Source organism: Crocodylus siamensis, chromosome 1, assembly GCF_052110815.1.
Source record: "Crocodylus siamensis isolate JL-2025a chromosome 1, ASM5211081v1, whole genome shotgun sequence".
NCBI lineage: Eukaryota > Metazoa > Chordata > Crocodylia > Crocodylidae > Crocodylus > Crocodylus siamensis.
In genome coordinates this window covers 89,674,637-89,818,815 of record NC_143395.1, presented here as the reverse complement: position 1 = coordinate 89,818,815, position 144,179 = coordinate 89,674,637, and the positions used below count along the sequence as shown (strand labels likewise).

At 42.1% G+C, this 144,179-nt stretch overlaps 1 protein-coding gene across 1 annotated transcript; it reads left to right on the top strand.

Moving 5' to 3' along the window:
• Positions 1–66,163: 66,163 nt before the first annotated feature.
• On the top strand, positions 66,164–136,223 carry WASF1 (WASP family member 1). Its single transcript, XM_090037899.1, is given in 11 exon segments — positions 66,164–66,182; positions 78,688–78,842; positions 79,234–79,239; positions 104,193–104,327; positions 121,914–122,067; positions 127,420–127,537; positions 128,332–128,504; positions 132,895–133,074; positions 134,221–134,401; positions 134,403–134,859; positions 135,861–136,223. Coding segments are annotated over 10 exon segments (1,689 nt in total). The 5' UTR covers positions 66,164–66,182; positions 78,688–78,715; the 3' UTR covers positions 136,019–136,223.
• Positions 136,224–144,179: the final 7,956 nt, after the last annotated feature.

The following is a 144,179-nucleotide window of genomic DNA, read 5'->3' as shown; positions in this document are numbered from 1 at the left end:
ATTAATAGACTTTCAATTACTTTGGCATCATCCATTGAATATAAACCCTGAGTTAGCATGGTTCTTAAGATTATAGTCTACAGGTTGATATTAAATGTATACTTAAAACTTGGATAATAGTACTTTTCATACTAATAAAGAAGCAAAAGAATTAAGTGAGCCACCTTCTTTACAAATGCTAACCTGTTCCTTTCCTTCTGGTTCTTTCGTTCCCTTTACTATCGAAGTGTTGAACTTCTGGCTTTCGTCCTGTTTTGCTTCTACTCCTCTACCTTTATTTCTTCTTAGCCTAAGCCTTTTGAAAAAGGAAAAATATTCTTCACCATTCCTAGTGTGGGATGCAAGATAGAGAAACTGAAGCAGAGGGGGGTATTAAAAGGCATTTGAGTTTCCTATTTAAAGCAGGTCCTCTCATATGAGAGTGAAACTTAGGATGTCAGCTGCAGACCCCACCTTCAGCTTTGATGTTTTGAATGTCTAGACATAATTATGAGCTCTAAGACTTCTGTCTCTTCTGTCTAAGAGTTCTGCCTGCATTTTCAGGACTCTCACATTCTTCCTGCTTGTACTGTACTTCAGCAGGGATATGCCCATTCCCCTTATTCATCTCTTAGACCAATGGTCTCCAAAGTGGGGTGCACGTGCCCCAGGAGGTACGCAAGAGGACCCATTTGGGTTCAAGAAGAAAATATTAGAACTTCTAATTATATTTATATAAATATACATATATTGGGGGTACATACTAAAAATTTTTTTACTGATAAGGGGTGCGTGAATATAAATATGCGTATATTGGGGGTGCATGCTCAAAAATTTTTTACTGATAGGGGTGCACGATCAAAAAAGTGTGGAGACCACTTAGACAATAATAAGTTCCTTTTTCACAGATCTATCTCAGCTCCTCTATTTTCTAGTTCTTACACTGGTTTCTAGCATTTTGGTTGCTATGCATTTGAATCTGCTGTGGATATTATTCTTCCATAGCACCTACTTCCCCAAGCCCAAATGCATTATTATGGCTCATGGTTTGAGAAGACCGCCTCAATTCAGAGTCAGCTCAGGGCCTTTGGGCTCCAAACAAATAGAAGTTGAATATCAGCATCTTCCAACTTTGAGCTATTCCTTTAATTCCTTTGAAGAGACGGGAAATATTAATTCTAAACTAATGGTCTCTAAGCCAAGTGGGGTGGGAAATTATTTGGTCCTGACGGCCACAGGCTGTTTTGGTGAGCTGTCTCAGGCCTCCACCCATGTGCAACAACTTGCCAAAACTCCGTATGTTGGATGGGGTCCTAGGCAGCGGTGTTCAGGAGTGGGACAGGCAGGTGAGGCCTGGATCACAAAGGCAAGATTGTGGGGCAGTAACAGGGTGGAGCCTGGTCATAACCACAGTCCACTACCTGCATGCCCCTCCTGTGGGTACAGTTTCTGTGGGCAGGGGCATGCAGACAGCAGATTGCAACTCTGCCCTGGCCCTGGATGCAGCTCCCCACTCGCCCATGTACCCTGCCTGTGCAGCTCTTTATAGGTGCATCCAGGGCTGGGATCTTGAGGCTGTGACAGTGCTGGCCAGGGCAGAGCTGGAAGCTGTCCCTGGACCTCAGTGGAGGTTGTAGTACCCATAAGGGGGAAAGGATAACAATGATCCCTGTGGTGCAGGATCAGGAAGCTGAGCAAAGGACAGCCATGTGTTACCAGTGAGACTGCCAAGTGGGGGAACTTAGTCTACCTCCCTACTCATTGTCTGTCCCGTCCCCAGCCTGGGGTCCGCAGCTTACAGGCGAGAGAGGAAGGTGGGTGGACGTGGTGGCAACTCCACGCCCCACCACGCGCTTGCAGCAGCTACAACTGGGCTGGTGCCAGGGGAGGCAGGCAGGACTGGGGCACTCCTGTCCCATGCAAGCCTGCAGCTTGCCCCAGGATGCCTGTGCATATATTTACAATTTTAAAGCAATTTGGAAGCCTACCAGTGCCTGAGTCATTATAATAAAATAAATTCTTAATACCTATATCTTTTTGCTTTTTGCTTTTGGGTTTTTTTATCATGGAAAATCAGAGCTCCCCTTGCCCCCTTCACTCGCCAGGACATGGGTCCAGCTGTGGCTGTACCCCCAGCTGCTTTGTGGCACTGAGCAGCTCTGATATACCAGTGCCCTGCCCTTGCCTATACCATTGTCCCTCACTCTCCACCCCAGCCCTGCTGGTGCTTCTCGCTCCTGACACACAACCCCCTGGCCTTGCTGGTGCCCCTCACTCCTGACCTATAGCCCTCTACCCCTCCCAGCCCTGTTGGTGGTCAGCCTGCAGTCCTAAAGCAGTAGGGCACAGGGCTGCAGCCCTGGCTGAACCAGTACCAGGCAGGAGCCACCTCCACAGCCCAGCAGGCGGGACCTGGCATGGGAGGCCCCAGCATGGCAGGGAGGCTCTGTGCTGCCACCAGGAGTGCCACCATGGCCGCACGAGGTGAGGCAGCCCCTGCCCGCTGGGTAGCAGCAGGGAGGGGGAGGAGGGCACAACTCTGCACTGCTGCCAGGAGCCTTGTACTACTGTGGCTGCCAAGGTGAGGTATGGCTGTGACATGGAGTTGTGCCCCTCTGCTGCTGCCTAGCGGGCTGGGGGCTGCCTTACCTTGTGCAGCCATGGTGGCACTCCTGGTGGCAGCACAGAGCCTGCCTGCCGTGCTGTGGCCTCCCATGCCAGGTCTTGCCAGCTGGGCTGTGGAGGTGGCTCTTGCCTGGTGCTGGTTCAGCCAGGGCTGCAGCCCTGTTCCATACTGCATGTGCCCCTTCAGGCCCCTTCTATGCATCGCTTAGGCCCCCACCTTTCCCCCTTTCACATAATCTATACCCCTCCATAAACGTACCTCCAGGGAACTGTGGGAGCTGCTCTCCACCATGCTGCCTGGCTAGCTTTCTGGCCACATGCGTATGTGTCACACACAGATGTGGTGCCCCTTGCCTCTGATCATCTTCCTCCCAGTCCCTCCCTGCCTCTAGCCGCCCCCTGCAGGCTGGAACTCTGCCAGAGGAAAACCATGGTTTCCCTGGTTTTTCTCCTTTTTTAAAAGGGAAAATCCATGACTTTTTCCCTTTAAAAGGCAAAATCCATGTTTTCCAGCAGGAAAAAAGAAAACCCGGATCCCTGCTCATTACCTAGGCTAGCTTTTATAACCTCAGTACATTAAACTCTCTATCTTTTCTAATCTCTTCAACCCATCTGAGTCTCAGCAGTGATTCCTCCCCTATCCTTTCCTTCTATTTTCCCTCTCCTGTGTATTATACAAACTTATTCCTTTCTAACTGATACCCATGCTCTCTGCAAGTTCATTCATAGCATCTGGTGAAACCAGCTGTTTTGAACAAGTTAAAAGTTGATTATTTTACTTTATTCTCTTCCTGAAATTCTTGATCATCTCCCCAAGGATGTTGTATTATACTGCTATCAGTCCTTCAGCAGGTAGAAGTATAAGTAGAACCATTTCTTAGAGGAAAACATTTTTCCAGAAATTGTATGACGGCTTGATTTTTAAGAACAGAAAATCTTTTGTCATTTTAACGTGCTTTCTTAGTGAGACATCTTCACTCGCTGGATTCTGGTGCAAAATTTTCAATTCATTCTTTGCAGAGCATCTGCATTTCTTGCTGACAGGGTTTAGGAAGGATCTTGAGGTCTTCCTTTCATTCCTTGGCCATTTCTGCCACCTGCCCCCTTTTTGGGACATTAGGTTCTAAAATTTTATTCTGTTGATTTATAAAATTTTAGAAAAGCTTGACCGGGCTTTTCTTAGGGCTCCCATAGGAGAATGATATACTTAGCTGCTGCCAAGTTCAAATGGAAAAATAATGATTTAATTTACTACTTGTAATTGGGAGCTCTGATTTTCTTACCTAAAGTGAGCTCTTTAATCATATGAAACAGTAACTATTCTAGCTATGTTTTTAAATATTTAAAAAAATAAAAATTTAAATTTTGTAAGGGATATTTGTAAAGCATACTGTTTTCTGCTATGCTATTATATCAATCGATCAATAAATATAGATATATCACAAAATAATTCACTTAAGCCAAGAGAGAGGACATTAAGAAGTGTGTGGAAACCATTCTATTTAGAAGTTATAGGTAATGTAACAAGTTATAAAGTACATTTTAAATTGGGGGGGTAGACATTTGTAGCAAATGGGAAAGTGGGAGTTATTTTTGCTTACATTACTTTACATGTTTATAATTCAATGTTAAAAACATTATTTAGGCCTCTAAGGGTTATAATTAAAATTGAAATAATTTGTAGAGCACTAGAGGATATGAAAAGGTGGCTAAACTTGTTATTTAGGGTCCTGATCACGGGTAAGCAATGTTTTTTGGCCGGAGTGCCGAAAAAACGACAGTGTCCACCTTGTAAGGTGCCAGAGTGCTGGCATGCCACAAAAACAAAACTAGGGTGGAGGGGGTACATGGCAGGATGCACTGCATATTTAATACAATTAATAATCATTAATGTTGCTTTTTTTTTTTTTTTTTTTTTTTTACAGTAAATACCAGGTTTTCTAAAAATTCAAAACCTGATGACAGTAAATGAAACTTAATAAACTGCTTTGTACTTGTGAATGTTTTTCTTCTTAAGCATGTTATGATGAGGGGGAAGAGAGGGAGAGAGTACTGACCCGAGTACCCTTTCCTGCCATGGCAGGGGGTTGGACTTGATGATCTGCTCAGGTCCCTTCCGACCCTACTAACTATGAAACTATGAGGAGCAGGGAGCAGCAGGCACTGGGGCAGTCACTGCAGGCAGGCTGGCCTGGCCAGGCCTTTGGGAAGGCTGCAGCTGGAGGAGAGCTGGTGTCAGGTGGGGAGTGGGGGCTGCCCCAGGGCTCCACTACTCAGGCCACAGTGCGGGGCCCAGCAGTACTGGAGGTGGGACCCAGCCAGGCCGTGCAGCTCTGCAGGGATGGGGCACAGCCACCCTGCCCAAGAAGGGACGCTGCCTATCTGGGGCAGGATGACAGGCTCAGGTAGCTCCCTGCTTGGTCTCTGTGTGTGTCAAGTACATTGAGTGGGAGCTGCAGCCGCCGGCTGTTCCCCAGGGTCTGGGAACAGCTGCCGCAGCTGGTGCTCAGGACTAAGTCAGCTGGGAGCCTGCAGTGCAGTGGCTCTGTGCAGTGCCTGCCCCAGCCCCAGTCCCTTGAGGGGAGCTGCGGGTGGGCAATGCCAGGACCCAGGCAGGCTGAGGCAGCCACAGTGGCTGTTCCCAGGCTCCAGGGGCCTCCCGCAGCCAGGCCCCTGCACCAGGGATGGTTCTGCCCTGCCTGCACTGTGCCTTGTGTGCAGGGAGGCCGATCCCAGAGAGGGAAGCCCCCGAGCCCAGCATCCTGCCCCAGTTGGGTAGCATCCCCATGTGCGCAGGGTGGCTGCGGCCCATCCCTGAGGAGCTGTGCAGGCTGGGCCATGCCCCACCACGGGTTCTACTAGGCACCCCCACCTGCCCGCCCACCACAGCTCGAACCTGCAGAGCCCCTGGGCAGCCCCCACTTCCTGCCCAGCCCCTGTCTTCCCAAGGGCCCTACCGGGCTGGCTTGCCCACGGTGCCTCCCCCATGCCATCCAGACCCTGTCTCAACTGCTTGGCCCTAGCACTCAGCACCTCAGTGCCGTCCCAGGTGGGACAGGGTGTCTGCCTGCCTGGGCAGCTCCCTCTAGGGGCCAGCCAGGCTGGAGGGGGCAGCCTGGAGCAAGGGGTAAGGGCAGTAGAACACAGACAGCGTCCCTGCCTGCGTTCTTCTGGTTCCGCCCCAGTGCCTGCCACGGGGCTGGAACTTGTGGCTGCACAGCCTGGAGCAGCAACTTAAAAACAAACCAAACAAAAACAACCGATTTCTTTGTGTGCCTCCCGGCATGTCAGGAGAAATGTCTCTGTGTGCCACTAATGGCACGCGTGCCGGGGGTTGCTGACCTCTGGTCCAGATCCTTGTTTTTATGTAGTTTAAAATATGAGAAATTTCATTCTAACATTTGACTTGTCAAAAATTAAGTCCCATTCCCATTGCAGTGAATTGCACACAATCTGTTTGGGTGAGATCGTTCTTCAGGAACTTAACAAATGCATTTTTTGTGGAGACTTTGTAATGGTTTTTAAACATAACTCTGGATTTGTACTGCACCTAAATTCTGACTGCTCCTACTAAAGCTGAAGGGAGAATTGCTGTTGCCGTCAGTGGAATAAAGCCCATAACCATGAGGGAATGTGTGCATTTATTACTGAAGCTTATTTTTATTAAAATAAGGCTTGCAAGGTGGGTGAAAACCTGATGACATTCAACACGGAGAAATTCAAGGTGCTCCACCTACAGAGAAAAACCCCACATCATACTTATAGGCTTGGCGCTGCTACACTCACTCGTACCATGACCAAACGAGACTTGGGGGTCGTGACTGACCACAAGATGAACATGAGCCACCAATGCAATGCCACAGCCAGCAAAGCAAATAAAACTCTGGCTTGCATCTACTGATGCATCTCGAGCAAGACCTAAGAAGTCATCCTCCCGCTTTATTTGGCCTTGGTGAAGCCACAGCTGGAGTACTAGATCCAATTCTGGGCTCCACACTTTAGAAAGGATGTGGAGAAGCTTGAGAGAGTCCAGAGGAGAGCCAAGTGCATGATTAGGGGTCAAGAGAACAGGCCTTATGAGGAGGGGCTGAAAGACATGGGACTCTTCAGCCTGGAGAAGCAAAGGTGCAGGGGGGACCTCGTGGCAACCTATAAGTATATAAGGGGTGTAGCATCAGGAACTGAGAGAATGTCTGTTCACCAGGGCACCCCAAGGGAAGACTAGGTCTGATGGTCACGAACTGCTAGAAGACCGTTTTAAATTAGACATAAGGAAAAACTTCTTTACCATCTAAGTCTCCAGAATCTGGAATAGTCTCCCCCAAGAAATGGTACAAGCACCTACTCTTGATACCTTTAAGAAATGCTTGGGTGCTTATCTTGCTGGGGTCATATGGCCCCAGCTGACATCCTGCCTCTTGGGCAGGGCGCTGGACTTGATGAACTCATGAGGCCCCTTCCAGTCCTAATGTCTTTGAAATCTATGAAACAGGCCAACTTCTAGGAGGGAAAAAAATCTGTTCTATCCAGATGAGTGCCATTGACCCTTTTCAGAATCATCTAAGCTTTTAATTGTTAAAGCAGTGCTGTAATCTGATTTTGAAATGCCTTTGAGCTCATAATTCTCAGAAGCTGTGGTAGTGAAAACTGATCATTCTGTTAGTTTTCCCTGCTACTGTTCAGGATCTTGACAAGAATGATACCGACAAGAATCAAATGAGTTTCATTTAGCAAAATTATGAGCTGCTGTAGAGGCACAGGTAATGGGAGCTATTCATTAGCGTAGAAGGGAACTAAACAAGAAAATGAGGCAGGCAGGGCACATTACCAGAGGAGAGAACACAGTGGAAAAGTTCCAGGGTGGTATGATCCAGTGTTATGCTGGAAGGTATATCTAGGCACACTTCAAGTTCTTCACTTGAATCTTCCTTTTGTTACAACCCACCCTGTATATTTCAAATGATACATTGTGAAACTTCTCAGTTCTTGTTAGAAGAGATGTACAAATGCTTCAACAAAATGCAATTTATTAAACATTAATTTGCCCCAGTAGTGCAGGCTTTTTTCTTTTCTTTCTTCTGTTTTTCTTTTTTGGCTTTCTGAAAAGTTTTTAGAAACTGAATTCCCTGGTCACTTGGCACTTGAATCCTTTTTCTCTTGACTCATATAAAGCTCTTGGGGTCTCTTACAGGATAAGGATGAGAATTTTTAATAGTCCCTTGTGACTGCTCACAGTGCTCTTTGGCTTTGCAAGAGCTGCTCCTTTCCTTCCCCTTGTCTCTGGCTCCTTCAAGAATTTCAGGGGAAAGTGGAGGCAACTGTTAAAGAAGAGACGAACAGTGAAACTATTGTCCCATTACAGGAGTGCTCCCCATGTGAGAGGCTGAAGCCAGGTACAGAACATGGCATTTTTAAATGTCTCTGGCTGTCTTTCATTTTTCGTTGGAACAGTATCTCCCCCCCCCCCCCCCCCCCCCCCCCCCCCCGGATGTACATTTTCCCGCCCCCTTATTTCAGTGAAGGTATATATCTAATAAATACTGAGAAGAAGTGCAAATATTAGGATTTAGAAGTGTGTTCCAGGAAACTGCTGTTCCAGACGGTGTCCTAGGAATGTATAGTAGGAAGGTATTCAGTGACCACTCTTTATCTTACTGCTGTCTCAGCTGAAGAAAGCTGGCTTCTGGCTTTGACCCATGGAGGTTGCACCTAGAGCTTTGTGAAATTCAGCTTGATGGCAGGAAGCAAATCATGTTCTTTCTCTTTCTTTCAAAGAAGGCACTCAAAGCTCTCCATCACTCTTGGACTACCTACTTATTAATCTCAGGTTTTGTTGAAATCAGTGGCACAGTATCGGATCTAAAGAGAATTCTCCCTGGCAACTTTTTAGTGTAGGTTGCCAAAATATACTTGGAATGGAGTGGAGAAAAAGAGAGCAAAAGTGAACTAAGGCGATAGTGAGACAGGCAGCTACAAGAAAGGAAGAACAGAGGAGGAAAGAAAACTGAGGTTAGATGTGAATCCAAATGATGTAGATCAGCTGTGTCACAGCATGTCCCAGCACAGCTGACCTGCCTCACTGGGCGAAATGCACATTGCTCATTGTCCCACCCATTAATGCTGTGGGACAGTGGGTGACCTGTTCATTTGTGGCTTGAGAGATCTGATCCTGCACATCCTGGAATTCCTGTGCAGGATCAGGTCCCTTAAGCCCTGGGAGTGCCTGTCTGGCTTTCCCCACTTACCCAGATGTGTCCCTAGAATCTCCACAGACCTGCCAGGGAAAGTCAGGGTTTCCTCACTTACCCAGACAGGTCCCTGGTTATTTTGGGGTGGATCTGATTGAGCAGGTTCTAGCATGGAGGTATGGGGCACAGGGGATACTCTAGGTCCTGTATCTCTATGCCAAGACCCATGTCAGCTTTTCCTCTTATGGAGGCATACCCCTGTAGATACCAAGGTGGGTCTCTGTAAGTAGGGAAAGCTGGGCATGTGCTCCAGGGACTTGAGGGGCCTGATCCTGCACAGGATCAGGTGTACAAGATTGGGCCCCTTAACCCTCAGAGCACCTGCCAGAACACCACGGATCAAAGAGACGTTTGTCACAAAGTGGCGCAGGTTATGATTACCTTTTTCTTGTGCCACTGACTTTTCTTGTGTCTCTGATGTGGCATGACAAAGGGTAGGGAAGTCCATTTGCTCACCCTTTGGGCTGCCATAAATATTTTTATGGTAGCAGAAATGTGACATCAGGTGACATCTGTTGTTAACCTAGAGTAAGGGAGAAGGAGACTTCATAGATTTCATAGACATTAGGGTTGGAAGGGACCTTGCAAGATCATCAGGTCCAGCCCCCTGCCCACGGGGCAGGAAGTCAGTTGGGATCATATGACCCCAGCAAGATAAGCATCCAGAGTAGGTGCTTGCACCACTTCTGGAGGGAGTCTATTCCAGCCTCTGGAGACTTGGATGACAAAGAAGTTTTTCCTTATGTCCAGTCTAAAATGGTCTTCCAACAGTTTGTGACCATTAGACCTAGTCTTCCCTTGGGGTGCCCTGGTGAACAGACATTCTCCCAGTTCCTGATGCCACACCCCTTATATACTTATAGGTAGCCACCAAGTCTCCCCTGAGCCTTTACTTGTCCAGACTGAAGAGTCCCATGTCTCTCAGCCTCTCCTCATAAGGCCTGTTCTCTTGATGTGTAATTATGCACGTGGCTGTCCTTTGGACTCTCTCAAGCTTCTCCACATCTTTCCCAAGCTTCTCCAAAGGGATTTGACATGGGAAGGAGCTCTTCAGCAGACGCAGAAGAAAGCTGTATTTATGTATGGAACAAACTGGGAGAGAGGCAGTTTTGAGAAGGAAAAAAAAAACTGATATAGAAAGCAAAATAGCAAACATGTAAATAGCTAATGTATATAAGTACCTAAAAGAAAACGGAAGGAAATAGACAAAAATTAAAGAGGTGATATGGCAAGAGTGCTAGCAGCCTGAGGGAGTCAAGGTACAGGTCCATCTCAAATTGGGGCTGTGCTCCAAAAAAGGCTGGAAGTCTGTCCTGAATACCTTGATAAGGAATACATTACTGAGAATAGTGTGCAGTATTCACACTTTTCCTTAAAGTCTTGTCTAATGAAAACATGAAAGAGGAAGAGAACAAAAATAGATCATAGTTCACTTTTCACATGAGCCCTATACATGTCTGACAAATGTGAAGATAGTGAGTTCAAACTTTAGCTTCTCTAAAAGTCTGTTTTTTATTATTGCACAGAAACATCTAGACATTCATATTACCTTGCTAACCATTTTGATTTGTTCCATAAAGTTAGGGGGATAGGGGAAACGCAATGCATTCTTCACTTGCTGCTACTTGGAGGAAAACGTTATACCAAGTGCTTGGTTTGTGTAACCAGTCATCAGCGTGTGGGTGTGAGACTACATTACTTTGGTGCTTTCTGATGTATTTGACAGAACAAGCTACCAATCTGTGCAAGCACTTGGTAACCTCTAATCGTGGGAATATTAGTCATTAAGCCTTAACAATTCTAACCGCAGTTCAAGGCTAATCTCGTCTGCTACAAAATTTGTATCTTGTTGAGGCTCTGAACTTGATACATGGATGTGTCTTTTTCTGTTGCATGTAATTCTGAGAATACTGTTGGTCCTTTAAAAAATTATATCAGGCAGCAATTTTAAAATGGACTGCAGAGTTTTGGTTTTTTTTAGTCTTGACCAGTCCCAGTAAATGTTCCAGAGACAGTGTGTACAAAATATTGCTAAGAACAATTCTCTTAAAATCTGATATTGTATCACTGAAGTGAGTGAGTTTTACAATTAGCTCCATTGTTATCAGAACCTTAAATAAATATGTGTTGGAGTAATGGATGTTTCTGTGGGACCATTGCTCTTTGGAAAGAAAAGATTTCCAGATCTCCAGAAGAAAGATGTTCCCCTTCACCAGGACACTCTGTATACTTAAGTTATGTATTGAGGAGGGAAGCATTAATTTAGAAACTTGCCAACTCAAAGTGGTTCCAGATGAAAATTGGGGAAATTGTCAGAATAACTATGCCTTTTGTTGCAGATTTGTTTCTAAAACTGCTTGTAGCAGGTAGTTCAAAATGTTTATAGTTAAAGATACTGATTTTTCTAAAGACATAGTTGTAAAATATCTATTTATTTCCCAGTCATACTCTTTTTCCTGAAAAAGAATTCCAGCAAACGTATTGCTCCAAACTGGACAAAAGTTCTTTCATAGGTTTCCTTAACTTCTCTTCAAAGTTCTAAGTGCTACTTTCTAGATGGAGAAACTTTATTTTTATTTATGAGATCCAGGGATTGAGGGAATTTGGTGTAAATAGGTTACAGATGTGAAGTTTTGTATGAAATGCGACCTCATGTTGAGGCCAGTTTGTGGATGCAAGGGTGGGTGGGGAAAAATTGTTCTGAAATGAAACACAGTTTACATAGTCCAATAATACAGCTCCAGGTCAAGCAGTAATAATTTGTCTCTAATAGGAAGGTGATCCCAGCATAATTTTTAAATGCATTTTATTTTCTAGGAGAATGAAGTGCATAATTTTATCTTAAATAATTAAGTGTTGAAACTTAATAAAGTTCTATTCTTGAGAAATGCTCATACGAGTATACAGTATCCATCTTTGTTTTTATCAAGTGTAGACCACTCTGTGGTGTAGCCATTGCTTTCATGTTTCTGTTTCAGAGTTAAGCCATAACTTTCTTCACTCCCCATTTTATATTGGATGCCATTCCCTAAGGAAGAAGGGTCCTGGGATCCATTAATTACTTATTACATCTCTAGAAAATGTTCTGGGTTTATTCCTTTGGATCCATCTCAGTCAACTCTGTCTATGGAATTCCCTAGCAAGTGTGGGGTTGTTAACTCCTTTTTTTTTTATCTTTTGTAGGCCAAAAATACTGGCCTAATCATCACAGAGTGGTGTTATAACTAGACCAGAGAAATTTGTCCTACCAAATAGCACCCTTCCTCCACCCACACATGCACGCACACTTCCACTGAAAATTGTGATCCAGACAAGTCTCAGGAGATGCAATGAAGAATCAGAGTGAAAGCTTGACCTACTTCTATTGCCTTGCTGAAAACCCTCAACAGAAGGTTCTTAACTCCCCAACATAGAAAAATCAGAAGAAAAAAGGATCGGAAGAGCAAGGTTATGAGGAGAATTTTTCAATACATTTCTCTCTCCACTTTCTCTTTCTCTCTCCTTTTCTCTTCAGAGGAACACTTTGCCTCTTCTAAACCAACCATTAAAGAACTTGGGTATATGACTGAAATACACTTGCTTGGAATAATACAGCCATTTTTCTTGTGTTTCCACTTGTCAGATCTCCAGAAAGAGCTTATATAATATGGAAAGGAATTATGGAAATCTCTATAGGAAAATTTCTAGGGATTAGAATTTCTACAGGTCTGTGTTGTGTTCTTCGTGAGATCTGGTAGCTGTAAGGCAGTACTGGATCTCAAATTACTGTGGTTTAAGTTATGTCATTCTTCTTGTTTAGTATAGCCTGAAAAGCAAAGAGTTTTGTCCCCAGAGTTTTCTGGTAGAGCAAACTCCCCTCCCTGTAGTTTTGATATGTCAGATTAAACGCTTATATAACTAGTAATGGGCTAAGTCTTCAGAACTGTCTATATGAAGATAAACTCATCTTTTTCTCTAACTGAGAAGCACATGGGATGGGGGAGGATGTGCTAGAATGACCTGCTGTCTGTCTGCTGAACAACAAGAACATTCTCATGGGAGGATTTTCAGATGGAAACAAAAAGAACGGGTATGGCAATGTCTTTATCCTGTGGCTGCAGTTTTCTCCTAATATGAACATAGGACATAATCATACCCCTCTCAGAGGCCTTGACTTCCTGCCAGCAAACTAGATTTATTTGCCTTTTTCTGTCAGATTTAAAATACTTATTTTTGGGAATTTCAGAAAGGTTGCTGAGCATGTTCAGTATTTCCTCAACCCCAGCGAGATGCAATGTGATGCAGTTGCAGATGTTTTCTACCCCAAGTTCGATGGATATCACTATTCCAAATAGCCATAAGTGTTTCCACTAGATTTTTCAGTTCTATTGTCCTGATAGAATGTAAGAAATATATTTGAACTTGGCCTATTATTACAGCTATAGTATATTGTCTTAGACTGATTTATTGGAGCTAATTGGAACTTGAACTTGGGACATGGGTTATTTGTTTCAGAAAAAAAGAAAGCAACTGAGGATGTAGGCACACCATTTTACAAAATGTGTATCTTTTAAATAGTTACCTACCATAATAGGAGTTAGGAATTCTGTATTTCCTTTATATAGGTTGGCAATACTGCTTACCATTTCAAGATGCAGGGTAAAAAATGCAAGGTTTTTTTCCCTTTTTAGGAGTTTAATGTCATCAACTTAAGAAAGATAGAGAATCAAGTTTTCTGCTGGCATAACTCCACCTAATGGAAGTATCCAAAAAAAGAATTTGGCCTGGAACATCTATGAACTTTGGTCCTAGTAGGCTTTAAAAATAGTCTGTTACTTTACCCATGGTTTTCACTTATTTGTAGATCTGCATTGCAAACATATTTTTTATGTTTTTAGACTTCACCTTTTTAAATAAAGCATTTTGGTTTATCTTTAATGGATGGATGTTTGTAGATCAGCTATTCTTACTGGGTTTTTTAAGGTAACTGGAAAGTGGCAAATATGATTTGGCTCTAAATTAAGGGAAAACTTCAGGTTTTACATTGTTGATTAGAGTAGCCCATTATACTGTACACTAATGAGTGTCTGAATGCATCAAATTTAATTGCTGTTAAGTTATTGACTCCTATAGCATTATATAAAGTCCCATTTCATTGCTCTAAAATCTTTCTACAAAATTAGTTTGAGTATTACATTTCTCTTTGAGATTTGCAGTATGGAGGTTATGAAATATTGCTTCTATGAAATGAAGAAACTTACGTATTAAATCTAAATATATGATTTTAACTATTTTTGTTTTGATGGCAAAAATACACAATGAAAAAATCTCTTCCCAAGAAATAAAGTATTGGAAAAATGTGAATGTATTTGATTCACAAGAATTAAACTTGTAACAAAGCAGCTAAAATCGCCTTTAAAAGTTTTGTATAGTTTCTTAATGGGAATTTTTCAGTTCACTGAATGGATCACTTTTACCTTCTGCCCAAGGTGCCAGGAAATCAGTAAAGAGAAAAATTTGGATTAACATACTATAAATAGATGCTGGATAAACAGTCAAAACCACAGTGTTTATTTCTCTCAGGGTTTACTACTGAACAACTTGTGCTGTAGAAACAAAAACAAAAACTTCTTAACTACAACCTGAACTGCAGCTCTCAAATCTATGTATGGTTTTAAAGCAGTTACTAAGGTAATAGTGTTTGGATGGCTCTAAGGATTTTGGTAGCAGAGTACAGAAATAGCATCACTCACAACTAGGTCACTGGTTCAAACATTCTGCATCTTGAGGCAAGCAAATCATTGCCATTTCTTGTTTGTTTTGTGGCCTGTGTGAAATGAACTGGTAGCCTCAGTCCAGTTCCTAGAGGGAAGGTGTTTACATCATCATTGACAGTAAATGGTGTTCTTGTTGACAATTCTGTCAGAGAGGCCAAAGATTAAATGGCTTTGAATTACACTTTTGTCACAAATATACCCCTTTCTGCACCAGAGATGAAACATTAGCAATATGGCTTATGTCACTACCAGCTATCCTACATCTGCTTTGTGGATAAAAGGAATACTTCTGTTTCCAGGATACAAATCCTAGCATCTTTCCAAAATCCTACCTGCACTCTAAAGCAGAGCTATCCAACTTGTCACGCTCCAGCTGGACTCTGCCAGCTTTGCCCAGCAACAGATGCCATCAAGCACTCTCCTCACAATCTGCCCTGTTTGGCTTGCTGCATGGCCCCTGGCCACGTGCTGGGGAAACCCTGTCCCCTGTGGGAAAACCCCGCGAACATTTTGGCAGGAAAATGTGACCAGTCGGGGACTTGAAATTGGGCTTGTCATCTGGTCTATAAAAGTTAGGGTGGAGTTTCTCCCCAGGGAGAGAAGCAAAGAGAGACGTAGACCATCCATCGCTCACCAGAGAGAAGCCAGAGCAGTCACCGCTCAGTGGGTAGGCCTGGCCAGCCTCCCGTGGCTTCTCCTGCCTCCGGGAGCCCAGGCAATCGTTTGTGCACTCGCTCATATCCGTTCGTCCATCGTTTTGTTTTTTTTGTTCTCGGATCCATCGTTTTGTTCTTCGTTCATTCGTCCCTTATCCGAACCGGGACAGAACGCGCAGCCACTTCAACACCAGTGGTGCATAAGTTTTCGTTCTCGGATCCATCATTTTGTTTTTGTTCGTTTGTCCCTCGCCCGAACCGAGAACCATTGTTTTGTTTTGTTCGTTCGTCCCTCACCTGAACCGAGATCCATCGTTCTGTTTTTGTTTGTCCGTCCCTTATCCGAACTGGGATGGAACCAAGTGTAACTGCCTGCGCAGCCACATCAACATCGGTGGTGCGTAAGTAAGAGATCAAATAAAAGAAAATGTTTTGGAACCATTACAAGTCCACCTCTCCCTCTCGCAAACTAACATCAGGGGATAGAACCCATCGGGGCAACAGCCGCAACCTGGCTCATGCCCCGCACACAACTGGTAGCCTGTGAGGGGTTAATTTGCAGTCCCAGGTTCCTACTCAGCTGCCATTCCCCACACATTTCTCTGACTAGGAGCAGCCTGCATCTCTGAGCTGTCTGTCCCTTCTGGTTGCAGTGCATTGCAGTTTGTTGCAACCCATAGTGCTAGGAGAGCCTGTGGCCCAGGGCTCCTCACAGTATAGTTGGGGAGCCCACAGCTAGGGAGCTGAGTATTAAGCCAGGGTGCCTGTGCACTCAGTGCAGTGAGGAGGTTGGGGAGTGGAGGGGCTGGGGGACCCCATATACAAAGTGCAACAGAAAGCATTGACATCTGCACAGCTTGCAGCCTGGAGTGTCTGTGGCTTGCTCTGATGCGGCTTGCTTGGTGTACAGCCCCCAACTTCTTCACGTTGAACAACTCTCTTCTGAAGGAAGAAAAGGGAAGTCTGGAATTACAACAGTAATGCTATAATTGTAACACACATTTGCGTGAACCCGTGCCCTGTGTTTTCTTACTGAAGTGTGTTTCAGAGAAAATAAATTGTTGCATTATTATTAAATCTCTGTATTCAAAACCAATTTTTATGTGGACAAAACCACTCCAGAATAAAGCCTTTTCTTTAATCTGTCACTTTTTCAGTTAAATGTTTTTATTGATAGGAGGATCTTTTGAGTTAACTTTAGGAGTAAAGAGAGCTTACAGTTTTGACTGAATCTATTATTACTTTTGCTAACTAGAATTTTAAAAGAAGAAGAATGATTTACAAAAGAGAAGTTTCTGATCAGTCTTACCCACACTGATATGGTGCGGGGTACAGTTAAAGGTATCTGTCCTGCTGTGACAAATGTGGATTAAAAATATATTAAATTTTCCTTCCAAAACTGTTGTGCACTGTTAATGTTTAGAGATTGATATGGAGGACACAGAAAGTTGATGATTCAGTCTGTGATCAACAATGCAAACATATGTTCAGGAGAGAAGCAGATCTTAAAATGTATGCTTACTTAATTGGTGTTGAAGGATGATGTCTTGTACCTGTACTCCTCATCTGAAATTGTAGCTTGCACAACTTAACATGGAGTTTCAGGAGGGAATTGTGGATTTCCAGCACTCCAGCCAGAGATTTCAGACAGACTCCCAGGGGGAGTGTGTTTTTTCTGTGCATATTATAGTGTCTGTCTGCATCACTCTAGTCCATCTTTATTCTGCCATGAGCCAGCTCATTTAGATGGGACTGGCCTCCCTGCACAGATTATGCTGATCAAAAGACTTTAACACTGAAAACAGACGGCTACAGTTTGGGTCTGTAATGCTTCTTGGTTACTGCTACAGGATAAACACAAATATATTTGTTTACATATAATTGATATACCTACAGGTTTCCAATATCACCTCCCTCTCAAGCACTATGGCTGTGAGAGTGTCCTTTCTGCAATTGTATTTTTCAGTTGCAAGAACAATAAAAGGAATAATACAATCAAATATAAACTATATCAAAGCATATTTGATTTGTTGCTTAGTAGTCAAAGCAAATTATGGAAATTGACATCTGACAGATTGAGCATTGCTGCAGTGAAGAGAGTTCAGTTATTTGTACCTTTTTAGATAAGTAACACAATTTCTTTTTTGTGCAGGTTCTTCCCTCACCCCTCTTCTTTTTGACCAAAATTCTTTTGCGTAAAGCTAAGAGTGCCCTGCAAAAAATGGAAGCATGAGACTATTATAAATCCCTACCTCTTGTAATCTCAACAGATGAGCACTTTAATTAGGTACACAGGTGAGAGAAACTAACAAATCCCTAACATGGTTGTTTAGGGAATTCCCTGGGTACTGATTTAATTTACAAGTTATTACACCATATAGGGTTGAATGCATAAAAAAGCCTGATTTATTTAATTTTTATTTTGAAGATATAGGCAGTTGAATTTCCTTTCGTGCCATTGGAAGTCATATTTAATTTATTTTACCAATTGATTTTAATCTTGTATAGAGTATATTGTAGATGCAAATTTACACAAATTACAACAGCACGTGTAAACAAAAGCCCAAAGCATGTGCAATTCTTTCTACATTTCCTTCATTATTTCTAGTACTTGCCAGCTGTATCTGCTAAGAGCTATACTGGATTGAAATAGATTGATTTTTTTATTTTTTTTTTGGAGGGAAAGGGGCAGGGGGAGGAACAGAGATTTAAAAGTCTGTTTTATAAAGATATTTCTTACATTCAGTGTTGTGAGTTTTAGGTAATTATAAAAATAAAATATATTAGAGCTGCCATTGATAGGAAGATATTTAGCAAAACTGATGCCACTATGAACTTCTCTTTACATACAATTAGAACTTCTTGGAGCGAGGAATCCTTTCAGTATGTTTTTTATGCTTGCTCTGAGTTCAAGTATAACTTTAAAAAGAAGGTTGGGAAATTTTGTTCATATCATTTTTTGTGTTTGGACACAAAGAGAGTTTATGCTGCATTTTTTCAGGTGACTTCAACACCTCGATTCTGAGTATGGCTAAACCAGCTGGAGAATGAAATTTGAAACTTTACATGTATATACCTATGTAATGAGAAATAGGGTCTTTTATAATGGAAGGAGGAAAGGGGAATTAAGTTTTGAGAGATAAAAACACTTATGAGCGTAATCAGGGATTTGCTGAAACATTTAACAAAGGCTAATAATGTCTTGTTCCCTTTGTGACACATCATATGTGGTAGAGAGCATCTTTGAATTATCCACTTCCTTTGTCTGCAGAGAGCTTTCTCTGCATCTCAGTCTGTGATTTCAGTTGCAGTCTTTGTATTTACTCATCTGCTCCCCTGCCTCCTTGAACTTGTTGTTTAAAAACTTTTCCTGCTTTAAAGTCATTTATTTCTTCCATCTCTTTAAAGTACCTTTTGTGGATTAAATGAGTAATCCTGTCGTGTGGGTAGTATCACTTTGAGAGGATGGATTTTAATGTGTGTAATTTCTACAAACAGAAATTGAATTGCTTGAACAGAACATTTTCTTATCCAACTTACAGTAGAAAGCCACTATTTAATTTTAGAAATAAGATTTAGAAACGTGAATACTTCTGACACCAAGCCTCATAAGCAGTTAGAATGAACACTACTGCACCTGAATATTTGGTTGAATTTACTTGCCTTTATGCGCCACCCCATAATATTCCTTCAGACTAGGTAGTTTTCTACAGAATTCTGAGTTTCTGTAGCACCTTATGTCTAAAGCTATCTACACGCTTCAGATGTTAATGAAATAAACCTAGTAAAACACATGAAGTAAAGGAAGTATTATTCCCATTTTACAAATTAGAAAGCTACGGCATAAAGCAGTTATATGGGTTATCAAAAGATAATGCAATGTCTGAGGCTAAGTTTGTAAACCTAGGTGTTCTGACCTCTGTTACTCTAAGCACATTATTTTGATCAGTCAGTTTTTGATCCCAACTCCCTCTTTTGGCCAGTTGCGTGGTTCTAGGCCAGGAAATAGTGCTGATCTGAACATTTTCTTTCTGTCAGAGGATGTTCTCGTAATAGTATTGAAGATTGAAAAACTGGTTGCTTGAATTCAGAGGGCTCCTGGTAGGATCAGATTCCATTAACAGAATCCCAAACACAGAAACAGTTTCTTGCTGTCTAGTTGGATATGCCATCATCTTTGAAGTTGTGTCTGTGAAAATAACATTGTTTGAGCTTTTTTCTTTTGATCTCATAAAGCTTCCGTTAACCTGGCTAAAGGGGTGAAGTCTGCCTGAAAACAATGGAACAACAGAAACAGTCTCTTGTACATTGTTGCAGGATATTAGAACCAAACAATGTTAAGATTAGCTCTTTCAATTTGAAAGGTCTTCTGCCTCTCCCAAGCCTACTTCTAAGCTAGGACATTGCCTTTGCCTTTGTTGTTTATCTTGAATTATCAGGGGAATACCAAGTAGGAATAAGTTTGCTTGTTCCAAATGGCCAGAAGAATCCACTGTGCGTGTCTGTTACCTATTGTGCTTGGAACAGTATTTACTATTTTGAATGAGAAATAGTTCAGCAAGGAAGATGACACGTGAGATGTTCTAAAAATAGGTTTGCGGTTGTGCCTTGGGGTTAGTATATAGAACTTGGATTGGAGAGTTGTGGTTTTGCTTCTGGCACCTACTGATCTTTTGGAGCCTAAACTTGTCAGGGGTTCAGCTTTTATAATTTGCATTGTTGAATTGAAAATGTTCATCAAGATTGAGCCATTAATTGCTATTCTTCTATTTCCCCATGTACAAATTTGAATCCTGTTTACCTCCTTCAGGTGTAGTGCAGTGGCTCGCAACCTTTTTAGACTCAAGGCACTCTTGCATAACTTTTTAATGAATTGAGCAACACCCCATTTCATAATCTAATTTATTATAGTACTTACATCCTTAAGAAGAGCCAGGCATGAGGGCAGGGGAATGACCAAGCAGGGATAATCCTGAGTTTATCTCTTTATTGCCTCACATATGGCCCCACAGGGGACACCCCAGGGTGCCTTGCTGACCTGATTGAGAATCACTGGCATAGTGCATTTTATTGCACTAAGTGAGAATTGGTATTCTTGAATGAGAAGTGTAAGTGTAAAAGTATACAGTTTTAAGATAAGTCATCAAGAAGACAGCTGGATAGTATCATGAAGAATTGCAAAGTTGTGGCTTGTAGCAGGTATCTAGGGTTGTGGCTTTTTCTTGGGTACTTTTGCTTTCAGATTAAAACGTGTTTTCCTGGCAGCTTATTAATACCTAAAAACACTTGGTTCCAAATGCATGCTTTGTGAAGGAATCGTTTGTGACACGGCTTTGTTTGTGCCCAAACATTTTGTGGATTCAGGTAACTGATTTTTCTAGGGTATATGCTAGAGTTTACTTGAAATTATCCAAGGAAAATACTTCTTGTGTCTTTCTTCTGCGCAACTTCACCATTGTGTTTTTCAAAGCAAATGTCATTGACTGAAGCTGCTCTATATAATAGCAAAGCATTTGTTGGAAGCCATATGGATGGTATTTTGATTAACTTAAGTTCTACAATTGTTTGGCGCACACTAAATTAATAGTAGACAATGAGCATTGTGTTAGCTCTTATAATGTCATGAAGAAGTGTCTTGGTGTTGCAGTTCATTGTATACTCCAGTATAAGAAATCTGTGAAAATAGTGATTATGCAAGCAGGTAATCTCATATGTTTTGGTAGATTTTGTTTTCTATTGCTTAATCATTTATGTAGCTAACTGTCGATATTGTGCTACAAGTAAATAATTTTATCTAGCTATCTTCATAAATGAATAGTTTTCATCGGTATTCAAACTTACTGCTCTTTTACTAAAGACTGCTTCGACTTAAAGTTTTACATAGATAATATATAACTATTCTTTAATTCAGCGTGTCAGACTAATACTCTCCTAGTGAAATCTCTATTGACTGATTAGTTTAAACTAATTTTCAGTTCAAGTTGTATGTAAACTGAAGCAAACGTGTGCATTTGTTCTCCAAAATTAGAGGTGCACTGATACATTTCATAGATTTCATAGACATTAGGGGTGGAAGGGACCTCGGGAGATCATCGAGTCCAGCCCCCTGCCCAAAGGGCAGGAAGTCAGCTGGGGTCATAGGATCCCAGCAAGATAAGCATCCAATTTACTCTTGAAGGTGTTCAGTGTAGGTGCTTGAACCACCTCCGCTGGCAGACTGTTCCAGACCTTGGGGGCTTGGACAGTAAAGAAATTGTTCCTTATGTCCAGCCTGAAACGATCTTGCAGGAGTTTGTGACCATTCGACCTCGTCATTCCTTGGGGCGCTCTGGTGAACAGACGTTCCCCCAGATCCTGGTGGTCACCCTTGATAAATTTATAGGTGGCCATCAGATCACCCCTGAGCCTACGCTTTTCCAGGCTAAAAAGTCCCATGGCTCTCAGCCTATCATCGTAAGATCTGTTTTCCTGACCTCTGATCATGCGCGTGGCTCTCCTCTGGACTCTCTCAAGCTTCTCCACATCCTTTTTGAATTGTGGAGCCCAAAACTGGATGCAGTACTCCAGCTGCAACCTCACCAGGGCTGAGTACAAGGGGAGAATGACGTCCCAGGATTTGCTCGAGAAGCATCTATGGATGCACGCCAGCATTTTGGTTGCTTTACTACCTGCAGCATCGCATTGGAGGCTCATGTTCATCTTCTGGTCAATGATGACCCCCAAATCTCTTTCTTCTGTAGTGCTAACCAACGTAGCACTGCCGAGCCTATAAGGGTGCTGCAGGTTTTTCCTCCCAAGGTGGAGAACCTTGCATTTTTCGGTGTTAAACACCATGAGGTTCTCGTCTGCCCATTTGCTGAGCTTGTCCAGGTCAGCCTGGCTCACCCGCCTATCTTCTGGCGTGGATGCTTTGCCCCAAAGTTTGGTGTCATCGGCGAACTTGGCCAGTCCACTCCTGACTCCAATGTCCACATTGTTAATGAAGATGTTGAACAGTATGGGTCCCAGGACAGAGCCTTGGGGGACCCCACTGGTCACAGGGCACCACAATGAGTGACTGCCATCAATTACAACCCTCTGGGTCCGACCACGAAGCCAGTTTCCCAGCCAGCGGATCGTGGTGGAGCCAAGGCCACAACTGGGCAGTTTGGCTAAGAGGTGATCATGGGATACCAGATCAAAAGCTTTTTTGAAGTCAAGATATATGACATCAACCTCTTCTCCCTTGTCCCGGTGATAGGTCACCTGGTCATAGAAGGAAATGAGATTGGTCAAACAAGACCTACCCGCAACAAACCCATGCTGGCTATCCCTTAGAATGTTAGCCTGGGCCAGTCCCTCAAGGATGGCCTCCTTAATAAACTTTTCTAGGATCTTCCCCAGGAAAGAAGTCAGGCTAATGGGCCTGTAGTTAGCCGGATCCACTCTCCTCCCTTTCTTGAAGATCGGCACCACATTGGCCTTCTTCCAGTCTTCGGGCACTACACCCGAGTGCCAGGAGTTTTCAAAGATCCATGCCAGGGGCTGGGCTATGACGCTCGCCAGCTCCTTGAGTACCCTGGGGTGCAGATTGTCAGGGCCAGCTGACTTGAAGGTATCCAGCTTCTCAAGGTGTTCCTTCATGAGGTCAGCACTGATGGAGGGTAGGGGATCCCCCTCACCCAGATTTCCCTGTCCCACAGCAGGCATGGGCATCCCGTGTGACTGATGAAAGACTGACGCAAAGTACCTATTTAATAGGTTGGCTTTTTCCTGGGCGTCAGTTGTCAGTTGCCCCATCTGGTTTAGCAGGGGTCCAACATTGCCCTTGCTTTTCCTCCGGCTCCCCACATATCTGAAAAAGGACTTTTTGTTGTCCTTGATGCCTGGAGCTAGTTGGAGTTCAGTTGCAGCCTTGGCTTTCCTAGTTTGCTCCCTGCAGGACCGGACCAGCGCAGAGTAATCCTCCTTGGAGGTGAATCCCATCCTCCATCCTTTGTAGGCTTTCCTTTTTAGCCACAGTAGGTCCGCTAGGTCTCTGGAGAGCCAGGGGGGCTGCTGTGCCTTCTTGCTGCCTTTCCTCCGTGTTGGGATAGATTTAGCTTGTGCATTGAGGATCGCTTCCTTGAGAAGCAACCACTCTTTTTGAACTCCCATCTCCCTGGGGTCATGATCCCTGAGGGCCTGACTGACTAGCCTCTTGAGCTTGTCAAAGTCGGCTTTTCTGAAGTCAAGGACTTCAGTGTTGCTGACTGACTTGGCAGCTTTATGGCAGATGGTGAAGGTGATCAGCTCGTGGTTGCTGTCACCCAGCTTCCCATCGATCACTAGGTCACCGATTAGGTCGTCCCCCGTAGCCAGTACCAGGTCAAGCAGCGCTTTGCCTCTCGTTGGCCCACAGATTTCTTGAGTCAGGTAGAGGTCATGCACGCATGAGAGAAAGCTTTGCAACCGCTCGGATTTTGCTGAGTGATCTTCCCAGGAGATGTCCGGGTAATTGAAGTCACCCATGACAACCAAGGTCCTGGAGCAAGCGGCCTCAGTCAGTTCCCAGGCGAACTCCTGGTCAAGCTCAGGACTTTGAGTGGGAGGTCTGTAGTGGACTCCCACTGTTGTCCCCTGTGCCGTATTCCCCACAAATTTTTACCCAGAGGGTCTCTAGCTGTCCATGCGGGTCGCCAACATCAGCTTGCAGGGACATGTAGCTTTCCTTGACATAGAGAGCTACACCCCCGCCCCTTTTGTCAACACGATCCCTCCTGTACAGGTTATAGCCCTCTATACCCGTGGTCCAGTCATGGGTGGAGTCCCACCAGGTCTCCGTTATCCCAATGACATCATATTTCTTTGCACTGAGCAGGAGGACGAGCTCGTCCTGCTTGTTGCCCAGGCTCCTGGCATTAGTGTACAGGCAGGCAAGTGTGCCCTTGGGGGCTCTTGCCTTGCCCACAGATTGTGCAAGGCCTGGGGCAGGGGTGGTCTCCCTTAAGTGCCTTGGTCCACTGGCTTTGCAAGGGTCACTCAGCAGGCCAGCAGTGGCAGTAGTCCCTCCATCCCCCAGCGGGCTTAGTTTAAAGCCCGGTGGAGCAGGTCAGCCAGCCTGGCTGAGAAGAGCCTCCTCCCCAGGGGAGAGAGGTGGAGGCCATCTCTTCCCAGCAGCTCGCTGCCTCTGTCGCCAAAGAGCGGGCTGTGGTCATGGAAGCCAAAGGATATTGGTCCATATTGTATCGGCACCGATAAAAGGAAAATTGACATTATTGGCAACCGCCTTCTTTTGGCTGATGTGTCTGATAATGTTGCCGATAAATGTTGCACATAGCCACAGCAAGCATGTGGCCAACTCAGCAGCTTGGAGAGCAGTGTCTGGCTGGTAAGTCTGTTGTGGGGGGAGCAGATCAGGGCCCCTGCAGTGAGAGTAGGAGTGGGGCAGGGGTAGGTGCTGCCCAGCCAGGGTGCAGGACACAGCTGCAAGACACTCATCTGGGAGGGTAGTTCCTGCCACTATGCACACCCCTGGGGGAGCCGTGGGGGACATATGGCCCCCCTCTGATCTGTGCACAGGGCGAGGGTGGGCTGGGGGTGGCGCTGGGCTCTTCCTGACAGGGGGTTGGGCTGAGACTGTCCTGGGGGTGGGTAGTGGCGGTGCTGGGGTGGGGGGTACTACGGAATCAGCCTACAACCACTCTGAGTGCAGCCCTGGCCCAACTCCTCTGCCTAGTGAGCCTAGTGCTGTCCCCAGCCCACAGCAACAGCTCACCCTTGCCCTGTGCAGAGATCTGGGGGGCCCCCATGCCCATTCCCTCCCCCTGCCCCTTCCCCCAACAGACTTACCAGCCAGACACAGCTCTCTAAGTTGTCGGGCTGCATATTGGCAGTCAGGTCAGTATTGGCCGATATGGCTCAGTAAGAATCGGCCATCGGTATCGGCCCAAAAGATCTTTGTCAGTACACCCCTATCCAAAATAGTTATTTTGAAAGGGGAGTTCTTATTCCATCTTGCTAATGGTTCTGAGGCTATTGTAGCTGCAGAATAGTAGATGTACATGTATTCACCACTGTTCAAGTATCTTGAGTAACAAAATTTGTAAATATTGTTCATAATTTGTCACACCAATAACGATTTTCAACTTTTTGTTTTGAATCCTCTGCTTGTACTTATGCAGAGGCTAAAGGAACCTGCTGTAAAATAAATGAAGTGGAAAAAAAAGAAGCAGCCTCAGTCTTTGGAAGATTAGTAGTCTTGTAAATTTTCACATTTTTCACTTTTAAGATGTGAAATAAATTTTAAAGTCAGCAGTTATGATATTCTTCATTTCTGCAAAGCTGACTGCTTAGTGATTTTTGTGATTTTTTTTTTTTAATTATTAATATATTCCACTCTGTAACAGGGAGCTGGGGGCTCCTGGTACTTTAAGATGGGGGGAAAAACCCAGTAACAGCGCTCTGGTAGCTTAACAACATCTAGGTGGAAACGAATAGCCTGCCAGAGGCCAGAAGCTGAAAGGGACAATAGGACGGAGCCCTGCCAAAGCTACAGAGGCTTGGTTATGGTACCTTGGGTACCAGCAACAAGCTACCCAGTAAAATGAGAGAGAAGCAGCTATGCCAGGGCTAGCAAGTCACCTGATGGAATGGGTGGGGCTTGAACAGCATATAAACTTAACCCTCAACCTGAGCCAAGCCAGGTGTCTGGCTCTGGAGGCCACAGAGGAAGGAGATCTGACAAGAGAAGGCTGTAGCTGCAGCACAAACTGAAACCCTGAGGCAACTGGGAACTGAAAAGTAAGGTACTGAAGTCTGGCAAGGAACTGGGACTTCAGGGTGAAAAATGATTTTGTTATGCAGCTGAGGGTCTACAGCTTGAGTTACAGCCAGGGTGCTTAGGGTTTTGGTGCAGTTAAACCAGTGAACCAGAACAGGACTAAAGGGGAGGTTTAGAGGTCCCAGTGGTGCCTAAGGAGCATGTGGCTGTTCTGAGCCCTGCCAGAGGGCAAGGGCTTGATTGCAGTATGCAAGAGAAAAAGGGAAACATGGCAGTTAGGCCCACAGCCAAAGAAGGGTGTAGACTGGGGCGGGGGCCCACAGTTCAACAGTGGTGGGAACTATAGATGGCTAACCAGTCCACAGCCCAAGAGAGGCAGAGAGAGGACCAGCAAGCCTGTAGCCTTAGAGGGGCAGAGACCAGAACATTAAGGCCTGAGGAGGCCAGATAAATATCTGGGGCTAAGTGCCCACTGAAGTAATTAATTGGTACCACCTGTGTGGCATGGGCATGGCTGTAGTTGGAAGCCACACAATTAGCACTTAAGGCAGGGGCAGACAATTACTTTGGGCAGAGGGCTGCTTACTGAGTTTTGGCAATTTTCTACCTTTTTTAGGGGCCCTGTGGGCCAGATAGAATGGCCTGGCTGGCTGCCTCTGGCCCCTGGGACTACTTTTTGCCCACCCCTAAATTAAGGCAGTTAGTGCACTGGGGGGGCATGGCCAGGCCAGGAGGCCCATACTTGGTGCTGGAGGACAGGACATTAGGGTTCAGGAGGAACCCACAAAGTGAGAGCAGACAGGGGCTCGCTTTGGGACTCTAAGGCAGCCTCCTTTTTCACCAATCTACCAAATGTATCAAGTCTTGGCAGGCAAGGGAAGAAGAAGGAGAGCTGGGAGCCAGAGTGAAGGCAGGAACTGTGCAGCCACAAGGGGGCATCATGACTGCCCTTGGGGCCCAATCCCATTACTCATCCCTAGCCTGATATTATCTTGTTAAAAAGAAAATGTTTTTTAAAAAGTTATATGCCATTCAAAGGTAAAGAACTAAGCATTTTTAAAACAGTAATCCTTTCTTCCCCCCACATTGCTTTAGAGCAGGGGTTTTCAACCTTTTTTAATAAGTGTACCCTTGGTTGGATTGGGCGGGGGGGTGGTGCATGACAGGATGCTGAGGAATGGCAGCACAGGGTAGTGAGTTCTGTGTGTGAGCTTCTCTCCTCCCCGAGCTTCTCTCTTTCCCCGAGCTTCCTCCCCCGCCCACATCTGGCTGGCCTGTGCAACCCACAGAGAGTTACCACTGCCCTCACCCCCTCTCCCCCAGCTCTGCTCCTGGGAGGTGGTGGCACGGGGTAGTGGGGCTCCACGCTGACTGCCCACATGTACCCCCTAGGGCTTTCCCAAGTACCCCCTGCTGTTGTCCTGTCCTGACAACCCCTGCTTTAGAGCAATTTTAAAATTGAAGTTTGTGGAAGTAAAGTTGGGGCCATCGTAAAGAGTAGCTACTTGTCCGCTTTAGCTACTTGTCTTTGTCCTCAAGGTGTATAAATAGGGCAGAACTGTCAGAAACAACTGTAAAAGACTCTTGTTGCCACTCTGTCAAAGCCTCAGAAAAGCTCCTAACATCATTTGAAGCAACCAGCTGTGAACTTTTCTTTTCTTGGATTTACTGCTTCACTGTTTTTAACAACTTTGTGATATTTCTCCATATCCTTCCAATCCTACTTCTCTTCCCCTTGAATCTCTGCATATCCTGTCTTGCATCCTTTCTTGCCCTTTTCGCTCTGTCCTTTTCTGCTTTTTCTTTGTACTGTATCATCATCTTCCTTGTGAAGACCATCACCTTCCTCTGCCAGACTCAAGGAACATATCTTAAACTTTACATATTTATGTGCATTTATATTAAGCATAGATGTATACACCAGCACACCTTTAAATGGAACCAGTATGAGTAAGTACCACATAATCTTTATTTATATATATTTTTTCTTCTTTCATTTATTTTTGTCTTCGCTTGACATATTGAATGTGTGTTTTATATTGTAAGTAATCTGACACAAGGACCAGGCCTTTTATTTGTCTGTAAAGCACCTACATATGACATGTACAAGGTTGAAAATGGGGAGAATTTATGGCAAAAGTTTACAGTAGAGGAAGGATGAAAGGAGAATGTAACATTTCTTAATGGATGGAAAAACAAGAGACTGTAAGGGATTATTTTGTTTTAAATTATATTTTTTGCATGAAAACCTGAAAGCAATTGCAACTTTTAGAAAGTCGCTGGTTCTAAGATGTATTAAGGTAGTTGAACTATGTTTGTAATAACACTATATATATATATATATATATATATATATATATATATATATATATATATATATATATATATATATATATATATATATATATATATATATATATATAGTGTAGGGAAAAGCTTGGAGTACTATTACTGCATGCCATTGATATATAAATATGTAATTTTACAAACAATCTTTTTTTCATGTTAGATAAAAGCTATTGGTATTTTCTTGCATAGACTGTTTTAGCTAATGCTAAAGTAAGTGTGCCAGTGCAAGAATAAAAATTTTGTTTTTAATAGTTGTTGAAAGAGATATGAAGGTCTCAATAACTTGAATCAATCTTCAGAATGAAAAATCTGTTGAGCTATTAGAATTAATATGTAAAACAAATGACATAAAATAAAGCAGGAGAGAAGAGGTGAAGGCAGGGTACTTTTGAATGTTCAGATGGACTTGAGACATGACAGAAGTGAGCTCTGGTAGGAAAGGTCACCTTGCTGAAAACACCTTGCCTGTATTTCCCTTACCTCTCCCCAAGGAATGATTAGCTGAAGAACCTTACTTGCTCTTAGCTGCCCACATCTCTGAGGTATCCAGGACCCAAAACATTTAGGGATTTTAGAACATAAAGCCTATAAATTGCCCCTGGGAGCAAATTGTAGAGATAGCAAGAAGAGCACAAGATATACTGCAAGTAATGCACAAGGTTCTCAAGATGTATATGTAGAATGTTCCATCATAAGCTCACTCTTGCTGTTTATTTAGCTTTTCTAATGTTTTTTTTGGCTTGGTGTTTACTATACATGCAGTTGGATTAACCACTAGGGACAGACATTACATGCAAACCAGTTTAAGTGATAAAAAAATTGGTTTAAACCTGTAACAGAACATAAGTTCAGTGCACATAAACCAGTTTCAAAATGGCTGAAACTGGTTTAAGATAAACCTGGTTGAATGTAATATCAGACTTAAGTGATTTGGGTCAAACTGGTTTATGCAATGGTTGTCCCAGACCCCTTCCTGGTTTAAGTTGAACCAAAGTCCCCCAGCATTCCAGATGCTTTATGGCCCTGGGCTGGGCTGTCTGCTTCAGAGAACAGGACTGGCCCCACCCCTCTCTCCCTAGCCAGAGTTCTGGCAGAGACAGCAGGCACAGCAGGATCTGTCTGGCTTCCCCGTACCCCATCACACCTTGCTGCTCAAGCAGGGATCCCCCCTCCTTACCTCCCATCATCCACAGCCTGGACGCCAGCACCACAGACCCTGGGCATGTGGTATACTAGCTAATACTGACAAGTGTCTTCATGTGTTACGGTTGCTGACCCTCCCAGATTGGCCAGGAGTCTACGGGAATCGTAATCAATCTCTCGGTGACTGTTCAAAGCAATCCGGGAGATAGATATTGTGAACGGATTGAACAGTACAATTAATGACTAAAGGTACACTGATACATTGGTCCCATATCAGGTCAGCATAAAGTAAATTGTCAGCATCAGCAACCAGCTATTTTTGGCTTATGTGCCTGATAATGTTGCGGATAAATGCCCCGTGCATTCACGCAGCTGTATCGCAGCACTCAGGCAGCCAGGAGCACAGCCCAGCAGTGTGGAGACCAGCCGGGTCTGGCTGGTAAGTCTGTTGTGGGGAAAGGGGTGTGAGGGGAGGCAGATCATGCAGCACCTACCCCTGCCCCAGCCCCCAGTGGTGAGGGAGGGAGTGGGGCTGGGCCTGGGGCAGGGGCAGGCACTGCACAGCTAGGGAGGTGCATGGGACAGAGCCGCAAATGGCTCATCCCGGGGGGGTATGGGGAGGGGGTAACAGCTCTCACTGCTACACACACCCTGTGTGTGGGAGGCATGTACTTCAGATCTGCATGCAGGGCAAGGGTGGGCTGCTGCTGTGGGCTTGTGCCTTCCCCAGTCTGCTGTGTGTCACACACAGGCTTTTCCCAGTGAGGGGCTTGGGACGGGGCTGCACTCGGGGTGGTGGTGCTGAGAGGGGGTTCTGGTGAATTTTGGAGTGGCTCCAGCCCCCCCCCCTCCATAATCCCCCTCCCAGTGCTGCACCGTGTGTCCCAAGCCCAGCCCACTTGCTGGGAAGAGCTCAGTGCCACCCCAGCCCCAGGCTGCAGTAGCAACCCACCCTCACACTGCACATAGATTTGGGGGTACATGCCCCCCAGGGTGTGAGTAGCAGTGGGAGCCACCCCCCCAGCACCCCTTGGATGAGTCACTCATGGCTCCATCCCGCACTCCCCCCCCCCGACTATGCAGCACTTGCCCTAGACCCTCTCCCTCCCTCACTGTGGGAGCCTCGATCTGCCCCTCCCATGCCTCTCCTCTTCACCCACAACAGACTTACCAGCCAGATGCTGCTCTCCAAGTTGCCCAGCTGCATATTGCCAATCAGATCAGTATCAGCCAATATAGCTAGTTAAAAATTGGCCATTGGTATTGGCCCAACAAGTCTTTATCTGTGCACCCCTATTAATGACATCACATCATGTTGGGGAAAAAATATCTTCCCGAGTAGCTTCAGTCAGAGTTGGTAACCCTAGTGAGTGTGCATCTCCAATTTCACTGGGACAGGCATATGGAACAATGTCTATTTAGGGCTTTTTGGAGCTAATCAGCAGGTCAGCTGGTAATGTCCCTCCATTCCTTCCTTGGAAAAAGATGTTCAAGAAGAGCTTGAACAAATGAGAGAGACTTGTTTTGCCAATGGGCTGTTAAACTCTTTGTTATCAGCTCCCTGCTGGTTCCCTCGCCTGTCAGGTTTGCAGGTGGTATGAAGAATCAGGAAGAGGGAGATTGAAAAGCTCATTATCATCAACAGATGCATACATTGCACACCCCTCTTTTGCCTCAGTGCTAGCCCGGGGCTGGGGTTTGGCACCACTCCCACCCCTTGAGCAGTGAGCAGGGAATAGCCTGGGACCGTGCAGGCCAGGGTGGGGGTTTAAACCCCTTCCTAATCAGAGTGTCCTCCTGGGGACTGGCTACACCTCCTGTCAACTCAGCATTGTGGAAGAGAAGGGAGGGCTATTGTAGTGCCTCCTGGTTTCTAGCCTGAGCCACTGCAGGCATGTGCCTGTATTTCTTCAGTCCAGAGGGAATTTCTGTACGGTTGCAAACTGATTCAATCTGGGCAGGTTAGACTAACCTGCAAAGATTGAAACAATTCAGGCTCAGGCTTTTTGTATGTTTATTCCTAGCCTAGAACACTGGGGGCCAACCATTTTGGCAGGCGTGCCACAAATTAACCCAGTACCTTTCCTGACTTCCTGTCCTATCCCTTTCCATTACTTGATCTGCTGCTTTTCTTTCTTACTTGATTTGCTTCCTGCCCTGCGGTCCTTTCCTGATCTGCTTTCTGCCCCATCTGCTGATGTGCTACTTGTCCCTTCCCCAATCTGCCATGTGTCACACACAGGCTGCTCATCAGCTACGGTTTGACCACCTATGCTTTAAACCCTCTGTTATGGTCAGAAGGCAAATGCAGCTATGGTAGATGCCACCTATCAGAAAGAATCCTAGTTTTTGCACCTGGGGTAACTGAAAAGGAGGAAAATCAGTAGACAATACATCTAAAAAATGACAATGAAAGACTGTTCATTCTATTCATAACAGTAGTGCAGTGTATGCAATGACAGTGTACAACAGGGGCAGGCAATTATTTTGGGCAGAAGGCTGCTTACTGAGTTTTGGCAAGCCATCATGGTCCACATGACAGGCAGCCCAGGGCAGATAAATATTTTCTAAATTTTTTAAGGGCCTTGCGGGCTGGATAGAATGGCCTGGCAGCCCGCATCTGGCCCCCAGGACACATTTTTCCCCACCCTGGTGTACAATCTACCTCCTGTATAATGTTTTTTTATCTCTCTCATGTAACTTGAAGGGACTTCTTGTAGGGGTGCAGGTAAATGGTCTCTTTGCTGATTTAATTCTTGGTTCTCCATGAGGCTGATACCACCAACTCCCATTGGATAAGAACCAACCAGTGCCTTTTTAAGTCATTGATTACATGGAACTTAATCCCTCCTCCTTTGCTCCAATCTCCTACCATGTTTCCCCGAAAATAAGACACTGTCTTATATTTATTTTTCCTCAAGAAGACACACTATGGCTGATTTTCAGGGGATGTCTTATTTTTAAAACAGCAGCCACAGCTTTATTCTTCCCCCTGAGGACACACAATACCTAAAGCAGAACTTCCTGCTCCTCACTTCACTGAGGAGGCTTTTACTTTCACTTTCTATTTCTCCCTCTCCGGTCACCTCTGAGATAGCAGCTGTCACGATGGGGCAAATGAGAAGGGCTGCCCGTCTTATTTACCGCTTCGCGCCGGTACGCTTAGCCACGCCTATCACTATGTCTTATTTTCGGGGTATGGCTTATATTGCGCAAATACGTAGAAATCCTGCAACGGCTTATTTTATGGGTATGTCTTATTTTCGGGGAAACACGGTATTATATGATGGGACAGTCCTATGAAAAGTTATTTTACGGCTTGTTGTCATCTTCTGACACAGCAGATTGTTTCAAACTGTCTCTTGAAAGTTGTAATTTCAAGTTGACTGTTATGTGCAATAATTGCCATAATTTTACTATCCTATATGGTTTATACACATAGATGCAACAGAAGTCTAGATGTACTTGTCCTGCCTTAATTAATAAGGATCTACTATTGGTGTGTACAGCCATGAAATAAAAGATTTTTAAAAAATTAATAGTAAAATTTTTTGATTTTTGCAGGCAACTCTTAGTTGTAATTTCAGAACAACTATTATGAAAATGATGCATAAAAACTCAGTTCATCAAGAGTGTCTGTGTTTCAAATACACAAACAGCAGCTAGCTGTTAACTAGCAATGTTAGCAGGTGATTTTCTAAAAATAGTACATAGCTCTACCTGCCCATTGTCTGGATGTTATGCCTTGACAAGCAGGAAGGTAGAGGCTGATAAAATGCATTTTAAACTGTCAGGGGTTCAATAGAGTACTGTCATATTGCTTAATCACAAGATTTACATTTTGTCTACCACTTGCAAAGAGTTTACTAGTCACCAAATGATTTTTTTTTATCACCACATTTCTTTTCTTTGACTCTTCTCCAAGTGCTTTGAAAATAACAATATTCTGGACAAATGCTTAGAGAGGGAAGGTACTTAAATTCTATTTAATATAATTATATAGCAATTTGTACTGTGAAGAATATTTCTCAACCTGCAGTTGCTAAACTAGTTTAAGGACTTGCAAGACATAGAAGATAATCCATTTAGGTGGAGAAAGCTGCGGGTCCATGCATGCATACATGCACATGCATACACACAGCAAATATGTTATGCTGCTTCCTGAAAAAGGAGCAGGTATGGTATCTTTTGAAAAACCACCCACTTCCCCCAGTGCTCTAATGTAGCTGGCTGCTGCAGAAGCTCAAACAACAGATGATAAATTCAGTCTTCTCTGTTCCCTTGGCATTTAGCTCAGCATGAGGTAGTGCATTCTCCTCACTCAGCAACGTGTAGCCTTTTGGTGAGTGGAAGAAGGGACAGAAGTATAAACTGTCAGAAAAGTTTAAATGCAGGGGAGAGGCTTTATCAGGCAAAAAAAAAGAAGTAAAATCGAAACAAATATACACAAAGAAAAAGATAATTAAAAAAGGACACAGGGAAATTAACAAAGAAAATTAGTATTGTATTATGACAACATATGTGGAGATGTAAGTTTCAAGGGGAAAATATAGCAGAATAAGAATTTCCTAAGTCCTGCTTTTGTCCCTCTCCTTCCTAGATTGCTGCTTGTGCCTAAATTATAAATCATTTTTCTCTCTGCCACCTCTGTTAACTGGTGCTTTAAACACAGTCTTCTCTGCTTTTGATGACAAGTAGAATTGATCATGTATAAGTACCTAAAAGAACCATAAAGACTGAAAAAATTGATTGGGGTGATAATTAAGGCTGTGTGAAATTTCACTGGCTATTTTGTTTCAACACTGTTTTGAATTGTTTTGAGCTCAAAACAGAAATTGAAACGAAATGAAGGGCTTCGAAACAGTCTTGAAACGAAATGAGGGCAGTCAAAATGTTTTGAAACTTTCAAGAGGTTTCAAGTTTTGAAGCTCAAGCTGGGCTTGCCTGCAGGAAAACAGAAAGTAAGAAGAGGGAGGGGGAAGGAGGAGGAAGGACTGCTCTTATATTGACTGTGTAGCTGGCGAGTGACTGTGATCCTTCCCTGAGGTCCCTTCCAATTCCAGTGCTCTGGGGGAGGGATGGAAAAACAGCATAAAAGGCAGCATTGTTTAAACTGGCCTGCTTTCTGCCTCGGAGTCTTCCAGCAGCTCAGGAGTGTTAGACAACAAAGGCATTGATTTGAATGATTTCCTACTTGCTAGCTAGCCTAGCAAGTGGGATGCCACAATTCCTTTCTCTTTCTTCTAGGCCCTTCTATTTTATTACTATATCCATTGATTTATTCTTTTCAATTTTATAATTATATTGGATATTACAGTATAGAATTTATATAGGAAGGGAGATGCATTTATATTTTATTTCTATACGTTTATACCTCATGGCATATACTACATACCTTATAGAATTTATATTGGAGCGCAGATACATTTATGTATTTGTATTAAAACAAGACGCTATGAAACGCACCATGAAGCATGGTGGAAAGGCAGGTGGCAAGGATTGAGGGAGGGGTGCACAGAGGGGGTAGAGGGTAAGTTCTCCCCCCCACTACCTTCCAAACTGAGACGTAAGCCTCTTTCCTACATCTAGCAGGGATAAGGCTTCCAGAAGCAACAAAGAGAGGGGAGCAGTTCCACTGCCTGTGCCTGTGCCTGTGCCTGAATCCCATCTAAGAGCGCCAACCCTAAACCCTCCCATCACCATCATGGCAACAAGCAGCAGCACCAGCACCAACTTGATAGTCCTTCACCCCATTTCACTTCCCATGCTGAGCTTTCCAGTGCCAGAGGAAAAGCTGGAGCTGGATCTGAGTGCCCTAGCAAGGGACATTCTGGGGAAGGAGGGGGAATCCACTGAGTTTGTGCTCCATGCCCCTCAAGTTTCCCATAGAGCCAGGTCTCCTTCCCCAGAAGGCATGTCAGAGGAGGCTGAGGTAGAGGTTGCAGAGGCAAGAGGCTCAGCTGAGTCTGCTCCTGCTGTGGCTGTGCCTGTGCCATACCCCAGAAGCAAGCAGGTAGTGTGATCTGGTATCATTTTGAGCTGGCAGATGATCCCACGTCCACTATCTGCCTGCACTGCCAAGCCAAAACCAGCCGAGGCAAGGGAACAAAACGCGTCAGCACCACAGGACGCTGATGCATCTCCACAGGTACCACCCCCTTACCCTTGTTCCTCCTCAGTCTGGCACCAGTGGGAGCATGCCCAAAGGGAAGTCCCCCTCTCGCTCCAAAGCCCCCATCCTCCCAAAGCAGAGGCAGGCCATCCTGGAATAATGAGGGAAAGTTGGACAGAAAGGGGGCGCGTTGCAAGGGCGAGCGAGATCACCCAGAACACGGGATATGCTTGCTCTGGATGGCCAACCCTTCTCCTTAGTTGAGCAGCCAGGTTTCAGGCAGCTCATGATGCTCGTGGCCCCATCCTACCAAGTGCCCACATGCACCACCTTCAACAGGACAGTGGTGCCCTCCCTGTATGAGGGAGGAGCTACGCGAGGCAGGTCTGCAGGTGGCCTTACACTTCACCTCAGACATCTGGAACAGCCGGGGTGGAAATCATGCCTACCTCTCCCTCACAGGGCACTGGTGTAACCAAGTAGTTGGTGGGCTTTCCTTCAAGCCAAGGTGATGGATGAGTCCCACACAGCAACCAAGATCATGGGGACCAGGAACCACTTGGTGCAGGGGTGGGTCATTAGGCAAGGCAAGTTCACCCACAGGTTTGTGTTCAGTGACAATGGGGCCAATATGGTCAAGGCAGTCTCTGAGGCCAACTTTGTTGGCATCCGCTGTGTGGCACACAAGTTCCACCTCGTTGTCAAGGATTCCTTGAAGGGGGGCAGGGCTGCCAGTGACGGCGCCAGCACCACCAACAAGCTCATGTCCAAATGCAGGGAGGTGGTAGGCTACTTCCACCAGAGCATCAAGCGGGGCAAGATGCTTTGGGACAAACGAGCAGAGCTGAACATCCTACAGCACAAAATCATGCAGGATGTGGAGACTCAGTGGCCCTCCACATAACTGATGCTTGAGAGGCTGGCAGAGCAACAGGAAGCCATCCATGAGATGGCCTTGTTCAGGGCGGTTGGGATCAGCAACCCCCTTAACAGAGCTGAGTGGGATACCATCTCCCAGATCTTGGTGGTCCTCAAGCCCTTCCTTGAGGCCACTGAGATACTCAGCGCTGGCGATGCCCTCCTTAACCAGGTGATCCCCATAGTGAGGGAACTTCAGAGCCAAATGGAGAGCTTCCAGGGGATCGGTGTTCCTGGCTGGGGCAAGCCACTGTCACCAGACATCCAAGCACTGGTGAGGCGGCTGAAGGAGGACATCAGGAAACAGCTTGATACCTTGTGGTCCAGTACGGTCCACATGCTGGCCACCATGTATGACCTGAGGGTGAAGGGCAGCATATGCAGCAGCCAAAGCCTAAATCAGTGGACGGAGGTGCTGGTGAAGAGTCAGGGAGGCAGAATGGCGGAGGCAGGGGGATATGGAAGAGGGATGCCTGCTGTCCCATGCTAGCATGCCATCCACCAGCCAGTCTCCTCCTCCACCACAGGTACTGCCAATGTGGGCCAAGGGCATGGCTTACACAGTGGGGTTCTGAGGCACCAGACCCCACCATCAGGCAGGTAACACTCAGGCCTTGGTGGCTGCCTATCTCGCCGAGGATGTGGAGCCGCTGCTGTGCGACCTCTTGGCCTGCTAGGCAAGCCACAGCCAGATGTGACCGGATCTTGCCACAGTTGCCCGGGAACACCTGTCCTGTCCACCGACCAGTATTCTGAGTGAAAGGGTGTTCAGCATTGCTGGGGATGTAGTGACACCCCACTGCACCTGGTTGGATCCTGGTTTGGTGGAGCAGCTGGTGTTCCTCAAGGTGAACCTCCTGCTGCTGGGGTTCCTCAAGCTCCAGGTGCAGATGGAGTGAATGCCACCCTCCTCACTCTGTCCACACCTGTTCCCTTTTTTCAATTTTTCAAAGCTATTTAATGCCCCACTCTGAGCTGGAGGGGGCACTCACTGCATCACCAGCCAACAGGGGAAGAACATGCTGAGCTTCCATGCCAGGATGAACTTGGAGGTATGGCCTGGGGCTATGACGAAAGAGAAGGCCTGGGTCCTGGGCATGACCACTAAAACTGCACTCTGCGAGGTCTGGTGGGACTGCTGGCAGCACAGCAGCCCCAGGAAATGCCAGAACTGAGGATCCCTCTGGTGAAAGGTAGGTAGGAGGCACCATAACCTCCAGCTCCCACATGAACGCACACAGTCCTGGCTGGGGAATGCCCAGACCCAACATGTCTTTGACAGGCCTGAGGCTTGATCATTATAGTGGAGTTGTGAGGCTTCAGGTGATCTCAGCTTAGCTGCCTGGGATGCCAGCTTTCAGGTTGAAAAACACTTCATCCATGAGTTTCTGTACCTACTACCTAGGGGGCTGATGAAGTAAAGTTCATAGGCCCGGCTGTGAAAAGTGGCAGGGGGGTGTGGTGTGTATATGTGCGTTTGGTATGTGTATATGTGTGTGGGTGGTGTGCGGGGCTGGTGTGTGTGTCTGTGTGTGTGTGTGCACATGGGGGTGGGTGGTGTGTGTGGGGGGGTGTGCATGGTGCGTGCATGTGGGGATGGGGTGTGTGTAAATGCGCATGGGGTGGGGGGTGTATGTGGGGGTGTGGTGTGTGTGTATGGTGTTTGTGTAGGGTGTATGGTGCAGTGGGGTGTGGAGGTGTTTAGCATGCAGTGTTGGGTGTTTGGTGGGGGTGTGGCGGGAGTTTGTGAGGGGGTGTGGCTGTGTGTGGGGGGGCATAGGGTATCTTGGGGGGGTTATGTGGAATTTGTGGGGTGTGGGTGTCTGACTCTGGAACACACTGACCTCTCCTACAGTCAATGCTTTTGGGGGTGTATCTGTGTGCGTCTCTTTGAGGGGTGTGAGGAACCCCCCCAGACTCCTATGGTGCTGCGGCAGGTAGTGGTGCTGGTGCCTGGCTCTGACCAGCGCTGAATGTTGCAGCGAGGAGTGCAGCCCTCGCCAGGCTGTTAGTTTCCCTGGCACTCTCCACACTTGCGGGGCACAGGAGGGAAGACCCAGGTGCTAGAACTGGCTGTCTTCTCTTCCCCGCCTGCTTCAGTGCCTGGGGCTTCCCTCCTGCCCTGCCTCGTGCTAGCGGGGCCAGCCCTTCCTCCCACCAGGGTGGGAGCAAGGCACAATAGGATATATTGGGGGCGAGTGTAGGCACCTTGCTTTCACCCTCATGGCAGAAGGGCTGGGCCAGGCACAATTTTTGAGGGGGGTCACCACAGGCCAGATGAAAGTGCCTGGTGGGCCGGATGCAGCCTATGGACCACATTTTGCCCACTCCTGTCTTAGTGGCATGGTACTCCAAGACATGCAAAAATTGAATTTTTTTTATTTAAAAAAAATATATATCCTTTTGATTCTGTATTTGTTTTTTATTTTATTTCCCAAAAAATGCAAATCAGTGTTGTAAAAGAATGTAACCCCCCCACCTCCAAAAGTTGTATCTCATACCTGCTAGAACCCCCCCCCCCCCCCAGAGATTAGGAAGGTGTTGAAATTAAGGTATACTATTTTTGCCATTCAGGGTTTCAAGTCAGAACAAAACAATCTAAATAGTTTATGTAGACATTTCAGAATGGATTTTAAAAAAAGAGATGGAATTAAAAATGAAGCATATTGCTCGGAGGAAAAAGAAATGACTATTGTAGTAGAAACTGCATTTGCTGAAGTGCAGTTAATAAACTATAATGTAATGTGTATTTTCAAGCCAAGCTATGATTTAGGTCAAGCTCCATCTTCATATGTACAAGAGACCAGTAAAATGGTCACAGCATTCATTGATCTGTGGAAATCTTAATTATGAGAATACATTTTCCTGACCTAATTGTTCCCATGGTAGTTCTTTCAATCAATAGCTAATAACTTTTTGATCACTAACCATTTAAAGATTCTGTCTGGAATTTAATTTAAGCAGATTTAAAGTTGAGTTATTTACTAATATAATATCTAGAATTGGCATTATGGCGTTAGGGAAAATAAATTATTAAATTTCATTAAAGAGAGATTGGCTAAGAAGGTATGTAGAAGAACTGCACAAAAAATTTATGAGGATTTGAAAATAAAAATGAAGTCTGGTAAAGAGAAGACATGGTATCTACAGAGAAAAGAAGAAGCTATATCAACATGCTTAATATTGAGAACAGGAAGTGAAACATGCCATAATGCACATTTCTTTCTCATGTTTTTAGTAAGCTGTGCAATGCTGTTGGTCTTACAGTCAGCAAATTAAAAATAATTTCAGAGGAACATGGTGCACCGGTACTACCCATACTGACTGACTATGCCCAGCTGCCCACACTCCTTCCGTAGTCTGTTTATATCACCAAAACAAAATCCATGCTGGTTAATACATTGCATTATATGCACAAAAATATAGTCAGTGACTGTTTTGACCATTTCATTGATGCAGAACCTTCATCAGTTTTTAACTGTTTAACTTTTGGATCCCAGTCCTTTAAGCTATTTTTAAGGTTCTTTTGTACATAGGTGCAAAGTAGCTGGCAGAGTTGGGGCATTACAATGTAAACTTTTGGACCAGGGGCTGTGCATTCCCTTAAAACAGGAATTCAGCCTATGTGTCACTGACTGATCCAAGCACTGGCCTGGCCCCAATCCTGCATGCTGGACTCAGTGATGTTTCAACTGCATACAGCACAGGGGCTTGGGCTGAGATATGCATTGCATGTGGTGTCCTGCTGGATTGTCCCTGTATGCTGCTTTGGGGCTGCTGGAGCCAGCGCAGGTCCAATGGGGTGCTGCATGCAGCATGTGCCCTTTGCCCAGCCTTCTGTGCTGCCTGCACAGTGCATGGCCAGTCTAGCTCTGTATACCAGGCCAGTGTGGCATGTGCGCTGCCCACGGCACACAGGGTGGATGCAGTGCCGCATGTGACACATAGAGTCTGGGGTGCATATGGTGCCTTGGATGGACCCCCTGTGCTGTCTGCGTTGTGAGGTCCAGTCCATGGGCAGCGCGGTTCCTGAACTGGCCCTGTATGTCTTGTGTACAGTGAACCCTGGGGCCAGCATTTGTATTGTATAGCATATGGGCTGGATCCAGTGCTGCATACACTTAACAGGGGGTTGGTCCTGGTCTGGCCCACATACTGACCCAGTGATCCTCGTCTAACCTACAGAAGAATAAAATGAGTTTGACATCCCTGCCCTAAAGCTCTCTCTCCAACATCAGAGTTGGGGACAAAGATTTTTTTTTTCTTATATTGTGGTTGGAACCTCCCAGGGAACATCACTTTTATTAATTTTTAAGGGATGCGTATATTGATCAACTGCTGACTTTTGGTACACCTTTGCTAAGAAAAGCTTAGGGGAAACCATTCAAAATAACATTGCAAATTTGATCTCCAAACCATGTGCAATTTGGTAAACACCTCATGCTTTATATATTGAATTTTAAAATGTGTCTGAGATGCAATTTTTATTTCAGTTGCTTTAGCTTTTGCTGTAATAGATTTAACTGAATAAATTATTAACTTTTTAGAAGGTGGTGGTTTGGTGGATTTGTGCAACAGCAGTAAGTGCCTGAATTCTTTAATTTTAATGTTTTTTTCTTATGTGAAGATTATTTTTTAATACTATATATCCACCCACATCTATTATTGTAGTTGTCAATTTTAAGGTAGTGATTGTTATCAATGGTTTTATATCTGAATCTTTTTATTCTTCAGGCATTTTTTAAATATTCCTTTCTATTTTTGTTTTTTACTATTCTTTGTTTGCATTTTTGTAAGATTATGATGAAACCACTTTGCATCATTTTACTGTCTGCCTAATGTGATTATAATTGACCTCTTATTAAAAAAATGCATCCCATTACACTTAGGGCTCTGTGTATAGATCTGTGTCTTGCACAATTGTGTCATTATTGTTTGTATGTAATTTCTTTACGTAGCAGAATGGGTATGTAGGCTGCAAAGCGTTCCCCAGGCCCAACTTTCAAAATATGCAGCCATATAGTATGGTGATTTGAACTAAACGTACGTTAATGACAAAAGCAAAAAAGTATGATGCTACAAGCTGACCTGGAAGTTTTACACCCTTTTCCTTATTAAGGGAAGAAATTACTAGGACAAGGAAATGTTAATAACTCACTGGCTCCTACCTCCCATCTAGCCTTTCTATTTTTAGAGCAAGTAGCTGAAATGCAAAAGGTGTATTTACTTTTGCCTTCACTTTTCAGCCATCATTAATGCTTTCTTTTAAAACTGCTAGTCAGCATTCCTCTCTTCTGCAGGTCTGGATTGGTTTTATTATCTAATAGTAATAGTAATTTAACCAGGTAGCTTCATTAAGTGAAAGAATTAAGTGCCCTTTAGTAATGAGATATTTATTCTGTGATCTATATGGAAACAGAAAAAATTTTGGGGGGAGCCATCCCAATAGTTGTACAACTTCCTTCTCTATCTACAGAGAAAGAGAATGGATTTGTGTTGCCCCTGAATCTGTTTTGCAAACCTTTCCTGAGAATCTGTGCACCAAAATGGGGTTGTTCAACTGTTGGCCTACGGTCTGGGTGCGGCTGCTTCTCTGCTGGATTAGGGATAGAAATTATACATAAACCAGTATGGGTGATTGGAAACTGGTTCAAATCTGTAACTTAGCAGAAGTTCAGTGCATATAAACCACTTTCAAAATGGCTGAAGCCAATTTTTAAGATAAACCTAGATGAATGTAATATCAAACTTAACTGATTTATGTTGAATTAATTTATTGAACTTCTGTCCCAGATCCCCTCCAGATTCAAGTTAACTTATAGTCCCCCAGCATCCCAGGATGCTCTGGTACCTCACCCATAAATCCCTCCTGCAGGGTGGGGAGGCTAGGCTTGGCCCAGGCTCCCTGATCCAGCCAAGCAGGGAGGCATGCTCTAGCACTCCAAGGCTTCTGGCTTGGGCCACTGCAGGTATGTGGCTTTATTTCCAGAATCAAAACTGGGTATCTGTTCACTTGCTTACTGGTTCAGTCCAAGCAGTTTAGACTAACCTGTGAAAATTGAATCAATTCATCCTTGGGCTTTTTGACTGTCTGTACTTAACCCTGCTGTGAAGCAGGGGATGGCCTGGGGGGTCCATGGCACCAATGCAACCGTGGCAGATGGTACATATATCCTATACAGGAGTGGGAGATCCTAGTAGAGTGCCCCCACAGTTGGCTTCCAGCTGTGAGAAAGTTGAATAGCCTTGTTCTAGAAAAAGCAAGTTGTGAAGCTCAGGTTGAATAACCATTATTGTCAGTAATTCACTGGTCATTCTTGCTATTAAACTAAGCACTTTGGTTCAATGCTTCTGTGCAGCCTGCTTTAAGTGTGCACAGCAGGTAAAGCTGTGAGAAGAATGTGAATAGAGTTTTAAATTTGCCTGAAGCTGAGGACGGTTCAGGTTCAATGCCAACTGTAACTGTCTTCCCCTGGTCACAGGACTGACTTGATAGTGTCTTCATAGTCTGATGTCCTCAGTTCTGCAAAGTGGCTGTCTCCTTCAGCCCTGTCCTGTGGTAGAAAGAGCACCTGAATTAGTTCTCTTTTTCCCCGTCTCCTCCTTTGGGATTGGTGATTTTAGAGTGGCATACGGTATGGAATAGCCATTTCCACAGCATTCTTCAGGAGGCACCAAGTAAGGGGTGCTTTTCTGCCCCTCAAACCTCTGTTACTTTATATATGGGATCAGGTTAGTTCAGGAGCCAAATATCCATGCTTTCATTTATCTGACAAAACCATGTCTGCGGTAATTGGATTAAACATTTATTCTAAAATGCTGCTTCTAATGTATGTGGAGAAACTGCCTTTATAAAGCATTAGTGGTTGAAAAGAACTTTCCATTTTTTATTATAGAAGATGAAGCCTAATCTACTTTCACAAGAAATGCCACTGCTGCTGCATAGGGGTGCACTAATAGAGATTTTTTGGGGCTAATACTGATGGAACCATGTCGGTCAATACTGATCTAATTCCAATATGCAGCCAGGCAGCTGCAGGCTGGGGCCAGGGTGGTGCCAGGCTCTTCCCAGTAGGGACTGGGCTGGGCTGGGCTGGGCCACCCTCGGTGTGGGCAGTGATGGTGCTGGGAGTAGGGCTCTGGGGGAAGCTGCAACCCCACCAAAATTCTCCGTAGCCTCCCTCCCATTGCACCCGCCGCTGCCACTTACCCCAAGCGCAGCCCAGCCCAGCCCCCCACCAGAAAGAGCATTGCCCTGGTCCCAGCCCACAGTGGCAGCCCACCCTTGCCTTGTGCATAGATCCAGGGGGCACACGCCCCCATGCCCTCCTGGGGTCTGAGGTGTGTGCAGCGGCTGGAGCTGCCCCCTCCCCCACATCCCCCGGACAAGCTGTGGCTCTGTCCCATGCCCCATCCCAGCTGTGCAGCACCTGCCTCAGCCCCACTCCCTCCCTCACTGTGGGGGCCTCGATCTTCCCCCCCCCCCCCATACCCCTTCCTTCCCCCCACAACAGACTTACCAGTCAGATGCTTCTCTCCACCCTGCCGGGCCGCACTCCTGGTTGTGTGTATGCTGCAGCTACGCATGTGCACGGGGCATTTATCAGCCACATCAGGCGAAAAAAAGCCAATTTCTGATGCTGTCAATTTTTTCTATATTGGTGCCAAACCAATATGGGTCTCATGTATCGGTGCACTTGTACTGCTGCACAGTCACAAAGCAAAGATGTTATCTCTTTCTCTTTATATATATTTTAAATCTCTTGCTAATGCCAAGAATTGATATTATCAGAAGAAAGCACTAGATTTACCAGGTTCAGGAATTTTAACTACCTGATATTAAATTATTTGCTATGGTTGCCAACTGGTCTGTGCCAGCATTCCCACCTGCTGAGTTCTACTGGGAAAAGTGTAATAGTGAACGATGCATTATCAGATATGTTAAAGCAAAGAAACGTTGTGAAATAAAATATTGTTTGCAAATGCTAGAATGATCTGTTATTGACAGTGTGATTAGAATATTTGCTATGGTTTTGGCTAACTTACAAAAAACCCCCAAAAAACAGAAATTTCTGACTAGCTGCTGTTTTATAGATTTTTTTAAAATATTGAGTAAGTGTCTCATTTTCCAGACAAAATACTTCATTAAGATTGCTAATATAAATAATATAAATACAAAGGAAAACAAATATCAAATGCTGAAATTAAAATTAAACCCTCAACTATCTAGGGCAGTATTTTCAAAAACATTTAATATTCTTTTTCATTGAAGTGATCTCACTTGGAGCAATTAGGTCAATACCAAACATTTTTTCCGATCTTGGAGCTGGTCACATAAGTATAGACGTAACTGCCTAATCGTCATTTATGTGCATAAAGATATTAAAAGTCCTTTTAAATAAATTAGGCAGATGACTCATCAAATATATCCTACTTCGATGGAAAACTTTCAGATAATGTCATCACATTTTGCTGTTCTAGCTGAAGATTTTGACTGAGAATGTTAAAGCCTGAGTTTATTGAGAACTAACAATGCATAATACTGAAGCGAACATAAGGATTGGTGGTATTAAACTGAATAGCTGCACCTACCTGTGAAGTGTCCTCATTAAAAACATACTAATAGCTTTACATGTATTGTAGTTTATAAAAGTCTGTGTGTGAACATGTCCTTCACCTTTACACAGGGATCAAATTGGACTGAGCAGTAGTATTGGGCATTGTACTCTATGATTCTGAGTAGGACTGTTTAAAAAAAAAAAAAAAAAGGAAACAATATTTCTCTGTTGAACTTTCAGATGAACGTTTCATTAAAAACTTCACAGGAAAATTTTGAAACAAGAAAACTTTTTGAAATTCTAGATTTTTTTATTTTTGGAGGTCAGAGTGAAGTTACCTTTTCTTACTCTTTCTTTTGTCACTTAATATAGCAGCGTATGACTGGGAGGTGTGAGGACAGATGAAGTCCATCTTCTGCTGTAAGGCAGAATCAAGTCTAGACCATCCCTGACAGATGCTTGGAAACCCCAATGAAGGGGTTTCCACAATCTGCACCTAAGTAGCTTGTTCTACTTCTTAAGTAAAGCTTATAGTTTGACAGCTTTTTTCCTAATATAAGTCTTGGGTACAAATTAAGCTGATTATTTGTCCTACTATCAATAGACAGAACAATTGATCATCTTTGTGTTGCATTTTTACATATTTGAAGAGGTTTGTCATAGAGCCCTTGAGTCTTCTCTTTTCTAGACTAAACAAATCCAATATTTTTATCCTTTCCATTTTGTTCTCTTTGAGACTCTCCATTTTGTTTATATGTCTCTTAAAGTTGGGGCCCAACATTATGCCAGCTAAAGGTTTAAAAGCGATGAGCAGAGCAGAATAATTAGTTTCTGCGTATGTTTCATAAAACAACCTTGTTGATTACACTTCAGAATGAGATTTGCCTTTTTTTGCAACAGCATTGTTTTGTTGCAGCATAATTGAATGAATGAGGTCTAAGGTTTTATTAAAAATTGACAACTAAAACATTTTTCTTCAAGATTTCCCATTAAAAAATAAGAGCTAGATATTTAAATATTTTACCATAAACGTCTTAATTCTTGACTGCATTTCAGTTGAAAAAAAAATTGGTCAAAAATGTCAAGAAGATTTGAGCTGAAATGGGTTATTTTGAAAGTATTAGCACACTTCTAGTTGGGATAACTTTGGTCATTCATATACTAGTAGGATAAAACAGCCCCCAATACTGTACTGCTGTATAGTGTTTTTATCTATTTACCCCTCTCCAGTAGTTTACCTATTCCCTCCTTCCTCTCCAATTTTCACTTTCTGACTTTTCCCCTCCTCTTTTCTTACTTGCTGCTCTCACCCATCCACAGAACTTCCCTCATTTTGTCCTCTTCTTCTCTGCTTCTTCACTGCTACTCCCTTAACAGCAAGATGCATGCTGGAGCCTAGGTTAGGGACCAATTAATGCAAAATACTATACTACATGCTATTGGGAAGAGCAGAGAAGCAGCCATGGGTAAGCAGCAGAGGGAGCACAGGGTTAGCTAGGTGACTATAAGAGTTCCTGACCACTCTCTCTCCCTCAGATTTAGCCCCGTTCAGGAGCACAGAAGTTTTCCCCATTCCCACTACTCTTCTTTCGGCCAGCAGCTGCTGCTCTACTCATTTTTCTGTGACTCGAACTTGTCAGAGACATGGTGTGATAGAAAGAGTAACAGCTGTCACCCTAAAGCTTTCTTTTTCCATTTTTCATCATTAGTGGTCATTTTGCATGTAGACCAGGAATGCTCAGAACTTGTTCAATGGATTGGAAATTACTCAAAGTGCTCTATTAAAATGGAACTCAATGTTGTATAAATTGGGGTGTACTAACAGTTAATCAAATAAATTGAACTGATAATAGACCAAAAACCAACCTAAAAAAGCTGTGTGAAACTAAAGTGGAAACTATACACAGTATTTCCATCTAATGCAGTGGGGCTCTAGATGGAGCCAGATTTGGCCTGTCAAGCCCATGTGAAATGCACATTGTTGGCATGTGCGCTCCTGCTCAGGCTCTGGCCAGAGCCACCACTTCCTTCTTTTCCCCTGATGCTGAATTGAATGAGGGGGTGTGGGAGGAGTAAAAAGTGATAGCATTCCCTTTCCTCCTCCCTGCCCCCTTCCCAATAGCTCTGGAGCTGCCACAGCCGCCTTCCCCATTTTCTGGCCCTTAGCCTATGTCTGATCTTAAGGTTTGGCCCACTTGGAAAAAAAATGTTGCTCTAGGCACTAAGTTCTATTATAGCTTCACTATCAACAACAATACATCCATCCATGCTGTACATTTTGAAGAGACAAAGCATTTCTGGTCTGTGCATGGGAATCTCCTTTTCCCTGGACCAATTAACTCTCGTCCCATTAAAAAAAAAAAGAAGAAGAAGAAAGAAAGGCTCTTGTGTCTATTCTAAATTCCTTGTAGGGCTAAAATGATCACCATTTTAAATAAATAAAATAAAAGAATCTTGTAGGTGGTTAGTTGCATGTTTTAAAGATGGCTGTGGAGCAAAGATAATTTTAAAAAACTAGTTGATTGCAATAATTCACAAGTTAAACTGCTGAAGCCAGATGAGACTAAAAAGTAAGTTGTGGATCAAAGTGTAAAGGTAAAACCACCTGTAGACACAGCATAGGAGATGTATTGGACTTAGAGAAAAAAGTATTGGCAGAACCTCTTGAATTTGTTAGCACAGAGGTGGGTAAAATGTGGCCCATGGCCCACCAAGTGATTCTGTCCAGCCCGCAGCTGCTCCTATGAAGGAGAATTGTATCTGGCCTGTGGCTGCCCTTGCTTTTGGCACCTCTCACCTTTCTCCCTTCCCCACGATGTCATTAGCTGGCTGCAGCTCCAGTGGTGAGGTAGCCAATCCCCTCCCTGGCCCATCCCACCCTGCTCCACCTCCTGAGTCCCCAGTGTACACCCTGAAGCAGGGAGCACTGAGCTGGAGGCCAGGCTTCTGCCTGACAAGGCTGTTTGTTCACAGCTCCAACCTTGCTGCCATTCACAGACCGGGCAGCCCAGCCCCTGGAGAGAATCAAAGCTCAAGTATGGTTCTCCTCGTTTTGTTCCTGTGTGCTGCCGTGGGCTGCACCATGTGGGCACAGATGAAGCAGCTGGCATGCTTCCTGGCTGACCCCAAGTCCCCAGCATTTGGCTGGGTCGGGTAAGAGGTGCTCCAGTTGCACCTATATGGCCCAAAGTGGCTCACAAGAACACTGTACCAGTCCAGCCAGGCTTGGCTGCATGCTGGGGACTCAAGGTGGGGAGGGGGTGCAGGGAACACAGCATGCCATCAGTCCAGCCAGACCCAGAAAACTTGCAGCTCTTAACCCCCTTCTCCCTGTACCCCTGCTTTTGCCTGAGTCCCTAGCCCATAGCTGGGCCAGTGTTACACTGTGTTCCCACGCACTGCTTTGGGCCACATGGGTACTGCTGGTGTGGCTTCTGGCTGTGCTGGGGACTTGCTGGGAGGGTGGGGAGGTCTTGTATGTGCCTGGGTCTGCAAGTGCCTGTGTGTGTATCTGAGTGCCTGTGTACACACGCAACAAAACTTGTTAAGCAGCCCAAATAATTTCCCATCCCTGTGTTAACAGCCTGGACCTAGGACCTAATAACTGTAGTTCAAGAGAACCTGGGAACAGTTTGTGCAAGTTTAATTAGCTCTGAGTATTTCTTATTTCCCCTTAAAAGAACAGTAATTTAAAAACTAACAGTAATGCCACCAAAAAGTCGCAAAAATAAATGTAAGTCAGGGAATGTCAAATTTGAAGGTTTTTCTTGGAATGCTGCTTTAGGTTGGATACATTCTCATGTGCAGTGTTGTTAATTCTGCTTTTCATTGCTAAATATAAACGAATCTATTATAAATTATTAACGAATTCCATGAGCTGTGTATGACATTGTCATGTTAATAAGAAATAACTGTCTTATTTGTTTGGTAAAATTAGGCATAAAAAAATAAGTACATGTTTAAAAAAACCCTTAAACATTGCAATAGCAGTATATAAAATGAAAATTAGCAAAGAGTAAATGACAGTGTAAAAATAACAGAATTAAGCAGTGTTGAAAATGTTGCGCGCTGAATGCACGAGTTATATAGAACATGCTGTTAATGGTAATGTAAAAATATGCAAATATGTACTCTTTCCAGCTGTTCTATTGCAATGCAGAAAATAATAAAACAGAACAAAGTATGGAACACATCACTGTGAATGGTAAAGAAAAGCTCTGCTCTAGGAAACAGTTGTGTATCGAAAGAGCATCTTTTCTCCTTTTATGAAGAAATAAGTTATTTCAAATACAAGAAATGGCTTTTCTTTTAAAGATACTGTGCACTCAGGTTTCCCTCCACTTGGTCTCATCTTCCTAGGGTGATAGAGGTCAGAGATCACTTGTCTCAAATGTTTGGCCCTTGCAGCACTCAGGGATTGGCATGAGAGTCTCACATGCCTTTATTCTCTTTAAAACATACTCAGTCAGTTTCTTACTGACTATGGTGAGACTCTCCTGCAGGAACTATGTACCAAGATACCTGTTGCAGCTCCTTTTAGAATACTACCTTTACGTTACAAAAATTCTGACGAGTAATATTCATTTCAGAAGACATATCTGGAAAATGGAAGGATTCGAAATTCCTGGAGGTAAAAGCAATGTTTTTAATCTATTCCCTGTTTTTAAGTAGACATATCCCAGAAGATGTTACCAGGCTGGCATACATGAACAAATGTGGATTAACTCACTAAGTAATGATAGGTATTTTTTGCTTCTGAAATCATAAATTGTATTGATCTGTCAGCATCATATGTTGCAGTTGATTATGGTTTTCACTGTTCTTGTTATCTCACTGTCTAGATGGAAATGCTTCCTAAGAAAGAAGCATTGGTCAAATGTCGGTGGACATGGTCGCTAAATTAATGCACAAAACTTTGATATCTATCAGTTCACATTTTGTGAAGAAATAGTTTCAATTATCTGGACTGTCTGAAGATGTAATAAAAAAGAAAGTTCTAAAATATGCATAAGAGATTTATTTTTTGTTAGTAAACTTAAATGGTATGCAGATTTATTAATCTTACAGTTAGAGATATTCTTTGTGGAGAAAAATTCAGTAAGTGGGTATTAGTGCTAGGAAGCTCAGACTGACAAAATTTTAAGCTGCAGGATTCTACAGAAAGCAACAACATTCTATTGTGACGCATACTAATCAGCTTGAAAGAAAAACTCAGGTAGAAAGAATTTACTTTTCCCACCTGTTTGTCAATCTCTTTTCTAGAACTCATCTCTTTTTTTTTTCTTCTTGAGACTAGACTGAAATGTCTGTTCTGTGTCTGGAATGTGACAGTGTCTCTGAAGAACAAATACAGTATTATAGCTGTCAGTAGGATTGCTTGACACTTTCTACTAGAACATCCTGCTTTAACTCACTTATTATAACTTTGCCAAATTTTACTTGCTTGGACTGAAAATTATATTGGGTCTTCCGCAAGCTTAACTTGTTTGAAAATGTCAGTCAAAATGGATCAGCCCTTTCCAGAAATGAGGCTAGGGCAAATTCATTGTTCTGCCCCTATTACAAATTCTAGAAAACTTCTCTTTGAAAAGTTCTGTTGGTTCCAGCCTTTTTTTGGGCAGTGGGGCGACTTTTATATATCAAGATCTGTCTTTTGCTATCTCTATGTAGATCTGCCCAAATTTGGTCAGTTTCAAATATTTTGGAAAAAAAATACATTTTTCACATGCTCAGGGAACTAAATACTGCAGCTTGACAACTAGGTTCAGCAAAGTTTCCATCTGGAATGAATATGGGAATGAGCAGGATTGTCTCTTCCATTGCATTTCTCGGTTGTGTGGGCTATGCTGAGTCTTGAGTCTAGGCATTGCAAATGTACATGCAGATGCGACCTCTGTGTCTCACCTAACTGTGAAGTAAATTAATTAGTTGCAGAGTAAAGCATCACCCTCTACATGTGCAATGCTATTAGGCCATGGTAAACTAATTAATAAGTACAGGGGCGATACTATTTTACAGTAGGGTAATAAACTGCAATTAAATGCATGTGTAGATGCTGACCACGCGTATAAATTGTACCCAGTCAGCCCAACTAGCTCTGGGCCAGACTGCCTGGCACCTAGCCACACTGCTCTGCACTTGCAACACCTTTGTGCTCCAGCCAGCCTCTGTGCCACCTGATGCTGCTGCCTGGAGCTGACCCTGCCGTGCCTTCTGCCCTAGCTCAAATTGCTTCTGTCCTGGGCGCACATGTAGATGCTGTGCCCAGGAATAGTTTACTCCAGCTCGGACTGCTCCAGAGTTTTATTACTTTGAATTAATTGCATGTGTAGATGCAGCCAGAAAGTATCTCCTGTGTGTTCTGTTGGGCACAGACAACGGAGAGGAGGAAACTGCATGATATGAATACAAAAAGGACAGTATCCAGACTTGGAGAGGGCAGAGGAATATTTACACTGGGGCAAGGAGCCAGTGATATGTACCATGTTTAATTGTATACCAAATTCACCACTCCCCAAAAACAGTCTTCCAAAAGTGGAGTGTATATTTTAAGCAGGGAAACTGATTTTTCTGCCCAAAATAGAAGCAGAAAGATGCTGAAAAATTACTCCTGCTTATCTTTTTTTTGCCTTCTCTTTCCTCTAGCAGCAAAGAGGAGCCAAGTCCAGAAAGGTGACATCCGGGGCGGGGAAATGCGAGGGGGATTTGCAGTGGCATGGTTGCACCCCTCCTTTATTTCCTGCTACACGTAAGAGTTTAAAACCAGCAGCCGAGCAGCAGTTGAGGGTGCCAGTTGACTTTATTGCTCAAAATATTTACCTGATTCTTGCTAATTGCTCTTCACTCCACAGGTATTAGTGCCTCTTTCCTTTTAATTGTTTTGATGTTCCACTAATTAAGCTATCCTTTCTTCTGCAATGTTGCTGTCTGTTAGCCATTTCTGGTCTCTCATATCCTATTCCACAACCCTGCAGACTCTTTATAGTTCTTTTCAAAACCATGGATCTTCCTATGTATTCCAGTCTTCAACAACAACTATGGTTTCAGCTTTTGGAAAAGCAGCCAAGAACTGCTAATAATTCAAGCTGGAAAAGGGTTCAAACTATAGCTTTCAACTGATCAGGAAAGGGAGGGTGAGTGACCTTAAAATTAGGCTCTGTACCCACTCTGTGGGGCCATAACTCTGGAGACAGTCTTTTCCTTCATTCTGCCATCCCAAAAACAAGGTGCATATCTTAATTGAAACCATGTGATATGCAAGAACATATGGTGTATACGGGAGAGGTCTGGCGAGGAGGGAGAATGGAAAATGCAAGTTTGAGTGTGAAGATGATTGGAATTGCCTGGGCCTAGAGACTGGGACTGGACATCACATGAAGAGCAGAAAAAGCTGGGATAATTTGAGTAAAGAGAGTGGATAGAGATCTGGAGAATAAAATGCAGAGCTAATGAATATGGAAGGAATCCTGTGAGTAAATGGGCCTGGCTGAGCAAGTAGAAAGAGGAGAGAGAGACCCCATGGGGCTCCATGATGTAAGGGAGGGCTGTCCACATTCTGAGTGGCTGGGAGGTGCAGGGCCCCTGCTACATGATGTGTGGGCTGCATGCCCCTTTCCTCCCCCCTCCCCCAGCTACATGTTGCAAGGGCCACAAAGCATGGACCCACCCCACACCACCCCAACATTCTACATGGTGCATCAACCCCTCTCCTCTACCAGTGTTGCACATTAGATGCTTCTCACTTTGCTGTGCTGTGCCATGCTGCACTATACCACTCAAGGGCTTCCACCCACCCGGTCCCTCATCCTCGTGGGCCACCCTGACCACGGAGGCAGGGGCAGCAGTAGAAGCTGGAGGAGGGAGTGGGAGGCCAGAGACTGATAGAAACAGAAGCAGTGTTGGGGGATGTGGGGTGCCAAGACTTGAGCCCAGGGGCCACCTCTTAACCCCCCAGGCTACATGTGACCCACAGGCTGCCAATTGTTCAGCCCTGGTGTGAGGGGATAATTGTGTCTGTTTGTACAAAGGGTATGCAACAAGGAGAAGCCAGTGTTGCCGGAAGAGAAGATTGAATGAGCAATTGGGAGGAGAGAACTGAACTTGTCTATAAGCAGGGGATCTGGGAGGAGTCTGAGGATTGGATACTGGGAGTTTAGTTAAGAAAAAAATAACTATGACTAGGGCAAGAAGACAGTAGTGGGGAAGAAATGGAGGTGGACAGACAGGCTGGAAGAGTTGGGCAAGAAAAGGTTGAGCTTTGTGGGAAACAGGCAGAAAAGTATTTCCACTAGAGCATGTTTCCCTTTAGAAACCAGAATGGAATCTGATATTCCAGAGTCTCCTCTTTCCCTTGCTGTCAGCAAACACCTGGGACATCCTGGGATGCCCATTAACAAAATGTTTGTCTCGTTGCTATTTAGTGCTAGTCCATATTTTCATTCTTTATGTGGTAATGTTCCAAGTTACTCTGTTAGGACAAATATTTGTGGCCTTTCCAGTGGATATAAAGGATCCAACCCCGCTGATGAGCAATGTAGGTGTTAATATTCTAGAATTTCTGTTTTATTTTTCTAGTTTGCTTTTTGAAACTTAGAAATCATGTGCAAAAAACTATGTTAAAGGATCATAAATAAGATAGTAACGCCAAAGCACTCAGGAGTAGGAAATGCTCAAGAACAAAAATTGCCATGAAAACATAATCAGTCCCCTTGTGCAATACAATATGGTGCACACCTTATTTAAATTATATACTGTTTTGTTTTCCATGCAACCCCTTCCTTATTTAGTGCAAAGAGTGGGTAGCAGTCACTGACTGAACAATTATTCAGTATTTTCTTTTATCATTATTGTTCAGTACATAGCTTCAAGCTTTATTTTCGGCACACTGTTCAAAGGTTGCTCTAAAAAACAAAATGATTAATCTCCTCAAGGGCTTCCTATGGTGAAGATGTGTATAATATCTCAGTGTTTCACAGTGCTTTCATGGAAATAATATCTTAATACCCCCTTATTTATAAGTTGAGGCACAAGAGAAACCTGCGGAAAAGCATCCACTGGATATGAAGCATCCAATTTGAGATGTGTGGGATCTGACTTGGACTCTGGTTGTACCTATAAGGAAGAAAGCTTGCAAAGAACAATTTTTCCAATTATTTAGTTAATCTAATAAAAGATATCACATCTACCCAAAAAACCTTGTCTGCCTATGTCCTTAGACCAACACAGTTTCAACCAACAACTCTCTGAAGTTCTTGGCACTTTTGTAACTCAGACCTCAGAGTCTCAAGTCAGGCACTAGAAAATGAGGAACACTAAAACTTTCAAGTGACTTTATTCTGGTCCTCCCTTATTTTGGAGAGGGTCTTAATTTTTGCAGACTTAATTATGCTCTTGAAATAGTCATGTGTGCAATGGTCTAATTTTTACAATAGTGGCTGGAAGGCTGATGTTTGCAATTCAGTTGGGTGTCTATGGACATTTTGATAGGGAGATGATGATATGATTTTTTTTGACAAGTTGGATATGCCATGCTTGATCTTGCAGTCACTGAAGCCAACAGCAAAACTTTTAATAATTTCAGTTGCATGTGTTCAGATCTTTAGCTAGGGTATGGCTAAAAACCATCAGAGATAACAGAAGTAGGACAAGACTAATAGTATGCAGGTAACCACGTTAGTTTTTACTGTTACCTTTTTTCTCTTGTATTTGTCACACGCTTGTCTTGTTTTAAATTGGGTAAGTCTTATCAATCATTGTCAGTGAGACTTAGGCACCTAAATGATTAAGGTTATATTTTTTTTAATTTGACCAAATCCTTTTTGGGTAAGGAACTTCCTTTTGCTGTCTCTCACGCGTGCTCTTGCTGTCTCTCGTGCACTGGCTGTGCATATGTTTGAATGTAAGAGTACTGAGAGGATTTATACTGAAATGACATGGCTCAGTCCTTCTATACTTATCATAGATCAGTACACAATGACTTGTAGCAGATTTGTTCTACTGTGACTGGGGATTTTTCTGGGATACATAGGAATCTTTTGACCCACACAGTAGGCTACTTTTTAAAGACAGGGATGTGGAAACTTAATTTATAATTAAATGCTGCCAGTTAAAGAGTAACCATTCTGATTTCTGTAGGCAAGCTTATGAAGTTTGCAGTTTTGATAATGAAAACATTACAGTTGAGCACAGTAGGATTTTTCACAATTTTTGTGTTTGGGAATGAAATCAGCCCACATATCTGTACAACAGAGTTCTTTCAGATTTCTTTATCTCTACACTGTTTGGAGGTGTTACAATAAGAATATAAATGTAGCAAACAAGACCCTAAAACATAGCAATCTCTTGCCTAAAAGTTTCCCTAGCTTCCTAATTACTGTTGTACATATACCAATGTATTTCTGTATCTGAGAGTCTCTGAGAATATGTGGGAATAGATGCCTCCCTCCTGCTTTTTTGCAGTGCCCTGAAATAATCTGTTTTAATACAGAAAGGCCACAGATTATTTTATGTAACACAAGCACAGGGCAGTTGCAGCATGTGATAGTTTACCACTGCTTCATTAAGAAGATCATTTTAAATATAATAACAACTACATTTATTATCTTCCATTTGTTCTAGTGCCAACTTTAAAAAATTTTTGTGGTTTTTATTGTCCTTGTGTGTGTGTGTGTTGCTTTTCTTGTGGGACTTGACAAATTATTCTTTTTAACTGTGCCACCATATAGGCAGTCAGGAGTCTCCTGTTGTGATGCTTTCAGGTTAGGAATTATGTTGATTTCTGTATGAGAGATTTGTGACACTGCATTCATTTTCCTTTTTCAATATACTCACTGGTTTCAAGTCTATTAATTTGTCTTAACCAAACAAACAAAAGCTTTTGAATTGGCAGAATCTGAAGAACTCTGTACAAACAGGATCTTCCCTAGAGAAGTTCACTTAGAAAGGGACTGGCAAGTTCGTAGGCCTTCAGTTTTCCTCACCCTCTCCCCTTGCTTCTCCATTAGACAATGATCAGGAATCCCTTTCGTACCTGAATCTTCATGATTGAAAAGGGTTTACCTTGCAGAATATAACCAACATTTTATTAGAGCTTAAGGTGCTGTTACAGTAGTCATAAAACAGCAACTGAGTGATAGAGTTGTTCATTAGAATGTCAGAGCGAGATCTATGGGACTTATTGCCGTGACAGCAGTGCCAGACTATGTTAGTATTCTGAATCAAAAACAAGTGAATTTCAACTTAATGGGATATTGCACAGGGTATAATCATATGTGACAATAGTCTCTCCACCTTTTAGATTACAAAAGTGGATAATTTGCATCATGGCATGGAGGGCTTACACCGAGCAAATTGCTTTATATAGTTGTTTTAAAAAGTAATATATTGGAGGGCTTCTTGCTCTGTTCTGAGAACTTATAATTGAATGTTGTACACTACAGTGTTAAAATACTCTGTACTAAGAGTAGAATCTTGACTATAGAGAATCTCCTCAGCTTCAGAGCTTTCAAGATAAGAAGTTAGAAAACACTGTGACCATAAAAACAAAAAGATTCTAATTTTACTTATAACTTTGTCTTTCTTACCAAATAAGTTTTGCATTCAGATTGGGTATGTTTGCCAATACTCTTCCTGGAGTTAGGAAATAAAGTAAGTGATATAAGGAAGAGTCAACTGCAAAATGGTTTGCAGATACTTTTTGAGTAAAAGGTTTTAATAAAAAAAAAATACTTGTGAAAGATGCAAGATTGACAGCCACGAAAAATGAATTTTTGATCACGTATAAAATACATACAGTAGTAATATGGTAAATTTCCTACTGAATCTTGTCAGAATGGCTCACCCTTACCCAGAGGAATAACAGAGTAATTTACTCTGAGCCAAATCCTCAGCTATTGTGAATCAGCAGTAATTCCACTGAGTTCAGTAAAGCTGTATTGATTTACATCAGCTGGTCATTTGCGGCCCCCCCCCCCCCCCCCGGTCATTCCGTTATGTGGCTTGGCTGCTGAGAGAGCCAACATCGTTTTTTATTTGGTTTTATTTGGTAGCAACCATTCCACTAAAAACTATATTGATACCAGAAACACAGTTTACATATTTTTAGATAGTAATTATGTTCAGTCACTTTCATTCCATTTCAGTTGATAACCTCTAGATGTATCTATTTATCCATCTCGAATCATCCAGGAACCTGGATTTAGCGGATACTTTGATATCAAATAATGGCACTAATACTCAGATGCTATCATAATGGAGTTACCTGGACCTAGGTGCATTTGAGAATTAAAAAAAAACCTGCTGGATAAAAATCAAGTAACTGAAAGTTTAATATTTTGACATATACCATCTGCCCTGTGTAGGAGAGAAATGGAGAGCTGTCAGTTAATTATCAGTTTGGTACTTACTTGGAATCGGTGCAAGTCCCAGAATGACTGACATTTCTGCACAGAAGAAAGATAAGTGATCCTGAGATTGGGTGAAAAGATTTTTCAGCAGAAAACGAAGATACATTGATTGCTAAGAGCTAGATGATTCTGTAAGGCAGGCTACTTTTGCGGGGGAAGGGCAGGAATTCTTTAATCAGGTTGAGCAAAGTTTGCCTTGTAGATCTAATCAGAGGTTCTAGTTTGTAAAACTATAGCTACCCTATGCTTCTGCATATTCTGTAGGCCTCTCTTTTTGCTTTCTAGTTGAGCAGAGTTTGGAGAGGGAACAATTCTGATAGTTATTCATGGGGTATTCTTGTATTATACTAGATCCAATATCTTCATTATTGTTTCAGTGTGACTGAAAAAATGGTTGAAAGGGGAAAGCAGATTATGTAAAAAGTTGTATTTCCTATCTTTAATTCATTGTGGAGAAAGCAGAAGCCTAAAAGCACTGGGGAACTGATGGACAGGAAACCATGGCCTCTTGGAGGCAGGATTCATGTCACATATACGCTATAGCAGCTGGGGCAATTATGGCTCCCAAGTCTATGGCTCTGTGAAAGAGTAGTCTCTGGAAACAACTGTAAATTGTGGCTATTAGAAACCTCTCTCTAACAAAGTATGGCAGTAATTGAAAAAGTGAATTTGAGTGAAATTATCAACTTTGGAAACAGATTTTTTCCTGCTATTAAGGCTTCTGGGTTTTTTATGCTTGGTCGGGGCTGTGGCATGTTATGCTGACAGCAATCTATGCTAGAAATAAAAAAACCCTTCCTTACCCTTAGGTTCTCTGCCATTGGAAAGTATTGTGCAATCGGTTGTTAATCCACATTGCAATAATAAAATATACAACTTATCTCTAATAGCCTGACAGGATGCTTCATTTCAATCAATAAATAGTAATAATTTTGAAGCACAGCACTAGTAAAGAAGAATTGTCTTCCTGACAGGGAATGACATGGCTCAGTAAGCGGTAACAGTCTTAGGAAGCCATTATTCAGTGAGACTGGCAAACCAGGACTATCATTTTTGGTTCTTTTCAGTTAGGCCCATTGAATAATTTTATGGGAAACATAGTTGCTTTTTTGGAAAACCTTGTGTAAGGTTGTTTTATTACTCCATCATCCGCTGACTACTTGCAATATGATTTTCAATAGTGTTAGCAAAATCATAACCGTGCAGGTGCTCTTTGGACTTGTCATAATTCCACAACAAAGCAAAAGGATATTTTCTTCATTATTTGTTTTTTTATTCCTTTCAGTTCTTGCTCCCAGTTTACTAATATTTGGAAGAAACTTGGATCAGTATTTGGTTGGGTTGTTGGTACTGAAAACTCTCATTTCATAATAGCTTTAATATGCAAATCATCTCCTTTTTTGTTTCCCTGACTCATGAAGTTAGTGTGGATTATCATAACACTGATAAAACCAAGCCCAAGCATAAATGAGATGTCATGTAGGAATTCCACCCTGAATTAGACTGTTGGCTTATCCTTATCTCTACTGGACTCTGTCTCCAGCAGTGACCAATGCCATCTGTTTAAAAGGAAGGTAAAAAAGTTACAGAATAACATGCCAATGGGGAGTTTCTTCCTGATCCCATTAGTTTATGGTATGGTTTACCTGAAGGATAAATGTTTACATCCCTTCCAGAATTCCTGGATCTTTGTTGAGTGTTTATGCTTTGGTATTGTTTAATCCTTGCTATTATAACAAATCAGAACCTGTAGATTATTAGTTAAATTTCATGGACTGTATAATACAGGTGGTTATTTTAGATGATTGCTATGATTCCTTCTGGTCTTGAAGTTTAAGAATGTATGGATTCTGAGATCATTTTTTTCCATATACGTGTGCAGTCCTTTTTTTGAACAGGCCTAAGCCTTAAGGTCATAGGTCATGAGACCTTAGATAAGAGTTGTAGCTTTTTGTGCGTGAAATGCAGAAAGGCAGTACTGGTATTGTGCCAAAACAAGTTAAATTTTATTTCTGGGAAATCGTACTTTTGGTTGTCATGGATCCTTTTTACTGGCTCCTTGCTTGTTTGAGGACAATCGCAGGAGCACAAGAATGCCATCCACCATTACTAGCAATATGGCATGTCTTCTTACCATTGCTTTTTCACTATATCTGTCATTATGCATCTCAATTGCCATTTTATTTTCCAGTACTAATAGATTTCTGGAAATTTGCAGAAGCCTTTCCTGTTTTAATGATGTTTGGTGGCTGCTAAAACTTTTATTCACTGCAGTTGACAGCTTTATTTTCTTCACAGGTTGTACCAGCTAAAGCTGTTAGTTTTTTCAACAGAAACTTTTACTTTTGACTCTTTGATCTTTTGTTTATGCTTTGGTCTCAGGTCTTATAGGAGGACAAGTCAGTTGGTCCTTTAAAACTCTATTGAAGTACACTCTGTGTGTAGACTTTGGTTTCTTGTTGAATCAAGAAAAAAATGAGAAACTGTCAGTGGTTTTATAAATTCTAGTAACACAGATGCTGATAATTTCAGTAGTACAAAGTTCTTTCTGATTATCCCTTTGACCATAACCAGCTACTGCGGAGGAACAGTGTTTTGATTTTTTCTCTAACTTTAATCACAGAAATAAAATAAAGAAAATCACTTTTCCTATGGCCATAAATGCAGTGCGAGCAGCCCAGCTCTGATCACTGTACAGAAGGTACAACCAACCCAGCTCCCTTCCACTGCATAAGCAGTGCGGCCTCTGTCTTTGTCACATACATGTGCAGCATGGGCAGACTAGCTCAAATGTCCCCCTATTGAGCATGCAATACTTTCCCGTTCTCTGGTCCTGCCTTCTTCCCAGGAGCAGGGCCAGAAAGCAGAAGCCTGAGGAGGGAAGGAAGTTCCCAGCTGCTGTTGCAGCAACAGGACAGATGAAGGGAGCAGCAGCTATGCAGGAGCCCAAAGCCACATTTTAACCTCTTCCAGAATAGATGCACCCTCAGGCTGCCAGTGGACAATCCTGACGTACATAGTGACCCTGTGGGCCATGGATATTGTCCCCTGGGACAGTAACTCTTTATCTAGTCTAATGAAAGTGGACTGACAGAAATACTGAGTTATAATCTGGATGCAGTGCATGTCTTGGAAATGCCTCTCCTTAGACTTTTTTTTTAATAAATCTTAGGACGCTGGCAGACTTCATGGGCCAATCATGTCTTAAGTGGTAGCTTGGCTACATGTTCAAGCAATGTGTAATAATTCTGTAGCTGAGTTCTATCACACCTTAAATTGAGCATCTGGCTCAGTGTACTCCAAGCCTCAGAACCCTTCAAGACTCCAGTGTACTCCTGAACCTGGGAATGCCAGTCAGTTGATTGGTGCTCCTAGCTGTGGGAATGTACTGAAGACCTTCGCTCTGGTGTATTCCTGTGACTGGGGTGTGCCAGTCAGCTGATCACAGCTCCCCCTGCACTCGCAAGATAGTGTGGCACGGCAGAAGGTATGATTGTTAAGATTGGGAATCGGATCTGATGGTGCCCTTAAAGCAGTTGTCTCTAACCTTTTTAAGTAGATTACCTTTGGCATTTAAAAGCAACCCAAGATCTACTGTGCGCTGCTGCTGCCGCCGCCACTCCCTCCCCCCCATCTAGCAGGTAAGTCTGTGGAGAGGGAAGCAGGGGGAAGATTGAGGCAGAGGGAGAAAAAATTATTTGGGGGCACACCTCCTCAGCAGGTAAGTCCCACCCAGCCAGGACCCCACTCCACTTACCTCTGCTCCTGCCTCTGCAGCACTGTCCCTTACTGTGGGGGCCTCGATCTAGTCTCTGCCCCTTCCCTCCCCCACAAACTAACCTACTGGGCTGGGGTGCATATGTGCATGCACACGGGCACTCAGCCCCCCGCCCCAGCCTTGGATTGATTCCAAAAGGCTCTGAGATCTACCGGTAGATCGAGAGCCACTGGTTGGTGACGGTTCCTTTAAAGGAACATCTATCAAGGGCCTTAGTTCCAGAGGAGTACATAGCTGGAAATTGGCTTCACATTCCATGAGGACAAACACTCCACAGTTTTGTCTACTTTTAAAATATTGTAAGAATAGTGTCCTTGTCATATTTTGACTTTTTCTAGCAAAAGTGATAAAATATTACTTAAAATTAAAAGTAAAGCTACTTCTAACATTCCTGGTGAATAGCGCTTTGAGGCTTCACTCATTTGTGACTATTTGCATGGGTATGGGATATGTGCTGGTCAAAAAATATTATAGAATCAGGCTTTTAATAATTAGTCAGTTAAGACTTTGAATCTGAACTGAGTACTACCTCTGTTTAAAAAAAAGTCAAGTTTATTTCATCCGCAATATTTGGAACTTCCCTCATATTGAAATTTCTCAAATGCATTTTTAGACACAGACTAAACAGTGGTTAGACTTACTGTTAGTATTAAAAGCAAATCAAGAGATTATATATCTCACAGGCACTTAGTCTTATGGAATTGTTAAGGTATGCATTATACCTGGCAAATGATTTTTTTTAACAACATGTGGTAGTGGGTTTTTTACTTAGTATGTATACATTCAAGGCTATAGAGGACCATACAAAGTTAGAAATTATATATTATAAATTTAAGAAATAATAATAAACAATCCTTTACAAAATAAAGCAACACAATATAGTTGACATGAATTAATGGAAAGAATGGCATCTTTTAGTTACAGGTTAAAATCACTGTATGAATAATAATACCTTGTTGATTACTTTTTAGTTGGCTTATTCTTGAATACATATTCAAATAATTAACTTCTTTGGCTTTTATATAAAGAAATGCCCATCCTGATTAACATATCTAAAATGAAACTGTAGTGAAAATTACTTACTGCAAGCTACAGACCTGGCTCTGAAAACCTCACTCCTCTAAAAGTCTTATTAACTTCAATATGACTGTGTAAAGGAGAATTTGCAGGTCTGAACCTAAAGCCAGTGTGTGAATTTCAGAGGGGTGAGCTGAGCCACCCTGTAAGGTTTGAAAATCATAACCCTGGGGGGGAGGAGGACTCCAATCAGATTGCTCCTTCCAATGAACTGGTTAAATTTTTTTTGCAGACCCCCCCTAAAAGTCAAAGTGTAATTTGAACCTGCCTAAAGACCTAACCTGAGGAGAAGGTAGAAAAATTAGGAACCTGGGCAGAAAACAACAAAATGATATTTGACTTGTAATTTATATGGTCATTTGGGTTAGGGGACCTACAAATGTGTAAATTGAATGATGAGCAATCTGCATAAGACTACAGTTTAGCAAGGTATTTAAGATCATGCCTAACTTTAAACATTCTCCCATTTAAAGTTCATGCATGCTTAAGAACCTTATAATGTCTAAAATACTGTACCCAAAGAATTTCGTCTGCCTAAATGATGAAAGGCACTTAGATATGATAGTGATCAGCAAATCAGACATCAGTTTGGAGTCTATAATAAATTTAGATATTCACATGCACAGCGGCATGCCATAAAGCAAATAAGTAAAGATTACTTCTTGTTCAGCTGATACATGCTAGACTGGACATTATGGGGGCTGACAGACATGGGGGGAAAAAACACAACCTACTGCTTTACTGGAAGAGGAAGCACAGTAGTTTGACTTGTCTCTGCGGAGTCTGTATAGATTGGGTGCTTCAGTGGGACTTTTGGCACTTTTATCTAATAGCTGATTTAGTCAGCTATTAGATAAAAGTGCCAAAAAGCCTCACTGAAGCACAGGATCTGTACAGACAGACATTGGTTAAGCGATGCCTCTTGTGGGCATGTGCTGTGCTGTGTGCTGGGGCACGCCGAGCTGAGAGTAAAGTGCTGTTTTGCGGTGGGGGGGTTTCACATTTGTAAGCAGCCAATTATGATTCTGATGTACCTGAGCCAGGAATATTGACCAATGTATAATATTTATAAATTAAAGGAAGTTCAGAACAAGAAAATTTATCAGAGATGTGGAACTGGTTTATGAGGCAACATCAAAAGAACACAATATCTACTTGGGGTGTGCGAAGAGGGCTGTATTTGATTCCGATTCAGCCCAGTTTGGGGGGCAGTATTCAGTTCACTCATTAGGATCACTGTCCCAATTCAATACAGCCAAATCCGAATCCGAATTGAATCTTCAGATTCAAAGAATTGCTGATTTGGCCATGGACACAGCTTTAAATGTTTTTTCTACATACCTTAATGTACCAGATGTGGCTTGTGAATGCTGAGATGGTGGGGCGGATAAAGCGTCCCACAGGAGTGTGGGGGGGCCCCCTGCATGCTTGGTAGTGGACCCCCCCATCCCTCACAGGCTTGGCAATCAGGTGAGGGACCCCGGGTGCGCCCCCAGACCCAGGAGACACCAGGCACCGAGGCAGGGGGCTCCCCCTGGTGCTCTGTGGCTTATCTGGAAGTGGACCAGAAGTACTTCTGGTCCACTTCCAGGTCCACCGCTAAGTGCACGGGGACTTTCTATCCACCCCGCCATCTCAGCGTTCAGGAGCCGTGCCTGGTACCTTGAGGTATGTAGAAAAAACATATAAAGCTGTGTCTGTGGCCAAATTGTCAACTCTCTGCAAATCGAATTGAAGGCTTCCTATTCAATTCAGAGAGAGTAATGGGTCTCCTGATTCGATTCAGATTCTGAGATTTCTGAGCCACTGAATCGGACTGAATCTCCTCCAAATCAAATCAGCGATTGAAGCTTTGCACAGCCCTAATATCTACCATTTGGTTAAGTGACTGATAAGACAGGAGTATAACAAGTTAACAAACATTTGAACGTTGTAAGCAGCATTAAGGGCTTTGAAACATGGGAGTACAGAAGAATTAGATCAAGAGAGAAAGAGAGAATTTAGGCTACATAACTCGTGAGATGGAAAGTACTGGAAAACCCCATCACTTTAGACATGGACAAGTATCATTTTGCCAGGGCAGGTGCAAGCATGAATCTTTTCCCCATCCCCAAGTCAGAATGGCCAGCTGCCAGATATCGGAACCCTGTTCAGCAACTTTAAGCTCAGATGCTGAGGAGCCATAGGATCTGCAGCAAAAGAGTGCTATGGAGGGTATGGGCAGCATGGCACAGCTATGTGACACGGATTCCCCTGTGCCAGATTGCAACTCAGCAGACTAAAATGGACATCTTTGTGAGTTGCATCTGGCCTGCAGGCCAGAGGTTGATGACATTCACTTAAGATACTGAAACTCTACAAAACACTAGGAAATATACTGGCAAGCATAATACTACACTGGTAGAGAAATAGAAAATGAGGGATAATATTGGGAGGTCACTTTCCTGCCTAACTTCTGTGGGTCCTCCAGTCTCCACTTAGGGAAATTTTCTGTTGCCTTTACTGGAAAAGTTTACCTAGGTAATGACCAGAGATCCTGGTTTTTCTCTGAGTAAAAATAATAATAATCCTCAGTTTTCGGTTTAAAAAAGATAACCCTAAATCCACATTTTTCTATGATTAAAATGAAACTCCACTATCCCTGCTAATATGTAGTATTACTTTTTTTAAACCAAAAATTGGCAATATTTTTTTTTATCAGAGAAAAGTAGAATCCCTGGTAATGACTGAAGGATTAGCTGATTAGTCTCTTACCTTTAACAATGGCAATCCCTAATGTTTCTGAACTCTGGATTATGTAATAGCCTTTGTATTTGACTGTTACAACTTTTCTGTCAATTTTGGTAACTTTTTCCTAGCAGAACATTATTTAAGCAGACACTTTAAGTAATGATAAAATGTGAATCACCACTGAGCAGAAGGACTTTAGTAGACAAAGCAACTTGCTATTTGTGCATATTGGCAGTCTTGTGCAACAAACCCACCTTCTGAGGAATTCTGTTGCTGGCAAGGAAAGAAATCCATATACAGTATAAAGAAACTCAGCTAGTAATAATGAGGCAATCATTACTGTGCATCTGATTCCATGCTCAACATATCCTAACTCCTCATTCAAACTGAACAAAGTTAGCAACAGGTATTTAAAATCCTTTAAATATCCTTTAGCTAAAATCCGTTAAATGCCTAGCAGATTTGGAGTTTGTTTTGGTATCTTAATATAAAATTTATTTTGGAGAGTATAAAGTCCATTATTTAGAATTATGATTTGGTTTAATATTGGAAGGGCAATTAATCACCTTTTCCTGAAATGTCTGCTTAACCTCCTACTTCAATCCCAAAACAGTCCCCCTCCCCCAAAACATTAATATCATTCAGCCACAAAAAGTTTTGATATAGTAATTTTGTAACCTTGTCTATGTAGTCAAATCAACCTCAAGCAATAGTTGTAATGATTAAAACAATCATATGTCACTTGTGAGTTAATACAGGGCAACTGCATAATTAGCTGTATATTGTCAGGTTTCCTAGTCACAGAACTTTGTACTTTGGCCTCAGTACTATTGTAGCTGTCTGAGATTACTTATTATTTCATTAGCATCCAGTTTCCTTCTTCGATTCAACAGTACGGTCGATGCAGTAAGCAACGCAGACTGCGTGTCTTATTTCCCCTCCCATTTCTTCCCCTACCCCAACCATAGCTACTCATTTCTGGTATGTCATATTTAATATTTAGGTATTGTAGCTCAGTACTAGAGGAATAATTATTTCTTAATCATTCTGCCTTTAGGGGGTCTCCTTTCACGTTTCTGAGGAAAAAGGAAAGCTTTGGTCATTGGGGGTGAGTGCTTCTGTGTTTTCTTTGTAAAGATAGCTCTCTTGTTAAGGCAAGACACTGTGTGTTGAATTCTAATTCCTTTGTGCAAGGGCCAGCCTGTTTCAAAGCAACCCAATGACTAGAGGTGTTCGGATGCTCCAGCCTTGTGATTGACTAGGTTGACTGTGCTTTTTATGTGTGTGTAGAATTCTAAAAGTTGGTGCACCACAGATGAGTAACTGTGAAGTTTAATGCCATAGTGGAGGTAGAACTGCATATCTTCTCTCCCCCAAGCAGGTTTTCTCTGGGGTTACATTTTGTAGGCACTCTGAAGTTCAGGTACCTTTTCTTGTAATCTTTATTGTTTACTGCAGCACAGTGTTACCGCTTTGAGAGCAGGTTGTTGTGTGTGTGTATGATGTAAATATCCCATTTTAAATGTATGATGAAGTGTTTTAGAGTCAAGCTGTAAAATTGATGTTGTTTGAAAAGGAATCCTCTCTTAAAATGGTAAAGAAATATATAGATGCTATTTAACTGCAGTATTTTTAATTCATAAAAATGCAAACTTGGAGAAGCAAATCATACAGTTTCCTTTGATATATTATACATTTGATAAAGATTCAGAAGGCATACTTTATTTCTGAGGTTGGGGATTTTGGATTTAAATTAACACTGGATTAGTTATCTGTCTCTGTCAAGATTACAAAGAGCTTTTGTTGTGATCCATCATAGGGCTTTTGTGTTATATACTGTATGCAGAAGCCATTAACAGGAAGAATAGATCAATGCTGTGAGAAAAAATGTCATCAGATAAAAACTGAGCCTTAAAAAAGCAATTTCAGATTGCATAGCAAGTTTTTTATACAGTACATTAATATATAGTTTAGTCTTCTAGGAGTGGAGAAGAACTTGCAGTCAAAAATTATATAAACATTTTGGCGTTACCTAAATAAAACCCAAAATACTTTCAGATTTTTAAATAAAAAAAAAAATGTGTGCACATCTTACTGCAAGAAAAAAATGAGCATAGAATACAGGGTACTCTGAAGAATAGTTACTGTTGCTAACAGAAAACTAATTCTCTACTTTTGAAATGTGTGTAAGATGCAATCCATACATCAGGTATCCACAATCCATACATGGCTTTTAGCAAACTAGACACCAAATAAATCTGCATATTTATTAACAATAGGTCTTTTGGTGGTACCTGGTTCTAATTGTTTTTTTGTTGTTGTGTTATAATGATTTTTTGTATTTGTTATTCATCTCTGAAATTACAATTCTGTATTGCAAACGAAATGAAAACAGATGCAGACCAGAACTTGAATAAAGTAAAATAATTATTACTTAACAAATTGACACCTTTACTAATTATCTAAGATACAGAAAAATAGACAAAAAACAAAAAAAGTCGATTAGTTTTAAAACTCAATTATTTTTAGATTTGCAGAGAATTAAGTAATCTGTGAGCTATCCTTTGAGCAGATTATTCCTACCTGAATTGAACTTCAGAAATAAGTAACTTTTCCCACTAAACAAAACTGTGGAGGTTTGCAATTTTGATGTGTTATTTATCTTATCTGAAGCATATTGCATATATTCTTTTCAGTAGTGCTCAGTACAAATTCTGAATAGGTCTGTACAGAGAGGAATGGCTCAAGTAGCACTTGAAGGTCTATCCGTCAACTGCGTAAGCACAAATCCAGTGGCCTGGAACTCAAGTAAGCGCTATACAAGGCTTAGAGGGGTACCAGTTTCTAGTCAAACTCATATGCTTGAGTAAAGCAGGATTCAAAGTATAAATCTCTTGATAACACCAGTTGAAGTTGTGAGAGGTTAAAGCAGTGATTCTCAACCAGGGCACCACAACACCTTGAGGTGCCTTGAGATCCTTTCAAGAATGCCACAGGGTCCCACACAATGTCAACTTTCTTAGATCCTGTTTGAATAGAATTAATACAGTGTGAGACTCTCTAAAGTATAAATATTTTGTCATTTACTTTGATAGCTTTGCTGTAAAAGCTTGCCTTCTCTTCTGAAATTTCATTGGCACTGTTGTTAGTTTAGCTGCACTGGCAGACACATGTTCAAGTAGTTAAGCATGTTTTAAGTGCCCCCTTCATATTGCAAAGTTGTTAGCTTTCAAAAGGGGGTTATCTCCTAACATGTACTAACCTGAATACATCACAACATTCCAATGATTTGCAACTGTTGCAAGTGAATCTGGACACCATCCTGTCATACAGGTTTCCCTTGCCAACCACGCTTTTGACTAACCGTGGTTAATGTTCTGTATGCCATTTTGCCTATCACAGTTCTGTGACTAACAAACTAGGTTTTCTTTCATTACTCATAGGCGGAAGGAGGAAAAAAAATTAGTGGGGACTGAGTGCACTCATGCGCACACACTTCCCCCCAGGCGGGAGAGTCTGCAGGGGAAGGGTGGGAGAAGGGGAAAGGGCTGTGGGGGGAGGGCTGCAGCAGTGAGGTGTGGATTCAGGGAGCAGAGGCTAAGCCCAGCTGCAGCTTGCCCATGCCCCATGCAAAGATCAGGGCCCCATGTGTTCCCCCCCCACTCCTCCTTGGCTCCCTGGCACTGTGCCACCTCTGGAGGAGCAGCTAGGCTCCAATTGTCCCTTGACATGGTCCAGCTGGGGCCCTGTTCACGGTGAATCGGGCCCTGCCTAGGCCAGGCCATGGGGTAGTCAGAGCCCAGCACCGCCTCCAGAGGCAGTGCGACACCGGGGAGCCAAGGAGGTGGGCAGGGGGGGTATGTGGGCCCCCAATCTTTGCATGGGGCATGGGCAAGCTGCAACTGGGTTCAGCCTCTGCTCCCTGTGTCCGTGCCTCACTGCCAGAGCTGCCCTATCAACAGTGTCAGGGAACAGCAAGCCCGCTCGCCACTGTGCCCTGCTGCCCTGGTTCCCTCCCCTGTGACCCAGCACGGCAGGGATCAGAGAAGATGAGTGAGGATCTCCTCTCCTGCCGCTGCTTGCCCTGTGCTACCTCCTGTGCTTGGGGCTAAACTGAGGGCAGTGGCCCTCCCCCCAACGAGCCACCCACTGCCTTGTCCTGCTCCCTGCTGGGGTCCCAAGCCCCAAGCACTGCCTGTCTGGGCAGCAGCCCCAGCCCTGCCCAGCTTCCTCCTTACAGGAGCCTCAACCCCCTCTCCCCGACGTACCAGCTGCTGCCAAGTGCAGATGGTCCCACAACTCAACCCAGCCAGGGCACCATTCAAGCCCCTAACCCATTTTCCCCATAAGCCTGTGGTTTTTCCAACTGGGTTTTGCCAATGACAGGAACTTCCAGGAACCTAACCCCTGCAGTTAGTGAAGGAAACCTGTACAGCTTTGTGTTTTATCTCTGCTGTTGCTTTTACCAGTGGAGTTGCCTTTGACTGATAACCAGGGATCAGGGTTTTCCATTTCCCACGAGAAAACAGAGAAAACTATGGATTTTCCTCTTATTGGAGGAAAGCACAAATTTCTCATTTCACCTGGGAAGCCTGTGGATTTTGCAGTTTTGCAAAGGGTTCTCTGGAGGCTTGCAGAGTTCTAGCATGCTGGGGGGAGCGGGAGGAGGGCAGTCACAGGAGGCACCACGTGCAAGTTTATGCACATGGCTGCCAGGTAACCTGGAGAGCAGATCTTGTGGGTAAGTGGGCTGCAGGGAGATTGAGGCCCCCATAGGGAGGGAAGGAGTTGGGCAATGTTGAGATGGTCAGTGCTTGGGGCCCAGGGCTGCAGTGCATGGCCACAGAACTGCCGTGGGGAGTGGGACAGGGTTGCAGGTGGCTTATTGGGAGGGGCCAGCTCCCCACCACTGCGTGCACTCCCAGGGGCTAGAGGACTCGTGCCCCCTAGATCTCTCCAGGGGTGGGTTGCCTGCTGTGGGATCAGGCTCCCCACCCTGCTGCCCTCCCTCAGGGCCTCCACAGCCTGGTGGGTGAGACCCACTGCTGCAGGGCACAGCAGGTCCACGCAAGGATCTCCTTGTGGATGTGAGCTCCACTCTGCCCCAACGATGCTTCGCCCGTGCGTGCCATAGGAGCAGGGCCAGCAGAATAGGGGGTGTGTTCCTTGCTGCTGCCATGCGTGCAGGGGACACGTTGCCAGGGCAGCACAGAGCTCACAGCAGGAAGGAGATCACCATGCGGCCCAGCTGTGCCCTGCAGCACTGCGTCGCACCCACTGGGCTGTGGAGGCCCTGAGGGAGGGCAGCAGGGCAGAGAGCCCAAGCCCACTGCCGGCAACCCACCCCCAGCCCAGCGCACAGATCTGGCGAATATGAGTCGTTCCCGCCCCCCCCCCCCCCGGAAGTGTATGCAATGACAGGGAGCCAGTCCCTCCTTCTACCACCCTCCTGGATGAGCTACCTGCGATCCCATCCAACTCGCTGCTGAGGTCCTGTGGTCGTGCATTGTGGCCCTGGGCCCCATGCCCTGCACACCGCCCAGCTGGCAGCAGACCCTGCCCAGCAGGGCTGCAAAAGCCATGGGGGAGGGCAGCAGGGCATGAAGCCTGAGCCTGCAGCAGGCAGCCCACCTTTACCCCGTCCCACACACAGATCTGGGGGGGCTTAGGTCCCTCCTACCTACCAGGAGTGCATGGAGTGGTGGGGAGTTGACCCTGCTCCCAAAGGAGGAAGGCAGCAGGGCGGGGGTGGGGGGTGAAGGCGGGCTCCATGTTCTGCTCTGCTGCAGCAGTCACTGCCTTCTGCCAGGGTTAAGGGGCTTTAGACCTAGGTCTCTGGCCCCATAGGCCTGGCAGCTGAGGTTGGCAGGGGCCTGTGGGTGGGGAATGAGGGGCGTGAGCAGGGCTGGTGGGGGGAGTGAGGGGCACAAGCAGGGCCAGGGGGGTGTGAGGGGACTTTCATTTTAATCATTCATTGCGGGGGGAGTTATCAGAGAATTTGCTTCTTTTTTTTAATCGGGGAAAGCCAGGATCCGTGCTGCTAACCATAAGTTTAATGCAGACCAAACCATTACTACTGCAAAAAAATGTAATTTTATCCTATTTTCTGTTGCCCACAATTTTCAATAACTCTTCTTTTTAAATTAAAACATTCCCCAAATGATTACAACTAAAATGTTTCTGTGAAAATTGTCTTTTCAACTGTGTAGGTTATTTTAAACTGAAACAAACCCTTCTTTCCTCTCGTTTTCTAGTGTAAGAAATGTTGCTGCTTTTTTCAGTCCACATGACTCAATAAAATTTGGCAAAGAAATAATTTCATTATGATCTGTATTTATGAGCAAAGCCACAATACTGCAAAAACACAAGTGTAAAATTAAATGTTTTGGGGCTTTCTTGGAGGCCCAATTTGGAAAGAATTTAATTATATTTAATAAAAATTGTGAATTCACTGGAATCAATATTTCTTAAAGCTTCAGTAGATCCTAAATTCTGTCTCCTTTGTGACATCACATCAACATTGTCAGCCAGACTTTGTGTCATATATGATTCATCTTTTTAACAACAACAACAACAAAAATCAGGAATGGAAAACATAAAATATTCACAACATCCCACTATAGAAAACATTATTTATATTTTCAAATGTATAACTGTTTTTGCATTTATTAAAATTCATACCGCCTTTGGGGAAGAGAAGTGAGCCAGTGAGATCTTTCTGTTATAAAACTGTCTAGAAATCGAAGAAATTGGAGAATCATCATTTTAATATATTTTTGCTACAGGGTCCATAATCCCAATTATTTCTATCACTTTTCCAATGAATGTCTAAAACCACTGGATTTACATAGTAGTTGGTGGTATATGCCTGTCACTAATGCGTTGAAGAGTTCCTTCCTTCCTCTAATGCCATTTCTTTTCATACCCAGGCCCCAGTCCTGCAATGAGAAGTGCACAAATTCCCTTGCACAATTCTCATTTCTGGATTGGATCTACAGTATAAAAGCCTCTTCCTTTTTGTTTCTATGGTAACTAACACAACAGTGCCTGAGTGTTTCTGAAGGACAAGTAAAAACATAGCCTGACAGTAAAGAGAACCACCTTGACTTGACTTCATACTGTTTATTATTACAATTCTGATTTTAGACATCTGATTTGCAGTCCATTTGAGTTGTTTCAAATCTATGGTATTGTTGTTAATAGACCACTGGTCTGAAAAAAAATATAAATGCATATTTTATAATTTATCTCCACATATAATTGTAGTAGAACTAATGTACTCATGCAATATTTCCATAAGTCCTGATTTGCATAAATGTAAATATGTATTGCATTTTTTTGCAATTATGTTAAACAGTGTTTTGATAATAAAGGACCAGATTCTTGTGAGTCCTACCTTATTGTACAGATGCCCTACTGATTTCAACAAAAGTGTAGTAGCTAACGTGATCTGCTAGTAGCTAGTTAGCATGAGCAAAGGTACATGAATATGGCCTCAATTCTGATGCTGTAACATCAGTATTACATAATACATCTTTCATTGCTGTGTTTCCTGCAAGGTTCTGAATGCTACATTGGTGCTTATATAAAAGTGTATTTTGAAATGCAACTTAATCTCTGAATTTTATTCATTTTTATGTCCTGAACTTGACTCCTTATTCTTTCTTCCAAGCCAACCAAATGGCTTTTTCTGCTAGTTCTTCTTACTGTTTTCATAGATGAGATTTGGGATTCATATGTAAGCAACTTTCAGGCTTTCCTGAAGTCTGTATGCACTACATTCTGGTAGCACATTACTATCTAGGCAAACGCATATGTTGTTGGGATTTGGTTTTGGGGTTGTTGTTTTTTTTAACTGTATTAGATCAATTGTCTCCAACTTTGAAACATACTAATAGCAGGGAGAGAAATAGTAGTTATATTTGGGGATATTTTAAAATATAGGTAAAAATGTGGCAATATACAGGCACAAAAAATCACTAAAGAAATTGTAAGGGTCTCATTTAAACTCATTAAAGCGAGGACATTTAGTACTGCATTTTAGTGTATTGCATAGGACATACAGATACATGACCTTCATTAAAATTAAGGAAATGCTGTCAAGGTTAGTAGTCCCAAACTTAATCAAAAGTAACTTATGTAAAAGTCTTTCTGAACCTGAAATTTGTTTAGCCTTCTGGAAGCAAGACAGAAACAGATTATATTCCAGTTAGTTTTCTAGGCAGCATCTGTGGAGCATCAGGTGTTTTTTTACAATTTATATATAAACTGTGCTATTATTCCTGTTAACCTATCTGACTGTACTTGATGGGAAATTCTGACCTATTACCTCACTAATTGGTGTTTACATTTTTCACAGGATTGCAGTAATCTAACATTTCTTTTTACCTGTTGCAGTTTTGAAACATTCCTACACAGGATTGTTCTGCAAAAGGAAAATGACCTCTCTGCCTCTGGTGCTCCCTCCAGTATTCCTTCAGCATTAACAGCAGGATGAAATTGGCACCATCTTTGTCACTTTAACAGTGCTGGTCCTGCTGGGAATGTGTTATGTGTATTCAGGAGTAGAAGTGCCACAGGCAAATTCCTCTACTGTTGTGGTAGACACCTTAAAAAAGGTGACATTTTATAAGGAAAATGTCCCCAGAAGCCCTCAGCAGCTGAAGAAGTTTGGCTATATAGGCATGTAACATAGATTAAATAACTATCTCACTTTCCAGGAAAATTTATTCAAATTCCATGAAAACTGTACTTTGAAAAATGTAGTAATTGTTTTTCATAAGTGCTGTTATACATTGCTTTTAAAATAGCAGTAATTAAGGGAAGAAGACAAAAATAAATTTCATCCACTTAAAATAGTTGTTATAGCTCTCAGAATGTGTAATGTAGTGGATATTTTAATGAAAATATAAAATAAAAGCCCGCACCAGAAGAAAAAATTGCTAACAGTTTAGCTATAAGTGTCTCCCAGGAATAGGAAACCAAATTGATTTGGAATGAAAGTTGAGTTGTACATCTGGTATTCGAATGCATTATTTTGTGCTTTTAAAAAAATGCAGTAAATATTGTGCCGCATATACTTAGGAAAAGTCTTTAGGATTTGGTAGTGAAAAGTCTGATCATACAGGGACTTCACATGCAGATCATCATTGGAAATGCCAAATGTGCACAACTTAGTTACTGGTTTGCTCTTGTATTAGATAATATTTCCTTAGGTATGCATTAGCTTTATTGTTATCTATCGCACATTAAAAAAGAGAATAAGGTGTAAAAGAAGGCCTTGTTCAAAGTCCACTGAAGTCTATGGATAGACTCCAATTGCCTTTTATAGGCTTTAGTTTTCTTGTACTCCTAGGAAGCCTGATCCTGGATTTCTAGTGAATGCAAAACTTTGGTGGACATGGCCTGTCCCCAATATTTTTAAAAATTTCTTCATCAGTATTTTATTAATTTTGGGTTCTGTCCATAAGCAGAGTAAGATTTTTTTTTCTCTTTTATTTTTTTTTAAGTCTCTCAAATTTCAGCTAAAATAAAGTTTTAGTACTGTTGTTATTGCATACTTTTTTTAAAGAACTCATCACCTCAGCATCTGAAGCCTGAGGCTTTGCACATTATACCCTTTATACTTCCACTGGTATAAAATCAGTGGAGAAAATAAAGCATTATAGTTTTCAGTTGTATCTTGACTGAATGATTTAAAATAAAAACAGAGCAAATACCACTTACTATCAGCAGAATTGTACAGTCAATTAACATTTTTATAGTTTCCTTTATGTTCAGGAACACTGAATATTGTACAAAATTCTTTTTTGTGTGTAGATTTTTACTTTACATTATTTAGAAGTTTGCAGTGTTTCTCCAGGCTGGTTTTGACCTCTGTTCAGCAAGAAATGGATTTTTCCCTCCTTGCATTTTGATAAAATGGCAGACCATGAGTTTCTGTTGTTTACACAACGGTATCATTGATGAAACAATCAAGGGGGTGCTTAACTCTGGAATTAATTTGTAACTGCTGCTTTAAACACTGTTCACATATTGGTTGTTTTGTTTTGAGGTATTTTTATTTTTCATTGTGAAACTAAAGCAAGAAGTCCATGAATACAGAGTTAAGGTTCTTCACCAAGTGCATGTATTCCACGATGGAGTTCAAATACATCTGAGTCTGTAGAAGTTCTACAAACATTCAGTCTGTGCATGTACTGCAAAGGAAGACCTGGGGGTTAGAGTGGACCATAAGCTGAATATGAGCCAACAGAATGCCTTTGTTGCGGGAGGAAAAAAAAAGCTGGTAGCATACTGGATTATATTAACAGGGGGTTTTCTTCTCAATCAAGGGAAGTGATTCTTCCTCTCTCTTCAGTCTTGGAGAGGCCTCACTTGGAGTACTGTGTCTACTTTTGGGCCACACTTCAAGAAACAAGTGGCCAGATAAGAAAAAGTCCAACAGACAGTAATAAAAATTACTGCAGTGCTGGGAAACCTGATTTACGACCAGGGACCCTGGTTTTCTCTGGTCAAAAATTGCAAATTCTCTGATTTTATCTCCCCTCCCCATTCCCCCCTATATTTTTCCATGATTAAAATGAAACACCACTCTATATATATAGGTATCAGTTGAACACTGTTTTATTGATACATTTACAATTTTAAAGCAATTTGGAAGCCTAACAATCACTATGATAAAATAAATATAAATACCTATAAATTTTGGCGTTTGATTTGGGGTTTTTTTATCTGGAAAATCAGAGATCCCCTGCCCCCTTTGCCACATCTGTTCTTCCCCGCCCCCCAGCACTGCTTTGTGGTGCTGAGCAGCCTTGATGTGCTGGTGCCCTTGCTCCTCACTCCCAAGCCACAGACCCCACACCTGCTCCTCACCCTCCACTCAGAGCCCCCTGTGCCCTGCTGTTGCCTCTCACTTCCCATCCCCAGCCCTGCCGGAGGGGACCACCAGCTGCCAAGGCTACGGGGCCAGGGACCTGGGTCTGTAGCCCTTTGGCCCCTGCAGCAGCTCTTGACCTATGGTTGCCATCCTTCAGAGGCAGCAACTGCTTCAGCAGAGCATAGAGCCTGGCTCCTAAACCCCAACAGGCAGCACATCTGGAATAGAGCCCAGCAGGTGGGGGTGGGGTGGTGTACGGGCTGCCTGCTGTGAGCTTGGGCTCCCCCTGCCAGGGCCTCCAGGGTCTAGCAGGCAGGACCTGGTATGGCAGGGCAGGGAAGATCAGTGCCACTGCTGCAAGCCCTGCACCACCATAGTGAAGCACCCCCTGCCCACCCAGCAGCAGCAAGGGGCACAACTCCACGCCGCCAGCCCTGCTGCTGCTGGACGAGCAGGGGGTGCCTCGCCATGGTAGTGTAGGGCTTGCAGTGGTGGCACAAGCCTCCCTGCCCTGATCTGCCCAGCCACACCAGGTCCCTCCCATTGGGAAGCAGAGGCTCTGGGGGGCGAGGAGGGGGCAGGGGAGCCGGCAACGGGCAGCCTACCCCCACCCCACACACAAATCTAGGGGGCACAAGCCTCCCATGCACGCTTCTGCGAGTGCATGCAGTGGTGGGGAGCCAGCCCTCATTGCCATCTCCTGGACAAGCTGCTTGCGGCCCCATCCTGCTTCCTGCCCAGGTCCTGCAGCTGCACATTCTGGCCCCGAGCCCCACAAACCACTGTGGCTGGGCAGCAGCCCCAGCCCTACTCAACTCCCTCCATCTATCCCTCTCCCTATGGGGGGGCCTCAGTCCTCTTCCTGTCCCCACCCCCCAACTTATCTTCAGGGATCTGCTCTTTGCTGCCTCGCAACCATGTGTATGTGCCCATATGCAAGGAGAAACCCAGTTTCCCATGTTTTTCTCCTTCGAAAGAGGAAATTCAGGTTTTACCACATTTTTCTGTGATGAAAACATGGATCCCTGCTTATAACAAAAGGTTGAAATAATTAGGATTGTTTATTCTGGAGAATAGAAGACGGAGGGAGGGGATTTGATAACTTGTCTTCAAATTCCTGAAGGGCAATTATAGAGAAGATGGAGATGAGCTTTTCTCTGTGGCTGTAGGGGGATAGGATTAGGAGCTTTTGGACTAAGAGGGGTCAACCATTAGAACGGACTACCTAGAGAAGTTGTGAAATCTCAATCCCTGGAAATTTTCAAGAGCAGGTTAGATGGACATTTCAGTGGACTAGTTTAATCAAAGACAATCCTGCCTTGAACAGAGGGCTATTTTTCAGATGGCTATGTGGGGTCCCTTCCAACCCTACTTTCTGAGTAGCCATGTCCACTCCTTAGGTTCTCATTTTATTTGTATGTGTATATGCTGTCAGTTCTTTAGCTATTAATGAGATTTCAATAGATTTGGGATAATTTGGGTGGAATGATCTCCTTTCTTGTTCTTTTTCCTTCTTTCTGCTTTCGTCTTTTAATTATTCCTTTTAACAGCAGGGAGAGTATTATGCCTGCAAATCACCAGATTTTAAGTATGTGATCTGTCAGTGCTGCTTTCTCTTAAACAATGACCACGGCAGTTGTCTTTATTGCCTAGGGGGAGGCTCATGTCCCTGCAGAATGTAATAGCTGTTCAGTTGTTTTCTTGAAGTGTAAAAGAACACTTGAAGTTGCTTAGTTATACAAGAACTGGAGTTTTGTGATGTATTGTCCCTCTGTATATTCCCACTATGTGTCCTCATTGCCCTTTTCTTGGATTCTTATGGGCTCTAGGGGATCCATGGCAGATAAAAACTACATTATTGTACACTGCACTTTACACTCTTGATATGTCATGCAAGGACAAATAGGGTGTATATGAAGATCAAAGAAACACTGCTGGGAAAATAAATCCAGTGTCAGGTGCATGGAGTACCTGTGTATGCCACGCGGGTATACACACAGGGACAACTGGAAGAATTTCAGTTATTGTAGAGGTTTGATCCCAGATTCTTTTTTACAAAATCTCATTGTTACATTCTCCATACATTATCTCTTCTTCCAAAGAAAAAATGTTTAATCAAGTTAGTGATGTATCAGATCCATTTTTTTTTCTTTTTTGGAAAAATGGCTTAATTTACACATTTCAAGTGTGTTGGATTCAGTTGTTTTCAAGTAGAATTTGTATAGGTTATGCTGGGTTGATAACAACAGTATATTTTCTGTAGGAACAATGAATTTCATGGCGTATGGAAAATTTCCACAAATAAATCTTCATGAGTATAAGGAATGCTGTAGGGTTGGTTGGCTTGCTTTGGAAACTCCTTACAAATAGGTTTTCTCGGTCTTGGAAGTTACAAACCTTTTAGTCCGCACCTAGAGGGATTTCAGCAGGATTTCTTTGATGCTATTACACAACAAAGGAGGGTTTTCTGTCTTTTTCAGAAAAAAACATGAATAGTAAGAAAATGTTAGTGATATCACTGACATAGATTAAAGTTCACGAGGTTGAAAAGGAAATTATTTTTATTTGAAAAATAGATTAATACATCCAAGTTTTCAAGCCAAATAAATCCCTTCTTCACCAAAATGTAAAAGCAAATTTTGCTCATTAATTATAATATTTAGACTGTACAGAATGATTTGTACCAAAATAATTACAAACAGTTATAATGTTTTCTGTCACTTCTCCTCAGGTGGGCTGGCCTGCTGATACATCTCAGAATGCCATTAGTGAAAAGAAATATAGACCCGCGGCACTTGTGTCACACAGCACTGCCCAGAGGCATCAAGAATGAACTGGAATGTGTCACTAATATCTCCTTGGCAAATATAATTAGACAACTGCAGGGTGGGACTTGATTTTTAAACAGCAGGGTGGGTTGATTTAAATCAAGGATTTAAATCACCAAAAGAAAACCCTGATTTAAGTCATTGATTTAAATCAAGTTTCCCACTGATACTACTTCACATATTTCTTAAACAATGGTGCAAATCTGATCACTAAAACGTGTTAATTTACAACTCAATACAGCATTTTACAACATCTGTCCTTAAACTTTTTTTTAATTTTCAAATTTTATTAACTCTAACAGACAAGTCATCACAACACTAAATGTACACTGTCCTTAAAACTTCTACAACTAGATTCATCTTTCCCACTCCCACTGTCATTTTTATTCATAGACTGAAACAGAAATATGAGTTTTCCTGCTTTTTCAACTCCAAGTCTGATTTCTTAGCTTTGAGTGAATAGTACCAAAAGATGAAAATATTCTCTCTGCCTGCAGAGGAAGCTACTGCTGTGAAAAGTTGGCTTAGCAACTGAAGGAACTCTGTTTCAAGGTGCCTGGCTAATGATTTCCACCAATTCAGGGGACTGACTTTGTTCAAAACATCATCAGTAAACATGTACTGTTTAAATGGTTCCCCTCCAGCCCTGAAATTTATTATGACTGGCATAACTGAGGAGTGATTTTGAGATGCTCATGCCATGGCAGCACCAGCATCTTCTTCAGAAGTTAGGCATCTACCTTTATATCTGGGGTTGAGAATGTTTGCAAGAAAATGAGGTGGAGTTAGCACTTGATCCATTTGCTTCTTTATTGCCTGCAGTTTAACTTTTCTGGTTAGGTATTTCTTTCTTCAATGTCTCTTGAAGTGCCTTCCAAATTTCGACAGCATCAGCAATGCAGCAACAATCTCTCTGAAGTTTGTTTAAGGCTATGGATGTATAGGCTTCAGTATACTGAGCATATCCTCTACATTCCTTTTTAATCCAATGTTAGATAGTTTGGATGAGATGCTTCCATCTATTTTATCTTGGTTTTCTTCACAAATTGTTATGAGAATGGGCCAGTTCTTAATCACTTGTTCAAAACAATCAGACTACAGAATTCTATTGAACATCTTGAGGGAGAATTAGTTTGGATCCTCCTGCTCTCTTCAGTGAAGCTGAAGCAAAATGGTTGTTACAGAAGTATTTTGCTGATTTCAACATTTTCTTTTATTCATGGAGAAGTACTTAAGTCTTTGGCTAAAAGATGCATTCAATGGGCACTGCAGCATATGTTATTAAGGAGCATCATTTCCATTTCTTCTTCTAAGTATCTTCTCATCTTTGCTGCGTTTGCAGCATTGTCTGTGACAAAACTGCACGTGACAGTTGAAATTTTGCTCACAGTTTATTACAACTTTCACTGCCACTTTTAAATATTCTGCTGTGTGGGCATTTCCTGATGTATCTATTGTTTCTGGAAAGATATGCAACCCCATCTTCTGTTGTCACGCAGGCACATATTACTGGATCATTGTGTGTATTGCTCCACCCATCAAGGCTTAAACTGGCAAATTTCCCCTCAGTATTTCTTGCACACTGTTCAAGTTCCTTCTCATACACTGTATCTAGCAACCTTCCACCAATGTCTACCCTACCAGGTGGTGTGTAGCCTGGTTGTAAGGACTCAACCATGTCAATGAAGTGTTTATTGTTAACAATGTGAAAAGGAGAATTTGGGCATAAATGAACCGAGCAATCTTTTCATCTATGGTGTCTTGTTGGTATTTGCTGGTCCTTACTACAAACCCATCCATGATGGTGGTTTTACTGGATGATTGAAATCTTTTGCTTGCTACTGATACTTTGTTGTCTGAAATATGTTTAGTTGCAGCACTGCTGCTAAAAGTACCAGTGGATGACTCTGAAGTTGTTGCAGATAGACAGTCAAAGTCCCTTATGCTTAAATAGGATCCTGAAACAAAAATGATTTTTGTATAGTCATTCTTCTCAGTTCTTCTCACTCTATTATTCAGTTAATCATTTACATTCTTTTCAGCAAGGATGCAGATCCAATTCCAAATTACCAAAAAAGCTAAGACTGACTGCACTTAGAGTGTGCTTAATTTTGGACTAAGCCCCATTGAACTCACTGGCACTTCTGTTTTTTGAGAAAACAAGTATAGGATGGGGTTCCCTTGGGAAAGCTGAGTTATGCTGAAGTAAAATAGGGAATAGACTTATGGCATCACCATTATGGTCTGGGGCCATGATGTTCCAAAATAAGGGGCATGTATTATGTAATATAAACTAAGAAAATGACACCCAATGGCAACTGGCAACTCCAGATTTCTCTTACTGCAGCTTTCTGTACCGTAAACTTGGGTGATAGATTCTAAACCTAGTTAACTAATTAAACAAGCCATAAGGATTAGCTAAGCTAAACTTTTTTTTCTAGCAACATCCAACATAGCAAACAGCTTGGGAATTTACTTGTTAAATCACACTTATACTAAAAGGCATAGAGTGAGTCTTGAAGAATGATGCATTGCAAAGTGAATTATTTAATTTACTAACCAGTTGATCCACATTGTTCTTCAGACATATCCATGTCTTCATCCACATCATTGTCTCCCAATAAGCAGTTTTCATTATGATGTTTCATTCTTGCAACTAGGCCCTGCATCTCCTTCTTGCACTGCTTACACTTGACATGGTTTTCCTTTTTTACCCAGGGAAGGAATTTCTTCAAAATATTCCCAGATAGGGTCTCTCTTATGCCCAGAAGCCATGACAGTTTTTCTGTGGCAAAAGTATGGGGAAATATAGGAAGCTGTGTATGTACACTGAATAATGTCTTCCCTTTTTCTTTCCAGTCCACTCCACTGTTCCTTTCTACTCTGTCATAAATAATTGCCCATCCCTTCCTTTTGGCTATCCTCTGTCTTTAAGACAGCGTCTTAACTAACTCCTCTGCCTTGCTTGGCCCAGCTCCACCACCACCTAAGCACAGAACAGCAATCCTATCCAGCCTGTGTCTTTGCACATGTGACTTTAGTCTGCTGAGAAACAGAAACTGAAAGCCCAGAACTTTCAAGAAGCAAGAGCTGGTAGTTAGGCTGGGCAGACAGATTAGAGCCATTTTCATGAGATGAAAAACTGAAATGAATGGCCCATGTTTGATTGGTAGGTAACTATAAGTGCATGCTAAGTGTGACAGAGCCATTAATTCATTTTTATGAGACTAAGTGTAGGTTTAGCATGTTTGTGATGTTATTTAATTGTAACCGTTATTTTTTTAAATGAGACAGAAATTTAATATTTTATTGATGATTTTTCTTAATTTAAAAACATCTGAATATCTTATCATTTTTTTTGGTTTTCTGTTTTTAAATCATTGATTATCCTCCCTGAATAGCACTGAAGAGTAGATATGAAGACCTTTTTCCCTTCACTCAACTATTTTTTTCTCTGTATTAACTCTAAACATATGAATACTTCACAGGCTTTAGAACCCTACAGGAACCTTTCTGAAAAGGCTGTTTTTTCCTGTGCCACAGCAGCTTCAAAGGGTTGTCAAGTGAACAAGTGTGATACAAGTTGAGCTGCCAATATTATAAGTACTTTTTAACCGCTAGGAAACACATTTTCCAGGCTCATAACCCAGTGAATGCTGAAGTGGTCGTACATATATATCCACAATGTCAGAAAGCTTTCAGCGTCATCAGGATCTGAGAGATGGGCACATTGTGATTTCACTGGAAAGAATTAAACTTTTATCTGTAAAAAAAAAAAAAAATGTTTGTTCCACTAATCTTATTTGGCCTTATTTCACAGTTGTAATAGGGTTGATGATTTTCAGCTAATCTTATTGTGGCTCTTGAAAACTAAAATGTTTGCTATTTGTACCTGTTTTTCTGTTGGGGAAATATTATGGCTAATAATTAGCATGAAGCAAGGAGCCAAAAATAAAAGAAAGACACAGGATATGTTAAAGCAGAATCCACTTCCTTTCTGCCAGCCCTTCAATGGTTTTATTACTTTCTTTCTTGATAGTATGGAGATTCTTTGAATCTACCTCTTTTCCCTTTAGCATTTCTTCAAGGAGATTAGAAGAGAAGAGCAAAAACAACTTCAAGAAAAAGATTAGGATGATAAAACACAAGAACTGAAAGAACTTAACTAAGTAATAAGCCAAGACTGAGCATTATCTAGTGACCCTAGGCTGATTATGCAGGTCCTCAGTACCAAGAAGGAAAGAAGCTTGAAGAACATCCACTAGAAGAATAATTTTGGTTGGGCAGATCTATGTGGCAAGAAAGCCTATTGGAGAGAATTCTTCAGGCCCCTCCCTACACCAGTGTTACAGGATCCCATGTTTCAGAGAAGAGGGTTCTGATTTTTAGACCCTTTTTCATTCTACCTCATGAGTTCACTTTTGTTGCTAAACTTATTTTCTTTGTGGCTGCTGCTGCTGCTGCTTCTACTTACCTACCGATGCCAGTTATAGTACCTCTCTATAGAATACTTTCTCCCCCTGTTTCTCTCTTCTGCCCCTCCTTGGTGCTGAACTATCAGTTGGTGCAGGACTATCTTCTTGAGAAACCCAACAACTCAGCTCCTGCCAGTGTTCTTTTTTTTTTCTTTTTTTGCTGCTATGGCATTACATATTGTATGAAGTGCCAACCTGTATGTGTTTTATGCCTGGTGGTCTTCAAAGAATGAGGAATAAAACCCCCTTAAGAAATCTAAAGAAAATTATGCCACTAATAACAATCCATATATCAAAGCCCTAGTGAACTGAAAAGCAGCAACTAGTTTCTAAATTTCTGTGCCTTGATGATTTCTGGTCTCTAGTGGAGATGATATAGAAATAAATGCAACTCCTAAATTGCAGCACAACCTGAATGCTGTTAGGTTCTGTCTCCTGCTGTGTGTCTTCAGCTATGTGTACAGCTTTTGAGATCTGGACTCTGTTTGGAGTCTGAATAAAAAATGAGCCTACATTGCAGCTCAGCAATGCTCTTGCATATCTGGGTATATTAACTGCCTGTTGCTCCTTAGGACTTGTATTACTGAATCCAATTCTGTTTCTTCCTTCCTTGCAACAGACTTGAAATGCTTTCCTGTGCCAATTGTGATTGAAGGAAACAGGTTTTTATTACTTTTTGTCCAGTAGGAGATTCTGTTTGTTTCCCAGTTACATTGAGGAATCAAATTCTATATGAAATATAGCCATATTTATTCCACGTTTCTTATTTGTCTTTTGGTTGCACCTTGATATGTTTGCTCCATGAGTCAGTGTCTGGATGTCTCTGATTCTTCTGCTTCAGTCTAGGTTGTGAAGTGACTGAAGAGCTCAAGACTCTTGGTGAATCAAATTTTTGTATCCCATTCCGGCCATTGAGTAGGGTTAATCAGTTTCTCTCCCTTCTCCCCAGCAGCCAGTTTTCTACCCATTTCTGTTTGTGCCTTTCTGTTCTGTGGTTCCAACCCTTTTCTTACAAGTGTCTGTGGAGTGCTACCATACAATATTATTCACCATGACTGGAATCTCCTTTACTATAGTATCATCAGTGCTACTTTGGTGCTCTTGACTATTGGTGAGAGCTTTTGTTAAGGACCAGTTTGCTTGTATGGCACGGCCTCCCAATTCTGTCTTTTGAACAATTGATTTTGTGGCTGGCATTGAGGGGAAGGATTTTTTGTTATACGTTACATCTGATTTTCATTTGATTCCATGGACGTTAAGCAAGTTCAAAGTAGGTATATGATTGCCATCCATATTGTTCATGGTTAGACACAGTTGTGCACACCTTTAAGCTCCTTGACCCTGTGCTGAGGTAAGTATGGCTATCTCCTTCTTCTAACCTAGAGCAAGTCCCCTTCCTCAGTACCATTCTCCTAAGCACTATGATCTGGAAGATAAGCAAGCAAGTTATAGAGGAAGGCTTCTCCTTTTGAGGCTGTAAACAAGTTGACTGACTAGTCACAAGCCCTCAACTAAAACTTAATAAAGGTGTTAAATGATCTTTTCTACTAGACTAAATATACCCTCAGGTTGTTGCTACAAGTTTTGGGTTTAAATTCTAGTCAAATTTTCCATCTGTATCTTCCTTCTGAGGTCATTGGACATTTGTTTCCCACACTTCAAGTCCTTGAACTAGTTTCAGAACCTGATCTCCCACTCGCTCTTTTTTATTTTCTCCAGTCTTTGAGGATATAAATGAAGATCTTCCTGCACCTGTTGGGAGTGAAAGTAGTGCTTTTAATTGTTATACTCCCAAGTCTGTGTTGGAGAATTAAGCTCTCCCAGTTGTCAGTACCCTGTTCTTACAGAGGTTTCCCCCCAAAAAGTTTTTCTGCTGTCTTTCAAGATCACTGTTACATGGCTGTCTGCAACCCCTGATCTTCTTGACCTTACGCTCATATACCTCATGTTCTCCTGAGAACAGATTTCACTCTTGGTGCAAGTAGAACCATGGTTAAGATTTACCTTTAGATTTTAAGCCTTTTGAGACAGGGTTTGTTTGTACAGCTTCCAAAACTATTATCTCAACCCTCAATAGCGGGTATTGGGTACGTTTGTAATCACTGCTTCTAATTCTTTTTTTATCTACTGAATAAAGAGAGAGTTTTTCACTTCCAAGACCCTCTTAGTAAAGTTCTCTGGCTTGTGGGCCACTGTTAGTCATTGACTAATTTCATATACTACCTAATGTTGACTCAAATGGAGAAGATTCAACCTGTGTCAATGAAGATATATTCCTGGCCAGGATGTCTTCATCTCTTCAGCTTTGAACAATGAAAAAATCCTGCTGGAAATCTGAAAAGCCTCTTTCTTGCTTCATAGTTATGTCATTCACTATATAGCAGGCAAGGTAAAGTACTCCACTTTCAAAGCGACTCCATCTGTAATTTTTTTACCCAACATAATACAAAATGCCTTTCAGCTTAACCATTGCCCTCAGAAAATAAAGGCTTGATCCCATAAAAGTGGAGGAGGCTATGTTGCAAAACCTTTCAAAAAGCCTCTGAAAATATGTTCTCTCTTTTCTTTGGCCTCTTTACACTATTACAACAGTAATAGGAGGCCAGCAAAGATTTGTATCTCCCTAGCTGAGAATTATAGCACAGGGATGTTCCCAAATAATTTAGGAGTTTGGTCAAGTCAGTTTCTACAGAGATATGCCTTGTAGTCACTGGTGTACACAGGCATGTTGGGACGTGAGTAGAGCTCAGTAGCATCCTGCACTGTCAATTGTTCATTTTAGACTATAGACAGCAGGTGCAGACCACTGGTCATCGGTTTTCTGCAGTCCTCCTCTCATTGTGCTCAATGGATACCATGTGCAGTAGAGAACCTGGCCTTGTAAATTACAGACATGTCTAGATTTAACCTCCAGGGATTATAATCGAATGTTCTGCTGGGCTTTGGTCCCTTTTATATTAAAGCTAGTTTTACTTATAACAACAAAATTATTCCAGCTTGATTAACACTTTGCTGCCTCTGTCTGTAAGGTTTTTACCTACCTTCAAATACAAGATCCTGCCACCCTGACCTTCAAGGCCAATATTTCCTAATCTGTTATCTGAGGTTGCTCAGACAAGATGCTCTGTGATAAATTAAAGCTTTAAATCTGTACTTTAAATGATACTGAATGTGCTATATGTTAATTAGGTATTTTATATGTGGTGTTTTGGTTTGAGTGCATATAGATGATATAAAAGCAGTAAAAAGGCTTAAAGTTATAGTAACGGTACCAGACACATTATGCCACTGGGGTAATGTGAAAGCACTTCTATTTTCCTGTTGTGACCAAAATATTAAGTAAATTATAAGAAAAGAAGGAAAACAGCAGCCAAATGAGTTTAGAATGATAAGTAAGTCTTGGTACAAGTCTATTAAAAAAAAAAAATTCTGATATGATAAGTATAGGTAGCATATATATAATTATATACAGGTAGAACAACATAGTTCACTGAAAAAATTGTGGACAAATGCTATAGCATTCGTTTTCTATCTTTTTATATCTGATATGTAAAGGCAAATTATGAAACCCATTCAGCTCTCCAAATATACTTTCTTAAAGTTAAATGTTTTTCATCCTCACAAAATATTATTTTATATCATAATTAGCATGATAAACAACAATTTATTTGCACTGAACTACACTGTTTGGACCCTTAGCGAATAATGTATTGTAAATAAGGTAATTCCAATGACACCTCAAAGGCCAATGTATAGTATGCTAAAGTAAAACACTGGAAAACTAACTCACAATGTCAAATCCAGCTCTTCTGTTGATTCGCATTGTGGCTTTGGGCAAACTGAGTGGATTCTATTTTCTCTATAAACAATCTGTAAATTTATATTTACAGTATAGCCTAGCACTTGCCTGAATAAGTTTGTGCTTGGTACATTTATGTTGCATAACTATTTTGTGGGTTTTGACTACATGTTAGCCCCTTCTGGTCTCATGAAGCCAGAGGTAGGTCATCAATAGAACCATGGGAGACGGTGCCACTGAAGTTCTCATCCAAAGAACACTTGCTTCTGTGTTGTATGTGCTTGAAAATCCTGCTGTTGCTTGAGACTGAAAGATTTTCAACTTTACAACCCTCTATTCATAATTACTAGATCATTTTCTGACTAAAAATCTCTTGCCTTCTGCTTCTTGATAAACCTTCATCCAAACTACTTTTTCATCAAGACTTTCTACACTGATTGTCATAAAACAGTGGTCTTCAACCTTTTTTCATTTGGGACCCCTAAAAAAATTTTGAATGGAGGTGCTGATCCCTTTGAATTATTGTAAATTTGGGTATTCACATACCTTTGATAATAGCCCTCTTTCATGGACCCCTTAGACATATTCTGTGGACCCTCACAGGCTGGAGGTGGACCACAGATTGAAAAACAGCATCATAAAAGATTGCATTTTTCTTTGGATTACTGTTGAGTGCATCAGGTTAGTCTAAATTATAAACTGTAAACTCCTGAAGGCAGAATACTTTCCAGAATATTGTCTTCTAAACCATTTTATGCTTTCATTGGATGGAGATAGCTCCATGAGATCAGAAGGGGCTAACATGTCATGGGTGGCTTCAATTACCCGGACATCTCGCGGGAGGATCACTCAGCAAAATCCGAGTGGTTGCAAAGCATCTTCTCATGCGTGGATGAACTCTACCTGACTCGAGAAGTCTATGGGCCAACGAGAGGTAAAGCGCTGCTCGACCTACTGCTGGCTACTGGGGATGACCTAATCGGCGACCTAGTGATCGATGGGAAGCTGGGTGACAGTGACCACGCGCTGATCACCTTCACCATCCGCCGTAAAGCTGGCAAGCTGGTCAGCAGCACGGAAATCCTTAACTTCAGGAAAGCCAACTTTGACAAGCTCAGGAGGCTTGTCAGTCGGGCCCTAAGGGACCATGACCCCAGGGAGAGGGGAGTTCAAGAATGGTGGTTGCTCCTCAAGGAAGCGATCCTCAGTGCACAAGCTAAGTCTATTCCATCTCAGAGGAAAGGCAGCAAGAGGGCACAGCAGTCCCCCTGGCTCTCCAGGGACCTAGCAGACCTCCTAAGGCTAAAAAGAAAGGCCTACAAAAGATGGAGGATGAGATTCTCACCTCCAAGGAGGATTATTCTGTACTGGTCTGGTCCTGCAGGGAGCAAAACAGGAAAGTCTAGGCTGCAAGTGAACTCCAATTAGCTTCGAGCATCAAGGACAATAAAAAGTCCTTTTTCAGATATGTGGGGAGCCAGAGGAAAAGCAAGCGCAACATTGGACCCCTGCTAAACCAGATGGGGCAACTGACAACTGATGCCCAGGAAAAAGCCAACCTATTATATGGGTACTTTGTGTCAGTCTTTCATCAGTCCCATGGGACGCCCATGCCCGCTACGGGACAGGGAGGTCCAGGTGAGGGAGATCCCCTGCCCTCCATTAATGCTGACCTCATAAAGGAACACCTTGAGAAGCTGGATACCTTCAAGTCAGCCAGCCCTGACAATCTACACCCCAAGAGCTACTCAAGGAGCTGGCGAGCATCGTAGCCCAGCCCCTGGCATGGATCTTTGAAAACTCCTGGCGCTCTGGTGTAGTTCCCAAAGACTGGAAGAAGGCCAACATGGTTCCTATCTTCAAGAAGGGAGGAAAGTGGATCTGGCTAACTATAGGCCCATCAGCCTGCCTTCTATCCCAGGGAAGATCTTAGAAAAGTTTATCAAAGAGACTATCCTTAATGGACTGGCTGACGCCAACATCCTGAGAGATAGCTAGCACGGGTTTGTTGCGGGTAGGTCTTGCATGACCAATCTCATTTCCTTCTACGACCAGGTGACCTATCACCTGGACAAGGGAGAAGAGATTGATGTCATATATCTTGACTTCAAAAAAGCCTTCAATCTGATATCCCATGATCACCTCTTGGCAAAACTGGCCAATTATGGCCTTGGGTCTGCCACAATCTGCTGGCTGGGAAATTGGCTCCGTGGTCAGATCCAAAGGGTAGTAACTGATGGCAGTCACTCATCATGGTGTCCTGTGACCAGTGGGGTCCCCCAAGGCTCTGTCCTTGGACCCATATTGTTCCACATCTTCATTAATGATGTGGACATTGGAGTCAGGAGCAGACTGGCCCAGTTCGCTGATGACACCAAACTTTGGGGCAAAGCATCCACGCCAGAAGACAGGCGGGTGATCCAGGCTGACCTGGACACCAAATGGGTGGACAAGAACCTGATGGTGTTTAACACCGAAAAATGCAAGGTTCTCCACCTTGGGAAGAAAAACCTGCAGCATCCTTATAGGCTCGGCAGTGCTACGCTGGCTAGCACTATGGAAGAAAGACTTGGGGGTCATCATTGACCACAAGATGAACATGAGCCTTCAATACAATGCTGCAGCTAGTAAAGAAACCAAAATGCTGGCTTGCATCCATAGATGCTTCTCAAGCAAATCCCAGGTCGTCATTCTCCCCTTGTACTCGGCCTTGGTGAGGCCGCAGCTGGAGTACTGCGTCCAGTTTTGGGCTCCACAATTCAAAAAGGATGTGGAGAAGCTTGAGAGAGTCTAGAGAAGAGCCATGCACATGATCAGAGGTCAGGAAAACAGACCTTACGACGACAGGCTGAGAGCCCATGGGGCTTTTTAGCCTGGAAAAGCGCAGGCTCAGGGGTGATCTGATGGCCACCTATAAGTTTATCGGGGTGACCACCAGTATCTGGGGGAACGTTTGTTCACCGGAGCGCCCCAAGGGATGACAAGGTCGAACGGTCATAAACTACTGCGAGACTGTTTCAGGCTGGACATAAGGATGAATTTCTTTACTGTCCGAACTCCCTTATTTTTGCCTGCTGTTGTTTTTATTTAAAAATTGTGCAAAACTGGATTAATTTAAAAAAATCTTGTCCATAATATCCTTCCTTTCCTTTCTGGTGTCCTTGTGACAACATTTTGCAAAATTCACAGATTCATTGGAATCTGATATGGCCGCACTTCAGCTGTGGCCTTAAATTCTTGGTCTCTGGGTTTCCAGCTGTTCACCCCAGTGTCCACACTACCGAAGCGGGATGTCCCTAAGGACTAACACTTGAATCTTCATGTCACCACAAGTTGTACTATACACATTAAAGTAGTTGACTCTAATCTACTCTTGTTTCATTATCACTGTAGATTAAAGAGTTTAGTTTCTTATTATGATTTCTCCCATGTTTTAATGTAACCATATCTCCTTGCCTTCTCTTCATTCTAGTAACATTTTTTTAAAATAGCAAATGTCATTTTCCTCTAATAAATTGTTTCTAATTAAACAAGTTACACACATGCGTGTACTGTTACATGTTAATTGAAACACTTAAGTACTTAATCTTTATCTTAGTCAGTTAAAAAAAGGGATTTTATAGATCTGTTTGATGGGGTTTTTTTAGAAAACTGACGTACAACATCTGTCAGTATTTTTAAAGCACTCTTTTAGTATCAAGGCTGCACAGCAGTTTGAAAGTGAATCTATTAAGCAGAAGCTCTTAAAAGATTTTCTACTAAATGTTTATTTTTCAGATAATAGAAGAGCTTGAAAAATCATACAATGTCAATAGCCATTTTTCTCAAAACCTAGGAAATTCCCCACTTACTTCTGCTATTAGGCTATCTAATCCAGGATCTTATTTCTGACATTGGCTAATATCAGACACTAGGATAAGACTACAAGAATCTATAGTAGATGTTTTATTGTAAATTTGGCCCTGGAGGCAGGGGGAGTTTCTTCCTAAATTTAGGCAGTTATTTTCTGTTTTATGCTTTCAAGTGTGAGTGGTTACTTCCTTTATATGCATAAGTCAATTGCATCTTAATTACAGAGTTTTCAGCTAGCCATCATTTAATCCTATTCAGTGCAACTCTGTAGTTCTTATTATGCATATTCTTGTTAGGAGACACCATATGTTCCTGGTAGCTCATTACTCTTTAATTTTTATCCAGCATCTCTTCTTTTGACAAACTGATCTCTGATGTTACCTAGCTTTATTCAAAAAGAGTAGATACCGCCTCATCCTCTGTGGTAAAGAATGATCCAAAGACATAATTTAGGATCTAAACAATTTCCTTGCTTTCTTAATTACTCCTTGCTAGTCCAGCACAGTATTTCTCAACCCATGAGTCTCTACCCAAAAGTGGGTCACAAGAATATATGAAAGGGTCGCAAACAAACTTTAAAAATGGATCAACAAACTTTAAGAAGAAGGAAACTCTGACTTCCCTGTCTGCAAGGGGCTGCTTGGGCATACCTCCCCATACCTCCCACACAACCCCCTTGCTCCATGCAGCCAGCCCCTGCCCCACACACTGTGGGGCTGGGACCTGGGGCAAGAGGAAGCGGGTTGGGAGTGAGGGGAACTGGGTTAGGATGGGCTGTTGATGTTTACAAACGGGTCCTGGTACAAAAAAGGTTGAGAACCACTGGTCTAGCAGATTCACTAAGCCAGTGGGTTGCTTCCTACTTCTGAAAACGTTGAAGGATTTCCTGTTGTTTGTTTTGTTTTTGGGTAATTCTTTAAAATAGCTCTAGGCTGTTACTTCCTATAATACTTATTACACGCCATTAAGTATGTTACTTTCTGTTGGGTTCATCTGAGTTGGATTTCCATTTTTGGAAGTTACTTATTTTGCTTGGAGTAACCCATTATTCCTTGGTAGTTAACAATGCTCTTTTTGGTTCTGTTTTTTGGTATAGGTATCTGTGACTCGTGTATATGTTTATGTAGCTTCCATGCTGAGTCTAAGGATATTAAGATCATAAGAAAGAACTGATCCAAAAACCCATGAGAATCTTTTCAGTGATTTCGAGAGTCTTTGGATCAAGCCCTTTTAGTCCCTTTTGAGAGCTGAGGCAAAGCAAATAAAGCCAAAAATAAGCAGATGTCAGTAACTAGCATAGCTCTTTCCTTAGCAACTTAATACGTATTTCCTCCCATGGATTTCAAGTAATCCTAGTATATGGATGTCTGAAATCTTTGCCTCTCATCATACATATATTAAGAATAAATTTTATTAGCAATCAGTTATGTACTAGTTTGAGATGGCTTCTGCCTAAATGACTTTGGTAGGGAGCATAATTTTGTTCTAAAAGTGTCCTTGGAGGAACATGAGCTACTTTTTATTGAAGTAATCATACAAAACAACTAAAGTAAAGGGGAAAAAATACAAATTGAGAAAAATATACAAATTAGAGGTGCACCATGGGGCCCATATCATATCAGCACCGATAAAAGGAAAATTGACGTTATCTGCAACTGGCCTTTTTTGGCTGATATGGCCAATAATGCCGCAAATAAGTGTGGTGTGCATGCGCACGGCGGCAGCACAGCATGCCAGCAGTCAGGAGTGCAGCCTGGTAGTATGGAGAGCAGTGTCTGGCTGATAAGTCTGTTGTGAGGGAAGGGATGCGTGGGGAGGAGGGCAGACTGAGGTTCCCCTGGTGAGGGAGGGAGTGGAACTGGTGCTGGGCCACATGTTGGCAATCCGATCAGGATTGGCTGATAATGCTTCTTAAAAATCAGCCATCAGTATCGACCCAAAAAATCCCTATTGGGGCACCCCTAATACAAATTGGTCAGTAATAATTGACTGTCTCAAGGCATTCAGTACCAAAAATGTTGAATTCTTTGCCAAATATTAGTCTGACAGATTTGCTGTAGGGAATCATCAGTAACTGGTGAGAAGGAAAATGATCATAATATTTCTTCTTAAAACAGTAAGATGAGAATCAGCGATGGAAATATTTTTAATGATGCATGCCTCATTGCTATAACCTGTGCCTCATTTCCTTTTGAGAAAGATGATTTTGAAATCTAGAAAAAAAAAAATTATTCACTTGAAACTAGTCATTTGGAGGCTGGAGCGGGAGCAGGGTGTGGCCTGAGTTACAAGTAGTCTCAGGTATTATCCCAGTCACTGACTTGTTCTACTAATCATTGTTATTTTACATACAGCATTTTTTTAAAATAGGAAAATATAAAAGTCCTTTGTAAGTGTATGGAAATCATTGGGTGCAGACATGATAATTGAGCTGTCAGAAAATGACTGACTGGGACCAGTTTCACAATTGTTGTGGCACAGGGTGCAGACGCATGTAACAATTCATAAAATCAAAGAAAATTACGGTTGGAAATGACCTCAGAAGGCCTTCTAGTTCAACCCCCTGCTCAAAGTAGGGCCAGCCAGGTATTAAAAACCTTTACCACTTCTCTGGGGACCTTGTGCTTTACTATCCTCCTAGTCAGAGAGTTTGTCCTAACATTTAATCTAAACTTCCCTTGCTGCAACTTAAGACCCATTAACCAATCATAGGGTAGAGATCTGGTGGATATAAACTAAAACAGGGTTTTCAAAGAAAAAAATTGATAGTTAATAAAGTGAAGCACAGAGAGCTGAAAGGAAATAAGGGTCTAATTTGCTTGTGGCTCCAGTCACTGAGCCTCACACATTGGGTTAGCTTGCTGGAAATCCTGATATGGCAATACAGGTATATATTTGGTTATAAGTTTCCAATCTTCACTGTTGTGCACAGATCACTTGATATGCAGATCTTCACTCCATGGATTCTGTTCCATAGAAAGCCCCTCACTGATGAGAATGAGGTAGGCATAAGTTAGCTTTCCTGGGTCATTGAGTTCTATCCTCCAAAGTAAAGCAGGCAAGGTTGTCAGATGCTTTATTTGCACCGACTTCAACTTTTTTTTTGTTTCTCTTTCTCAAATGGTGTGACATCTTCTGTGACAGTATAGACCTCTTGGAGGTCACCATGCCAGAGTCACTTTGTTCCTTCCACATAGCAGATGGACAAAAACTGCAAACAAAAGTTTTAATTGAAAAAAGGTTAGCAGCTAGTTGATGCTAGTAAAGGTGGCAATATCAAGCAACACGTGTTTTACTTCCCATTACTTGCCCAGTGTCCTTCCCTCACCACTCTCCTCTCATAGAACACTCAAGAAGAGGGTCGAAGGTTGAGCAACAGTAAATTTGGTTGGATGACATTGGCGGTTAGGTAATTAACACCCCAAAATCTATTCCCCTCCCCCCATTTCCTTAAATTCAGCTCTTGTTTCAAGTATTGCTATTTCCATGAAATGAGGCACAGATTAGAACAATAAGGCATGCATTATTTTAAAAAAATTCTGTCACTGATTCTCCTCTTACTGTTTACTCTTACTGATCATTTTCTTTCTCACCAATTATTAATGATGCCGTATAGCAAATCCATCAGGCTAATATTTGGTGAAGAATTCAACATTTTTGGGTACTGAATGCCTTGAGGCAGTCAGCTATTGTTGATCAATTTGTATATTTTTCTCAATTTGTATTTTTTTTCCCCTTTCTTTTAGTAGTTTTGTATGATTACTTCAGTAAAAAGTAGTCCATGTCCCTCCAAGGACACTTGCAACAAAACTATGCTCCATGTACCAGTAACCCTTGGAAGGGGACCTGGAAGAGGACACGGGTCCTCTGCCAAATGTCCTCCCCCAACCCTCCAAGTTTAGAACACACCCTCTCAATTGATAAAGAGGAGTATAATTATGTTCACACTGTCCTCCTATCATATCTTCCTCCCTCCTTATTCTCCCTCCATTGAGGATAGTATTACAACCTCCCAACTTGTACACAGGTATCAGAATTCTGGTTTTACCCTTAAAATGCAGCCATAATCAGACTAAGTGTTTTCTCTCTTATCCAACAAAAAGGACGCAAATAAACTGATAATTGAGAATAGATATATTATGGCTTCATACACAAGACGAAAAAGCCATTTGTCCCAAAAAGGAAGCTCATGGTATTAAATAGGTGTTATTTTCTGGTTATATTCTGATAAAATTCCATCATATTTGTTTATTTTTTAAATAAATTCGAAGTCATTCATGCTATTATCAATAATTCAGAGTAATGACACCTCAAACTGCAGATTCTCTTTTTCTTTTATTAGTTAGGGTGACATTTAAAATACCATGCACTTGGCACTGTATATAGAATTGGTGCATTGCAAGCAGCACTGCCAAAGACAACCTGAGGAGGCTTCCAGGCCCAAGAGAATGCCCCGCCCCTTCCCACCACCATCCCACCAATCCACTGATTGGTGAGGGATAGCAGGCATTCTTCTGTAGTGGGAACCCTCCTGGTCATAGTTTCATAGAAGCAGGGTCGGAGGGGACTTGAGCAGTTCATCTAGTCTGACCCCCTGCCCTGGTCAAGAATGAATACAAGGCTCTTATGACCCCTACTAAGTTTAAGTTCAAATGACCCCAGCTAGGTAGTTATCAAGTCTCCTTTTAAAGACCCCTAAGGTAGGACACAGCACCACTTCCTTTGGAAGCTGGTTCCAGATCCTGGCCGCCTTGGCTGTGACGTAGTGCCTCCTGATGTCTAGCCTGAATCTACTCTCAGTCAACTTGTGGCCATTATTTCTTGTTACTCCAGGAGGTGCTCTGGGGAACAGGGTCTCACCCAATCCCTTCTGGTCCTCCCTGGTAAGTTTATAGATGGCCACTAGATCCCCTCTCGGCCTTCTCTTGTGGAGGCTGAACAGGTTCATGTCCTTTAGCCTCTCCTCGTAGCACCTGCCCTGCTGTCCCCTGATCATGCGAGTGGCCCTCCTCTGGACTCCCTTCCTACCACAGGAAAATAGCCCCCCTCTCCTTGCACTTCTCTAGGATGACCTGGAGGAGTGTGGGAGGGGGAAAGCATTCAGGCGCTGCAGCCAGGCTGTGACAGCCTTGCTATAGGGGCACAGCAGCTTACCTCGCTTATATCTGGAGCAGTGTAGGGGAAGGTGGTAACATTTTGCTGCTGCTGTAGCAGCCTGCTTCGCCTGCAGCAGTGCAGGGCAAAGTGGGAGCATTCTTCCACAGCCGAAGAAGGGAGGGAGGGAGAGCAGAGGACTGGGATATTAAGTGTCCTCATCCAGGAGATGTGTACAAGCATTCAGTTTAGATTGGGAGGAGGAAGATCTTCCTCGTAGATTCCTGATCTAACTTTTTATGGAAGAGCTAGTTCTCTTCCTTAAGAAATTTCTTGAATGTCCATACAACTCTCTTTCTCGTGCCAAGAGAGAGGGTTTTCTCCCAGCACAAATGAAATGTCTGTACATAGCCCAAAACTTAGTTCAAGCATGGAATGCTATTGTTAACATGATTGGTGAGTACAATAAATTGTCTGCAAAAATTGAAACTGCAGGAAATTACCCTTTTATTTTGCAGAAGAAAAGCACACTACAAACGTTAAAAGAATCTCAAGTGCAAAAACTGTGTTCATGTTTAAAATGCAATAAGTGGTAAAACTAAGCTATTATAAGTTTGAGGCCAGTGAGTATTTCCATTGTCAGAAGTACTAAAAATCATAACAAAGTATCAGTTATCTCTAATCAAGAACTACTTGAAAATCTCAAATGTTTTGCCCCCTCATTTTTAGTGTCACACATCCTTTAAATTTTTAGTGTGTAAATGACAACTAGTCAAGAATTCTTCCTTTCTGATTGTTTGCTGAATTTTAGCAAACTATTATTGTTATACTTCACAGATTAACTACTTCAGAGAATCATAACTTCTCATAAGCAACAGCTCACTTGTCAGGTGCTATGCAGTCCTTTCACAGACTCTGGCAAAATCAGCTGTTGTATTTGAAAGCTTATACAGCTCTGAATTAGTCTATAAGGTGTAACTACCCTACCTTCTGCCTGACCTTAGGCTAACATAGCTGACTACACATCTCTGTTATTATTGTTTTAACATAGTCGTGGAGGTATTGTTTCAATGTCCTGTTCATCTCTTGAGTAATTTCCTATACAAATGGAAGTATCCAAAAATGATGATGATATGAATCAAATACAAATAAGTGTATTATGAGATAATATCATGGGAACATGTTTATAAAAGTTAATCCCAATGCTAAATGAATGATGTGAAGAAGACAAGGAAGTGACTGAAATATATGGTCACAAACTAATAGATTCTTTAATTCAACGATACTACCAAAAAAAAAATGTTCTAAGTAGAAATAAGGTCGGATCAGCATTCTCTGATGTGACCTTGATCTCTCTCAATAATTAACCTAAACACCAATAGAAGTCTATTGTTTGCAGCAAAATCTAATCGTATGCCATACTGCTAGTGACTTTGGTGAGCTGTAAGGTAAACCTTCTGGAGGCAGGTTTTCAGTATTTCCATAAAGGATAATATAATTGAATAGTCCAGTGGTTCAGAAGTAGGTCAGGTAGTTAAAATAAACTAACACCAGGTTCCTCCAAATAACCTTGTACATTTTTAGAACCCTGGCCAAATCTGTTTGTCCTAGAAGAAATGTTTATAACATTCCTCAGCAGCAGCACTCTAGGAAAGGTAAACAAATTAGTGTTTCTTTTCAAACTCTTCTTATCTTGCAGAAACATGCAATGAAAATAAACTGCATCTTAAAAGATTCTTGTTGCAATCTGTTTGAAACCTTCAGGGATTTGTAACTGATGGCCGTGTTTAGATGAGCGTAGCTGTGTGCTATGTGGAGCTGCAGACACATCTGTGGCACCACATACCACGTGTTCGGTTATTTGCCATGTTGAAGGGAGCAGCGTGGAGGTTTTTGTTTGTTTGGGGGTTTTTTACCTCTGGATATCTGGGGTCAAAAAAAACCACAGAGAAAAAAATCGGAGCGGTGCATGCGCAAGCTGCATGCATCACTCAAAAGCATAGCTGGGCTGCCCAGAGACATGTTGCAGCTGCTGGCCAGGCTCTGCACAGCAGAATGAATCACCACTGCTGCAGCCCTGGGTGGCCCCGAGGATCCCAGGTAAGGCTGCTGGGGCCAGCCCAGTGCTGTCCCTAGCCTCCCCTTACCACCCCCAGAGTAACTTGCCACGTGCCAGAGCGTGTGTGGCTCAGGCATTCCCTGGGGACAACTAGCAGCGATGCAGGGTGCACTGCCACTAGTTGTCCACGGGGAACCAAATGTCCACACCACATGTGGACTCAGCTGTTGTATTTGAAGAGGTGCCAAATTTGCTTGAATGAATTTGTTTTTGGTATGGTGTGAATGGCTACTTGCTTCCTTTCTTTTGATTTTTCAAAACAAAAAGTACCCCATTCCAGAGTTATTGTAAAGAGGGTTTCACATCAAGTCAGCAGCTGTGTTTCAGTTTCTAAGGTCTGCTCTTCTCAAAGACTTTCTAGGTCACAGATAAAGATTTTGAGGTAGCTATTTTGTCTCTGCAAACTTTTTTTTTATCCGCCCCTTAGAACATCTGATAGATCGGGACTTTTGGGGACTTGGGTGGAATTTAAGCTCCTCCCCAACTCCCCTGTGGTTTGTAGTGGAGTTTAGGTGGAAGTTAGGGACCTGTCTGCTCAGACTTGAGTGCTCCTGAGCATGTGCAGTAGCCTAAGTTCAGGTGTGTTCTGAGATCTTTTCACGCTAAAATGTAGGTGTTGAATGAATTTTGGGCTCCTCAGTGGTTTTATGACCTCTGAATTTGGGCTGATCTTGTGACTTAGGTGGAATTTAGGTGCCAATGTCCTGTTTAAATGCCTGGATTACCAGTCTGTTCATGGCCTTCTGTTCACTGCCTGCATGATATAAATAACTTCCAAAGACTACAATGGAGTTATCCATCTTTGCTTTAAGAATAGAGATTTAACAGTTTTGCAATAATCAGGGTTCAGCGCAACTCAAAAACCTTAACTGATAATAAACTTAGTGTTCTTTTTACCGAGTGATGTCTAACATGTGAGATATATTTGGTAAACGTTTTGTTATAGATCTTAAGATGGAAAGTTAATTAGACAGGAAGATCAATCTGTTTTGTTCTTGAAACTGAGAATTACAGACTTTAAAGAGGAAAGCTGTGTTGTGCAGACAGCTTTTGAAATGATTTTATGATTCTGAAATTTTCAGTTTGCACCACTTATAAAATGATGCTTTAATGTTCCTTTAAAAATAACATTTGCAGTTCAGAAAACTTTACCAAATTAATTAAAGATGAAAGCATATTTTACTGAAATCCAGCTGTGAAACTATCACAATATGCTTTAAAGAACATTTGCTGTTTTTTTGTATTTCAGTAAAAAATTAGCTTTTGCACATATACTCTTAAATATATATTACTATTGATTGAACAGATTCAGAACTGATTCAGATAAGGAAAAGTTATTGTATTAACTTAAATGGGTTTCAATTGCAGCCACAGTCACAGGGTACAGTAATGTATGTCAGAGTCCATTTAACATAATTATACATGTCAGTGGAGTAGAATACTGTTCATGAATAGAATTAGAATATTTGGTTTCTTTGGTTTTCTAAAGTGTGCTGGTGATGTTGTGATATGTTTCTGTGGTAAAATGTGGATTTTATAAAATTGTGTTGTCAGCTGTGACTATAGTTAAAAAACTATTAGAGCCACGCACATGATCAGAGGTCAGGAAAACAGACCTTATGATGACAGGCTGAGAGCCATGGGGCTCTTTAGCCTGGAAAAGCACAGGCTCAGGGGTGATCTGATGGCCACCTATAAGTTTATCAGGGGTGACCACCAGGATCTGGGGGAACGTTTGTTCACCAGAGTACCCCAAGGGATGACAAGGTTGAACGGTCATAAACTACTGCGAGACCGTTTCAGGCTGGACATAAGGAAGAATTTCTTTACTGTCCGAGCCCCCAAGGTCTTGAACAGCCTGCCATTGGAGGTGGTTCAAGCACTTACATCGAACACCTTCAAGAGCAAATTGGATACTTACCTTGCTGGGATCCTGTGACCCCGGCTGACTTCCTGCCCTTTGAGTGGGGGGCTGGACTCAATGATCTTCCGAGCTCACTTCCAGGCCTAATGTCTATGAAATCTATGAAACCTAATGTATTTTTGGAAGCAAGTGGCATAGGATAGCTTAGTGCTGTTGTATATTTTAAATGGACCCTAGGTATGAAAGGGGATGTTACATTCTGTTGTTTTGACCTATGCTTATATTTTTTAATAATTTATTGGATAATTAAGATTGGATAGTGTGTGATTTAAGAAATTCTGGCATATCACAATTGGTAACAAGCTGGATTCCTTACTTATTCTTTGTAGGCATAATAAAAATTACTACTCTCTTAAAAACTTGCCAAATATTAGGGTATAGTATTGTCTGGAAGTATTAGCTAAATGCCACTGAAGCTGACTTTCAGTCTTCCCTTAAGTATACTGAAATCTTTCCAGATTTTCATGGAGCATCAACTTTAAATTATGTTGATTTAACATGACTTACATTTTTTTTAAATGCCTAATTTTGCCAGTGTAAACCAGGTTTTTTAATGGCTTCATTGTTTGGGTGTCCCATTTGAGGTGTTTTAAATGGGCCTGATATTTTAAAGGAGGGGTCTTCACCAGTTTCTGAAAATCAGGTCTCATTACTGTGTCTCAAGTTGGACACCTGAAATTTAATACATTATAACAGTTACTTTTTGAAATATTGATGATGTAAAATGTCCACAGGAGATGAATCCTACTTTGGTAGGTTGGAGTTACATGGTTCTCAGCTGTACCTGATGATTTTAGTCTCTCCTCTTCAGAAAAAATTAAGTAGTCATCAATTCAATTGTTCTGCTTTATTTACACGAGCAGAACTCCTTCCTGTTCCATCCTTTGTCTGGCAGGCTTGTCTCCAGTAGTACCAAATGCTTAACATTTCCTCACCTTTGGTAGATGCTTGGATAAACTCCTTTGAAGGGTAAGAACACATAGTTAATCCCTATTTTCCCACAGAGTTTCCAGTCTCATAAAAAAATATTAAGATAACATTTCCAATTGCAACTGAAACACCGCAGAAAGATGTCCGTTCACCATACAGTAGTTAAGTTCAGATTTTGTGCATTGCATTCATGGCTGGCAACATTTTCCTTCCCATACATGTAATAAGCCTGTGGCAAAGCATAGTGTCAGAGAAAAGGAGGTAGAACATAAGGTAAGAAGAAAGAAGAGTTGTAAAAATGACCGCTAGCCCATTTATGTCTTGCAGGACAATAAATGTTTACTGCCCAATGATGAAGAAATGTGAGCAGTGTGTATCCAAAGCTGAGGGTGACGCAATCAGCTGTTTTCCTTTATTCTATTTGCAGCAAGTAATGATACATTATAAAAGGTCTATTTTCAGTGTCTAGAAAGAAGCTGTTTAAAAAAAAAAAAGATTCACAGCCCACACAGTCATGGGCGGAAGGAAGCACCACATATCACTCCCAAGGGATTATATTTGACTGTCACGCAAAGGGGTATTGACTGGCAACAGAGGGAGCCACATTCATAGTTTCTTCTGTGACTGAAGGATCTCCATGAATAGAGTCCTTGGAAGGGAACAAAATAGCAAAATGGGAGGAGGAACAAGGTGATTCTCAATAATACATTTCTTTCTTAGGAATAAAAACTAACTTGTAAAGTATTTCAGTAAAAACCCTGTACTGCCTTATTGCAAAAAAACGCTAATATGGTGGATGTAAAAGTTACAGCTAGTAATACAAGCATGTAATATTTTTATAAATGTAATTGTATATGTATTTGCACATCAATGATGATTCATTGGGAAATAGCAGATGTATAGCATGTATCCAGTCAATTAAGCACTTTTTGGAAGTACTTTAAAATAAGATTTTTGCAGATGTTGAAATTTATTTTGGGGAATTAATACTCTCATCTAATTTTATAGGCAAATCAAACCATCCACTTAATCTGGCATTATGTGTCCAGCTGCAACCAAGACCCACAGTATTATTATTACAACTGTCATATTTTCCAGGCATTCTTTTTGTTGTACAGTATACAACACCAGTACATGTTGTTTGAATAAGCATAATGTTCTCCATTTTGTGTGTGCCCCCTATAGCATTAGCAGTATATTGGCAATATGCACATGCATGATAGAGTGAACTTTAACATAATAATATATAATATGTTGACTACAAATAAATGAATGGAGTTGAACAGGATTGGGTTCCTTTATAGGTCAGTAACAGTTTTGTCATTGGCATCAGTGGTTTTCTTTATTTTATTTAAATTCTTAATTCTAGAATTAAGAATGGCTGAGCTTCTGTAAAACTGTTGTGTTGGTATTTCTAGTGATCATACATTTTTCTTGAGTTTAGAGTTGAAGATTTATGCACATAGATAACTTATGTAGACATTCTGCTACCTAAGCAAGTACTTTACTGCAAATATTACACTAGTACTCATTCTAACAGATGTAATGTATTTCCCCAAATGCTGAGGAAATTCATTAGGTTGTTCTGTGCTTAGAAAGGGCATTTTCATTTTACTCACCTACAAATAAAAAAAGAGGATGCAAGCGTGCATAAATGCAATGTTATCAAGTTGATTTCCTATTTCAAATGTGTCAGATTTGTTAAAATGTCTCATAAGAGAACCTTAGCTTATTTTCCACCTTGGAGAACACAGAACAACAGCAGAGTTTGAACAAGGGTGTTTGTGCCCAAAACCTTGCAAAGAACTTTCTTCCAACTGTTTAGTTAGTTGGTCTAATAAAAGATACCACATCTACCCAAGGAACCTTGCCTGTCATAAGAGGATCAATATTTATAAGCTAAAAACAAATTATTTTGTACCGTATGTATATGACATTGTACAGCATGATTTAAAAGAATATGATGGCAATTTGAACTCATTAACAAAGTAGATAAATTGTAAGCCTTTGGAAATGATATAGATAAAATGAATCCTCTGAAAAGGAAACTGTGAAGAAATAATCTTATTAACGGTGTTTGAGCTTTAGAACCTTATATTTTATTTTTTTATTCTGCACCTGAAGTTATGCTTAAGGTATTTCTTAAAATATTTTAATTTGTATGTCTCTGAACATTCCATGAGTTATGATTAACCTGTTGAAGTAAATAGTTAAATTGTATGTCAAAGTATGCTATCTGGAATAAATTGAATCAGTTGATAATGTGTATGTTACAGTTTGTTTTTCAAATAAATGGTTGGAAAAAATAGTTGGTCTAATAAAGGATATCACATCTACCCAAAGAACTTTGCCCGCTCAAGTCTTTAGACCAACACAGCTACAACAAACCCCTTCTGCATGGAGATCAGGTATTTTAGATGTGTATGCATAATTTAAACTTGCAAAAGTATCATATATGCACACATTTTTAGAAATGAGCTTCTAGTCTGTAGGTAATATGGATCAAATTTTCTCTGAGCAGTGTGGTATATTTTTTATTAGTACTGAAAGATTCTGAGCAGGTTAAGATTAGCAGCACCATGTGGAGAATTTTATAGGCTCCCTTTTCATGTGATACATTGTTATTGGTTGTTGCTCTTTGGGGTAAATTTGAAACTCCCACAGACTTCAATTGGCCTTGGTCATTTTCTAAAACGTTGACTACTCGAAGGGGAATGTACCTAATATAATGCGTCTGTTATTCAAATCACAGTGAAAATGATTTTGTGGATTTCTTTTTACTAAGGCCCGTCACTTTAAACAACTGCAAACACTAGTTTATCTTGAGATTTTTTGTAACCTAATTTGATAAATTTCATTAGATAAGGTTGCTTAATCCAGATAAGAGGTCAAATAGTATAAAGCTGTTTTCTCTCATTGACATCAGTATAGCTTAGTCAGTTTCCACTGGTTGAAGGTCTTTGCCGTAGTATAATGGGTACAGTAATTTTATTTTTAATAAATAAACTAGTAATTAAATGATCTCTAACTTCATTGCCTTTTAAACATTCCTAATGAGCTCAGTAATTATGTCATTTTTGTTTGATGCCTTTTTAACAAAGTAATTAATTAAAAACAAAATAGAAGCTAAAAGACATTTTTGCAAAAAAAAAGCATTCACTTGGATTGTTTGTGGCATGTTTGAATGCTTATTTTCCAACATTTTTCTTTTGCAGGTAAATATGCTGAAGATATATTTGGTGAGCTTTTCAATGAAGCGCACAGTTTCTCGTTCAGAGTTAATTCCTTACAGGAACGTGTAGATCGCTTATCTGTCAGTGTTACCCAACTTGATCCAAAGGAAGAAGAATGTAAGTTAATTTCCACATGTGTCTCTTCTACTGAGATTTAATTTCTTCATGCTGTAATTAGTACTAAAAAAATGAAGGGGAAAGAAGAGTTAGGGGCTTAGGTAGGGGTTACAGCAAGAGTGCTCAACCTCTGGCCTCTGGGCCAGAGCTGGCCTATAGAGCTGTGCCATCCTGGCCCATGGGGCTCCCTAGAGGTCTGAAAATGTGGTAGTGGGGAGCACTAATGGCATTAATTATCACTTTCTTGCTGTGAGGAGCTGTGTGGGATCCAGGCATGTGGAATCCAATCCAGCCTAGCTCAGGGCTCAATCCATGAGGCACAAGGCTGGATCTGTGCCCAGGCTCCAGCCCATGGACCAATCTCATGCCACTCAGCCAGGCTGCAGAGCCAAAAGGTTTGGCACCACTGAGTTGAGACATAGGAACTGTGAATTAAAATAGGTTATTTCTTGTTCCGTTTTTTCAGCAGTTTTGCTCTGTCAGTGGTGCTCATGGTTTTGGCCCTGCAGGCCAGATGAATGGTGAGAGACCAGTCTGCGTGCTAAATTGGGCCCCACACTGCCTCCGTCCAGCCAGATCAGGCTCCTGGAGTCTCATACTACATCCACTTGGCCAGGATCAGGTTCTGGGGTCCTGCACTGTTCCTGTGTGCTGGAATTTAACCCACAGTTCTGTGGGGAGCCCCATGGGCTGGATGATATGGCACCATGGGCCAGGGTTTAGCACCCCTGTTCTACATGGTCTTGAGCAGGTCAGTCAGTCTGGATACATGGTGAACACCATTTCCATTGAGTTGAAATGGTGTTCCTAGTCTCTGTTTTACTGGGTTTAAAACAGAGACATAAGTCATTACTCAAATTTTTCCATCAACTTTGTATTAGAAGGAAGCATTTGTTTGGGGTGGTCTTCAGTGTCTGGCTCATTCTCATTCCTCCACTTAAAATGTGTACAGCTTGTGGGGAAGGTGAAATCTGAACTTGTAGCACTTTTTTACAATGATATTTACATATTAATCTACCTGGGTCTAGGTCTAATTAATGCTGCTCAGCTCTCCCTTCTCATTCTTCTTTCATCCAACTGTCCACCATCTGCTGCTCCTTAGCAAACAATTCATTGCTTGGTTGTTGAATTTTGACATCAGAACATCAGGGAAAAGCCTTTGCTGCCTAGTTCCCGGTTCCCCTGTTTGTGCTCTTTTCTTACCAATACAATTGTGACAAACCGACAAATCAGTCTATCCAATTTTTACATATCCCTCTTCATTCTTCTTTCATACACCGTGTAGTTTTATTTAAATACCTGATAGTTTTTAAGTATTTTATTTTGTTTAAAAATCCCTGATCCATATTTATTTAGAAAGTATAACTTTTTGTCTGAGTAAATTGTAGTACTCATAAAGGCTCTGGATGACTGCCCTGAGACTGCAATCCTCTTGGTTTTCCATAATGTTGGATTTCATGAGACTTAGTCATAGGATGCAGAAGCTGACTAGCAAGCTAAAACAACTGAAAATCCTTTGAAGAGAGTCAATCATTACATGGGTAAAGGTGCACACGAAGTGCTATCTTTTCCAGTTTCCCGTTTCTTTTAGATTAAAAAAAAATGCTTACAGATTTCTGGTGATGAAGAATGAGTAAATGTAAATCTGCTAATAATGACTGTTTAAAACCCCCCCAAGTATTATACATAATAAGTTTACTTTTCTTTGGAGGTTTATCTGCTCAAACTTCGTGGTTGTAACTTTCTGTTGGTGAGAGCAGGAGTGAAAGGTGTGGTGTAGAGCAAGGCTCAGATGTTTCTCCACCATATCAACTAACTGTATTCAGAGTCAGAAGATATGGGTCTGTGTCTTGGATATGTTCTACCATGGATTTCTGGCCTGTGGTGATTAAACACGGTGATTCAAACATTCGATTCAATCTGTGTTAAAACATTTGCTTCTTACCATTAGTGGATCTGTGAAGTTTTGTAGTACAGATGTAGTAAAGAAGTAGAGCCATACCTGAACTGATGGTTAAGGAAAGAAAAAGAGAAAAAAAACTAAGAAGCCTCATTAAAAGTCAAGTTAAAATATATAGACAGTTGTTAGGCATAGTTCTCTGGGATGCAGGTTGGCTAACACAGTAGTAGCTTGTTTGAAGAATTGTTGAAAGAATAAATAAAAGAATATGTGAAACATTGTTTGGATGATTGAGAGGTTCAATACACACCTTTAGTGATATCTGTGTAAAGAGTCAGAAAGAGCCTACAACATTATTAGAATGAAACTCAGTGAAAAGTTTCATAGTTTCTAGGGTCAGAAGGGACCTGAGCAGATCATCTAGTCCAACCCCCTGCCATGGCAGGAAAGAGTACTGGGGTCAAACGACCCCAGCAAGATGTTCATCTAACCTCCTCTTAAACATCCCCAGGGGAGGAGCCTGCACCACTTCTCTTGGAAGCTGGTTCCAGACCCTAGCCGCCCTGACTGTGAAGTAGCGCCTCCTGATATCTAACCTAAACCTACCCTCTGCCAGCTTGTGACCATTATTCCTGGTCACTCCTGGTGGTGCTCGGGGAAACAGTGACTCCCCCAATGCCTGCTGATCCCCCCTGACTACTTTATAACAGGCCACAAGATCCCGCCTCAGCCTTCTCTTTTGGAGGCTGAACATGTTCAGGTCCCGTAGCCTCTCCTCGTAGGGCCTGCCCTGTTGTCCCCTGATCATACGAGTGGCCTCCTCTGGACCCTCTCCATGCTGTCCACATCCCTCTTGAAGTGTGGCGCCCAGAACTGGACGCAGTACTCCAACTGCAGCCTGACCAGTGCCACATAGAGGGGGAGGATCACCTCTTTGGACCTGCTCGAGATGCATCTGTGGATGCATGACAGGGTGCCGTTGGCCTTCCTAACTGCCTCCCCACACTGCCAGCCCATGTTCATCTTGGAGTCAATGATGACCCCAAGATCCTTTTCCACCTCCGTGCTGACAAGAGGGGAGTTCCCTAACCTGTAGGTATGGTGCCGGTTGTTCCTCCCGAGGTGCATCACCTTGCACTTGTCTGTGTTGAAACCCATCCTATTCTCGTCCGCCCACCCTTGTAACCTGTCTAGGTCTGATTGTAGCCTGTTGCATCCTTCCAGTGTGCCCATGTCCCCCCACATCTTAGTGTCATCAGCAAATTTGAACAGGGTGCTTTTTACCCCTCATCCAAATCACTGATGAAGATGTTGAACGGTGCGGGCCTAAGGACCGAGCCTTGCGGAACCCCACTGCCTACGTCCTGCCAGGTTGAGAAGGACCCATTCACCACCACCCTCTGGGTGCAGCCCTCCAGCCAGTTGGCAACCCATTTGACTGTGTGGGTGTCTACACCACAGCCCCCCAGTTTCTTAATGAGAACGGGGTGAGGGACAGTGTCAAAAGCCTTCCGGAAGTCCAGGAAGACTATATCCACTGCTACCCCTGCATCTAATGATCTGGTGATCTGATCGTAAAAGGCCACCAGGTTGGTCTGACAGGACCTGCCACTGATGAACCCCTGTTGGTTGCCCCTAAGCATGCAGTCTCCTGCTGGCCCCTCCTGGATGTGTGCCAGCATAATATTCTCGAACAGCTTGCCTAGGATCGAGGTAAGATTAACCGGCCTATAGTTTCCCGAGTCCTCCTTCCTACCTTTTTTGAAGATGGGGACCACGTTGGCCCTCTTCCAGTCCTCCGGTACCTCACTAGAGCACCATGAGTGCTCGTAAAGCCATGCCAGGGGACTTGCAATGACCTCAGGCAGTTCCTTTAGAACTCTAGGGTGGAGATCATCCGGGCCGGCTGACTTGAATACATCCAACCCCTCCAGAAGCTCCCTAACTAAGTCCTCGCTAACCCGTGGCTCAGGTGTGCCTCCCCCGGGGCCCGAGGGGGGCCCAGCAGGGAAGTGGCTGTTCTGGTCCCTTCTTAGGAAGACGGAGGCAAAGAAATCGTTAAACATGTTAGCTTTGCCCTCTGGTGTGACAACCAAGTTTCCCAACGTGTCCTGCAAGGCCCCCACATTACCCGGGACCTTCTTTTTACACCCTATGTATTTAAAAAAGGACTTCTTATTGTCTTTAATCTGGGAAGCTAGTCCCAGTTCCATCTCTGCCTTGGCTTTCCTAACTACCCCCCTACATCCCCGAGCAACTACAGAATAGTCCTCCCTGGTGATGACCCCTTCTTTCCATTGGGTGTAAGCCTCCTTTTTAGCAAGGAGACATTCCCGGATGCTTTTGGTGAGCCATGGAGGCTTGTGTGCTCTCCTGCTCCCTTTGATCCTGGTTGGGATTACCTTTCTTTGGGCTTGGAGGATCGTCTCCTTAAGAAGCGACCACTCTCCTTGGACACCTGGCTCCCCTCCCCTCCGGGACCTCAGTGCTTCTCCAACTATCCTCCTTAGCTCGTTGAAGTTTGCCCTCCTAAAATCTAGGGCCACTGCCTTACTGCATGCCTTTGCCACCTTGCGCTGGATGGTGAATTCCAGCAGGCGATGATCGCTGTCGCCCAGGTGGTCGAGCACCCGCAGCCCCCTCACCAGGTCATCACCCGTGGCCAGCACCAGGTCCAACAAGGCGTCTCCCCTGGTGGAGCTGTGCACCTCCTGGGTTAGATGGAGGTCCTGCACTCCAGCCAAGAACCTACGTGAGCGTTCAGACCTGGCTGACTGTTCTTCCCAGCAGATATCCGGGAAGTTCAGGTCCCCCATGACTACCACATCCTTAGCCTTCACTACCTCTGTGAGCTGACCCAAGAATTCCTGGTCAAGCTCTTCTCCCTGGTTGGGAGGTCTGTAGTAGACTCCCACCGTTAAGTCTCTTTCCCCTCAACTGCCTTGTACTCTAACCCAAAGCACTTCAGAGTGCCCCTCCCCTGACTCCTTGCTAATTGACGAGGATGTGTATTGCTCCTTAATATAGAGTGCCACGCCCCCACCTCTCTTTCCTATCCTGTCCCTCCTGTACAGCCTATAGTCCTTAACATTCACCGCCCAATCATGCGTTGCGTCCCACCACGTTTCTGTAATCCCCACTATGTCCGGGCTGGTGTCAGCCAGCAGGAGGGTGAGTTCCTCCTGCTTGTTACCCACACTACAAGCGTTTGTGTAGAGGCATTTGAGGCAAACGAATCAAAATAGCTGAAGGTTACTTATTATTGGAACTAATGGGCCAAAGCCTCAGCTAGTGACGATCAGTGGAGTTCTCTTAACTTCAGTAATGGATGATGATTTTTACTGGGTTTGATTCTGCATAGGCTTCTGTTTCTCTGGAACTAATTTCCATAGAAATAATGTTGAACCCTTAGAAAACCAGTAGTTTTAGCTTGAACCCAGTGAAGTTCTTTATCGAAATGCAGTTATGAGGCAGGGTTTAAGTGAGATTTTAAAAGTGCATAAACCTTGTTTTAAGTCTCTATATAGGGGAAGATTGCATCCCATGCACCATACGTATCTAAGGTAATTTCCATTTTTCACCAAAACCTGCATACGAAAGCTGTTGACTGTACACTAAAAATGTCCACAATCTTATGCAGTTACCCAGTTTTCTCATATTTTGGGTACTATATGTCCCAAAGCAGGTGCACTCCAGTTCTTGAGTTGTAATCTCAGGTAGAGATTAGCATCCTAGTTTAAAACCTAGAACTGTGTTCCAGTTCTGGATCACTCAGTGTGGTAAAATGTCCATTTGAGGCAGCAATTCAGGATTCACATTTTAATGTCTATAGAGGTTATGGGATCTTGTTTCCCAAACCCAGAACAGGGTGGAAATTTAGCTTTGTATTGAAGTACTTTTTTACCAGAGGTCAAGAAATACCACTGGTACTTTATTTGGAGAGCAAAAACGCATTTCTTTTGGCATAGCTGGTAGATGTTGCCACTCAGCTGCATCAATTTGTGACCAGGATTTTTCTTTGTAAAAGCAGTTGCTAAAATTGAGCAGACTGTGGTGGTTTAATCAATCTTTTAGCTTCTTGGTAGTTTTTGTGTTGTAAATATTACGGTATAAATGGTTGATTAACAGTCTATGACTAAAATAGTTCACCTAGCTAGCAAGGGACTATTATGTCAGGGAAAGTTTTGCTCCAAGTGCCTCATTGATACCTTTGATATACATGAAAAGTGAGAGTCACTTTTCTCACTCGCTAGTTGGAAAGTTTAGAACACTGATTCTCAGTCGGGGTGCCTTGATTGTTGTAAGGGTGTAACAATGATTGGCTCCTGTGCAAGGAGGTAAGCCCACTGCTTATTTTCTGACACCACCCCCCCATCTACCCTAGTCCCATGGACAAGGGGGAAACGCGTGGCTTTGCCCTCCCAATCTCTGGCAACCCTTACATAAGCTGTTCTGAGCAGCATGCTCTGCTGTAGGTATATGCAGAGCCACATTTTTCAACCTGGCTCATTCCCTAGCTCCTCAAATCCTCCCAGGCTTGGGAAAAGGGTCTTCAGGGGCAGAAAGCTCTTGACCACAACATGCAAGACCCTGGACAAGCAGCTACAGTAGCAGGGGCTTTGCTTTCCCCCTCAGATATAGAGTGTGGGCAGGGAGGTGGTCCCCTTCTCGTTTTGCCATTCTGGGACTCATTCTGTTGCCTACCCTGCTACCTCTTCAACCACCTCAGTGTCCATCATATATTGTGAGTGTAGCCCAGCACCTCATCCCTGCTGACCAGGTATCCCTGGGCTTTGTCTGTTTGGACCCCTGGGTCAGAGTTCAGGGGTAATTGCCCTAGGATAACTAAGGGTATAAATTAGCCCAGTAGTGACCCATGTGTAGGGGGTAGGGCTGTGCGAAGCTTTGGTAGCTGATTCGATTCAGAGGAGATTTGGCCCGATTCTGCAGCTGACTATCCATATCAAATTGGGAGACCCATTAAGAGGTCCAAATTGAATCGGAAGCCTCCAAATCTATTTAGAGAGTGCTGCTGTGTTTCACCCTGAGAGATAGGAGACTCTTTTGGTCCTTCCTGGGCCCACTGCTCTCCCTTCAAGGTTTAGTACTGTTTCTCCAGTCTCCCCTGTCCCATCTTCTTCAGGACGTTGATGGATAGAAAACTGGCTGGATCAGGATCGGAGAATAGTAATCAATGGCTTTGTCTAGTTGGCATCCAGTACCGAATGGAGTGCCCCAGTGTTCAGTCATAGGGCCACTTCTGTTCAAATATCTTCATCAACGATCTGGAATATGGGATGGATTACATTCTCAGCCAGTTGGCAGATGGCATCATGCTGTCGGTAGTAAGGCTCTACTCATACTTTGGAGGGTAGGGCTAGGATTCAGAGGGACTTGGTTCAATCCTCCAATTAGTCACAAAGAAATGTCATGAAGTTCAATAAGGACAAGTACAAAGTCCTGAACTTAGGATGGCACACAATTTCCAAAACTAATTTCATTTGATTTTTGTCTACAGAAAAAATACTTTTAATAATTCTGTTGCAGAGAACTGAGAGAGGCCATAACAGGTCAACGTATTTTTGACACTATAGAATTCTATTAGAAATCTCTTGGCTTATCTTATGAATCGTGTACGTGCATGTGTGCTTAATATAACTAATATTGCCTAGCACCCTGCCACACCCTTAGAAAGATCTTGCAGGATCCAGGTTGAGAATCACTGCTCTAGCCTTTCAGTGACTGATCATGCCAAAAAGCTACTACTATTCAGAGTTCCAGGAGTATTTTTTTCCATTCATAAGTAGTCCAAGAACTGTTAACCAGTTCCTTGAGGAAGCTGTGTCCAGTGCCTCTTGTTAGAAGAATAAGTTTGCCTAGAGTGAGGTTTTTGAAAGAGGGAACAGGAAAATGGTGATCTTGACATAATATCCCACTCCAGAATTGGGGACAATGAATCATTTGTTTTCTTCTCTGGATTTGAATTTTAAAAAGCTTATTGCAAACAGCTCTAACTTTGGTCTAGCCTAAAAAAAAAGGAGAATTATAATAGAAGAAAATATCGGGGGTATGGCTTAGGATTTAAGTGGTAAAGCTCAGAAAACTTTGGAAAATTAGTTCCTAACCAACTGGGGCATAAGGAGTAAATCTGGATTCTGGAATGTTTCCTTTTAAACCTCTGTACAACATTAAAGCAAATCTGTCCTTGCACTCAACTAACTGCATGTGCTCAGAAGTACTAGTCTGTGCACTAACTAGCAGGTCTGGCAATCTGTATTGGAGACCCTATGATGCACCCTTGGAAAGGGTGTTGGAGGGACAGCCTATTTCTATGCACCAGGGAGCTCAAACATTTTCAACATCATGATCTTTTTCTTGCATTAGAGGTTTAATTGTACAAAAGTACAAGCTCTGTAAAAACACTGATTTTGTGTTTTTGTTAGTCTTAACCCGAATGGAGAGGAAGTTATTTATTCCACGATACACAAAATGAGTCCCTCTTGATTTTACTGGTGTTCTTTCTTAGTAGACAAAGCAGAAGTTATCTCTAATGTACTTCTTTATGTCCGTGTTGCTATCAGGGAGAGAGAGGAACTTTATTTTAGAGTCAAAGCATAAACAAACAACAAGAACCAGATACATGTGAGCAAAAGAGAAATCCTTGGCAAAAACTTATTTAAAGCCTCCTGATGAAACTGAAGTTTTCCAAGGGCTTCTGAATTTCCATCCTACTTTTTGTATTATTTACATTTTCCATTGCAAAAAGATAAAAATCAAATCATGGAAGAGACAGAGTACTGGATTGTGCCTAACAGTTGCTACCTTGTGCTGTAAAAACATAGGGCTCCACAGGAGCTCAGGAAGCAGTGCTTCAGGAGGAAACTAGGAATAGAGATTACCACTGAAGAAACATAAAAAATGGGGAGAGGAAAACCACACAGTATTGTGACAAGCATTTATGTATGTGTTTAATAAAATGAATTGGGATATTGGATGCATTACTTTAAAAGCTTGGTTTGGTATTAATTTGAATTCTTTGAGGTGATTTTATTAAGTTAGTTAAAATTATTAAGTGTAAAAAAAATGTCATGTAAATATCAAACATGTTTTTAATATTATCAAAACTCATTTGAATTGTGTCTTCATGTATTTAATGTTCTATAAACAGGAAATCAGATTTCAACACTGAAATACATTTTTGTAGAATGAACAATTGAACATGTTTAAGCAAAAAAAAAAAAAAAGGATATTAAGAAGGAAGTGTCCATACAGATTTTGAAATAATATCTGTACCCCACTTTCTACTAATTATAGATTTTGAAATTATTTCATTTTCCCCTTAGCAACGATGCTATTCTTATACAGAGGAAAAATAACTGTTTATTTCCTCTGTAGGGGGGTGAATATATAAAGTTTGTTTTTACAGAGAGATGGTAATAAATTAATAAAATTCATTTCTGGTAAGAAAAAAGGAAACTATCTTTTTAGTTAAAAATTATATAGAAGCATTCAGCCTTGTATTGGTGTGGTTGCATAGTACTACATTCTGGATATGTGGGTTCTTTAATGAGAAATCATCTCTGAAAAATAATGTTATTTCGAAGAAATGCCTACTCAGTCTCCTGAAATGTATTCTTTTAAACATTTATTTTTTTAAATACACATTTAATATGATACATAATAAATCCCTTCTTTGGTTAAAAAAAATGAGAGAGAGAGAGAATGAGTAATCCATTGTAAATGTATGGGTTTCTTTGCAGCCATGTTTAAATAATTTATATATTTAACATACATATATTGCCTAGAATTTGCATGTGTGCACATGCACTTGTGTGTGTAATTACATACATGTATGAGAGATTCATACATACACATACTAAAGGACTTGAAACATTAGAGTTGGTAGTTGTTGGTCATTATAAAACTAATAGTGCCCATGTTATGTAATAAAAGATGTCACCCCTTTTTAGTATTGTGCTTCTAAAGAAAATTTTTGTCAGTTCTCGCAGTTCTGTGAATTTCTTAGAGCCATTAATCTTGCAGTTATAAGTGCTAATATAAGTAAATAATTTAGATCTGTGTAGGTGGTACTCTTATAGCACTTTTGTTAAGAAGACTCAGCTTTCATGTCTCTTTTGAAATACCAATATACAGTGCAGCACTGATGTCATGTGTAACATCATTTATAAATGACAATTGTGTTACTCCCTAAAAATACGTAATATTCTGAAAAGGAGGGGATTCAGAAACTAAGAATCTGCATATTTTGAAACTACATTATTGATTCTACAGACTAGAAAAAGTGTTATAATTGTATTCTTGATCTTAAACTAGAAACTTAAGGCAGCAAAATAAGGTGTTTTGTTTTCTATAGTGAACCTATACTAAATGCTGTTGCAAATTAAAATTTCATGGCAGCAAAAAAAAAAAAAGTGTAATTTTTTTTTAATGGAGACATGTTCTTCTAGTATATACAGTAAAATCTTTGCTTTCCAGCATCCCTGAGGTAGGGGGAATTCCGGTCATGTAAATATTCTGGTTTACCAATAGGGGTTTTCAGATAACACAAGGTGGGAGGGGTGGTGGCTGTGAGCGGGGAGGTGGAGGGGTGACAGCAGCCACACATGGAGTGGCAACAGCGCGGGGTGGTGGGTGGCAGCAGCAGCTGCCATGTGCAAACTCCCTCTCTCTTCAGTTGGCTGGAAATTCCAGTTAATAGAATTTCTGGTTACTTAAATGTCAGATGACAAAAATTTTACTGTAATGAAATTTTAACTCAAAATCTGGTGTTATGGAATAAATGTACCTACTTTTATAGGGTTGTAGAAACATCACTTTGTCAAAGCATTTAGTTATCACACAAAGCAGATTAGTAGCTGGGAAATTTCAGTAACACAAAGCAGTATGGGTCATGGTACCATGGGTGAAAATGGTATGATCCTAGGCTAGAAATAGATGTTATTAAATGAAGTGGGTTGGTTTTGCTGGGATGTGTCCTAGCATAGCTGATCCACTTCATTGGGCAAAGCATACACCCTCCCATTCTATTGCCCATTGATGCTGTGGGACACTAGGTGATGTGTTCTTTCGTGGCTTCAGGGGACTGATTATGCATGACCCCAGGAATTCCCATGCAGAATCAGGCCTCTGAAGCTCTATGAGCACCTCCCCAGCTTCTCCTACTTAGAAAGGCACCCCAGGGAATCTAGAAACATTTCTGTAAACAGGGAATGTTTGGGTTTCCTTCTTAGAGATGAACAAATAGGATCTTGGGCACATATCCCTGTTAGTAGGGAAACCCTGTTTTTCATGCTCATGTAGGCATGTCCCAGGATTCCCCAGAGTGCCTCTCTGTAAGCAGGGAAAGCTGGGAAGGCACTCCTGGGGGATGGAGGGGCCCAACTCTATGTGGAAATTACCAAGCTGTGCAGAATTGGGTCCCCAAAACCCCAGAGCACCTCCCTAGGTCAGCTGAAGAGTATGAGCAGTTCTAAGCTGCCCATACTTTTCCATCACAAAACAAATAGCTGTCTGCCACTACATAGCACAAGTTAGTAGCAACTTTGTTGTAGCCACAAATTTGGGGCATTTGTGGCACAATAGGGGCATAGGTGTCTGTTTTATGGTGGCACAAAGGTGATAAAAGGTAACATCTGTTTCTACCCCTAAAGTGCTAGGTTTCTCCAAGTCAATTGGGGCATGTATACAAGGTAGAAATATTTCACCTTAAAATCAGCATACCTAACACATTATGAAGCTCAAGGGAAAAGATAGGAAACTCAAGAGGCAAATTAATTATTGTCCATGGTGTCACAATGCAGAATTACATATTTTGAGCATAATGGTTTCAAGAGTTTCAGAATGAGGAACAACTGCATCCTAAACAGAACTTCCAACCTGAGAATTTGTTTTTCATTGACAATCTGCAAACATTTTACTGACAACCAAACTCTCACTGGTATATGTTTTACATAATGTAAATGTAAGCGTTTTGCCAGGCCCCATTTAGGAGAGCTTGGTTCAAATTCAGGGGTTTAATACCAACCATGTTTAAAAAAGTAAAAGTTTTATTGTCAGTAAAAACAAAAACAAAACCCCAAACAAACAAACAAAACAGGGTTAGCAGCCTTGTTTGCATCAGTGGTTTTATACCATATTGCCACCACCCTTGGTATCCCCTACAGTAGAGGTTCCCAAAGTTTTTATGCTGCAGCTTGGCAAGCCAGGGCCCAGAAATGGCTGCAGCCCAGCAAACCACAGCCCAGCAGTTGCAGCTGACTGCGGCCAGAATTTCCTGCCAACAGGCAAGTTAAGGATACCTCCACATCCCGGCCAGGGGGGTGGGCCAAACTCTGCGCTGCCGCGGGCCCTGCCAAAGAAGCCACGACCTCTCCACTTAGCTTTGGGGGGCCATGGTTTGCCAGTCCTCAGCCACTTTCAGTCTGGCAGCTGACAGTGCTGTGGACCAGTAGCTGACCCGCTGCGGCCTGCCAGTGGGCTGCACCCCAGGGATTGAGAACCTCTGCCCTATAGCACTCCCATTCAGACAGCAGGTCATGCTGCTGTGCTCTATCTGTCAGTTAACTTGCCTCTATCTTCTTTCTGACCATGGAGCTTCAATCAAGCTCTGAATGCTTAGTGTTTTGCAGACAGCTCAATTTATGTATTTATTTATTTTACTGACTTTCCTTTCCCTCCCAGAGCAGATTGGGAGGGGAGTGTACAGGTATTCACCCTTATGGGAGAAACTCTTATAAGGGAGATCTTGTAGGTTGAGACCCAGAAGATCTCCTGGAAGGGGCATGTTTTGCCTAGGGGGAATTCAGTGAACGTTTGTATACATCTTATTTCTACTGAGAGAACAGCAATTCTGCTAGTAAAAATGTAATGTTTGTACACAACCACAGGCATTTCTTCATAAAGGATTGCCTCAGCAGATCTGTGTTCGTTTTGAACACTCAGACCTTCATGTGTGGTAAATCCTAGGATTATTTAAAGCAGTAAATATAGGGGAACAGTACATTTCTCTCTATACAAATCTGCACCTTTGTGGTAAGTGCTTTAGCCCCAACACCTTCAGTGTGTTTCCTCCAGTTCTCTTAGACTCAGTCTAGTTTACTATATGTTTAGTAATTAATCAGTTTAAGTTAGGAATGCCCAGCTTTAGTTTCATAAAGTTAGATGATTCAGTGACAGGGCTATACTTCTGTGCAGTTTGTTCTCTATTTATGAAAAAGGAAATCTGGATGAAATGACAGATTTTAAGTGGTGCATTTTCTTGTCAGAATGAACAAGAAAATGCACCCATGTTTGTGATGAGCCCATTGACGTGTTCGCTGTTTGCAATGCCTGGATGAGAAGGATGTTCTCTAGCATGCATTATATTTCAACATCTATTTATGAATTCTCTCTCAAACGTATTAGCTTCCTAGGCTTCTCTGAGTCCCTTTACTTACATACGGGAGTTAAGCTACATAAATTCAATGTCCAAGCTGCATCTGTGCTCTTATTTTCACTAGGACAGATCATTTTAGAAAATGTGAGATTGGACTTGCCCCTGAGGACAGTAAACAAGGGGAAGCAATTTCTTTTCCAAGGGAGAAGTAATTTCTTTTTAGTAATTAGCATAACTCCAATAGTTAGAAAGAAAAATTTTGATAGCAGAAGAGTCATTCTACTAAAAGCAAAGTATTTTTGACATTCTTAAGAATAATGGCATTTCTAAAATCTGTGAAAATGGTTCATGGAACTCAGAGCTCAATATTACACTCTCAGCCCGAGGGTTGAGTAAGAAGGTTATTGCTGGGGAGAGAATTTTCAATAAAGAAAATAAGGTTAGTTACTCATAACTGGAACTTTCTAAATAGCATCCTGTGTTCTTTCTTTCCTACTTCTAAGGCTTTGGATAGGATTTTGAATACATGAAGGGAATCGGCCATTTAGATCCACGACTTCTGACAAATTCTAACAAAATCTTTGAATTGGCACACAATTAAGTTTGTTGTTTTAAATGGTGCTGGTTTTAAAATGTTACGTGTTCATGGAGGTGTCAAGCAACAATTTATATATATTTGCCATTTCTGGAAGGTATAGAACTTTTATTGGCTGTACATTTGAAGAACTTTAAAACCTATTGCCTAACATTTTTTTTTTTTTTTAAGTAAGAGAGTAAAAGTATTTTTTTGAAATGTAAATTATTTCTATCAGAATCATTTCTTTCTGTCAGAACACTGATACACTCCATAGCTGATTTTTTTCTACAAATTGTGGGTCATACTTTAATGACACTAAAGGGAAAGAAATAGAAGTGGCAGCTTACCATGTGGTAAAATATTAATACCAATTTATGGTACTGATATGTTTTTTATTACAGCTTCAAAAGACACCCAATTAATACCTGTTGTAGTATTGTTATTTAAATACCTGCTTTTTCTCATTTTTTATTTTGAGTTGGAGAGAAATGAACAGAGATCTGTTTCAGAACGTCATGTACAGTACATTTGATAGCTCTGCTTTCTGACAGGTATTATTTCCAATTACTTGGAAAATCGTGTATTAGTAGGGAGTTAGACTGGTTGCTATAATAAGTCTTTTTACAAATTTCATGATGCAGAGATGGAAGGGGGATATACTTACACTTCTGGAGTTAATACAGATTCTCAAATGAGAGAGAGGAGGAAATGGTATGTGTATTGTATATGTGTTAAAATGACAGAGACTACTTAAGCTTTCACAGAACAGTACTTATGGGCTTGTTGTATACTACAGTTAAAGGTAGTGCCCTGAGATATTGCATGTGTACAATGAGTCTGTAAATTCTGAGAAATTATCTATGAGACATTTAGGGTATTTGTCTCTTGAGTTTACAGACTTATGTAACTACTTTCTGGAGCCCAGTATCACAGTACTATATTTCTAAATATTTTGTTTGGATTCTTCTGGCAGGTTTTTTTTTAGTGAAGTTGTTGCGATATATTCGGCTGTTTCATATAAAAGGCTATTTTTATTTTTCATGACAAGATCCAAAATATTGAAGGAGAAAATGTTAGTGGCAGTGGTGAATTCTACAAAATACTTTCTCTGGCCATTCGTATAACTTTAGATAGATGATCTGTCAATCATTGGGAACTGATTGTCCTAGGGACTGATCTTTTCCCCTCTGCAAAGCTTGAGCACAGCTGCACTTAGTTGTAATTTTTACTGGAAGGGTGGGAAACTGAAGATTTAAAAATGCTGCACCTGCTTACTATAGAGACTTTATGGGCCCACTAATGATGGAACATGAGAGAACATATAGAATAATGCACATCTCAGTAATTTTAATTTATTCAGAAGACCAATGTTTAATATTTTTATAAGCACTTTAAATATCAAAAGCCAAGGAATGTTTTGTGTATATTTATTGAAGGAATGTTCCCTTTAACTATTTCCAGAGTTGTCATGCTCCAACAGACATTTATTAATATTGTTATTAGAAAGTGCTTATGAATTAATGTCATAAAGGACTACTGAGTAGTACTGAATAAGTATATTTGTTGCTTACGTATTGTGCCTCACTTAGAAGCAAAACAGTTAATCTATAAAAGAATTGAATGGAAAGGTTTCTGAGTACTTAGTGGAAGATTTTCCAAAAGAGAAAATTCCCTCCAAAACTTTGATCCTAAGACTTGGGAGAAAAAAAAAATCCCCAAAGAACATACTACCTGAGAAGCCAATAAATAATCTCATAAGCCAAACTGAATCGCAAAGAAAAAGCATCTTAGCCTCACAAAGAGGAGTCATTGGTGTGCCTAGGGAAGAGGAACATTCACAGTTGCAGGCCCCCTTGAACAGGGGTGTTGAACTCATCTGACCCACAGGGTCAAATTAATGGTGAAGGGCCAGTCCTTGGGATGGATTGGGTCCACTGCACTCCTTCCCTCCCTGCCTTCCCCGCCCCCGCAAACCCCTGCATGATAGACCCAGCATACACAGAGCCCACTTGAGCTGGTCCAGGATTGCACTGAACACAACACCTGTGCATGCACCCACTCCAGCTAGTCAAGGATCCATGCTGCATGCAGTGGAGGTCCTGGACAGAGCACTGCATGTGATGCCATCTGGACCAGCCAGGGTGGGTGCTGCATGCAGCACAGGTCATGTGCTGTATGTGGGTCAACTCTAAGACCCAGAGGCCAGATAAAGGAACCCTGTGACCCGTATCTTTGACACCCCTGCTCTGTGCCTTTTGCTTGCTTGTGTTTTATGTGGGAAATCTGGCAACTCTCCTGCCACCACTGTTCTGAGCTGCTGTGACAGAAAATAGGGCAGCAGATAGCACCCTAAGTAGCTTAGTTTTTATATGTTAATATACTACAAAAATCAGATGGAATAAAGCTTAGAATCTGACAAAAGCACCTTTGATTAATCAGTTCTTTTAAAAGGCTAAATATTTTTAAAGCACTAGATGCTTTTTAAAATGGCCACTCTCAATCTTTTTTTTCTTTAAAGATTAACCGAATTTAACTTTATAAACATAGTATTTTCTGTTGAAAATGTATGGTGGATTAACCTTTTTTTTCTTTCAGCATTGATTTATTTTGACATTAAATAAATACCTTAGCTTACAAATATAGGGTTTCTCCTTTACCAGAGCTGGAAAGCTGACGTTTAGTTGTAATGACTAAGTTTAGGAGACAACTGGGCTTCGTGGGAGAAATGTTTGAGCATAAAGGAAGGAAAAAAAAATTGAACAGATGAAGTTTGTATTACACATTCATGAAACGGTGCATCTGTTAGAGTCATTTTTCAATTAACCTTCTTAGAATCTTAATAGGAATGCTTCCAACTCAACCTATTTTTTTTAATCACGATGGTTTTAAAACAGTTGAAAACGAGTTGTTTGCCTTAATTGTAGTTATCCAAGAACTTATTAGTTGAGATTTTGTAATTTTTGGAAATGGCATTTTAATGTATTGCTCTGACACTGGATTCTTGCTCATTCATTTAATTGTAATCTCGTGTACTGGTCATTAATTGATTATAATTACCATGTTACAAAAATTCTTTATATTAAATGGAAGAATTGCATCTTGATTCAGCAACCTGTTTAGAAGAACGTTTTACTGGTTTCAAGGAATGCAGGAATGAACGATTAAACACCACCTGCCACTAACTCTTTGACTGTTTGGGATAGGCTTTTGCGCCTTGCTGATTTGGCATCTCAGTTGGACAGCTGCATGTGCAAGGAATGCAAATTAGTGCATATTAATGTCAATGAAAGCTGCAGACACAAGCCACCACATGGCTATTAAGAATAGGTTAATTTTACTAGGTACTTTAAAGATACAGAATCTCATTTGTGTGGCTACAGACCCCTTTTGACACATTAGCCTTAACTGAGGGATGCCTTTTATGGAAAACAGAATTCTGTTACCATCATGAGTCTAGTTAAAAAACACGTTTCCTTTGATTAGAAGTAATTGACAATGTGATAACATACATATTATATATGTTTTTCTCATCTAACTACACTTTTTAGGGTAGTAATAGTTTAATAATATACTTCTGTAAAATGTGAATGATACTCTGAGAAATTATTAGCAAAAAGAATGTTTAGCAGTTGTAAAACATTTTACATCAGATAAATTAAACCAAATGGTTGATTGGTTGATTTGTTTTCATTTTATTTTCATGTCTCCTTTCAGTATCATTGCAAGACATTACGATGAGAAAAGCTTTCAGGAGTTCCACAATTCAGGATCAACAGCTGTTTGACCGCAAGACTCTGCCTATTCCTTTACAAGAGACTTATGACATTTGTGAACAGCCTCCCCCACTTAACATACTTACGCCTTACAGGTCAGTATGAAAACTAAGCAGAACCTGTCCCTAATTCATCAGTAGTTACGTAGGGCTGCAGACACCCTTTTTCTCAGGTTGAGTAGTACTTTTGATCCTCAACTAGTGCTGTTAAAAACAGTGAGGCTACTTGAGAAGAAAGTAGCAGTGCATTGTTGTCTTGTTTCCCCTGATTTTAGCTGTTATAGTTTGTTCTTGGTGTTTTAGACAGTGTACCTTGCAGTGTGTGACTGTTTAAAGTAGTGATTTGGGGGATTCTTTTGCTTAATGATTGCCTCTGAACACAGGGGAATGGGTATGAGGCCCCTTTATAAATTTCGTAGATTTCATAGACATTAGGGCTGGAAGGGACCTCGGAAGATCATCGAGTTCAGCCCCCTGTCCCAGTGGCAGGAAGTCAGCAGGGATCATAGGATCCCAGCAAGATAAATATCCAAATGTCTCTTGAAGGCGTTCAAAGTAGGTGTTTGAACCACCTCTGGCTTGGGGGCTCAGACAGTAAAGAAGTTCTTCCTTATGTCCAGCCTGAAATGGTCATGGAGATAGTTTGTGACCGTTTGACCTTGTCATCTCTTGGGACGCTCCAGTGAAAAGACGTTCCCCCAGATCCTGGTGAGCACCCCTGGTAAACATGTAGATGGCCACCAGATCACCTCTGAGCCTGCGCTTTTCCAAGCTGAAGAGCCCCATAGCTCTCAGCCACTCGTCATAAGGTCTGTTTTCCTGAACTCTGATCATGCACATGGCTCTTCTCTGGACTCTCTCAAGCTTCTCCACGTGTTTTTTGAATTGTGGAACCCAAAACTGGACGCAGTATTCCAGCTGCAGCCTCACCAGGGCCGAGTGCAACAGGAGAATTCTGTCCTGGGATTTGCTTGAGAAGCATCTGTGGATGCAAGCCAGCATTTTACTCGTTTTACTAGCATCACATTGAAGGCTCATGTTCATCTTGTGGTCAGTCATGACCCCTAAGTCCCTTTCACCTGTAGTGCTAGCCAGCATAGCACTGCCAAGCCTATAAAGATGCTGCAGGTTTTTCTTGCCAAGGTGGAGAACCTTGCGTTTTTCACTGTTAAACACCAACAGATTCTTGCGCACCCATTTCCTGAGCCTGTCAAGGTCTTCCTGGATCACCCTCCTGTCCTCAGGTGTGGATGCCATACCCCAGAGTTTGCTGTCGTCAGTGAACTTGGCCAGTCTATTTCTGACGCCAATGTCCACATCATTAATGAAGCTGTTGAATAGTGTAGGCCCAAGGACAGGGCCTTGAGGGACTCCACTGGTCACAGTGCACCACGACAATCAACTTCCATCAACCGCCACCCTCTGGGTCCTGTCACGGAGCCAATTCCCCAGCCAGCGGATCGTGGTGGGGCCGAGGCTTTAGTTAGACAGTTTTGCCAAAAGGTAATCATGGGTTACCAGATCAAAGGCTTTTTTAAAGTCAAGATATATGACATCAAACTCTTCTCCCTTGTCCAGGTGATAGGTCACCTGTTTGTAAAAGGAAATAAGATTCCTCAAGCAAGACCTACCTGCAACAAACCCGTGCTGGCTATCCCTCAGGATCCCTCTTTAATAATCTTTTCTAAGACTTTCCCTGGGATAGAAGTCAGGCTGATGGGCCTGTAGTTTGCCGGATCCACTTTCCTCCCTTTCTTGAAGATAGGCACCACATTGGCCTTCATCCAGTCTTTGGGCACTTTACCTGAGTGCCAGGAGTTCTCAAAGATCCATGCCAGGGGCTGAGCTATGATGCTAGCCAGGTCCTTGAGTACCCTGGGGTGTAAACTGTCAGGGCCGGCTGACTTGAAGGTATCCAGCTGTTGCCGGCACAAGATGCCTGAGGGAGGCAACAATTGGGTTAATTGCCCGGTGTGCGTCGTGCCAAATAAACACACTGGGGGGAGAAGCAGACAGAGTTTATTTGAGCTTAAGTAAAAGGCACAGGGAGACTGTATTGTCTCAAATCCTGCGCACTTGGCCCTGCAACAGTGTAATTTTATAACTTGGTCAGTTTTCCACTAGTTGGCCCCCCTCTTCCTTCCCTTTCCCTCCTCCCTTCTCTCTCCGAGCGGTGCCCTTGCATTCCACAGATAACAGTTTTAGCTTGCCTGCTTTCCAGAAGGACAGGAGATTACAGGCGCCATAGAAAGGGTTACAAAGGTTGGGCAAGGGGGGGTCCTGGCTCATCTGAGCCCAGAGCAAAAGGACTTCATCGACACTTGTGGTCTTCCATCCCTCTGAATTACCTAGGGTTATGCCCAGTGACACCAACACAGCCTCTCAAGGTGTTCCTTCATGAGGTCAGCATTGATGGAGGGTAAGGAATCTCCCTCACCCAGGCCTCCTTGTCCTGTAATGGGCAAGGGCGTCCTGTGGGACTGGTGAGAGACCGACACAAAGTACCCATTTAGCAAGTTGGCTTTTTCCTGGGTGTCGGTTGTCAGTTGTCCCATCTGGTTTAGCAGGGGTCCAATGTTGCCCTTGCTTTTCCTCCAGCTTCCCACATACATAAAAAAGGACATTTTATTGTCCTTGGTACTTGTAGCTAGTTGGAGTTCTGTCACTTCGCTTTCCTGGTTCACTCCCTGCAGGTCTAGACCAGGGCAGAATATTGCCCCTTCGTGGTGGATCCAGTCCTCCATCCATTGTAGGTCTGTCTTTTTAGATGCAAGAGGTCCACTAGTTCCCTGGAGATCCAGGGGGGCTCCTGTGCCCTTTTCCTGCCTTTCCTCCGAGATGGAATAGACTTTGCTTGTGCATCCAGGATCGCTTCTTTCAAGAGCAACCACTTATCCTTAACTCCCCTCCCCTTTAGGGCCTTGCTGACGAGCCTCCTGAGCTTGTCAAAGTCAGTTTTCCTGAAGTCAAGGACATCTGTATTACTGACTGACTTGCCAGCTTTACGATGGATAGTGAAGGTGATCAGTTTGTGGTCACTGTCACCCAGCTTCCTTTTGATCACTAGGTTGCTAATTAGGTCGTCCCCCATTTCCAGAACCAAGTCAAGGAGCACTTTACCTCTCGTCAGCCTGTAGACTTCTTGCATCAGAGCTCATCCATGCATGAGAGAAAGCTTTGCGACCACTTGGATTTGGCCAAGCACTCTTCCCACGAGATGTTTGTATAGTTGTCTGTAGATGACAACCATGCACTGGGAGCGTGAGGCCTCAGCCAGTTCCCTGATGAACTCCTGGTCATGCTCTTGATCCTGGGTAGGAGGTCTGTAGTAGACTCCCACCATTGTGTCCCCTGTGCTGTGTTCCCCACAGATTTTAACCCAGAGGGTCTCCAGTCATCCGCCCTGGGTGCCAACATCAGCTTGCAGGGATGCATAGCATTACTTGACACAGAGATCTACATCCCCACCCCTTTTGTCCACTCTATCTCTCTTTTACAGGGTATAGCCATCTGTACCTGTGGCCCAGTCATGGGTGGAGTCCCACCAGGTCTCCATTATTCCTATGATATCGTAATTATTTGTGTTAAGCAGGATGACAAGTTCCTCCTGTTTATTCCCCAAGCTCCTGGCATTTGTTTACAGGCACGCAAGTGTCCCCTTAAGGGCCCTTGCCTTGCCTACGGCTCGCTCCAGGGCTGGAGCAGGGGTGGGCTCCCTTAAGTGCCTTGGCCTGCTGGCTTTACAATGGTTGCTCAGTGGGCCAGCAGTGGCAGTGGTCCCTCCATCCCCCCGCAAGCTTAGTTTAAAGCCCAGTGGAGCAGGTCAGCCAGTCTGGCTGAGAAGAGCCTCCTGCCCAGCAGAGAGGTGGAGGCCATCCCTTCTCAGCAGCTCACTGCCTCTCTCACCAAAGAGCGGACTGTGGTCATGGAAACCAAAGCCTTCCCGATGACCCCACCACCATAGTCTTTGGTTCATTACCTCAATTCTCCTCTCCTTCCTCAGCCCCTAGCCCAAAACTGGGAGGATCGATGAAAACACCACCTGCTCCCCCAACCCCTTAAGCCCCAGTCCCAAATCCCTGTAGCTTTTCATGACCTGGCTGGGAGTGCTCCAAGCTATGTCATTTATGCCCACATGGATAAGGAGCATAGGGTAGTGGTCAGTGGGCCAGAGGAGCTCAGGGATCTTCTCCGCAATGTCTTGGATTTGGGCTCCCTGGAAGCAGCAGACTTCCCGAGCTAAGGGGTTGGGGCAGCAGAGTGTTCCCTCAGTCCCCCTCAGGATGGAGTCTCCCATGACAAACACTTTGCATTTTGTCTTAGAGAGAGCATGGGTGGTAGCTACAGTTGAGTCTGTGTTGCCTGCAGGAGCTAGCAGCTTAACAGACTCTGCTGGAGCTGCAAGAAATTCATTCCTATTGCAAAGCTCCAGCGGGGCAGGAGCCTTGGTGTCGTGGACCTTCAGTCCTTTAGTTTTAAAAGGTAGCAGAATCCGACCTATAAGTTACTATAAATTTTCTCCCAGGTAACACACAGAAAAGCTATTCTCAAGTTCCATATCTGTCAAACCTTGTAGTTCCTTGAATGATAAAAAGCCAATGAAAATGTATTTTCTTTAAATCAGATTATGTTGCTATGAGGGAGGACTATAAAGCGTATTTTGTCCTTTGATTTGGATCTTATATGATGAAAACAGTTTCACAAGAATAAGGAAGAAAAGTATGAGCATCATTGTCAGTAGCTTCTGGCATGGCACACTCAAACATATTGAATCCTAACCTTATAAAAGAAAAAATAATTGGAAAGAATTAATCCTTTTCCTTTGGTTCTGTTCCTGACCCAGAATGGATAACCTATGCAATGTAGTCAAATGCATTAATTGTGATGGTTGCACACACAGTTTTAGGGTGGGATTTAGTCTCTTTTTTTATTATTGAGGCTGCATGCTGAATGGTGGTTCTGCATATTATTTCTGAGGCCTCCTGTAATGCAGGAATCTTATGGGGATGGAGACTACCCTGCCTTTCACTGGTGAACAGTATGTTTATCTGGGTGTTGGTCTAGATTATAGCCTCCTTTTCCAATTTACACCCCACCCACTTCCTTTCTATCCCTAGATACCATGGAAACGCCTTTAGGTTCCAGTGGTATGTCTGTATAGCACAAGGCAGTGCCATGTAGAGACACCCTGAACCAGCTCTGTGTGCACTAACCCCAGAACCAAAAGCAGTAAGACTGCATTAATACAGCATTGTGCCAGACTGAACAGCCTTGCAGTATATGGACAATACCTCCTGAGGCTTGGGTGAATCAATTTAACAGCTATTATCTAGCAAACCATGTAAGGGCCCAGGCTGCACTCATTAAGATGCCTATCTGTTGCCTCAGCATTTAGTCCCATATGTTGCAAAATAAATATTATATTCTGTCTTGATCATTTTATTGCAGGGATGATGGAAAAGAGGGTTTGAAGTTTTACACTAATCCCTCATATTTCTTTGATCTATGGAAAGAAAAGATGTTGCAGGACACTGAAGACAAGAGAAAAGAAAAAAGAAAGCAAAAGGTATGATGTTCTGGGCTTAAATAGCTTTGGGTTATTTTTTTCCTGGAAAGCGTTTGCTTGTACATATGGTACTTCCACGGTTCTGCAATTTTAAAAGTTCATTCCTTTATATAGACACTTATAATCTTTCCAGCCTACTGAAACTGACAGAATTCATTCAAACCAGTCAACCTTATTTTGTAATAAAACACCATTAAAAGGGCATAGAGCTGTCCTGCTGTCTCACAGTGGGTTCTCTAAATGTTCTGAACCTTATAATAGTAAGTCAAAATTAATAAAACTCTGATGACAAATATAACAAACTCTCTCTAGCAGTCCTTTAAAATCCAAAGTCCTAACAGTCTATGGCAAAATGGTTGTGGGGTTTATTTTTAGAAATGTTTAGGTTAATTTAAGATTATTATGGTAAAAAAAGATCAATTTTAATTTAAAAAAATGAAAGTATAAAAAACTAAGGAGAGGCATTGCTACGTGTTTTGCTGGTATTGTCTGACAAATATAGTACAAACATACTAGTACCCTTATGTAATATAAATGTACATTTCAAGCATGCTTTGAATTAATTTAGGATCATCACTAGGTTGTTGTTTGTTGTATTTTCTACTAAGTATTGGACAGAGTAAAGCTTCTCCCTCTACAAGGATTTCACTTCATATTGTTTTTGGATTTAAGGATTTTTTTTCAGTTTTCAAATAACCAGGATACTTCTCTTTGTTTTGCAACTCTATTTTAAAATCCTGACTTCCTTAGAAAGCCTGTCTTAATTGTCAGTTTTGTTTGCATGACTCTTACAGCAGAAGAATCTAGACCGCCCTCATGAACCAGAAAAAGTGCCAAGGGCACCCCATGACAGACGGAGAGAGTGGCAGAAGTTAGCCCAAGGTCCCGAGCTTGCTGAGGATGATGCTAATTTATTACATAAGCACATTGAAATCGCTAATGGCCCTGCTCCACATTTTGAAACAAGGTTTCTTTTGTATTATTCCATCCTTTATTAAATATAAGCCTTACTCTTACACTGCAAGTTTGGTTAGAAATGGGTAGATGACTGTGTTATGTGCTGCAGTACTCAAAAAGTGATGGTGGTGAAAGAATTACCTCACCCAGAAGATAATTTTTAAGTTCTTTGCCCATGTGTTGTTTAATGGTTTATGATTACCTTGTCACTTTAAAAAGTAATTTATATTGCTGGAATTCATTAAGTCATTGGAGATGCGGAGGTGTGTGTCATTCCTGCTCATGAAGAATCTAATATCTGTACAAGCTTATAAGCAAATCTGTTTTTGCACTTCACTTGTGCAACAAGAAAAAACCCTTTTATTCTAGATTTCTAATTTCCTTGAGCAGAAACTGCCACTATTATGTGACAGTTCAGATGTGAACATTATCTACTTTGAAGTCAGATGAGACCACTGAATTTACTCATGAACTAATCTAAGGTTTGTTTGAAGTACAGTAGCTGGATGATAGCCAGCTGCAAACCACAACATGCTGTATTCTGCTTCCATAGAATATATTTGCAGTTAGCTGGCAGTAACGTTTTGAGTGATGTACCTGCCATGTTGCTCTCTGCAGTGTTTGTGCAAATTCAAGGACATAGAAAACAGTAATAAGAAAGAGCTTGGAGAAGGAGGGGATCCAAGCAAGTCTTACCTCATTCTTCATCTCAGAGACTCTGGCTGCTGCTGCTGTGGTGTGGGGTCACTGCACCCTGGCTGCAGCAGCCAACACAGTGGGGGTCATGGCTGCTGCTGTTGTGGAAAGCTTAGGCAGCAGCAAGGGCTCTGATCGCAAGAGTTTCAGCAACCTACATTGCACAGGCTCTCTGGGGACCACTCTTAATCCCTCTCTAAGGCTGTATACACACATTCAAATAATCTGGGAGAATTCTCTGAGGTTTGTTCTCCTGGTAGAGAAATTACCCAGAGGCACATGTATAGACATTCAAATGCTGAAGCCCTGAAGAGTGAAGAGCTTACACTGCTGGCATTATGTAGCCCCAGGGTGCATCTCAGCATGGTTTGCAGTCTTCTTTAGTCTACGTGACAACAGATGGCAGTAGTGCATAGGGCAGCTCTGGCTGATCCAGACTGCTTATGCTCAACCTGTGGTTCCCTGCAGCATAATGTGGGCATTGTGAAGGGACCGTGTTCTGCTTCCTGCTGGAGTAGCAGAGTCCAGTGAACAACACACTGATCCCTGGGAGGGAGGGGGGAAATGCCGAAGGACTGCGTTCTCTTCTGAGACAAGTCAAGACATGTACAGACATTCACTTTCCCATGAAAAACTGCCCCGGGATTGATTTAACCCTGGTTGTCTTCAAGTTATTTTTCTCCTGGAGTGGCCACTTTTACTGTGGGAGAAAAAGCCTAAACATCTTTATGTCCATGGTTTTTCCTGGGAGAGCACTGATACTCCCAGGAGAAAATGAATGTCTGTATGAGTCCTAAAGGCTTGGACAGATTTTTGGCTTCTCCAAGGAGAGTCCTTGCTTACTCAGGAGAAACCACAAATATACAGAAGTTCATAATTTTTCTCCCAAAGTAAGCGGTCACTCTGGGAGAAAAATCACATAGGAACAACCCAAGTGATGTGGCTCCCTGGAGAATCTCTCTCAGGAGATAGAACTCCCATACAGGCAGCTGGTGAGCTTTGCTGCTTCTCTCCCCCTCCTTCAGGGAGAGCTTGTGTCAGTCCTAGCTAAGCAGGGAGCAGAACATACCCCCTGAGTGCTTTGGCAAAGCCCAGCATTGAAACAGGGGGCATGTTCTGCTCCTGCTTGATCCCTGCCTGAATCATACTGCAGCATTTGGGTTTTGGGAAGCATAAAAGCATACTTCCTGCCCAGCTGCAGCTGGGCTTGAATACAGCATGGGGAAGCAAAAGGCTAGAAGACTGCGCATAGCACAGACTCTTCTCCCATCTTCCCTGACCCTGACAATCTTTGCCCACATTCACTTAAAAAAGCCTGCAAAACTCTCTGGGCTACACGCGCTAGGAATCGCTGGCAGCCCAGCATCTGCAGGCTCTTTGCTTCTCTGTTTGAATGCAGATAGAGAACCTGATTGCCTTTTATGATCAGGTTACAAAGGCAATGGATGCAGGTGTTGCCGTGGACGTAGCCTTTCTAGACTTCAGCAAGGCCTTTGACACTGTCTCCCACCCCATCCTCATTAAAAAACTAGGCAACTGTGGCATTGATGCCTGCCCAGTCAGATGGATTGCAGATTGGCTCAAGGGTTGTACTCAGAGGGTGGTGGTGGATGGGTCATATTTGACCTGGGGGGAAGTGGGTAGCAGAGCCCCCCAGGGCTCGGTCCTTGGGCCTGCGCTGTTCAATTTCTTCATCAGCGATTTGGACGATGGGGTGGAAAGCAACCTGTTTAAATTTGCTAATGATACCAAAATTTGGGGTGAGGTGAGCATGCTAGTAGGGAGGGAAAGATTGCAGCAAGATCTGGATAGGTCACAGGGGTGGGCTAACAAACAGATGCATTTCAATAGTGACAAGTGCAGGGTGCTGCACTTGGGCAGTAGAAACCAGCAGCACACTTATGGAATGGGAAACTCCCTTCTTGAGAGCACAGAGGCAGAAAGGGATCTTGGAGTCATTATTGACTCCAAGATGAACATGGGCCGACAATGCGAGGTCACTGTTGGCAGGGCTAACCGGACCTTGTCGTGCATCCACAGGTGCATCTCAAGTAGAACCAAGGAGGTGATCCTCCCCCTCTATGCAATGCTGGTCAGGTCACAGGTGGAGTACTGCATTCAGTTCTGTGCATCCCACTTCAGGAGGGATGTGGACAACATTGAAAGGGTCCAGAGGAGGGCCACACGCATGATCCGGGGACTACAGGGCAGACCCTGCAATGAAAGACTGCGGGACCTAAACCTGTTCAGCCTTCACAAGAGAAGGCTGAGGGGTGACCTGGTGACTGTCTATAAACTCACCAGGGGGGACCAGAAGGGTTTGGGGGAGACACTGTTTCCCCTAGCGCCCCCTGGCATAACAAGGAATAATGGACACAAATTATTAGAGAGTAGGTTTAGATTAGACATCCTCAAGAACTACTTCACAGTTAGGGTGGCTAGGAGCTGGAACCAACTTCCAAGGGAAGTGGTGCTGGCTCCTACCCTGGGGATCTTTAAGAAGAGGCTTGATGCCTATCTGGCTGGACTCATTTGAGTCCAGTTTTTCTCCCACCCAGGCGGGGGGTCGGACTTGAAGATCTACAAGGTCCCTTCCGACCCTTCTTCTGTGATTCTATGGTTCTGTGAATGCCTGTACAAGGTCAATTTTTCTCAGAAAAATAAACCCAGGAGAGTTGACTGGATGCCTTGAATGCATGTATGCAGCCTAAATCTGCACCTAAAGTAGGCGCCCCCTTGCTGTCCCCTTTGCTACCCTCTACATATCAACAGTGGCTATCATCATCGTGGTGCCAGAGAGCCTAGTCACAGACCAGGACCCCTCTTTACTAGATGCTGCAGAAACCTAGAACAAGAAGTCTGAACAAACTGGTTATAATATGCATAGATGCTACAGAAAGCTAAAACAGCCCTGGAAGATGAAGCCAAAAAGTGTTCTGCAAACACTTTTTCTCTATTAAAGGGACCTAGATCTTTACTCATACTTTAATTCAATTTCATTACTTTAAAAATATTATTAATTACATTTTAATTGGTGTTGAATTAGGTCCATCAGAGGGTGTACCAGGAGTTAACATCAATAGCACACTAAAGTAGCTTAAACATTATAGGTACCTTTGTTTTACTTCTGCTGTAGTATAGTAAGCTTTAGACTGCCTTGTTTTTGAATTTGAAGTATACCCATTTGCAGCACTCTAATTAATCACTTAAAATAATTGAAAATAGTGTGTCCATAGGATGTTTAAAAACACTGATCTCTTGTTAGAATTTTTGTAAAGCTATTAAATTAGGAATTCTTTAAAATTTGGGAAAATATGCAACGCTTGCAAAACACAAACCACTACCAGCATGTAGCTGTTACTTACTGTGCTGGAGTTTCTAATTACCTAATTATTTAGGCTTAACTGAGTTAAACCAACATAAACGTTAATGATTTCTAAAACATGTATGTGATCTGGCTTATCAATCAAAAACTGTTTAATCTTTGAGTAGCTAAAAGCAGTAGGACGGAACAGGAAAACAAAGAAAAGAACTGAAACCCTGGGTCAGTTGGCATCTCTTGTGCAAAGGAAATTTTAATTCAGAGATCAAACTGTAGTACAGAATATTTGGTGAGTTTAGTAATGGACAGTTTATTCCTACTAATGCTTATGTCTGATAATCAGAACATTTTTAATGGAAAAAATGCATATGTTTTTTTTCAGACCTCAAGCGTATGTGGAACATATGGAGGGAACCTATTCTCTTTCTGCATTACCCTATAGTCAGATGTCTGAACTACTGAACAGAGCTGAGGAGCGTGTATTAGTCAGACCACATGAGCCACCTCCACCTCCACCAATGCATGGAGCAGGAGATGTGAAACCTGTACCCCCTTGTGTTAGGTAAGAAAGTTTCGAGCAACAGTTTAGGCAGTAACGTCATCACAATAAATGGATCTGCTCCTCCAAAAAGGTACAGGTCTCAGGACTTTGCTTTGGAGAATTATTATTATACTTGGTTTCAGCCTGTTTGGAGGAAAAAAGAGGGAATTTAGAGAGCAAAACACAAAAATAGATGTCATTTTTGTTAAATTACACAGCTGCTGTTTCTCTTTTAGTTTGTTTTTCTGCTGCTTTATGGCCTCTAAACGCCAGGTGGAATTTTTGGCCATCTAAATCATGCACTGTGACAATATTTTTCCTTTAACTTCAGGTCAGAGTCAGACTTTCTGGATTAATTTCTTACAAAGATCCTTTTTTATCTAGAATACAAGAGAGTATATCCAATAGTATTGTTACAGCAGCAAAATAGGTTAGTTGCTATACAAGAGAATATATTTATTTTGTGCAACATGAACTGAAATATCTCTCTTACACGGTTCATTTTTTCTTGTGTTAATTGATTGTTAAATTTGCCTACTTGGGTGTATTGTCTGATTAATTCCTCTCAAAACCTTTAAAAAATAACAGTTGTCTCATCATTAGGATTGAAAAGCTTACTGCACTAAACAGGACTGTCACTATGTAGTTATTGCCCTCTGTAAAATACACATCAATGACATTGTACCAGGGGACCATAAATCCATATCATTCTCAACATTAGCTTTTATTATTTATTCTGTAAAAAAACAAAAAACAGAATCCAACCCTTTAGACAAAGGCAGTTGGTCAAAACTAACATTTTGTTCTATACATTGAATAAATATTCTGGATTTACATTTTGGTGTAGGGAAATCTCACACTGAGTATGAAAACTGAGGCAAAAATGAAGGTTTAAAATAAGAAAAACTCCATTATTAGTCTGACACATGCAGGCACAAAGTTGATGTATGTTTCACATATGGCAGTAAGTACTAGACTGACTGTTTAGATGGGTAATATGGTTTTATATAACTATAAGGGTCTTGAACTTGTCACAGTCAGTGCATAAAATTTTGTATAATCCTAAGTACTGATATTAACTACACTTACACAGAAATAAGTCTCTATTTTTGCATGCTTTTTTCACTTTTTGGCTTTAATAACTTGTACTCCTGTTATGTATTTCAGCTCCACCACAAGTTTGATAGAAAACCGTCCTCAGTCACCAGCAACAGGCAGAACACCAGTATTTGTGAGCCCCACTCCCCCGCCTCCTCCTCCCCCCCCTCTTCCATCTGCTTTGTCAACTTCTTCATTAAGAGCTGCAATGACTTCCACCCCTCCCCCACCTGTGCCGCCGCCACCACCACCCCCCCCCCACAGCTGCTTTGCAAGCCCCAGCAGTGCCACCTCCACCAGCTCCTCTCCAGATTGCTCCTGGAGTCCTTCATCCAGCTCCTCCTCCAGTTGCACCTCCTCTAGCACAACCCTCTCCACCAGTCACCAGAGCTGCCCAAGTATGTGAAGCTGTACCTGTTCATCCAATTCCTCAGGGTGAAGTGCAAGGACTGCCTCCACCTCCACCACCCCCTCCATTACCTCCCCCTGGCATTCGGCCCTCATCACCTGTCACAGTTGCAGCTCTCTCTCACCCACCCCCTGTTCTGCACCCTCAGCCCACAACCATTGTCCCTGGCTCCCATGCCCCACTAATGCCTCCATCTCCACCATCCCAAGTAATTCCTGCTCCTGAACCTAAGCGCCACCCATCAACCCTCCCTGTTATCAGCGATGCTAGAAGCGTTCTGCTGGAAGCAATACGAAAAGGTAATGTTTGGCCATTAAAAGAAAAATAGATTATGGCCTTGGATATTTAGTAAAGCTAATGTAATCTTAACAGACGGTACATGAAAAATGATTTCTGAAGGGAAATCTTGAAACTGAGGTTGCTGTGTATTCTGTATGATATGCAGATTGGCAACAAATATTTTCCAGCTCATAATTGTGCTTACCAGGCGTGTAAGTTAGAAAAGTGGTTCTTTATAAAAAGTTATTTTAAGAATATATATATATGCTTATAGCTGATCTCTGCTAATTTCTCTTCATTTTTACATTATGTGAACTTACCTAGTTTTGATACCTTTCCACCAAATTATGTGAAAAGCAAAAATGTTGGGAATATTTTTCAGATACAATTAGATAAGAGCAGAATGGATTGATTGGTGTATGAATTTTGATACTGGTTTTACGTAAGCTTCTCTCTCGCATGTTACTGCAATGCACTGCAATAAAATAACATTGTAAGCTTAACATTTAACAATGATTTTAAAAAGGCTTAAAGCAGCAAAGGCCTTACCTTGAGCTGTCCAATGCAAGTAGGGGAACAGTCCTGACCCCGCAAGGATTCCCAAACCATTGAAGTACAGAAATGAAAAGTTAAAGAGCTCAACCAATCTCAGGTCTGCCATGTATATAAAACCCAGGGGGGAAGTAAGTAGGAAACATGTATTTAAAAATCAAATTTACCTTTTTTAATGACAAGCACTAAAATTCTTTCATCAAAATCACACCATTCTTGTATGGCAGAATTAAAAGGGTTTTTTAAAGCATCTGATACTGTTAGAGACAGGATGTATTATATGGATGTCAGATCTGAGCTGGTATGACAAATCCTGTCTTGAAATAAGTAAAATATACCTATCCGACAGGTAGTGCTCTCAGTCTTAGTTTGTTTTTGTTTATAGTGCATTTGAGAACGGAAGTGTGCAAATCGAATGCAACTAGATGAGAAAAACTAAATAATACATTTGTGACTTAATACACTTTAGGTATTCAGCTACGCAAAGTTGAAGAGCAGCGGGAGCAAGAAGCTAAACATGAGCGCATTGAGAACGATGTTGCTACTATATTATCTCGTCGTATTGCTGTGGAATACAGTGATTCAGAAGATGATTCAGAGTTTGATGAAGTGGATTGGTTGGAGTAACATGAATGCTTCGGTATACACTACAAAGCCGAATGCTACTGTCCATTGTGGTGCTTGTTCCTTGAAAACGTTTGATGGTCATTTCTAGTGTTTTTTGTATTTTTTCTTTACACTACATAAATAATCCATGTTTTTCTACTTTTCAGTTTACAAGAACACTCCTAGTGCATCTTTGAGACTAAATGTTTTACAGTGGCTTTTCTTACACCTCTTTTTTTGAAAGAACACATTTTGTTCCAGTAGACCACTAAGTATTAAGCATGGGCAGCTGTTGGTAGAGTAGCAGTTTCAATTTTTTGGCATATCTTAACTGTGCACTTTGTGAATTTTAAGTTAATGAAGGCAACTGAGATTGAAATTCCAAGGGCAGCTGTATGTACTAATGAGCCTTATTTCATTTTTGATAATGTTTTTAAAAACATTAAATCTAGTTATCAAGATATCACTGCCTCAATGGCATCTGTACACTAAGAAGGTACATATGGTTAGCAGCACTGAACACAGGAAAGAAGAAAGGATCTTTGGGGATTTTATTATTGTTTTATTGTTGTTTTAAAATAATTATGCCTTATTTGAATGTTTAGAGGTTTCCCTCCCAGGTACATATTGTGTGGTACTATTTTGCCTGCATAAGAGTTTAAAATTTTTTTCCTTGTGAAATCTTCTGACTTAAACATGCTGTGTAACTTATGTAACTGTTACGAATAACAGTTTGATTTAATAAATGGTTCATTTTAAGTGTTCTTGGTTGTTGCTCTTTCAGTAAAGTCCCTTTTTTTCTGTTGGGAGTATAAAGGTAAGATTTTTCAGAAGTGCCTCCAGTAAACCTATATGGCATGAGGCAGTCAGACTGAGATGTGCTATGCTAGCTTTGCATACTGAATCATAGAAAAGTAGGGCTGGTAGAGACTTCACAGGTTCATATAATCCAGCTCCCTGCTCAAAGCAGGATCATCCCTCAATAAACTGTCCTAGCCAAATGTCTGTTTAACCTGCTCTTGAAAACTTTTAAGGATGGAGATTCTAGGTTTTCTAGGTAGCATGTTTGAATGCTTGACCATCCTCACAGTTAGAAAGTTTCTCTACACCTCCAACCCTAATTTTCTCTGCTGCAATTTGAGTCCATTGCTCCTAGTCCTTGTCCCATACTGCCACAGAGAAAAGCCCATCTCTAGCCTCTGTATAATTACCCTTCAAGTATTTGAAGACTGTTATCAAATCCCTCCTCAGTCTTCTCTTCTCCAGACTAAATAACCCTAGTTCTTTCAGCCTTTCCTCATATGTCTTGCTTCCCAGGCCCCTAACCAGTTTTGCTGCTCTGCACTGGACTCTTTCCAAACTGTCCACATCCTTCTTGAAGTATCGGGCCTAACATGACATGTTATTACAAGTGAGGCCTCACCAGTACTGAGTAGAGTGGAAGAATTGCTTCTCTTGATTTGCAAGTGACACTCTTGTTAATACAATACAGTATTGATGAGCTTTAGTTCACGTGCCCCCACCTCCATTTTAATGCACAGAGATACTTATGCACAAGATGCAGGAGGCTGCTGAAGTGCAGTAATTAATGAAACCTGCTGGAATTGCAGCGCATTGGAGCAGCCTCTGTGTTTGTGTACAGGACCCCTGAAAGTCCTGGAGAAGCTAAAATTCATGCAGATATTCTGGAGATGAGACCAGTCCTGTATGCGCTGCTTGCATTCTTGGCATTATAAAAAATGTCAATGATTCAAATGGATATAGAGCTGCTGTATTCTATGTATTACAGGACAGTAGGGACATATCTCTATCTAGAAGTGCTGGACATACTGGATTTGACAGCAGGAGAGTTTTGGGGGGATACTGGCATTTGTAGTGCATGAAACAGCATATTGTCAGATGGACAAAACACAACACAATGATTATACATCCTCAGCAGTCACCTGTGAAACAGAAGATGGCATCTTGAGTCCCAAAAGGTCCACATCTATTTTCAACATCTCTCAGCACCAAGTTTCTCTACAGAATAGCCAATTCAGCGCAAAAACAACAGTAAATGAATTATATTGCTAGGGATAAAAGACTTGGGTCTCAACGCTGAAAAGGTTTCTGCAATACCAACCAATTTACTCTGATTAACATGATGAGATGCCCTCCCTTCCTCCCCCACTTTTATTTGTATAAAATAACTTCACAGAGCTGTCTGACAGCACCTGTGGAACACTGTTTCAGGGATGAGTTTCAACTACAGACTCTAGGTTAAAAAACCCACATAGTTAGGCTTTAAAGAAATCAGTAGGGAAAATTAAAGTAAGTTCCGGAGGCAAGAACTGCTGTGCATCAGATTTATATGACAAGTCTGGCCAAGAGAGAGAAGAACCTTAACAGTTTGCACAATGAGAGCCTGAAAACTGTTCTCTGGTGAAAGAATGACACATAGTCCCGTCTCAGATGTTCTTGAGCTTTAAAAACAGGAGATTTCAATGATTTCTGAGAAGCAAAAATCCTGATTTCCCTGGAGTGGTTACCTGAGAAGCAAGGCTGGACTCTGGCAAGACTTTGTGTGACCACAGATATGAAATGAGATTGGTCAAGCAAGGTTTTTTCTATTTCCCCAGGTCCAGCATCCATTATCCACCTGCCACAATGTCCTAGTGATTAATACTATTACTTCCAAACTGGCGCCTAAGGCAATCTAAGTATTAATTTAACTTGACACAATCACGCCAAGTAATGAACCTTGACTGAATAAAGTCAAGAGTTAAATTCAGCTAAGATTTCTAAGATAGTATACCTGGCTTTCTGCCATAACTATAGTTCTCTACCATGGCAACTAGGCTGCAAATATCTGCAACATTAATTTCTCCCTAACAATTAGAGGTGATTATTGAATTTAAAACTTTGCATTCATGTATCTACTCATACACAAGTATTTTTAATCTTACCAATTTCTCTTTTCATTATTGCTGTTTCTAGCTGCCTCATTTTTTTTATAATTCTGTTTGAAGCACTGATCAGCTGTTTATGCTAGTGATTAGATACATAATAGCTGATTGCTTGTTTTGCATTGTAAGGTACAAAGCTGATTTTCTATACTGAACTGTTTCTGGATGCTGCTGTTTACCCCAGTACATTTACAGCAGTTTGTTAAAAAACAAAGACCACACAGCTTCTGTGATGGAAAAGAATGTGTCAATTTATGGTTGCAATATCCAGTAAAAGAAGCCTTTGTTGGACTTCAGAGGGCCAGTACCTTGCTGCTGAACTATAAACTGATATTTCTTCCATATTGGAAGGATGCAAGAGAAAGGAATTAAAACACTCAAAATTATAAAAGGAAAAAGTCAAAAGAGAAGAAGGCAGAAACAGATCAAAGGAACAAGAGACAAAGGAAAAGTGGTCAAGAGAGATTTTTTTTTAATTAAAAGATAAAGAAGTAGAGCAGCTTTAGTAGACAAAGCAATAAACAATAGGTAGATGTAAAGAGGAGAGCTAAGGAAGTGTTGGGGGGGAGGTAGAAAAATGAAAAAGGAGGGTAAGAGTTGGAGACCATGGTTTTACAGTTAGTGTTGAATGTTTTTCCACTAAGAATGACAAAATAACCCAATAGTTAAAGGTAGGTTATCATTAGACAACCAGGGCATTAACCCAAACTTACAGAGTATGATCAAAAATAGGGTAACATTATACTTTAGAAAAATCTTTAGTAAGTTAAAAAAAAACAAACCTCTTCTCCATATCCAAGTCTACATGTTCTGAAAAGTTTTGGGAAACTCATACAAGGTTTTCTGTCGAATATGAAACAAGTATCTGTGCTTAGATATCAAAAGGTACGCAGGCACCTAAGTCCACTATATAACTGTCAGTAACATCCTCAAACCTGCTGTTCAATCCTGAAAATGTGTAAATTCCCTAGGTCGGGGTGGCCAACCTGCAGTGGACAGGTGCCACAAATGTCACAGGCAGCCTGTGTGACATGCAGCAGACTGGAGGGGGCTGGCAGCACAGTGGTAGGTAGTACAAGAAGTACTGCTTGAATAAGAGAAAGGGATTGGGTTGGCAGTTAGGGAGGGTGCAGGGCTAATTTCTGGCATGCCTGCCCAACAGGTTGACCCCCTCCCACCCCACTGTAGGGGCTTACGTTTTTACTGTAGGCAAATGTAAAGCTACCCAAGAATTGATGTTGCCATCGTAACTTAGAGCCCTGACTCATTCTGAAGCCCACAGATCTTGGAGCAGGTTTCTTGTCCACCTTGCCAATACCCTGAGATATTCGTGAGTCCAAATACCACCCTAGAATAGCTGCTGTTATTAGGCTACCACATTCTAGTGGAGTTTGTTAACCACTGGGCTATTAGCTATTCTAGGATGAATACATCAGTCTTTCCTGTTGCAATGTTTCCATGTTGTATACAGAATTAAACATTGAGAAAGTGAAAAAACTCCCTCTGTCCTAGCAGTTAGGGCACACACTTCGCATAGGAGAGGCTGAGTTTCAATTCCCTGCTCTAACAAATATTAATTTCTACAGAGTAGAACAGTACCAACAAGACAGATGCAGCAGCATACCAAATGACCAGGTGGACTGCATACTTACAGGCAATGTGTGTAGGTGCCTGGTCTTAACCAGAGGAGAGATTTGAACCCAGGTCCATTTAGTTTGAAGTTTATGATCTAACCACTAGGTTCTTGGGTAGTCCGAAGCAAGCTATACTTTCTCTTGGGCTCTTTTTTGCAGACATGTCTAAACATTGAACTTGGGAGCTAAGATGGGTGCCCATCTTTGGCCAGATGAATACTTAGGCACCTGTGTGCTGTTTTTCTCCACTGCATTTCACTCTTGGTTAGTATAGATAACTTTGTAGTCATCTGGATTCTATGGACACCTTTCTAAAGCATCTCAACAGCAGAGCAGCTAAAGAGTTTGACCTCTGAGGACCTGGGCCATGGTGTCTGATCCAACACCCCTTCTGCATTAGAAAGATTTTCATTGATTTTAATGGGTTTTGGATTGAACTCAAATACACAGTCTGTTTTTTTTCTTTCTAGCTGTACTGAGAATGGATTTGTTTACTCTGTTCTAACTGATTTGGCTGCAGAATCGGTTTTGCTGCATTAGTAATCTCTATTGCATTCCTGAACGAGCAAGAGTGCTTTGAAAGGAGAATGATTATCAGCCCTAAAAGAAAAATTGCAGCTACCCTATTTCTTCAAAATGTTTTTCTCACATTAATTTTTGGCCAGGTGCTCCAACTACCTCTTGTTGGCAAGACTGTTTAATCCAACTGGGTATTGATTTCAGCAAATATTTCAAATCTCTTGTCCAAGATATGTATACATTTTCCTCCTCCTTTCATTTCTTTATTTACAGGTGCAAGGTTCTTACTGTCTCCTCTATAAATATGCTTATTTCCCTTTTCCACCCAACCAAATCTTATGTATATTTTTCTTAGGGTGTAAGAAGTCTCTTATGAATTATTTTTCCTTATAAATAGTATAAAGATTGCTAAAAAAAAATGTAAATATTTCAGTGCATTAATCCCCTCAAGTTCTATGCATCCCAGATAGCAAGTACATTAAGCAGGCATATGAATGACTCCCTTATTCTGCATAAGATGGGTTTACAGTCTCAGCCTTCAGCTGTGCTATGTGAATTCTTGACATGCATGAGCTTTTACATGAAAAGTGAAATGTAGGGGCATATTCGGCATTGTTCAGTAGTCAGAGGAACAAGCTGACAGTCTTACAATGAGGAGATACCATTCAAAATCACATTCCATTTTTGTGCTGATGTTCCACTATGAAATGAAACTCTCCTTTTTTGTGGTTTCACCAAAGAGCCCCCCACTTGTCTGCTACACAACATCTTAGTCTGGTTTACAGAGCCCTGAGATGGAGCTGGAAGACCTAACTTCTATTCCTGGTTATGCCATGATGTTTTGCATGACCTTGGTTTAAGTCATGAATGACCTTTGAATTACATTTTTGTGTCATTCCCCATCCCATTCATAGCTTTGTCCATTTAGATACTCCTTGCCTTGCAGTGCTTACTGTATCTCTGGTGTGGTATGGCTCACAGTAGGCATTGGATCTGGATCAGTGCCTTCAGATGCTCCCATAATACAAACAGATAATTCTTCTCTTGCTCTCTTCCCCTTCCATCCCCTTTGAAAGGGACTATCCCCAAATTTCATAGATTTCATAGACATTAGGGCTGGAAGGGACCTCAGGAGATCATCGAGTCCATAGCAGTCTCTTACTTAGTAGACCTACTTCCATATTCAGCCATCATGAGTTTGCTTTAGTGGCAAAAGCAAGTTTCCCCTCTAGTTATCTGAAGTCGTCCTCCAGTGCTAAAGACCAGTGGAGCGGCTACTCCTAGTCTCCTGGCAAGAGCTGCTCACTAAGTTCAACTCTGTTACATCTGTGCATCCCCATTAAAACTTCATGTTGCAACAGTACTGCCCAAGAAGGGAGAACAGTTTCTCCTTCTCTGGTACCAGCATGTTTAACTATAAGAGTTGTATTATGGCCTGAGCAGTCTGGAGAATTCATTTCATGATGTAGAGAGACAGTAAGTGCAAATTGTCGCATCACTTCTGTCAGTCACTTTTGAGAGAGCCATCTCAAGGGGGAGTACTGAGAATAAATACAACAGCTCAGCACTTGCAAATTCCAGAAACAAATAGTTCCAGAGTAATGCAATACAAATTGCCGTCTTTAACAATGTAGCCAAGCTAAATTAGTGACATGTAGGATTCAAATCAAGATTGTCCTTGACGTAAAATTTCTCCCTGATAGTCAAAAAATGCCACAGTAGTTCAATGAACTGCATACCCAAACAATATGCAAATGTTTTGATGGCTTCTGAGTCTGTCAAACCACCTTTTGTTAAGCATTCCTATCTCTGGTTCTTAAATCTCAGACCTACCAAACTAGAATCAGCTCTTTCTCAAGGTATTCTGCAATTTGATGCGTCTCTTGGTCAGTGAAATTATGCACTTAGGATCCCTCAGCTCTGTTAAGGTTGAACTCTTGGGCTCCTGAGAGGGGCAGATATTCAACATGAATCAGCCTTATAACTATGTTGACCAACCAAGCTGACTCCAATTTATTATGTGGTTAATTAAAAAAAATATTAATGCTCACTTGTACTTCAGTTTATTTCCTTATTGGTGTGACCATTCAACCCCGTGCATGCTGCGGAAAACTTCTATAATTAAGAATCATGCTGACAGAATAAACCAGGTAGGTCAAGACTTGACTTTGCTCCTTTATGCCTGGCTTCAGACAATTGCCCTAAATATTTTTTTAAAATGTTTTACTGCCTTTCCTAGAGTAATCTAATATATAACGCATATATCATATCACATTATAGCATATAGTGTACCATGATGTATGTTGATATCATACATATATATTATATATGCACAACTATGCCATGTAACATTTAATTTCACAAAGGAAAGGCATACCACTCTCCTCCCTCCCTCTGCCCCCTCCCTCCCCCAAAGCTGGAGCACTTCCTAATTATTCTTATCATCTATAGAAGGGAAACACTACTGACAGTGAAGATACTCCACCCTAGAGTACTGAGGGAATTGCCTGAGGTCATTGCGGGACCCCTGGCACGGCTTTACAAGCACTCATGGTGCTCTGGTGTGGTGTCAGAGGACTGGAAGAGGGCCAATGTGGTTTCCATCTTCAAAAAAGGGAGGAAGGAGGACCCGGGGAACTATAGGCCAGTTAGTCTTGCCTCAATGCTAGGCAAGCTTTTTGAGAAAATTATTCTGGCGCATATCCACGAGGGGCCAGCAGGGGAGATTATGCTTAGGGGCAATCAACACGGGTTCATTAGTGACAGGTCCTGTTAGACCAACGTGGTGGCCTTCTATGACCAGTTCACCAAATCCTTAGATGCAGGAGTAGCAGTGGACATAGTCTTCCTGGACTTTCAGAAGGCCTTCGACACTGTCTCACCCCGTTCTCATTAAGAAACTGGGGGACTGTGATGTAGACACCCACACAGTCAAATGGGTCGCCAACTGGCTGGAGGGCTGCACCCAGAGAGTGGTGATGGATGGGTCATTTTCGACCTGGAGGGATGTGGGCAGTCCTCAGGCCCACACTGTTTAACATCTTCATCAGTGACTTGGAGGAGGGGGTAAAAAGCACCCTGCTC